This window comes from Carcharhinus amblyrhynchos, chromosome 19 (genome assembly GCF_965287045.1).
Source record: "Carcharhinus amblyrhynchos chromosome 19, sCarAmb.v2.hapA, whole genome shotgun sequence".
NCBI lineage: Eukaryota > Metazoa > Chordata > Chondrichthyes > Carcharhiniformes > Carcharhinidae > Carcharhinus > Carcharhinus amblyrhynchos.
The window spans coordinates 19563885-19685780 of NC_137342.1; the positions used below are offsets into that span (position 1 = coordinate 19563885).

At 40.8% G+C, this 121896-nt stretch overlaps 2 protein-coding genes across 2 annotated transcripts in view; both read left to right on the forward strand.

Moving 5' to 3' along the window:
• LOC145355595 (RAD51-associated protein 1-like) overlaps window positions 1-19186 on the forward strand; it is a 40108-nt gene extending 20922 nt beyond the window's left edge. The window contains exons 6-8 of the mRNA XM_080207845.1: window positions 13354-13503; window positions 14975-15100; window positions 18261-19186. Of these exons, the coding sequence (XP_080063971.1) occupies window positions 13354-13503; window positions 14975-15100; window positions 18261-18388 (404 nt within the window). The 3' untranslated portion in view covers window positions 18389-19186. The remainder of the gene's footprint in view (window positions 1-13353; window positions 13504-14974; window positions 15101-18260) is intronic.
• Window positions 19187-32608: 13422 nt separating this feature from the next.
• Window positions 32609-116946, forward strand: dyrk4 (dual-specificity tyrosine-(Y)-phosphorylation regulated kinase 4). Its single transcript, XM_080207853.1, is given in 15 exon segments — window positions 32609-32657; window positions 34564-34663; window positions 54180-54326; window positions 57291-57438; window positions 60130-60293; window positions 63636-63772; window positions 85616-85756; window positions 94939-95077; window positions 98347-98428; window positions 100323-100495; window positions 100582-100642; window positions 110194-110323; window positions 113737-113894; window positions 116712-116879; window positions 116882-116946. Coding segments are annotated over 15 exon segments (1830 nt in total). The 5' UTR covers window positions 32609-32640.
• The last annotated feature ends 4950 nt before the right edge of the window (window positions 116947-121896 follow it).

Genomic DNA, 121896 nt, shown 5'->3' on the forward strand with positions numbered 1-121896 from the left:
GGATGAGGGAGAAAGGAATAAGAGGATACACCAGTTAGGTTGGGATTAGATGAAGTAGAATTATTGAAATTCATGGAGTTTAAACACCAGCATAGACCAATTGGACTAAATACCCTGTATTCTATATGCTCAACGTAATTAGATACAGGTACTCCAAAGATGTTCCAACACCTGTGAAATAATCAACATAGTTCTTGTGGGCTTATCAAAGAAAAGTTATGTTCAACACATTTAACAGAGTTTTCTGGAGGGAATGCACAGCTAGAGCAGAGTAAAAACCTCACTTCCCTTTAATGGATGGAAAAATCAGAACCTTTACTCTGATTTATTGTAGGTTTTCAAAAGATATTCAGTAAAATGTGTCATGTGACTAGTTAGGAAAATTTTAATGAGAAACTTTAGCAAAAAATGGTGAAATTTGGTTGATGGTTACAGTCAATTGAAGAAGGGTTTGAAAATGTAATCTGATGATCAGTGCAGGGTCTGTTTTAATAATGTATAAATAAATGTAGAATATAGATTTGGGCATAGAAAAGCATCAGAATAAAATTTATCGATTTACTGTTAAGTGCTAAATCAGAAACCCCAAGGTACATTATGAAATCACAGCAGACCCCAACAATTATCAATTGTGGCATAAATATGAGGAAAGAGTGCTTCACCTCAGGGGTGATTCTACTGACAAATTTGGGATTTTTAAAAAATCAAAACTAGCTTTATTTATAACATAGTTTAAGTGTAACTCTTAACAACATGAAACAGTTTAACTCTTAACTGTTGAACATTCTTAGACATGAAAAGAACCAATTCTCCACTTATCACAAGTCAGTTCTAATTAACCAATATTTCTCTTTATAGATTTAAATCCCACTTTAAACTATAGTTAGCAAATCCAAATATACATGTTCTGACTTGCGTTAACAGTTTTAGAGTTTCCAGAGAGCTTTTATCGAGAGAGAGAGCTGCTTGTAGGCTGCTATCTTTAACCAGCCCTCTTCAGCAACTGCACTATTAAAATTTTAAATTTTATTCTCATACTTTTCTACGCCCAATTCTATATTTTATATGTAATTATACATTAAAATTACAACTTTTTTTCTGCCACAAGTCTAGCTCCTCCCATTAACCTAATATCACATGATTCAATCAACCTAGTCTGAAACCCCCGGAGAACTTAAATAAATATAGGTGCATTAACTCTACAAAGTAACACATTCCTAGATAAAATTAGTTATTATCCTGCTTTCTCAGCATCTCCTGCGTTCCTCCAGCCAAACAAACTTCCTTGCAAAAAAACACTGAATCTTAAAGCAGTCCCCTTAAACATAAAATATATTAATAGCACAGTATTGTTACATTACACAAGAGGAATTTGGTAAACATTTATGCAGCTTCTGAGTTATGAGGGAGGGTAGAGCCAGGTTATCAGGATGGGTACACAAATTGAAGATGCTTTTTAATGCATGAAACTATAAGATAAAACATGTTGGGAGGAAAACGAGGAACAGAAAGACAAGGATGTAAGTAAAAAGGGAATGTAGTTTTTAAAATGTACAATCCCTGCAGGTAGAAAAATGGGGGGTGGTGATATGATGGTAATGTTGTTGGACTAGTAATCTGGAAGCCCAGGTTTAATGCTCTGGGGACATGGATTCAAATCCCACCATAGCAGCTAGTGGAATCTGGAATATAAAACTATTCATAATATTGGTGACATGGCAGCTATCATTGATCATTGTAAAAATCCATCTGTTTCACAGATGATCCTTAACAAATTAAAACTGCTGTCCTTATCCAGTCTTACCTACCTGTCACTCCAGACCCACATCAATGTGATTGACTCTTAACTGCCTGCTGAAATGGGCTAGCAAGCCATTGAATTCAAAGGCAATTAGGATAAGCAACAAATGCTGACCCTGCTAGCAATACCCTCATCCCATGAAAGAATAAAAAAAAATATGACAAGAGTCAAGAGCATTGTGTAGTTTGTAAGTAGTGGCTTGGAATTTAAGTGCAAAGTGATACATTTGAATTACACAGTTTAGGCCAGTCTGCTGTTAAGAGCACTCTTATTCCAGAGGATGCTAAAGCCACAGAGAGAGTCCAATCACAAGGAGGGGCATGGTACATTGATATTTCTTCCACTGAATTAGAGGAGGCATTACTTAAATAATTATAGATTTTGATAGAATGAAAATACTCTTTGGTTGGGGGCTCAGTGATGAGAATAGAACACTTTTTTGGAGAATTGAGGATAAGAGAAATATATTTACTCAGTTGTCAGAGCATGTAATGTTTTGTGTAGGGGATAGTTGAGGTCGAGATTGTACCTTTCAAGTGAAGAGTTAATAAAAATTTGTAACAAATGTGTACAAGGCTATAAGAGAACAAAACAGTTGGATTTGTCTTGAACTGCTCAGGCAAAGAATTAGTAAAGACTCAATAGCCAGTTAGCTGCTTACATGTTTAACATCCGGTGCTTAGTTATAATAGGAATGTACAGGTATTTTCAAGAGGAAGTGATCATGATATTAATCCTATGTAATAACTTCACTTGAATAACTTCACTTTTGAAGTCTTCAACCTTAAATTAGCAAATCATTTATTTTAAAATGTAGCTGGTTGATCAATGCTGCACTTTTTGTTATTGCATAACATTCCCATCCATAAATCAAAATACTGTATTGCATTTTCAACATCATGTAACATTCAGGAGTGCCCATAGCTCACATTTGCAACAGTGACATAGCATTTCTTTATCTTTTAATAAACAATGTCCACATAAACCATGGCTATCAATCAATAATAATGTATACAGTTATTTGAGTTGAACAATAAATGGTATCTTTGATCTATTGCCTCATTGTACATTACACAAGAGGGAAAAGTCCAAAATAAAGTCATTATTTTGGATTAGTTTAGTCATCCAGTAATCCTTCGCTGAGCTTATTAAAAGTGGTGTTTGGATAAATCACCACTTTAGAAATATTTATGTCACTGACAGATTTGTAACGTGCAATATTTCCTTTTTCTTCCATGGAAATGTTGAACACCCACCATATCCTAGTTCATTCATTCAAAGGAAACTACTCTGCTGTTTTTTTTTCCTTGTACAGTATCAAGTTGCAACTATATTTAGGTGGAATACGCTTAAATCCATGCACTGACTAGGAGTACAATTGAATATTTTTGTTCAGTAAGGATTAATGGACCTATTCTTCATGTGGGACATGAATATTTATACCACATTTGTTGAATTTAATGTGAAGCAATTTCAGATTTGCATCAACATTACAAGTATTGTTTGTATCATGTCTACCTCTGATACCCAAAAGCAATAATTCATAGGCATGCTTCTTCAAGCACTCATTGGTTTAATTATAACTCCAGTCCAAAGGCAAAATACATTTAAGGATCTGAAGGTGATCCAACTCTTAATACTCCATTTAGAAGCTTCTTAATATTGTGCTGTAAAATGAAAAGTGCAGGTGCTCATGCTGTTTTTGAAGTGAAATGTACTAGAGGTACAAGCCCTTGCTGTACACCATCTTGCTGCAAGTTATATTGTAACATAAATAAGATCTGTTGATAGTACATTGCAGCTGACATATACTGTTTTCGGAAAATCAATATTTTAACCCATTAGTGTCATTCTCAATGGTGTAATTCCTTAAACAACGTGCAAAGAAATGGAAGGGAAAAATAAATTTGCACTGAAATCTTATTAAATTTAGTTCACATTTTTGTAGCATATTATCACACAAATTGCAATTCAGTCTCCACTCTGACATCTTTGATCTTGTTCATAGTACTCAAAATTGCATTGATTTACCATTTAATCCACTATATTCATAAGTGACGTACATAATCCCCAATGCATTGAAATAAGGGAATGATGAGAAAGTCAGTGTATGATACAGATTGAAGGGAGCCTCAGTTTACCTCGTAATTTGTCTGTATGTTTGTATTTCTTTCATTGTGCATTTTCTCTCGGCCTCCTTTCCGTAAAGCATTGAATCTTGGTTTGCTACAATTCCATAAAAGCCGGTGTTTTCTCTTCTTTGCCCGAGTAGATTCTTCTTCTTTAAGCCTGGACAGTATATAATCGACACAAAAACAGAAAATCTAGAAAATCTCTGAAGGTCTGACAGCATCTGTGGAGAGTGAACTGAGCTAGCATTTCAAGTCTGGACAGTACATATTGACACTTTGTTTTCATTGACCTCTGCTGCAACAAAAAGCAGGAACGCTTGCTGGTTTTCATTTCCCCATCACTAGGCTCAGGTGGACCGCTAAAATCTCTAGGGTAGGACCCAGCTGAAAGCAGAATGTTGTCTTGACTCAGTAGCAACACACTCCCCCTCGTGAACTGAAAGATTTAAGTTAATGTTTAATAATCCAGGCTGAGATTTAAGTGCAGTATTGATGGAGTGATGCAATGTCAGATGTTCAACTGCCTGTTCAGGTGGATGGAAATTATCCCGTTACATTATTTTGAAAAGTTGGGTGCTTTCTCACGGAGTGACCTGGTCGTCATTCCTCACCCAAATCACCAAAACATGTCAACTGGACGTGCATCTTGCTGCTGTTTGTGGAGTCTTGCTGCTGCCAAGTTTAGTTAGAACACAAGAGTCACTATATTTTGAAAGTATTTTAATTGGTTGTAAACCATTCTGAGACGTAATTGTATGAAAACCACAAGATAAGTGTGAGTTCTTTGTTCCTTAAACTCAGAAAAGCTGAGGAAAGAAAGGAAAACAATTATATAGCATTCTTCACAAATCGGTCTTTTTTTCAAACAAATCATGCAATTATTTAAAGTGCAGTTATGTAGATGACTGTGAGAGCTAATTTACACAAGATCTTGTCATCAGAAATCCGATATGTAGTTAAGCTGTATTTAATTGGGGAACTGTTGCTGCCTGGATCAGTGGGAGAGCTCTGCTCTTTTTGAAAGTGTTACATCAGATCTTGAATTACAGATGTGATCTTGGTTTAAAATGTCATCCAAAGGGTGGCTGCTTTAACAATGCAACACTCCCTAATACTGTAATAGAGATTCTATACTCAACTTCTAAAGTGCTGCTAAAGCCCAGAAATTTCTGATTCTGTGGGAATTCATGATCTGCATGGTTCTGTTACATGTTTCTTTTTGCAATTCTTCATAATGCATATGAAGGAATGCTGAAGCATTGTGATAATTTCAATTGCCCTCCTATTGACCTCTAAATAGTTACATTGGCCCTATTCTGTATATCATAGGCTCAAGTTCCATTGTGTTTCCAGAACAATTCACCCCAAGTTGACCAAGCCAGTGCCAATAATTGCAAAATTTCAAGCGCGATATGCATTCAGCGTAGCTCAAGTTTGTGCAATCTTTTACGCTAGTTTTAAAAATGCTGTATTGGGAATAGCCCTGCCTACAACTCTGTACATACCCTGATTGAAGTAACCACCATGCTGCCAATAGGCAACTTTTAGTATTAGAAAATAGTTAATTTATAAGAAATTGACTATGAGCACCATTTAAAACTACTAAATAGTTATGTGCTGCCTGTCTTTCTTCACAGCTCTGTTGAAGGATCATCTAGACTTGAAACGTTGGCTCTTTTCTTTCTCCTCAGATGCTGTCAGACCTGCTGAGACTTTCCAGCATTTTCCTGTTTTTGTTTAGATTCCAGCATCTGCAGTATTTTGTGTTTATATTAAATAGTTTTTTAAAGTAATTTTAATTATTAACAATTATTTTAAAGCGGTTGCTCAAAAGCAGGCAAGTTATTAAAATGCTTTTGTTTTGCAAAAGGTCCATTTTCAGTTGTAGTAATCAAACTGCGCCAGGTCGCCATTTGTATGTCAAAGAATGTTTTTCAATGCAAAATATATTTGATAATGCAATCTGATTGCAGTTTCATGGACCATCTTTAATTTGTGAATGAGCTTGAGCAGAGGCTTGACCATTAAATTTTTTTGGATAAGTGGTATAATTTGTACCCAAAACGGAAACTTGACCCCCACCTCCAGATTTTCTTAGGACTGAAAACAACTGAATGCAGCTGATCAAACATCTTCCGATCTCTGCATTATCTCATAAGGCTTATCAGTCTCAATCCAGTTTTTCTTTCCGATAACCAACTTGAGTTCTAGCCAGCTGTTTATAACTTAGCAAATGCTTCACAAAGAAAGAATTACTTTTGAAATTCAGCTGCATAGGCAAATACAGCAAGTATTTGCAGACAGCAAGTGCAATGACAGAGTAGTTCATCTATTTTAATAATGTTAGTTGAGGGAAGAATATTGGCCAGGACACCTGAACTCTCTTTTTCTTCAACTATTGTTATGGCACATTTCATATCCAGTTACAACAGGAGACCGTACCTCTGTTTAATGTTTCATCTGAAAGATACAGTACTCATCCTGCAAGGCACTGAAGTTTGAACCAAGATTATGTGCTCAATTCTGAAAATCAGTTATCTACACAAACCTCTAAAGCAAAGGTGACATAGCTTCCACTGAACCAAGATAACACTGATTACTAAATTTAGAAGTAGTTAAAGATCAATTGGCTAGACTTGATATTTCTACAAGCAGCTTCCTGTGTAAATTGCAGAAACATTTGTTTGGGGAATTTACTGGGATGGTGAAGGTGAATATATTATTACAGTTTCAAAAGCAGACCTTGAAAGCTGATCAATGATAAAATAAAAATTTCTTGGAAAAAAAAGTAACCTACGTCCTTGGAACTTTGTGTAGTTCAAGTTTTTAACAAAATCTATGGAAGTGACTGATCTGGTAACTTATTTGTAATGTTAGAAGATTATCTATTCACCCTGTGCTCTAAGTTTAGCTTCACCCCGACTGAGGGCTGAAAGTTTCCTATGGAAGCTGGTTGTAAAGGTACACCACAAAAGTAAACTTGGAGCATTTTAAGTCCAGGTTGTGGACACACAACATCAAACCACCCATAAATTGAAACTGAATTATTGTCTCCAAGTGAGTCCAAGCGAGTGTGGCGTTGGATACTGAGAAACCATAATTCAGATGCAAAGGTGTTTTTCAAAGTTTATTTTAGGAGAGAAGGAGTGAGCTTCTGTCTGCCCCTGCTTGTTATATACATGGTCTAAATGAGTTAATGAAGTAAGCCTAAACTGTCCCTTGCACGGACTCCCTTCATCTCAAGCAATTATTTTAAAAATTGAATTTAAATTAATATCAGTCTTGTGCATAAGTATATAACTTTTCTTGCGTTAGTGATTTTGACGAGTGGATGCTGGTAATAACAGTACTCATAACCAGCAGTTTTTGTTGTATTGACAATCATATATCTGATAAATCTGTTCATGCTCTTGTCTTAGGTTTTGTTTGACTGAAAGCTGTAAGTATTAAAGGCATTAAGTGGATGCAAGTTGATAATGCAACAAATGATAGTGAATGCTGCATTAGAAATTCTTTTATAAAAGGCACAGAGTTCAAGTGAGACTGCTTAGAAAAACACTAGGTAGAAGTGCTGTGGCAAGTTTTGGTGCTGATATTGTGTGTGAATATTTTGACTTAGTAGAAACATACCAAGTTGGAGCTGTAATAGTCCTTACATTAAATCATGAAACCCTTGCTTAAATACTGGCAACAATTTCAAACACAAAGTTCAAGAGAATGGACTGGCATTGTATGTGCTGCCAACTTCTTGTGTTCTGACCTGCATACCTTCAATAGATCAATTTTCCCCTCAAAACATGGAGGGTGACCTGCAGGATAGCTTTACAGAATACTAAATTGGCGAAAATCAATCTTCCACTTCTGGACTTAAGTTCTTAGATTATGCCACCATCCTTCAAAGAGACAAATTGACTAAATATGAAAGGCAGTAGACATTTTAATTTGCCATGTAAACATGGTAATAGAGTTTACCAGAAGCTGGATGGAGCCATATTTTAAAGAACAAATGTAAAAAAAAGTTGGCTCACAACCAGATCAAATGTGCAGATCAGCACGTCTTCATATGGAGAAATTTCATTTCCTGTAAAGGTGCTCGGGAAATCAAAAATAGTGGTGCCATATAGTAGCAAATTTTTAAAGAGTCTGTATTCACGACTGGTATAAAGAAATTTAAAGTACATAGATTTCTTCAATGTGTAATCATGGCTCCTGTACCAGCATGAGTATAAACAGAGAGAATATCTTTAACCAAAGAAATTCTGTCAGCAGCTTTATGAACCAAAACTAACAACAGGCTCACGTTGTTTAAGCAGCATATTGCTTGGCTTAAAAAATATTACTATCATAGAGATCTTTAGGATTAACAGAATGTTTTGAAGTTCAGAAATATCAAAGCAAAAAATTACTGCACTGACCAAATAGACAGCATAACTGGATGGATTAAGAAAAAATGGGGATAAAATGTATACCCAATTCTCCTTTCCATTAGTATGAATAGCAGGTAGCTGAACTGCTACCAACGTTTTTATGCCCTGCCTGAAGTTGAATTTTATTGCTGATGTAAATAGCAGCTAAAAACAGATGGAGCACTGGAGGAATACAGAGAAAGTAGGAAAGAACTCAAACGAGGAGTTAGAAGGGCAAAAAGGTGTCATGAAATGTCCTGGACAGACAGGATTAAGGAGAATCCTAAGACATTTTATTCATACATTAGGAACAAAAAAATTGTCAGGGAAAAAATCAGACCTCTCAGGACAAAGGAAGGGAATTATGCTTACAGCCCAAGGAAGTAGGTAAGATCCTAAATGAATACTTTGCATCAGTATTCACAAAGGAGAGGGACGTGTTGACTGGGAATGGCTCAGAGGGATGTGTTGACCCATTAGAGAAAATTTCAATTACGAGGGAGGAAGTGTTAGGCTTTCTAGGGAATGTTAAGACAGACAAATCCCCAGGGCTTGATGGCATCTATCCTAGACTGCTCAGGGAGACAAGAGATGAAATTGCTGGGCCTCTAACAAAAATCTTTGTCTCTTCACTGGACACAGGTGAGATCTCAGGATTGGAGGATAGCAAATGTGGTCCTGTTATTTAAGAAGGGTAGCAAGGATAACCTGGGTAATTATAGGCCGGTGAGCTTGATGTCCGTGGTAGGGAAATTGTTGGAGAGGATTCTTAGAAATAGGATGTATGAACATTTAGAATAGAATCTCGTTAGCGATAGACAGCATGGTTTTGTAAGACAGCATGGTCTTGCCTGACAAATTTGGTTGAGTTTTTTGAGGAGGTGACAAAAACGATTGACGAGGGAAGGGCCGTGGATGTCATCAATATGGATTTTAGTAAAATGTTTGACAAAGTCCCTCATGGCAGGTTGGTGCAAAAGGCTGAATCTCACGGGATAAAAGGAGAGCTAGCTAGATGGGTTGAGAACTGGCTAGGGCATAGAAGACAGAGGGTAGCAGTGGAAGGGTCTTTTTTCGGCTGGAGGTCTGTGACTAGTGGTGTTCCGCAGGGCTCAGCTTTGCACAATTGTGCTTCTTGCCTTGATACCAAACTTTCTAAGTTAGCTATTAGGGCCCTTCCTTGTGACATATGCCCATTATGTATTTTGAAGGTGTAACTGGTGTGAGCAGTAAGTTTGTGGATGACACAAAGATGGCTGGACTTGCGGATAACGATCGACGTTGTCAGAGAATACAGCAGGATATAGATAGGCTGGAAAATTGGGCAGAGAAATGGCAGATGGAATTTAATCCAGGTAAATGCGAAGTGATGCATTTTGGTAGAACCAATGTAGGGGGGAGCTATACAATAAATGGCAGAACCATCAGGAGTATAGACACACAGGACCCTGGGTGTGCAGGTCCACAGATCCTTAAAGGTGGCAACACAGGTGGAGAAGGTGGTGAAGAAGACATATGGCATGCTTGCCTTTATTGGACAGGGCATAGAGTATAAAAGTTGGCGTATGATGTTGCAGCTACATAGAACATTAGTTAGACCACATTTGGAATACTGCGTCCAGTTCTGGTCGCCACACTATAAGAAGGATGTGGAGGCTTTGGAGAGAGTACAGAAAAGTTTACCAGGATGTTGCCTGGTTTGGAAGGTCTTAGCTATGAGGAGAGATTGGCTAAACTGGGGTTGTTCTCCCTGGAAAGACGGAGGATGAGGGGCGACCTAATAGAGATGTATAAAATTATGAAGGGCGTAGACAGGGTGAACAGTGGGAAACTTTTTCCCAGGTCAGAGGTGACAAACATAAGGGGTCACAGGTTCAAGGTGAGGGGGGGACAAGGTTTAACACAGATGTCAGGGGGACATATTTTACACAGGGTGGTGGGGGCCTGGAATGTACTGCCAAGCGAGGTGGTAGAGGCGGACATGCTGGGATCGTTTAAGATTTATCTGGATAGCCACATGAACAGACTGGGAATGAAGGGATACAAACGAATAGTCTAGTTAGAGCGTGAGCGGCACAGGCTTGGAGGGCCGAAGGGCCTGTTTCCTGCACTGTATTGTTATTTGTTCTAGTGTGTGACACTAGTGTTCTTTAAGAATTTTTTTTTTAAATCATGTTCGCTGAAGCTATCACAGCTTCAGATTTTTTTCATTATGGCGCTGGCTGTCTACCAGAAATTCTTTTATTGCTGCTTCAATGGTTCAAATGGAATTTTGTTTATTTGTACTCTGGAATCTTTTATGACCCTCCATTGTGAAGGGGAAAATTGATTGACAAGTCAAAATCAGGTGGTTCCTCCTCAAAAAAAAACTAAGGATTTATTTTCAGTTTTAGTTTAAAAGGAGGTGGACATCAAGCTGAAAAGCAGTGTTTCTTTCTCTCTCCCTGGTTTTGGAAATTCTGCTGTTAGCTGGAAGCAAGGTTCCTGGCCTTCCTAGAGTAGAAAATCTGCCGTTGGTGGCTGGCTTCATTAGAGACTCTCTCCCTGATGTTTTGGAAAGCTGTTCTGACTCCAAGGTTGTCTGTGCCTCAAGAGAGCTGCAGCGTCCAACCAAAAGACTAAGTTCCAATATCTTGTGAGCATTAGTCTTTGTTGTGTTAAGCCTGTGGAAAAGATTTTGTTTATGGGATTGGTTTGATTGGGACATTTCCTATATTCATTAAGGGTTATACAATATCATTGTTCTTTTATTTGTAATTGGTAATATTATTGCTAATTTTCTTTCTATACACGTGAATAAACTTTGTTTGATAAAAGCTCCTTAGTTGGTCATTTGAATCATACCTGAAGTGAAATATCTCTTGCTCACCCTAGTCAAATTCACAGTGCAAAACTTATGATCCAGGCGGACTTCATAAAACACTTTGGAGTTTCTGACCTGAATTACAAGAAGTGTATTAAGTTGGAGGATAGAATATAAATAGCTAAGAACCATGTTATTGTTTTTCTGGACGAATTTTAGCGTTACTGGCATCTACTGAAATATTTATTCATTTTTGTTTTACAATTTATGTTTTCTCTGGAGACATATCAAATTGGTTGAAATAACATTTTATTTTCAATGCCAACAAAAATTTTGAAGTATAACTTTTTTGTATATCTACTACATTGGGGCAATTAATATGTTACTTCTGAATTTATATTTTTCTGTAGGACCCGCGTGAAATTCTGTTATGAATTTTTTGGCCTCAAAATGTATATTCTAGGTATTTTAAAAAGCTGTTTCAGTACTTTATGCTGCACCTATGTTTTTCAATTGCCTCCTCACTATTGCCTGGTAGAGGACCACCCAAACAGATGGTTTTGAGTGACACATCAGATGCTGTCATGAATGCAAAGAGGGTCAAAGGCAAACTGGATTTTTGATCGTGGGTGGGCTGCATGGCTAAAATGTTCTTGCACTCCCTGAAAGGATGTTGGAAGCAGATTCAATGATAACTCTCAAAAGAAAATTGGATTCACATTTGGAAGTGAAAAAAATCTGCAATGCTATGGAGGAAAGAGCAGAGAAGTTGAACCAATAGGTTAGTTCTTTCAGAGAGAGGGGACAGGCCTAGTAAGACAAGTGTCTCCTTCTATGCTGCATCATTTAATGAACTGGTTTTCAACCACTGAAGAGTGTTCATTTTTGGATTCTCAAAATGGTTTCTTAATTCAGAAGAGCCTCAGAAATCTGTGCATATGCCAGTGCAAGCATTTCAACTGGAGACAACTGCTCCAGTATTTTTTTCATGCTTTTTCTCCATATCCTTTTATTTCATGTATATGCCCAATTTGTCTATCAAATTGTTGCAGTCTCTAATTCAATAGGCACTGTGGTAAAGCATTCAATTTTTAATAGTAATCAAAAGTAATTTTTTTTTTTGTTACAATGATGTCATGTCCGTCATTCCTCACAAATGACTCCACTCTTGTCTTTCTCCTATCCTTCCATATTTTTAGAAAGATCTATTAGATCCCCCTTGAACCTTTGTTTTAAACTAATAATCTATTTCAAAAAGGTTTGTGGGTAACATAACAGCTACAAATTTTATAGCATAGGGTTTGTGGTCTGAAAATACTCAAACAAGAAATAGATACAAGAATAAGTTGAATTTTAGAGCACTTCAAGACAGTTTGGCATGGTGTATTTTTCCTGCTATGTTTTATTTAGATTATTGTACCCTTAACACTCCAGTTGTGTTGTGGCACCCTATGAGAAAATTCTTAAACCATAGTATTTGACATTGACAAAATTCATTCAAACCTCACTTTCAGTGCTCTTGTTCCGAAGTAACCTCTTCAGGTTACTGTTGGGACATCTGCTCCCCATGTACATAAATGGTTTGGACATGAGTTTAGGAGGATAATGATATTTGTTGAAAATATCAAATTGGGGCCATGACAAACCAAGGAAGAATGCAGGAAAACATTGAGTGAATAAAGTGTGAGCAGAAATGTGGCAAATACATTTCAACTTTGGTGGGTGTAATTTGTGAGGAAAAGATCATGTGAGTTTTACCATTCAGGATATATATTCAGCAGTGTGTGGGAACAGAGGGAGAATTAAGTGTGGAATTGTACATATCTTTAAAGTTTAAGATTTAATGCTAGGCAAACGGAATTAGAAACATTTTTGCACAATGGGATATTAGATGATGAAGTCGCCTCAGCTTGAATAGTGATGTGCCAATTATAAGAGGAATTCAGGTAACCATTTGAAGAAGTAAGTAAAGCACATGGTGAAAATGCTGGGAACTGGGGTTAGAACAGAGTGCCAATAAGGAGCTGGAATATGCACAATATACCAAATGTCCTCTTTCTAGGCTGATATTTTTTATTTTTATAGTCTGTTTTTTTTAAAAAGAAAGGTTGAGAATAAAACTGGAAAAATCAAGTATTGGCAGTTTGCTCTGCTGTTGAGGTTAATGTTTTATTTATATCTGGGCTTCATCTTACATTGTTCCTGTTGCAGCTGAAGAATCAGAAAGCAGTGAAAGTATTACAGATGAAGATGAGGAATTTTCTTTTAAAAATATGTCAAACAAAAACAAGAAAAAGGATAAAATCAAAACACAAATGAAGAAGGAGAATAAATCCCCCAAACCCAACAACAGTGCCACAGGTAGGTTCCACTGACTGTTGCAAATAAATAATGTTTAACAAAACTCGTGCTATAAATTATAGAGCAAGGTCATTGTGGATGCCATAGTGCAGTTAACTGTGACATGACATGATTATGGAATATTTGTACATCAGCAATAATTAACAGACTTCTATAATGAAGTGCAACATTCCGTTTGAGGATATCTGGAGAATTCCACTTATTTATAGCACTCTTGCACATAGCAGAAATGTATTTTGCAAGCAGCTTAAAACAATTAATAGGCTGTGTTATTTATTACTTTTTCCCATTTAAACAATTAAGAATTTGTGCACTTCTAACTGAAACAATTTAATTACATTTCAGGGTTATGTAAAATTCAGTTTTTTTTAAATCACCAAATGCTGGCTCACCACCATGTTCTCGGGCATTTAGGGATGGGCAAGAAATGCTAGCCTTGCCAGCAACGCCCATATTCCGTCAAATGCCTAAATACCTCATTATAAAATCAATTGTTTAGAAGTTAATAACTCCTAAAAACATCATCCTACCAATTGATACTGTAGAAGTACAGCTGGGAAACCCTAAATTTACCCTAATTCCAGAGCATGCTGGATACGATGAACAAGTACTATATATGGACAGAAGAGCCAGTATTCTATTAGTCCATTGCATCAACACTGTATTTGTAATGAGAAGTAGCATAGATACTAGAAGCAGGAGTAGGTCATTTGGTCCTTCAAGCCTGTTTTGCCATTCATTTTGACCATGCTGATCATCAAATTCAATATCCTGATTCTCCCCATCTCTTTTTCTCACCCTCCCTCCCCCTTCCCCATACCCCTGGATCCCTTTAGCTCCAGGAGCTACGCCTAATTTCTTCTTAAAATCAGACAAAATCAACTACATTCTGTGGTAGTGAATTCCACACATTCACCACCCTCTAGGTGAAGAAAAATAAATAATACCCATCCTCAAAATAAATAATACCCAACTTCAGTTCAAAACCCCAATGAGAAGCAAAATGCTTCACAAATAAGAGGAAATATCATTAAACAGCAAGTCAATCTTTGTTGCTACTGGACCCTCTAGTGGTTTATTTAAGAGGAGCATCAGAAAAGACTTGGAAATAAATCCTTGTGTAATGTCTTGGGAAACATATAATAGTAAAGAAGAGAAACCTGAGCTGCGATTTTTAATATTTGTGCTCCGAATTCCACATCCCTGTCTTCCCCCGTTGAAGCTCCAATGTGTTTCCACAAAGTGGTTCAGTTTTGCTGCTCTTTTACACAGAGTTGCCAACTTTTATCATCATTGTGGGCATGTTCTGAATGGACCAGGCACTACTACACAGTGCAGGACAGTGATAACTATTCAGCATTGCTTTTGGGCACTTCTGATTGCAAAGTTGCAGAGGAAAGCAACAAAGGACAACAGTGAAATTATGCAAACGTAATTTATATAATACTTTAATTTTCTTTGTCCCCTATAGTTGTAGTTCCTATAAAAAGCAAGCCATTGTTATTGGAGACGATGCCAGCTTCCCCACCAGCTTCTAAATCATTACAAGTATCGAGTCCATCCACAGAAATGAAAAGGCCAAGGTGGACTCCACCAGGTATATATGTGTTCTGTAATAAATACAAATTTAGTTTCTGATTACATCTCAAAATATATGTAGACTGAAAATCAATATTGAATCTATTTCATTATAATTTTGAATCAAACATTTAACAAATGTGGTTGCCTTAAGTGAAGAATTTTAAGATGAGAAAATGCTCTCCCAATTGGGCAAAAGTGCTGAATAGTTGAAATTAAAATGATTGCATAAATTAATCTCTAATGTGATGATTAAAAAATGAAAGTAACTTCATTTCTATCAGAATCATATGTTTACAAGGTAGAAGGAGGCTATTTAGTCTGACATTTCCATGCAGGCTCTGCAAGGTCAATGAAGCTAGTGCCAGTCCTCACCCTTTCCCTGTAGCCCTGCAGATTTTCTCTTTTCAGATGTTTGACTAATTCCCTGTTGAAAGTCACAATGTAATCTGCCTCCACCACATTTTTAGGGAGTACATTCCAAATTTGAACTGCATACTGCTTAAAATTGTTTTTTCTCATGTTGCCATTGTTTGTGTTTAACCAATCAGCTTGAAGTAATGTCCAAGTATTCTGGTTCTCAACCCTTTGCTAATGGGAACAGTTTCTCCCCATCTATTCTGTCCAGATGCATCATGATTTTGAACATGTCTATCAAATCTCCTTCAAACCTTTTCTTCTCTAAGGGAAACAATCCCAAATATCTCTAATCTTTCCTTAAGTTTTTCATCCATGGAATCATTCTTGTAGATCTTTGCTGCATCTTCTCAGCACGGTGGCACAGTGGTTAGCAATGCTGCCTCTCAGGACCAGGGACCCGGGTAACTGTGCGGAGTCTGCACTTTCTCCCTGTGTCTGCATGGGTTTCCTCTGGGTACTGTGGTTTCCTCCCAGAATCTGAAAGACATGCTGGTTAGGTGTTTTGGCCATGCTAAATTCTCCCTCAGTGAACCCGAACAGACCCCAGAGTGTGGCAACTAGGGGATTTTCACAATAATTTCATTGCAGTGTTAATACCTTGGTGAGACCACATTTGGAATATTGTGTGCAGTTCTGGTCACCTCACTATAAGAAGGATGTGGAAGCATTGGAGATCTACCAGGATGCTGCCTGGTTTGGAGGGTAGGTCTTATGAGGAAAGGTTGAGGGAGCTAGAGTTTTTTTCTTTGGAGCGGAGGAGGATGAGAGGCGACTTAATAGAGGTTTATAAGATGATGAGGGGGATAGGTAGAGTGGACGTTCAGAGACTATTTTTTCGGGTGGATGTAGCTGTTACTAGGGGGCATAACTAGAAGGTTTGTGGTGGGAGATATAGGAGGGATGTCCGAGAAGGGTTCTTTACTCAGAATGGTTGGATGTGGAATGGACTGCCTGCTGCAATAGTGGAGTCGGACACTTTAGGATCTTTCATGTGGTTATTGGAGAGGCACATGGAGCACACCAGGATGATAGGGAGTGGGATAACTTGATCTTGGTTTCAGAGAAAGCTCGGCACAACATCGAGGGCTGAAGGGCCTGTACTGTTCTATGTTTAATTAATAAATAAACATAAACATCCTTTTGAAAACACATTGCCTAGAATTGGACCTGTGTTTTATAAATGTTCATGATAACTTTCTTGCTTTGTACTCCATGCCTCTACTTAAAAAGTTGAAGATCCTGTAAGTGTTTTTAATAATGTTTTTAACCTCTCTGCCACCTTTAACAGTTTGTGCACTTAGAACCCCAGGATTCTGTTCCAGCACCCTCATAGAATTGCACCTTTTGAAACTGAAGGTGATGTCCAGTGAGATAGCGAAATAAACATATCCTGTCATCCAAGCAAAACTAGAATCAATGGGTATCAGGGGAAACACTCTGCTGGTTGGAGTCTTTGCTTGTACGTAGGAATTTGGTTGTGCTTGTGGAGGGTCAATCATCTGAGCTCCAGGTCATCTCTGCAGGACAGCCTCAGGTAGTGTCCTAGGCCCAACACCCTTCAGCTGCTTCATCAATGACCTTCCCTCCATCATAAGGTCAGAAGTGTGGATGTTTGCCAATGATTGCAGAATGATCAGCACTATTCATGACTCCTTAGATACTGAGCAGTTGATTGGCACCACATCTACAGACATTCTTTCCCTCCAACACAGATGCTCAGGTATCTGAGCCATTTTCTGAGCCAAGGTATCGCCATTTTCTCCAGGCAAATAGGATTAAATATGTTCCCTGGGTACAAGTAGGAGGGAATTGGACCAGAATAACATAGGTAATTCGATCATTGTTTTCAATTAATACATTGTGCATACTTTTGAATTGATATTATTTATAGTTGCATAACAAAACGTGACAGTGACACAGATCTTTAAATCTGATTGTAGCACAGGAGTTTTTCCACAACATATTCTGAGGAGCAAGGATATATATAATGGAAATTTTACAACACCTTTACAGGGCGTGTTACCTATTCAGGTTCTAATAGTGGGTATAGAAATTTAAAATGAGAAAGATTAACATATCTAGGTATATTTTTATATTGATGGGTGCATGAGAAAATAAATAACAAATACAGCGCTTGTCTAATTGAGAAAGATATACTAAGCAACTCTTCTTGAAAGAAGAGAATTCATTCTCTGTGGTATATTACTTTAGAGTGGAATTTTTCAGTCCCACTCTCTATGGGAATTGTAGCTAGCGGGACAGGACCATGCAAAGGTCCATTAACCACAGGCAGGATTTTCCAACCTTGGGGGCAGCGTGGCCAGAAAATCCTACCCTAAGAGTTAATTTGAACATATGCTGTAATCTTTTTCTGTAATCTTTCTAACTACAGGAGCTAACTAATCTTTCTAACTACAGGAGCTAACTGATCTTTACCTATCTCTCTGAAGGTTGTAATGGACTGATTTGAACAGTTTAAACTTATCTAAGTGTCACTTGAATTGTTGCTGCTTACCATTATAAGAATTCACAAGAATGCTCTCATTTCATCACACTATGTAAAAATCTACTGGACTGAACAAATGTGGAAATCACTGAAACTGGGTCACAAACTATATTCAGTAGTATTTTGTTACATTCCTGTTTAAAATTTGAAAGCATAAGAATTGAATTACTTTTTATCAGATTAAAATGATTTGGTTTCAACCATTCTCATTTTTAAAATGTAAAAATACATAAGTTTTGATCTTCTGTTACAGCCTCTAAAGAAAATAGCAATAACTCACAGGAACGAACTTCTGTAAGAAGTCCATGCCAAGGTCTTCGACTGGGCCTGTCTCGATTAGCCAGAGTGAAACCTTTACACCCCAGTACTGACAATGATTGAATATGGTTAAGTTGTTTTTAAGAAAGATGAAACTTAATCACTGTTGCTGTATTATTGACATCTACTTTCTAGTGCATTTCATAAGAGTGATTTGTCAGATCATGCTATGCATCTGTTTTGGGAGGTATATTTCTTTTTGAACTTGTTTACAGCTTTGTTCGAAGCAATCATTGGAGGAAATGTTGTACATCGTGTCAACATGTTACTCCCAAACAGGCAGGAAGAAATCTTTCCATGTGTCTTTCAGGCAGTATTTAACATAGACAGTTTGAGAGTGTTTATAAGTTCACCGCCTAAATTGAGGTTGTTTTCAGGCAAGGTTTGATGCATGAGTGCTGCAGAACACAGGACGCTGTGCTTTAACTTGTATAATCTGGGTTAAAATCCATTTTGGGTGAATGGGGTAAAGGCTTTTGCTTTGTGATTGAGGGCTATGCATTAAATCATAAACACTATCACTATATAGGGACAATAAATCTGTGATAGTTTGGTACTTTGCCATAGTCTGAAAGATACACAGTCATGAATTGCATTGCTTGTCAATATGATGTATGTGATTGTACCTTTTGTTTTTAAGGAATTTTAATGTTTAGAGACTGAAATACTATTGATACTTAATTGTTCTATAATGTAAAATTGTTCTTCTTAAGCAAGATTGATTTAATAACATTGGAAATCTGTTCATGCAAGTAAATTGTGCTCAGGCAAGTCCTATTTAACCATCTCGCCCGGACTTGATATGCACTTAAGACAGTTTCAAGTTTGGAACTAAAATGACTATTTTTGTAAATTTTAAAATAAAACACTCATTTGTAACAAATAAGGATGTAGAATGTTTATTTTATAATGATGCAAAATCGTCTGAATTTACATTAACATTTATTGCATATGAGACATGTCTAAAAGCGGTTTGCAACTAAAGGGTTACTTTTAAAGTGTAGTCACTGTTACTTTGGCAAACAAAACAGCCAATTTGCAAATGGCAAGGGCTCACAAGGGCAAATAAGATGAATGACCAGGTAATTTGTTTTAATTAAATAAATACAATTAACTTTTTTGATCATTATTCAAATTATCCATTTGGCCTGTCGAGTCTGCACCGACTCTGAAAGAGCAACTTACCCAGACCCTATCCATGTGACCTCACATATTTACCCTGCTAATCAATCTAACTTGCACATCTTTGGACTGTGGGAGGAATCCGGAGCACCCAGAGGAAATCCACATAGATATGGAGAGAATGTGCAAACTACACATGGACAGTCACTCAAGGCTAGAATTGAACCCGGACCTCTGGCACTGTGAGGCAGCAGTACTGACCACTGTGCCACCCACGTATGACTATCAATCAACTTGAGGGATTTTAACTTCCTCTGCTCAGTGGAAAGTAGCTGAAACTTACGTTAAAATGGTTCCACTGCCATTTAGAAGTGATGATGTGATGCGGGCGTTGAAATGGGGTAAACACAGAAGTCTGACAACACCAGGTTTAAGTCCAACCGATTTATTTGATAGTAAACTCACAAGCTTTCAAGATTAACCTCTTCGTCAGGTGAATGGAGAGTTCTGGCCTCAGACAGAGCATATAAAGCACAGACAGTTTAGAGATTACTGATTAGAATGCGAATCTTTACACCGAACCTGCTATTCAAGTCCTAAAGTGGCCAACAGTGTGAGTGGAAGAAGCACTGATCACAGGTTAAAGAGATGTGTATTGTCTCCAGACAGTATAGTAAGTGAGGTTTTGCAAACCCAGGCAAGTGCCAGTTTCCAGATGCAATTTTAAAACTCATCCGCTTTATCCTGGACCACAATGTCTTCACCTTCAACAACCAGTTTTTCATCCAGACATACGGAACAGCCATGGGGACCAAATTCGCATCTCGATATGCCAACATCTTCATGCACAGGTTCGAACAAGACTTCTTCATCGCACAGGATCTTCAACCGATGCTATACACTAGATACATCAATGACATTTTCTTCCTTTGGCCTCATGGTGAACAATCACTGAAACAACTTTATGATGATATCAACAAGTTCCACCCCACCATCAGACTCACCATGGACTATTCTCCAGAATCGGTTGCATTCTTGGACACATGCATCTCCATCAAGGATGGTCACCTCAGCACATCACTGTACCGCAAGCCCACAGACAACCTCACAATGCTCCACTTCTCCAGCTTCCACCCTAAACATGTTAAAGAAGCTATCCCCTATGGACAAGCCCTCCGTGTACACAGGATTTGCTCAGATGAGGAGGATCGTGACAGACACCTCCAGACGCTGAAAGATGCCCTCATAAGAACAGGATATGGTGCTCGACTCATCGATCGACAGTTCCAATGCGCCACAGTGAAAAACCGCATCGACCTCCTCAGAAGACAAACACGGGACACCGGTGGACAGAGTACCCTTCATCGTCCAGTACTTCCCCGGAGCAGAGAAGCTACGACATCTTCTCCGGAGTCTTCAACATATCATTGATGAAGACGAACATCTTGCCAGGGCCATCCCCACACCCCCACTTCTTGCCTTCAAACAACCACGCAACCTCAAACAGACCATTGTTCGCAGCAAACTACCCAGCCTTCAGGAGAACAGTGACCACAATACCACACAACGTGGCCACAGCAACCTCTGCAAGACATGCCGGATCATTGACATGGATGACATTATCACGTGAGAATACCATCCACCAGGTACATCGTACATACTCTTGCATCTCGGCCAACGTTGTCTACCTGATACGTTGCAAGAAAGGATGTCCCAAAGCATGGTACATTGGGGAGACCATGCAGACACTACGACAACGGATGAATGAACATCACTCGACAATCACCAGGCAAGACTGTTCCCTTCCTGTTGGCGAACACTTCAGTGGTCACGGGCGTTCGGCCTCTGACCTTCGGGTAAGCATTCTCTAAGGCGACACGTGACAGGGCAGACTCGCTGAGCAGAGACTGATAGCCAAGTTCCACACACATGAGGATGGCCTCTACAGGGATCTTGGGTTCATGTCGCACTATCTGTAACCCCTGTGACTTGCCTGGGTTTGCAAAATCTCACTTACTGTACTGTCTGGAGACAATACACATCTCTTTAACCTGTGATCAGTGCTCCTTCCACTCACATTGTTGGCCACTTTAGGACTTGAATAGCAGGTTAGGTGTAAAGATTTGCATTCTAATCCGTAATCTGTAAACTGTCTGTGCTTTATATACTCTGTCTGAGGCCAGAACTCTCCATTCACCTGACGTAGAGGTTAACCTTGAAAGCTTGTGAGTTTACGATCAAATAAATCGGTTGGACTTAAACCTGGTGTTGTCAGACTTCTTACTGTATTTATAAGTGACCCTTTGCCTGGACAGTTGAAGTGTCCACCTGACTCAGCAATGTGGCCCAAAAGATCAAAACTTGATTTTGTGGAGCCAAGTGAGCTCTGGGCCCCTTGAACATAAGAAATAGGAGTAGGCCATCTAGCCCCTCGAGCCTGCCCCGCCATTCAATAAGATCATAGCTGATCTGTCGTGTCTCAGTTCCACATCCCCGCCCTCTCCCCATAACCCTTAATCCCCTTGCCTATCAAAAACCTATCAACCCGCGTCTTAAAAATATTTAGCGAGGCAGCCTCCACCACTTCAATGGGCAGAGAATTCCAGAGATTCACCACCCTTTGAGTGAAGAAGTTCCTCCTCAACTCCGTTCTAAACTGCCCCCCACCCCCCCTTTATCCTGAGGCTGTGCCCTCTAGTCCTACTGTCCTTTCTGAGTGGGAAGAGCCTCTCCACCTCTATCCTATACATCCCATTCATCAACTTATATGTCTCAATGAGATCTCCCCTCATTCTTCTAAACTCTAACACAAGCCTAGTTTATTCAGCTTCTCCTCATAGTTCAACCCCCTCAACTCCGGTATCAGCCTAGTAAACCTCCTCTGCACTCCCTCCAAGACCAAAATATCCTTGCGTAAGTGCGGCGACCAAAACTGCACACGGTACTCCAGCTGCGGCCTCACCAGTGCCCTATACAGCTGCAGCAAGACCTCCCTACTTTTATATTCAATCCCCCTCGCTATGAAGGCCAGCATCCCATTAGCCTTCCTGACCACCTGCTGCACCTGCAGGCTGGGTTTTTGCGACATGCACAAGGACCCTGAGGTCCCTCTGCACCGTCGCGTGCTGCAGTTTTTCGCCACGTAAGTAATAGTCCTTCCTACCATTATTCCTTCCAAAGTGAACAACCTCACATTTGCCAACATTAAATTCCATTTGCCAGTTCCTGGCCCATTCGCCCAGCCTATCTAGATCCTTCTGCAGACTCTCCACACCCTCCGCACAATTTGCCGTTCCACCAATCTTGGTGTTATCAGCAAATTTCGACACCATACACTCGGTTCCCTCCTCCAGATCATCTATATAAATGGTAAATAGCTGAGGCCCCAGCACCGACCCCTGGGGCACTCCACTAGTCACCAACCGCCAATCCGAATAGCACCCATTGACCCCCACTCTCTGCGTCCTATTTGACAGCCAATCCTCTATCCACCCTAACACCCTACCCCCAACTCCATGCCCCCTGACCTTCTGTAATAACCTCTTGTGAGGCACCTTATCAAACGCCTTTTGAAAATCAAGAACCATTGAAGATAAAATGTGCTATTGACCCTGCTCACCCCCCGACATCATCTCTTCTGTGTACATCAAACCCTTCCTGACAACTTACCCTTAGGGGATCACCATCTCAGAATAAAGGATCAGCCATTTAAGGTTGAGATGAGGAGCAATTCTGTCACTCAAAAGGTTGTGAACTGTTTAAATTCTCTGCCTCGGAGAGCTGTGGATTATCAGTTGTTAATGACATTCAAGGCTGAGGTTGATGGAGTGATCCAATATAGTGAGGAAAGTTTAGGTAGAAAATCAGCCATGAACAGGTTTAATGGCAGGCAGGCCTGTAAGGCCAAATAGCCTAAGCTTGCTCTTATATCTAAGTTGAGGCAGGTGGCTTACTGAATGGCTTCAACTTCACCTCTTATCATTGTAAAAATATTTACCTCCATGACACAAGATAAAAAGTTGGAGTATTTTGCCAAGTTGAGAGGCTTGACCCAATCAAGGTCTGAGATTATGAAGGATTATGTTCATGTAAATAGTGGTAATGTTACCACTGATCAGAAAGACATTAACTAGAGGGCATAAGTTTAATGTAATCCCAAAGGTTGAAATAAAATGTCCTTGCAAGGTAGGTGATTTTATTAAGGCTATGATGAAATTCTGATGCAAAAACAGTAGGGAAAAGAAATTCCCCCAAATTTATCCTAGGACATTTTCTTTCACAATGTAGAGTAATAAATAAATGTGTACTGTTTGTTATGTTAAGCACTTGTATCGTTGGCTCTACAGACAGTGGCATGATTAATAAAGTGTTTATGTGCAGGAAGACTCAGCTGTCTATGAAAAGATGCAATAGAAGCTCACTGGTAACCTCCTCATCAGTTGTAAACACTGACGTCAATAGGCAAAGCTACTTCAAACAGCATCAAGATGTTGCATAACTGATGAGAATATCACGAGTTTTGAGTGTCAAAAACACACTGCTAATACAAGTTCCAAATATGGTCAGCATTTGAAATCGTGCGCATTCCAGGTAAATTTACTCATGTCTACAATGCTTAATAATCCACAATGTGAAGAATAAATTTATTTCCTCAGAAAGCTGATAGCACTGGAATGTACTGATTCCCAGACTGAAAAGCAGATGTGCTGAGTTTCAGATGAGACATTAAACCAAAGCATCATCTGTCTGCTTGAGTGGATCTTACTTTGAAGTAGTGCAAGGGAGTTAATCCAGGTGTCTGGGTCAATATTTCTCCCTCATTAAGCATCACAAAGACCAATTACCTGGTCATTATCCCATTGGCGTTTGTGGCAGTTGGTAGTGCAAAACTTGGTTGCTGTGTTTCCTAAATTACACGTGATTGTGCTTCAAAAGTATTTAATTGACTATATGTGCTTTAAGAGGTTGGTGGGTGTGAAAAGTGCAATATAAATGCAAATCCTTTCTCTCACTTTTACAGGTATGTGTCGTGTAAGGATGTTCAGCATAGCAATATTTAATATGGCACTGCAGAACGGTACCACCCACAGTGTGATGTAAAGGAACACATGACAGTGGACCATGTTCCACTTCCTTTTGGCTCAGATCAAGTGTCAGATTAAGCCCAAGACGGGGTGCAAAGCTTTATCTCGCCAGTTTGGATCTTGTTTGTCCCTCTTATGAATTGGATTTAGTTGAATTTTGAATATGGTTTTTGAAGCAAGCAAGGAATGGATTTGGTGAAGGCTATATTTTGGAGATCTACGTGGTTGTGTGTTAACAATTGACAGTTTAACCACCCAAGCCTCCAGACTCTTAGTGAGACACCAAACAACTTGACAACACTATCTTCTAGGTTAACGCACCTATTTGCATAGGGAGGCGATGATGTAGTATCCTCAGACCCAGGGTAATACACTGTGAGACAAGGTACAAATCCTGCCACGGTAGATGGTAAAATTTGAATTTCATAAAAACCTGGAATTAAAAATCTAATGATGATCATTAAACCATAGTCAATTGTCATAAAAATCTATCTGGTTCACTCACATCCGTTAGAGAAAGAAATTTGTCATCTTCATCTGGTCTGGCCTGTATGTGACTCCAGATTCGCAGCAATGCGGTTGACTCTTAAATGTCATGTGAAATGGCCCAGCAAACCACACAGATCAAAGGCAATTAGAGATGAGCAATGAATTCTGACCCAGCAGGTGCTGCCCTCATTCCATGAATGAAAGATAAAATAAATTAAAGAATGTTTGCTCAGACTAAGATTACATGCAAGTGGAGAGCTTGTTTTCTTCTTCAGTTTAGGAGTAATTCCCAACCTCCACCTGCTAGGCCCTGAAACAGATGGGTAGGAGAATGGTTGTTTGAACAGTGGGAGGGCAGTTGTCAGTTATACTATGACTATAAAATCTGCCTTCCTATGTTTCTTTGGTTCCTGATGCTTTGTGAATACTTTCAGGCATTGGCATTGTATCCAACTGTACTGTCATGATGATTCAGTAGAATGAGGCCACTACTACATTTGTGGCACTGTGCTGGGTATGTGTAGAAACATGCAATGAGTCCTGAATCATGCTCCAGAACAATATGTACCAGGTTGACTTTCATGGTTGTATATGACCATACAGGGACTTGGCTGCCTGGTCATCATGCTGGCCTTGTTCACCTGCCTCCTTTGCTCCTTTGGGGCATTAATGAAGGAGCCCTTTGAAAATTACTAAATTGTGCAGTGTGCAACAAATTAATGACTTGATACATCTTTGTTCTATTCCCCTGATCTAGCACCAGCAATGTGTTCAATGATGTAAATGTTCTCAATCACATTGGTAGCAATATCAGTGCTCGGGAAGGGAATCCAGGGAAATGTGCCAAAACAATAGGCTATTGCTTCTCTGGTGCTGAAAATTAGTGCTCCTGATGCTGAGCATTCATGTCCTTGATGATGTGCTCTCATTCCATCATAAGGCAAGAGGATTGGCAGTTGGATGAGAGGATAAAAAATATACTGGCCGTGCTATCAGCCTCAACAGGACTTTATTTGGAATAGAACCTCATTCACCTGAAGCATGTTACCACTTCAGAGGATTTGTGGCCAAGGTGTGAGGAGATACCCAAGCTCAGAACTTCCTCACCTGCAGACAAACGGTTGGCATATGCTGAGGGTCAGCAGACCTGGAGGTCCAGACCTGAGTCCTGTAGCATTTACAAACCATTTTTCAGTCCACTTCAAAAAAGAGCCAGAGTGTAAGGGGCAGTGTCACCCTTTCACCTGATGTGGGACAGCCCCCACTGCAATTTGTGGCTTTTCCCTCCGGTGAGCCTCCAAGGTGTACTGCTGGTTGTGGATGCCTACACCCGCCTCCCCATTTGCTTTTAACGATGAAGTGACCTCAGCCTGACCCTGACCTGTCAGCACCAGTGATTGGAAGCAGGGACGTCCCACATCAAAGACCCGTTGATTTTCACTTTGGTTTCCATGTTAATTTCTGGAGTCAAAAGAATGACAAATAACAAAAATAATAAAATAAGCTGTCAGGACCATTTTGCAACCCTAGCAATTAATTTTGCTTTTTAATATTCCAAATGAAATCCACGTTTTAAATTTTGGGTGAAGTATGTTCGTGAGACTAATTGTCAAAGATAATGAAAATTTTGTGGGATATTCACTTCCACTGAAGAGCCAACAGCAAGATCTCTTATCCTACTTTGATTGGATCACCTGTCAAATGTACGCCATTAAATTACAAAACTTTGACCAGCAATTCTGAGAGAGGTATCATACAAACTCTGACCATAAGGTGGCAGCGCAGAGCTGCTCAGTTACAATATTAGGTTCATCACTAATTACTGTAAAGAATGATTCCACAATCCCATTTGGAACTGCAATTGGAGGGAACATGTGTCAGAGAATTGGGGCTGCAATATCGAAGGATTATTTTTGACCCACAGTCTATTTGAGCACGTTAGCTCTCACTGGCAAGATGAATCACCTCAAACAATTGAATTTTACCCCATACAAATTTTGGTTTAATTATTAATGGCACAGAAGAAAAGTAAAGCTGCAAGAGTTACATTAAATTCAAGGCAATGGTTAGGCCATAGCTAGAGAAGATTGTAGACTAAAAGTTGGATTCCCCAGTAGAGAATGAACAGGAGCAAAGCATCACCAGCGTGATGCCAAGTACAAGAACTATAGTTCAGGGCAGCCTTGAAACACTAGGACTATTTCCACTGGAACAAAGAAGGTTAAGAACATACATTTTCAAATAACAAAGGGCTTTTTATTGGATTAATAGGAACAAATTATTTCACTCCCCCCCCTCCCCATCACACCACATTCACTTCTCTCCTTTCTTCGTACTTCTCCTCTTCTCCCCCTCCTCTTCCGTTCTATTTTCCTTGTTCCTTCATTTTCCACTCCTCTTTCCCCCCTCATCCTTCTCCTCTCTTTCTTTAATGCTGATTCAGTGTGCTACAGGAAGTCGATTAATACACATAAAGAAAGAACTTCCAATTATTTAGCACAGTAGCATAATTGAGAGTAAATGCATCCATATCCAGAAATATTTATTTTAAAGTGCAGGTTAAAATTACATTTGTTAATATGCTCAAGTGATACCTTTATGTTGACATACAAAAGCTATACTTTTTTCCTGAGTTTGTGCATCTCCCAAAGCCTTTGGAATCCTTAGCTCTTCGATTTTTAGGACACATATGTCCCTTGGGGACATCTTCCTTTACAATCCCAGAACTTATACAACAAAGTAGGCAGGGCAAGCTGTTGCTCTTACTTGCCTGTGAGGAAGGGGACAACAGTGACTCAGTTGACGCACTCTACCTAATTCCCCTCCACTACCACCCTGGAGAATCATCTAGTCCCAGCCAAAGTATTTTGGTAAAATGTGGGATTACACCAGGGTGACCAACTGTCCTGTATTTCAAGTGATTGTCACTTATGTTGATTGCTTGTCCTGCGTCCCTTAAGAGACATCTTTTGCCCTCTATTTCTACAATAGCCTGTGGGAGTCTGCATCTTTTTCTTTGTGTGAGCTCACACACTGCAGCTGTTGGCCACCAGTGGGAGTTTTAACACCCCCTAACTCTCATAGTCACATGGTCACCAGACCCCATCTCCCACCTCCCACGCAAGTCTTCCTCCCCCCCCCCACAATAAAGTTCCTTTATTTTGTTTTGTAAGAGTTGGTCACTCCGGATTGCACTCGTATATCAACATTCTGTGGTTTCATGTAGTCTCCCAAAATGCAATGAATGTATACCAGCTAAATTGAAAACTGCATTTGTGTTTGCGGTCTCATTTACTTTATTAACAAAGCTGTTTATTATTTATTTGTTATCTATTCTCACAACTGTTGCATTCGCTCACTCAGGTCTTCATTATCCTCTTGTGGTTCTGCTAAAAACCTTTCTATTTCCCCTATTAATTTCAGTCTTTTTCTTTCTACTGGCTCCTTTATTCTTCTACTACAACCCTGTCAATCCTCCGGCTTCAACACTTTGCCCTTTATTTGGTTTCACTGACAGACAACTCTTCCTTTTCTGGTCATTTTACAAGGAGAAGTTGTAATCCATATTGGAACCAGTGACACTGGTAGGAAAAGGCTTGAAGTCCTGCAGGCAGGGTATCAGGAGCTAGGTGAAAAATGAAGGTACTGAGCCTCAAAGATGATAATCACTGGATTACCCTCAGTACCATATGCTGGTACAGAAACAGGAAGAGCATGCATGACTGATGAAATACTGCTAAAAAAAGAGACATCTTTGTCGAAGATGCAAGAATACCAATTCACAAAGTCCATTTCACAACCAAACAATGCAGCATAAATTGTTGTTCCTTTTGAGACTTGGTATTCTTGCATCTGACCTCATGAATGCAAGACGAAGAGCTCCAACAGGATGTCTCTTTTTTGAGCAATGCTCAAGTTCTGTCCTACCAAGTGATTATTTGACTGAAGAAATGGTGAAGAAGGAAGGGATTTAGACGTTTGGAACATTGGGACCAGCATGAACAGACGCAGGATGAATGTCCTCAGGGACATGAGTTAGTGCACTGGCGGAAATGTTAAGTCAGTTTGCTAGGGAGACGGGAACCAGGATGTAGCAGCAGAAAGAAGAGACATTGTGCATAGAAAACTGTGAGGGACCAATCACAATAGAATAATGTAGAAAGAGAAGCAGTTAGATAGAGGGAAAAAGCAAAAGACTCATGTACTGATGGAATTTGTGTGTTAATGTAGGAAGTAAAACTAAAAAGGTTGATGAGCTGCAGGCATGAGTTAACACATGGGTTATATTATAGTATCTACAATGGAGGCCAGATTAAATATTACTGAATGCAATGTATTGAGGAATGATAGAGAAGGAAATAAGACTGAAGTGGGGGACAATATTGATCCAGGATATTACAGCTCTGTAGAGAGATATACATTAGAGGTTCAAACTGTCATTGCATCACGAATATTACAAAGTTCATTTTAGAATATTGTGGATTTATTAGAATATTTTATTTAAGGAAGAAATTGACCCATTGTGTCGCTGGGAGTTTACTAAACATACCCAAATAGTGAAGAAAGAAGAGCAAATCCAAGGACAAATCTAACTGAAATATAAAATTAATGGAGCTGTAACAGTAAAGCACTTCAATTACCCAACTGTCGGCTGGGGATAAAACAGTGAGAAGGGTGTGGTAGGTGAAGAATTCTTAAAATGTGCACAAAGGAAAAACTGCCTTTAACATCTTTCCAGCCTAATGAGGAAGAAACCAGGGCTGAATCTAACTCAGGCAAAGGAAGTACAGACAGCATTCTAGAAGCCTGTAATATTGTAGAGAATAGAGCCAACATTTCGGGTCAGTTTGACCCTTTGTCACAGCTCTGACGAAGGGTCATCCTGACTAGAAATGTTGGCCAACTCTGATGAAAAGTCATCCAGACACAAAACGTTAGCTCTATTCTCTTTCCACAGATGCTGTCAGACCTGCTTGAGATTTTCCAGCAATTTCTGTTTTTGTTTCAGATTCCAACATCCACAATATTTTGCTTCCCCCTGCAATAGCAGTTGCCTATTCTTTTGTGCCATTTTTTCCCTCTGAATGAGACTGGGGCTGTGGAGATGAGCGGGTGGAGGTGAGCAGGTGAATTTGTCAGGCTCAACAGGTGGAGATGGTGAGTGGGTGGAGTGGAATTGTCAAGATGGACAGGTATGGGTGAACATGAACAGGTGGTGGGGGTTGGCAGGTGGAGGTGAGCAGATGGTGGGGGTAGGCAGTTGTGACTGAGCAGGTACTGGGAGTGGACAGGTGTGGCTGAGCTGGTGGGGGTGGGCAGACGGTGGGGGTGGACAGGTGTGGCTGAGCTGGTGGGGGTGGGCAGACGGTGGGGGTGGACAGGTGTGGCTGAGCTGGTGGGGGTGGGCAGACGGTGGGGGTGGACAGGTGTGGCTGAGCTGGTGGGGGTGGGCAGACGGTGGGGGTGGACAGGTGTGGCTGAGTTGGTGGGGGTGGGCAGACGGTGGGGGTGGACAGGTGGTGGGAGTGAACAGGTGGTGGGGTGGGCAGGTGGAGGTAAGCAAGTGTTGGGAATGGATAGGTGGGGGTGAGCTGGTGGTAGTGATGCACAGGTGATGGTGAGCAGGTGGTGGGGTGGATAGGTGGTGGAGGTGAACAGGTGTGGCTGGACAGGTTGTTGGAATAGACAGGTGATTGAGGTGACCAAGTGATTGGGGTGAGCAGGTGTAGCTGGACGGGTGGTTGGGGATGAGCAGATAGTGGAGTTGGATACGTGGGGGTGAGCAGGTGTGGCTGGACATGGGTTGCGGATGAGCAGGTGGTGGAGGTGATAGATGTGGATGAGCAGGTGGTGGAGGTGATAGATGTGGATGAGCAGGTGGTGGAGGTGATAGATGGGGATGAGAAGGTGGTGGAGGTGATAGATGGGGACGAGCAGGTGGTGGAGGTGATAGATGGGGACGAGCAGGTGGTGGAGGTGATAGATGTGGACGAGCAGGTGGTGGAGGTGATAGATGTGGATGAGCAGGTGGTGGAGGTGATAGATGGGGACGAGCAGGTGGTGGAGGTGATAGATGTGGATGAGCAGGTGGTGGAGGTGATAGATGGGGATGAGCAGGTGGTGGAGGTGATAGATGTGGATGAGCAGGTGGTGGAGGTGATAGATGTGGATGAGCAGGTGGTGGAGGTGATAGATGGGGACGAGCAGGTGGTGGAGGTGATAGATGGGGGTGAGCAGGTGGTGGAGGTGATAGATGTGGATGAGCAGGTGGTGGAGGTGATAGATGGGGATGAGCAGGTGGTGGAGGTGATAGATGGGGATGTGGTGGAGGTGATAGATGGGGATGAGCAGGTGGTGGAGGTGATAGATGTGGATGAGCAGGTGGTGGAGGTGATAGATGTGGATGAGCAGGTGGTGGAGGTGATAGATGTGGATGAGCAGGTGGTGGAGGTGATAGATGTGGATGAGCAGGTGGTGGAGGTGATAGATGGGGATGAGCAGGTGGTTGGGGTGAGCAGGTGTGGCTAGACAGGTGGTTGGGGATGAGTAGGTGGTGGAGTTGGATAGGTGGGGTGAGCAGGTATGGTTGAGGTGGACAGGTGTGGCTCAACATATGGTTGAGGTGGACAGGTGTGACTGGGCAGATATGGTTGTGGACAGGTGTGACTGGGCAGATATGGTTGTGGATAGGTGTGACTGGGCAGATATGGTTGAGGTGGACAGGCGTGGCTGGACAGGTATGGTTGAGGTGGACAGGTGTGGCTGGACAGTATGGTTGAGGTGGACAGGTATGGCTGGACAGGTATGGTTCGGGTGGACAGGTGTGTCTGGACAGGTATGGTTCAGGTGGACAGGTATGGTTAATGTGGACAGGTGTGGCTGGACAGGTATGGTTAATGTGGACAGGTGTGGCTGGACAGGTATGGTTAATGTGGACAGGTGTGGCTGGACAGGTATGGTTGAGGTGGACAGGTGTGGCTGGACAGGTATGGTTCAGGTGGACAGGTGTGGCTGGACAGGTATGGTTCAGGTGGACAGGTATGGTTAATGTGGACAGGTGTGACTGGACAGGTATGGTTAATGTGGACAGGTATGGTTATTGTGGACAGGTGTGGGTGGACAGGTATGGTTAATGTGGACAGGTGTGGGTGGACAGGTATGGTTCGGGTGGACAGGTGTGGGTGGACAGGTATGGTTCGGGTGGACAGGTGTGGGTGGACAGGTATGGTTAATGTGGACAGGTATGGTTCGGGTGGACAGGTATGGTTATTGTGGACAGGTATGGTTCGGGTGGACAGGTATGGTTACTGTGGACAGGTATGGTTCGGGTGGACAGGTATGGTTATTGTGGACAGGTATGGTGTGGGTGGACAGGTATGGTTCGGGTGGACAGGTGGGAATAAACCTGCTCCCAGTGTCACAGGGGTCAAGTTACATTTTCTAAGCCCGCCAATTGGTCAGCGCGGTTCTCGCGCTTTGATCTGATTGGACAAAGACGGCGCGTGACTGGCTGATGTCACAATTGCTACTCGGTTGCCGTGGTTATGCTCCAGCGTTACTATGGGGGAGGATGTTGCCGGTTTGGAGCGTGCGTAGCTTCCAGCTGTAAACACACCAGACATGTCAAATGGCAGCAAGTAAGGACTTGTTCTGAATAATATGATGACATTATCATTGCATTGTTTATACTACAATGTTAGCTTTAGAATATTGTGCAAGAGGCACAGGCAGCTGAGGAGCAATATACAGCCCACGTTGAATTTGGCAACTTCCACAGTGCTTTTTTAGGGGGTGAGGGGAGTACTTTAGGAAATATCCAGTTGTCACATAAATCAGGCTGGAGCTACCCTAATAGAGGAAGCTCAGCTGGGAGATGCTCTCTGTTGTTGTCACATTCTGACTACAGCCCCGCTGCAGTCTTTTGCTGCACCCAGTGAGCATTTACTCAAACCACTACGAAGAGCCCTTGTTACTGAGTTTACACTCCAGATTCAAACTGTAGGGTAAACAACCTCTCGCTCCAGAATTTTATAAGAAAGAGAATTCTTGTTTTTTTTTAATCGCAAAGCAAGAATTTAGTGAGTTTTTTTTCCATGAATGTCGTGTTAATAACTTCGGCATGAAATCACGTCAGATTCAAACATGTTCTAATCGAATTTGCCAATACAATTTGATTGTCCACAATATTGCGCTTACGGTAGTAAATGTGGAATATTAACCAAAATAACTATATTCCGACACATTAAAGACTTGAGTATTTCTTGCTTCCATTTTAAAACTTTAAAGATTTTTCATTGTGTCTCTAGTCTACGTTACGCAGCTTTAAAAAAAACATTTTCACAGAATCCTCACTGTGCAGAAGGAAGGCCATTCGGCCCATCAAGTCTGTACTGACCACAATCCCACCCCCACCCCGTCGCCCCAGGTATTTACACTGCTAGTGCACCCTGACACTAAGTGGCAATTTAGCATGGCCAACCAACCTGACCTGACCTGCACATCGTTGGAATGTGGGAGGAAACCGGAGCACCCGGAGGAAACCCACATAGACATGGGGAAGGTGTGCGAACTCCACACAGACAATGACCTAAGCTGGAAGTTGAACCCAGATCCCAAGCAATATGACGCAGCAGTGCTAACCACTGAGCCACCATGCTGCCCATAGTTTTGCATTTTTGTTTCCCTGAAAGAATTTTCAATGACAAAGTACAAAATGTGCAAAAAATGGCTGCTTGTGTTGTGAGTGCTGGCATAGCTGGCTTTTTTTTTATTGACAGTGACTGGAAATGGGTGCCACAAAGGAACAATGAATAAATTCTTCAAAATTATTTAGTTGCCAATTGAATGCTCTGTGTAAAACATGGCACTTAATGATTATTTTCTATGGTCCCTCTGTCTTAAGATAATTAATTGCTTTAATTATTTACTTCAACTCCTTAAGCTTAAAGATTAAATCATAACCTTAGGGCTGGTGGGAACACCACCACCTGGATGTTCCCCTCCAAGCCATTCATCATCCTGACCTTTTGGCTAAGATGAAGTGACAGATCAAGCCCAAGATAGGGTGCAATTCCTTATCTTGTTAGCTTGGATCTTGTTTGTCTCCCTTGTGGGGACTATGAATCGGATTCAATTGGGTTTTGCATTTTTTTTTATGGATTTGGGTTAGCCAAGTCCATTCTGAGCATTGGCTTTGTAACTTTAAGGATGGTGTAAAAAAAATTCTTTAAAAATATATGGCCTTGTTCCACTGTTGCTGAGTCAAAATACAGGAACTCCCTCCTTCCGCACTGTGGGTATACCTACATCACATGCGCTGTTGGGGTTCAAGAAGGCAATTCATCATTACCATCTCGAGGGCAATTAGGGTTGGGCCTAGCCAGCGAAACCCACAAGCCTTGAATGAATAATAAAGGCATAATTTGCAGATGTGAAGAAGTGAATGTAATTGGTGTCAGTTTATGCCAAATGTTTTAAAAAGTAAACTGTAAATAAATGAACAGAACCATCAAGCATTTTAACTTGCATTCTATTAATTTATAGGAAGTCACTGTTGCGGAAGCTAGAGAAACTGAAAAAAGAAAGAAACATCCTTCCAGTCCTCCTAAAAGCAGGAAACCCCCAGAAATCATTGATTGGTCAGGTAAGGGAAAGCACATTTGATAGTCTGCAACTATGGATGTTAAACATGGAAGACTGGGTTGTGGATGCTTTAGAGATGAATTTAATAGTAAGTATTGGACTGCCTGTGGTGTTGCAGACTCTAATGGAGAATATGGAGCAAAATTGTTTTTGGGACTCAGTACAAAACAGGCAATAACTTGTTTGTTGTCTCTTTTACATTCAAATTGGCAAAGGGAATCTGCTAAATGGTGGGTGGGACCATGGCATAGTGGTTAGCACAGTTGCCTCACATCACCAGGGACCCGGGTTCCATACCCAGCTTGGGTCACTGTCTGTGCGGAGTCTGCACGTTCTCCGTGTGTTTGCAAGGGCTTGCTCCGGGTGCTCCAGTCTCCTCCCACAGTCCGAAAGACGTGCTGGTTAGGTGCATTGGCCATGCTAAATTCTCCCTCAGTGTACTCAAACAGGTGCCGGTGTGTAATGACTAGGGGATTTCACAATAACTTCATTACAGTGTTAACATAAGCCTACTTATGACAGGAATAAATAAACTTTGAACTATAAAACTTTAACTTTGAATGGGTTGCCATGCTACTAGAGAAGATCAATTACATCCTCATGGCCCCTTTGCCAGCACATTGTGTTTAAGTTGACTTATAAATTGAATCACAATATCAACAGTGATTAAATGAAAACGTAGAGTTTTAACACAACCATTAATTCTAAATTGATGAATAACCCATACAAAATGACTGCTCTGGGAGGGAACGGGAGCCACAAGAGATCAAAGTAACTTTCTATTACCCTCTTTCCACTTCATCTTCTTCAAAGTCTCTTCTGTTTCTCTGTTTCTAATTTGTTTTCCTTCTCATGCTGCCTTTCTTTGCTTTTTGTTTGGTGGGAAGTGGTGCGTTATTTGCATTGTGTATGTAGTATGGCAGAGAACAGAGTCAGCAGCTAGTAAATGCTGCATTTTTGGAAGGGGTTGCAGGGAAAATGCATGGTTCAGCAGCTCCTTCCCCATCTGCCACCTAACTTCTGCCACACCCTGTTTTCTACCATTCTATAAACCACTACCCTCTTCACTACTATGCTCCCATTCACACCATTACTCCTACTTCTTCCCCCTTGAGCTATTCAGTGCCTGTATCATCCCTGCCAACTTGTTCCACTATCAGTGACTTAATCCTTAACATTCAACCCACTCACTGGCTCCTTCAATGATAGATAATAAGAAATGTGAAATGATCCTACCCTGCTCCTACCTCTAACCCTTCCTACTTGTTTCCTTCAGACAGCTCTGGTTGCTTTCAAAATTAACTGCTGTCATTCACATCCTTCCAAAATTCCACCCTCATTTTTCAGTTCTTTCTAACTATGCTCCATCTTCAACCAACTTTTATTCTTGAGTTCATCACCTGCAAAATCCATGCCTTTGAGAACTGTCTTGCAGCAGGTTACTGTTGAAATTAATTCAGTCAATTGCAATCTTTATTTTAGTCAACGTTGTCTCATGTGTTGGGGCTTGATTAATAATTTTAGTATTTCTGGCACTATCAATGTGGTAACTGCACCTATGCTCTGCTGTCCTTATTTCAGAACTAGCTGGGAATGAAAGATTGACATTAGGGCGCACGATCGCACAGAGATTAGCACTGCTGCTTCACAGCTCCAGAGACCTGGGTTTGATTCCCAGCTTGGGTCACTGTCTGTGTGGAGCTTGCACATTCTCCTCGTGTCTGCGTGGATTTCCCCTGGGTGCTCCAGTTTCCTCCCACAGTCCAAAGACGTGTGGGTTAGGTTGATTGGCCATGCTAAAGTTGCCCCTTAGTGTCCTGAGATGCATAGGTTAGAGGGATTAGTGAGTTAATATGTAGGGATATGGGGGTAGGGCCTGGGTGGGATTGTGGTCGGTGCATACTCGATGGGCCGAAGGATCTCTTTCTGCACTGTAGGGTTCTATGATTCCATGACATTTGCTATCACATGAAGAATATAGTCCTCACAGGAGGACCTTGGATGACCCAATTTAAAAAAAAATCCATTTCATTTCCTGTCAAAAATCAAATCCAAAGGTGTGCACACATCATGCCTGTAACATAAATACGGCACACTGTACTCCTTAACATAATGCATGCATATCTTGACACCCAAACCTTGGTAAGAAGAATGGGAATTTTCTGGGGTGGGGGAGCAAGGATGTTAAGGAAAAAAGTCAGGTTTTACTGATTCTTGGTTAGCAGTGCTGCCTCATAGCGCCAGGGACCTGAATTTGATTCCCGGCTTGGGTCACTGTCTGTGTGGAATTTGCACATTCTCCCTGTGTCTGTGTGGGTTTCCTCCAGGGGCTCCAGTTTCCTCCCACAGTCCGAAAGGTGTGTTGGTTAGGTGCATTAGCCAAGCTAAGTTCTCCCTTTGCGTACCCAAAAAGGCACTGGAGTGTGGCGACTATGGCATTTTCACAGTAACTTCATTGCAGTGTTAATGGAAGCCTACTTGTGACACTAAAAAAACTTAGAAAAGCCTGGGAATTATAAGCGGATTTTGATTAAAAACTGATTTTAATGATCCCTAATTCCAGAATGTTATAAGATAGTACATAATGTACTATTAAATAATATAGACCTGTTGTATCTTGTTATTATATGATACAGGGCATTGTGTATATTGTATCATTACATTAGAGAAGACACTATTATTGTATAATTGAGATCATTTTGTCATTCAAGATATTATAATTATATAATACAGGGGTGTTATTATGTAAAAGAAATTGTATTATTATGTACTGCAGTCATCATACTACACCAGAAAATAAAATTCTGACCCCTCTATTGGTAAGAGGAGAGCAGATAGGGCACTGACTGGTAACCTCTATTCCTAACCATGTTGGAGAATGTGGGGGTCACCAATTCAATTCTGATGGCTAACATCTATTCTGCTAAGAGTGCATGTTCAGGCACCCACCAGAGAAATGGGAAAGGGTTGCAGGGGAGATGGATCAACAAAGGGCCATCTGGGAAGGGCCACTGATGGTAATAAAGTTGATTGATCCTGTTATTAATAGGGTGTTACTCGAATTAAATGGGTGGATCTAGACATGACAGGATCTTTTCCTGGAATTTCTCTGGGTTTCACAACCAGCTGCAGGCAGACTTTTATGATTGCTTGAGCTGGCATCCTTTTTACTGAAGGTAATAGGTAGATTGAAATTCCAGGTAAGTCCCACTCTCATATCACAGCCATGTTGAAGGAGGTTGAAATTTTACATATGCCAGTCCTGTTGGAACATGGCAGGAAATGCAATTCTGAGGTCAGTTAAAAGGTAGAAAATGTTTGGTTCTGGTTTTTTGTGAAAAAGAATAACTAAATGACTACTGCATGGACCTACGTTGAATTTCCATCACTGAAATAGGCCATTTGCTCCATGTAGATTCTTATATCACATGTGCCCTCACCTACTCTAATTATCTCTTCCCATTGTGAGGAAAACAGTTAATTTTAAGGATTTATATTTGTACTGGAAAACATCAGAAATAAGGCATAGTTTTAAATGGGCTTAATTTAATGTTTCTGTGTCAGAAAAGGTAAAGGTATAGTTAGTTCATGCTGAACAAAGGTGTTTGTATGCATGGGGGTTTGCTAAATTCAAATTGTGCTTAGAGTAATGGTGTGAAAAGTAAATATACTAGCCGGAGTATGTGACAGTTGCTTAGCAACTGTAGGCCCTTTTAAGGAAGAAAGGCTTTTAAGTTTTAATTTTCAGCTGAATTTGTTTGCAGTTGAAGCTAGGACTAGGGAGTAAACATCTCTCAAGTCTGCCAGGAAGAGAGAAGCTGGACGGTATAAAGGAACTGCAAAAAGGTAAACTTCCGAAAGAACCATATACAGTCCAGACAACATGGGAATTGGGACAGACAGAATGTCTTAAGAAGACTGAAGTTGAGAGCAGAGACCAATATAATGTTCTGGAGAATTCAAGCTTAAAGCAGACAAAGGGCCCTATTTTACCATTTTGATTCTGAGTGTTGGGTGGACTTTAAAGTGGTAGTGTTTCAGATCTGACTTTTAGACCCATTCTCAGACACCCCCATAAGACATAGGAACAGAATTCGGCCTCTCGGCCCATTAAGTCTGCTCAGCTATTCAATCATGGCTGATATTTTTCTCACCCCCATTCTCCTGCCTTTTCCCCATAATCTCTGACCCCCCCCTATTAATCAATAACACCATATGCACTCTGCCTGAAAAAATATCAGCAATTCCAAGTAGCACCACAGAAGCCTGTGTGCGGGGCTTAACGCCCAAAATCCTGCAGCTCCAATCAGTGACTCCAACTGAGCATGTGCAGAAAAAGAAATGATAGAACATGGTTCTCCTGCCACATAGGTGTGGCAGGAGAATAAATCCAAATAAATCCTCCCTCTAGCCCCCACTGACATTGCCCCATTCCCATAACATCCCCCTTATCTCCCCACCCTCTTCGCCACTCAGACCAATCTCAGGCCCCTTCCCCCCCCTTCCCCCCCCCTTCCCCCCCACTGATTTCAGGCAAGGTGGCAGTGGATACCCCCTCCCTCCTCACTGATCTTGGACAGAGTGGCAGCAGACCCCCCTTCCCTCTCACTGACCTCAGGCAGAGTGACAGCGGACCCCTCCACTGATCTCAAGCAGAGAGCCGTTGGACATTCAGCGCTTCTCAATAACTGGAGCACCCAAATCGGACTTTTATGGAACATACTTGTTTCACGCCAATCCTGGATGGGCGAATGTGGTGGTAATGGGGGAAGTGCCAGTAAGGTTGGGCATGCAGCCCATTACATCAATTTAAATGCATGTCACTGCATTTAAATGGCTGTCACGCCCGTTTCAAGTGTGGTCCCGATCACGTCGATTTTTGGGCCTTGGTAAAGGTGGGGGTGGCCAGCATGGACTGCGCTACTTGTCTCACGGCCATCTTTAACAAGATTTTGCACCTGAAAACAGCCGCAACTTGATGGTAAAATCAGGTCCAAAGTGTTGTGAGTGAAAGAGACAGCTGCAGTAACCAGCATTCAAGCGGAAAGTAGACTTCAGAGGTAAATCAAAAGTTTGATGCTATTTCAATAGAGTCTGAGTATCAGTAGTTAAAACAGTTGTGAACACTGTGTGCAACAGTCAAGGCAAAGAAATCCTGAGGGGGGAGTTGTAGAACCTGGACGCTGGATTCTTTGTTAAAAATTGGGCAGAAGCTTTTGTTTGAAAGAGTAATTTGGAAAACTTGGACTGGATTTCAGAATGTAAATAGCTGATATAAAGCATTGTTGTAAAAGAAGATTTAAAAGTGTTTTTTCGGGAGTGGAATTTGGAAACTCATGTGACAATCATCCAGGGGGATTTTGAGATGAAATGCACAGTCATTCATTTGGGTTCAGAGTGGAGAGTGTATTTGACCAGAACTGACTTGTTACTGAGACCATTTTAGCTTAAAACATATTTTGTAATCTGCATTAACCTTAACACTTGTGTGCATTTATGAAGCTAACGGGGGAGGAAAGGAATATTGTATCGTAATCTAACTTTTCAGGTATTTTTTTTCTGTTGTTAAAAACCTGTGACTCTGGTTTCTCCACGTTTTCTTAAAAAAAGTAAAAGTTATGGTCTTTTGAGTCAGGGTCCATTTCTGGGATCTTCCTATCCACTTACTACACCAACACCATAATGTTCCCTCTGTCCCATTCCACCATTCTTTTCTTCCTCATATACGTATCAAGGATGCCCTTGCATGTATCCATGTCAACCTCTCCATGTGGCAGCAAGTTCCACATTGTCATCACTCTCTGTGCAACATTCCTTGCGTGTTCCTTTATATTTTTCGAACTGTGACACAAAAATTGAATTGAATAGATGGGAAGTGCACACATGTGTAATTTTTATAACTTCATAAATGTGCTAGCAAATCTTCTATGGCATTAGAAAAGTCAGTCCATTCACTATTTTGTCATGATAAGGACACTGTACCTTATAAACTACAGTAGAATTGTTCATTAGTTGGTGTAAATTAATTTAAATCATTAACAGTTAGTGCAAACATCATCAGTATTGTAAAATACTGATAAATACGTAATTTTCACACTTGTGTTATTATTTTGATAGGCACAGGAGGTAATTAGCAATGGGAGTTGAACATTTTGTATAACTGAAATTTAAAGGGATCCAGACAATGAAAGTTACAGAATAGGAAATATGTGTATCACCTATGGAATGACGCTAATGGCATCGCAACCCATTAATATTCTTTGCCAAGGTTTAAAGGAGAGTAGGTCAAGAATCAATAGGTAGGAATTAAGAGAAAGGAGAACACACATGCCGAAATGAGTCAGCAGGCAGGGGATGAAGCAGCCCAGCATTGGCCTCTGTTTGATATCTGCTGAATATATGGTTCTGAACGAGCTGAATGTGAAGAGGGTGGCACTGCACTGTCCCATCCTCATTTGGAATGAAATGGCCACAACTAACTATTGCTGCTGTTGGCTGGGTCAGCCTTAATCTGGATAATAAATGTACTTACAGATGGCACAGTTCTGCATCTGCCTCTCTGCTGCACTGGACCATGTGAAGACAGTTTACTAGTCACTACTAATTAGATACAATAATAGTAGTTTGTCATATATAAGGCACATGTGATAAATCAGTCTTTGTTGATTGAAGGCCATTCTGCCATCCTTCATTTTGTGCAATATCATTGAAAGCATGACAAACATTGAGGTGCTTGTGAAGAACCAACCAGTAAAATGGTTGGTCAGGGCTTCACCTGTAGCTGTATCATTGGGTCAGCCATAACAGCCTGACTTTAGTTAAAACCTCCAGATACACTAATCTGTTGACAAATCAAGATACTGCAGTACCAAGAGGATGGAGATGTGAGGGTGCTGGTAGATGAGCAAGGAATATTTCTGTTGCAACCTGATCACCCTTCTTCATCCAAAATGCCAATGTATTACTACGAGTTTTGTAGAGCATAAGGACTCCTAGCATCTAAATTCAGGATAACTTCTTCTTTTGCAAACCACAATCAGTTTGAAGAAATTAGAGGCTGTCAATCAGGCTTAAATTCTGTCAACGTTGTGTCAGGATCAGTGGGGTACTTGAAATTCATTCAAACACTTCGTCCCAATTTGGGAGAATCATGACCAACAATTTTAAAATTGAGGGTTTGCTGAATCCAGTATATGTCAGCATGTACACAGAGGGTGGGAGACCAGCTAGGGGAACATTGAAGGTTTCAGCAACACATGAGCTGAGACATGGGTGGAGATAGTTGTTAAAAGTACTATATAAATTCAAGTTATTCTTGGCAAGGGCTGAGGAGTTTAGGGAAGGAATTCTGGAACATTAATAGATGAAAGTATGTGTGCCAGTGGTGAGAAGGATGAAGGAAGGAATGCACCAGAAGCCAGAATCTGAGGAATGGAACCTCTGTCAACTTAAGCCCCAGGCTTACAATAAGGGAGGAGTTTTAAAATTGGCACATCATGTTGCAGCTTTCTAGGCCACATTGGATTATAATGTTTCAATTCTGGTCACCAGAATTCCATAATTCTGGTCACCATAATACCAGAAGGATGTGGAGGCTTTGGCAATAGTACAGGAAAGATCTATCAGGATGTTGCCTGGTATGGAGGGCATTTGCTTTAAGGAGAGTTGGAGAAACTTGGCTTGTTCTCAATGGAATGACAGAGGTTGTGGGGCACCCTGATCGAAGTCTATAAGGTTATGAGGGGCATGGACAAAATGGATAATCGGATAGTCTGAAGCTTTCTCCCAGGATGGAAGAGTCAATTACTAGGTGGTATAAGTTTAAAGTATGAGGGGTAAGGTTTAAAGGTGATGTACAAGGCAAGTTTTTTACACAGAGGGTGGTGGGAGCCTGGAACTCACTGCCGGGGGAACCAATACGATAATGACTTTTAAGGAGCATCTTGACAAATACATGAATAGAAAGGGAATAGAGGGATATGGTCCCCGGAAGGGTAGGGGATTTTAGTTATGTCGCGCAACATTGTCATTGCAGGCTTGGAGGGCTGAAGGGCCTGTTCCTGTGCTGTAATTTTCTTTGTTCTTTGTTCTTTGTTTAAGGTGAGAGGGGAAAGATACAAAAGGGTCCAGAGGGGCAATCCTTTTCACTCAGGGTGGTGAATGTCTGGAATGAGCTGTCAGAGGCAGAAGTAGAGGCAGGCACAATTTTGTCTTCTAAGTTAGATTTAGTTAGATCTTCTAAGTCTAAATTTAAACAGTTACGTGGGTAAGATGGGTATAGAGGGTTATGGGCTAAATGTGGGCAATTGGTACTAGCTTAGTGGTAAAAACTGGGCAGCATGGACAAGTTGGGCCGAAAGGCCTGTTTGCATGCTGTAATCCTCTATGACTGTACGAGGAGACCTCTCCAAGGAAACATTTCCCATGAAAAAATAATATTCACCATACTCAATGCGTTAGTATATACAAATCTTCATGCAAACAATGATAGTTATTGAAGTTTCTGGATAAAGGAAATAAAGAAAAGGGGTTATATTTACTTAGTGCTGTTGTCCATTATAAGGTAGAGAATTTATTTGGTAAAATTCATCCCATGCATCCAGAATACACTCTTGCAATTTCTGGTTATCAGTCTGAGTATGTTAGAGATGTCCAACCAATCTCTTCCCTTTCTCCTTCCATAAACACAGACTAGATCAAATTTCTACTATATATCTAAAATTTATAATATTCCACTTTGGGCTGTTCTTAATAATTAATCTAGAATAATTTACTAGTTAACCTTTAACATTGTATGACCATAAACCAGAGTGAAGCTTGTCAGAGTTCCCAAAAATGGGATTTGAACCAGATGTTGTAACCAAGCTAAATGAGAGTATTGCATCCAGTTCTGGCCACTGCACTTGAGAGACCTTGAGAGAATGCGGATGAGATTTACCAGAATGTTCTCAGAGGTGAGGGGTTTAGTTTAGTTGGAGAAACTGGAATTGCACTCCTTGGAGCACAGTGGACTGAGGGAAAGTTAGTGATAGCGTACAAGATTATGACATTTTTAGATAAAATAGACTAAGAAAAGTTGTTCCTATTTGTTGATGGTCCAAGGACAGCGGGCAAGTGGGGCGGGGGGGCGGTGGGAACAGTGGTTTAAGGCAAAATATTCAGGAAGATGTGAGGAAGAACATTTTGACACAATGTATGGCAACGATCTCGAATTCACTGCTTTATGAGAAGGGTGGACCAATGATTTTGAAAGAAATTTGATGGGCACTTAAAGGAAAGTAAACTTGTAGAGTTACAGGGATAGGGTTGACTCCTCATATGCCATTATGATTATAGTTATTATGGGCTCTACATTTAACAAAGTTCTCTTTAAATAAATTATTAATATTTTAACTCTATTTGGCTATATCTTCTGTTACAGCAAACAATGTTTCATCAAACATTTTAATTTGATTGGAGTGAGCTATCATCAGTTTTAAGTTATTAATTTTTCTTACTTCAGTTAAAAGCATTAGAAATTTAAGAAGTGGCTCATATGCCACAATGCATAAATTCTATAAAACTGGAGGGCTGTAATGGCTTACCTTTTTCAACTGTAGCTGTGAACACTACAGTTCAAGATTGTTGTTTGACTCACATTTGTTCAATTGGTATAATTTTAACTTTCAGAGGTGGTGTAAAATTTCAGAGGTGGTGTTACTGGATTTACTTGCCATGCCGAATTTTCCTTTCCCTTTAACTTCAATGTAAAGAAAGATTGGGGGAATGTGTAACATTGATAACCAACCTCATGTCACCTGTTTAACATGACCACAGAAAAATACAGTCTAACGTGTGCATTTATCACTTGGTCCTTCAGTGGATCAACTTTGTGGTGCCAGCTGTTTGACTTTCTGCCTGGATGCTCTATTTCTCCTCAAAAATGCCAAGGCAAGTCATCATGCTGCCAACCTATTCCTTCATCTGGTCATCCTGGCTCAGCTAACTTGCAAGTACATTCTCCTTAATATAGCTATGCTACAATCTAAGTCTGATTATGTGTTCAGAGGCATTAGATTGCTGTGGTGAAATATACTACAAGCTTATTTCTGCGATTTAATATAGAAGTCCTCTCAGTTAATTGTCAGGTCTTTTGATTATTTGGGCAGTTCAGCTTGTCCTGTCTGTTTTCTTTGACTGCCTTGGCCATAAACTGATTTGCCGAGCTGCCTTGCTTTAAGGCATAGTTTTCCGATGACTGACAGTCCAACTGTTGATTGACTTAGGGAAAATACCTTAACTTTTATTAAAAACCGAGCCTTTCTTAGCTTTTATTGGAAACCCAAGTCTTTCAGTTCAAACCTCAAATGTTCAATTATGAAGGGTTGACTAGTTCATATGGATCCATTCCAATTTACCAATTAATTTACATAAACATATGCCAGAAATTATGATTGGTCAAAACATCCTGGCAAAGTTTCATTTTTTTTTTAATATCCATAGTAATTTAAATACAGCCATTCTCCAAAATAAATAATTCTGGATAGCTTATAAAATATATCTATACATCAACATCTCAGGTGATTGATGGACCATTTTATGATAGTGTCTGTTCCTCCTTTCCTCTGATGTTTTCATTGTTTTAACCTTTTATTATGGTCGATAGAAATTGGAAAAAAAATTGGACAAAACATTTTCTAAAGGTTTTGAGGTCAAGTTGTTATTGTTGTTTGACGTTAAGTTGTTGTTCTCCTTTAAATAATTGGTTGGTTTTCCTGACTGCTCATTCAAGACTGGTTGTCTCCATAAGTTCTTAACAGTTTCTAACAGGAAGTTCTCCAGCTGTTTTCCAGTTTTTGTTGCTAACTTACTTTCAGCCAATTAAGAAATTGTGATTGTGCAGGAATAACAGATAAAGTGTAATGCACAATGAGGAAGAAACTAATGGGCTTTGAGCCTGGCTGGTGGGATGGATGGTCACATGCCAAAAAGTGTGTGTTGATGTATTTTGATAGGAGGAATGAGAAACAATGTGGGATGTTGCTGCACACAAATCTTTGAAGGTGGCAGGCTAGCTTAACAAAATAGGAAGTACGAAGATGTGCAAGTTATGTGGATTGGCCATGCTAAATTGCCCCTTAGTGTCCTAAGATGTGTAGGTTGGGGGTGGGTAAATACTTGGGGTTATGTGTAAGATGCTCTGTCAGAGAGTTGGTGCAGACTCAATGGCCAAATGGCCACCTTCTGCAATGTAAGGATTCTAAAGCAAATGTGATACTGGGCTTTATAAATAGAAGTATTGGCTACAAAAGGTAGGAAGATATGCTAAGCCTATATAAGATTCTATTTCTGCCCCAGCTAAAGCATCGTGCCCAATTCTGGACACCCTGCTTTGAGAAGAATACACAGGCATTGGAAAGAGTGCAGGAGAGATTTTTTAGAATCGTTCCAGGGATGAGAGATTAAAGTTAAGTGGATTGACTGGATAAACTGAGACTGTTGTTCTCAGAGCAGAAAAGATTTAAAAGTTTAGTGTTTAACATCATGAAGGCTTTGGATGGAGTAAATGAAAAGAAACTTTTTTCAATGGCAGTGACAGAGGTGAAGACACAGATTTACGATGATTGCCAGTAGAACCAGAGTCAATACAAAGAAAAGATTTTATACATAGTGGGTGGTTAGGATTTGAATTCACTGTCCAACAGGGTGGTGGATAATTGAAAAAATTGATTGAAAATTGTTCAGAGGTGTGGGAAAAGAGTGCAGGAATTGTCTAAATGGATTGCTCTTTGAAAGAAATGTCACTGACGCTGTGTGTTGAATGCCTCCTTCAGCAGTGGATTTTACAGCCTCCCCCCCACCACCCCATTCCATCAGGTGAGTGGGGGGTTATATATGTTGGGTGCCCAGCCCATTGCCTTCCTGTCCACCCTCAATTTAATCTCCCCTAACACATGGGTTGGGTAAGACACCAAAAGGCCACCTCCATAGGCCTATTGAGGCCCTTAAGTGTTGAGTGATTAGTCACTTAAGGGTCTATATCTGCCTCCTATGACATAAAATGCTGGCTGGCAGATGATGGCCTGTTGTAGACAGGTTGCTTTTTCACCAAACTTACTGAAAGAGTGGGAAGGAAGCAGGGTGCCTCCTTTGGGCAATGTCCTATGCGCATCTGAGGCCCTATCTGGTATGATTTGCCACCTTTTGTGCCTTTCAGCCAGGCCTTAAAAGCCCTCCCCCACCCCCCCCAAACGCCGTTGCCACCTTCCTGTAAACTTCTTGAGTCCTCCCTGTGATAACGCCCACAAGATCCAAGGGGAATCACTGATTAATTTTCCTATGGAAATTTTCCCTACGGAACATTGAGTACATTCAACTGGTAACAGGCAGTAGACTGCCCAGCTGGAAGTCATCACTTGAGCCTTTCATAAGACAGGACCAGGACCAGGACCTGGCCTGCTGAATTGCTAGTCCCAGGCAGGGACTAGTGTGTGTACACTACGTTCATGGTTTTACTTTGCATTCTGTAATAAACTATGTTCCTTTCCATTAGTCATTACACTCCCTATCCAAAATTTCAGACTTGCATCCCTCCAGTGGTCATGTCCTACTTTTCATCCTGGGAAGTCCTTGCAGTCACATCAGCTCCCACTACTCAGTTTGGCACATGCTGGGACTGTGGGAGCTGCTATCCAATCAGATTCCTCTGAATGAGGCCCTCCACCACCACGTCACCCACCCTACAGTAAAATTTATCCCCATCTGACAACAAGAATTTAATGTGGGAATGGGCAGGTGTACACTAAACACAAAATCTTTAACATGGTCTGTCAAATCTCCTGTGCCAGTAAAAGTTTTGATGTCCCGTGATCATCTAAATGGTCTCCTCATGAATAATTCCATTGTGCCACTTTACTAGATAAATTTAAAAATATAGTTTATAAGATTATAATGTAAAATTTGTCCCTTAGCTTTATAAACTGTGCAGAGATTATACTGTGTAATTATTTAGTATAATCACTTCAAAAACCATACATATTTATGCAAAATTGAGCTCTTCAGGCCAAGATTTGGCGAAAAACTTGAGAAGACTTGAAATCCACGTCTTTTGGAGGTACAATTGTTATAACATGAGAAATATTTACTAATTGCTGGTGAGCTTTGCCACGTTTTTCAGTAGTCTAAACATCAGTAGCCATAGGATAGATTTCTTCTTGAATACAACAAGGGGTGGATGTTCAGTGGCGCAGTAGTTAGCACTGCTGCCTCACAGCCCCAAGGTCCTGGGTTCGATACTCAGCTTGGGTCACTGTCTGTGCACAGTCTGCTCATTTCCCTTATGTCGGTGTGGGTTTCCTCCGTGTGCTGCGCATGCATAGTCCAAAACTCGTGCTGGTTAGATATATTGGCCATGCTAAATTTTCCCTCACTGTACCCGAACAGGCACTGGAGTGTGCTGATCAGGGGATTCATTGTAACTTTGTTGTAGTGTAAGCCTACTTGTGACAATAATAAATAAAACTTTTTTAAAGGGGCAAAACCACACCCAATCAGCATAGTCTGCTTTAAATCTCAAATATTTATCTCATACTTTAACTTACATTAATTTGAAGTGCCATCCTCTCTGATGTATTCTCTTGTAGCAGAGGAAAATGTGAGGAAACTATAATTCAAAGGAGTTAGCAGATACAACTATAATATCAGGAAATTAAAATTTCTAGTGGTATCAAGTTATTTCTCATAGTGTTGGCTCACTAAGAGGGTGGTGTGGCAGAAACACAGTTTCTGACCTGGCAACACTGTTGATAATGTCCGTAGTTGCTTTGCTGGCCTCCCGACTCTGAATGGATTCATAATTAACAGTATTTCTCATCTCAGGCGTCTTTATTAGATGTAGTATGGCATCCAGCATGGTGCCTGAGGATGTTGTGTAGTTAACCTAATTAGTAGGATGACTATAATATCAGCAAATTAAAATTACTGGTAGCAACTTGTGTTTACATTATCTTGCACACAAAAAATAGAAAAAATAAATTGTTCTACTATGTTTCAGAAGATAGGATTGACTTATACATGAGATACCTAAAAAATGAAGGAATTTTTGGCTAAAAGTCAGGGGCTGACTTTTATACAAGATCCATTATTACACAAGTATGTACAGTATGAGATTTATGTTAAGAATTCAATGCTGCTTTAGCCAGCATAAAGATTGGATGCTTTCAGGCAAGTTGTGAGAGTGAGTGATGGAGCAGAATGGATAAGTAGGTCAGGGTAAAAGGTGGACGAGTGTTGTCTGGGTGTCCAGGTTAGAGTAGACCATTTTGCTTCTGTGACTCCAACTGAGTTATATAATTCCACAGACACACCCCGCCACACAAACAACTATTTTTTATAGCCCCTCTCACTTGGTTAATGAAAAAACAGTTGGGCAAATTTGGGCACTGCAGGATCCTATAAAATAGAGAATCATACGAATCACCATATTTGATGTGCATCTCAGCTCCTGTATGAATTTTCGTGGCCACCTGCACTTTGTGTGAATGGTGCCACTGGGAGTCAGATCCAGGACCTCAAGTGTCTGGCACTGCAGACAGTTTAATCAACCACCTGTGCTGTGCTAATCTCTGTAAATAGCTGCCATGGACACGAAACGGTCAGCTACGTAAGAAGGGAAAGGTGAAGTTGAAACTGCTCTGATAATGTTTGATTAGTTCTCGGCTCATTTACTCCACGCAATGAACCGGAAACTGCATTAATCTTTTGCTCTACTTACCAGAGTTACCATGGCTGCAGGAGAGTGTACAATACATAGCTTACCAGGAAAAGAACATGCTACCAGATGGCAGCAAAGGACCTGGGCAAGGCAAGTGGGATGGCGGGATTTCCCACATCATTTTAGTGTGTAAAAAAGCAAAAGATGTAGACAATTCAGATCTCTCATTCTTAGTAATAAATGGACACCACCGACATTGGTAATGATCAGGTGTCACTTTTTTGTTGATCCTGCTCTCGGTATGGAATTTTTGAAAAGGTTTTATTCTTTCAAGATTTTCAAAACTTCTAGTGAACCCCGAAGGGACTGTGCAGGCCTTTTGAATTGGGAATCCCTGGTTTAGGGGTCATGGGGTCAGGTAGTTACAGGACCAGGAGCGGCAAAATCAGGGATCATTTGTGGAAGATGTGGAGGCAGAAGAGTAGGCTCAAGTCTCGACCACTACTAAGGAAGATGTAGGTGGCAGGGCATTCCAAAGTAACATAGTGACTGGAGATGGATCAACTGCATAAACCAATTGCTAGATTTGAAGTCCACTAATATTACTGAGGAAAAGAAGCAGACTAATGTAGAATAAACTGGCCCACTGCCCACGGCATTAAATTGGAACCAGGTGTCTAGATGTAAGCTGAGCGGATGACAAGGAATCCTGGCTGTCCCAAGTATTGGACTCAAAACCACTTTTGAAGCATAGCACCTGTTGAAGTGTAGGGAAATTGGCTCAGCAAGATCCAAAAAAGCAACAATTAGATAATAGTCTGTTTTCATTGATGTTGGGTGAGGGATAAATATTGCTGAATAATATTCTTTTGAATATTATTGTAGAATCTTTTGCATTCATTTGAAAGAACAAACAAGACTCACTTTGAGGAAGTGTTAAAACAGGATTATGTGCCCCACTCTCAGGAATGGGACTTGAGCTGACAATCTTTTGCCCTCGTCATGGTTTCTTGTTCTAAACTTTAGAGTTTTTTATTATTGAGTAATAAAATATAATTTATAAAGTTACTAAAAAGAATCAGTGACAGATAAACTGAAGCACTTGAATTTTTGTATTTTATTTCTAATTGGGAATACATTTCTCACTACTGTGGTTTGCACTACTGTGATAGCATGGCACTTTTAAGGGGTAATCTTTCTTGGCTCACGTGGTTTGTCTGGGGCCTATGCATAGGAACACATGAACCTCAGACAATGGGGAGAAAGTGCACAAGTCCCAGGGAGCGAGGGACCTTCAGTGTGAGCCCGGGATTCAAGAAGTGCAGACTTGTGTTGTAGTTACAATGCCTGTATGTAGTTTTACTTTGTGTCTGTCAAATATATCACCTTCATGTCTCAATTAACCTCTTTGTTGATACCTTGAACTATTACATTAGCGGTGAAAATAAATTGTACTATGTGTTGCAAGCTACAAAATTTGAGGGGGAAGGGCATGCCATCAAAAATCTCCAGAGAAGGAAAGAGAAGAGGTCTCTGCAGCAACATTGAGTGAAAAATAGTACCACTAATGAGAAAACTCGATCCTTTGACCAAGGGGTTGAAGACAGGGGCCAATACATTGAGAGGCTCAAAACATTTAGAACTGAGGTGAAGAAAAACTTCTTCACCGGAAGTGGTGAATTTCTGGAGTTCACTACCACAGAAAGTAGTTGAATCAAAAACATGTGATTTCAAGAAGAAATTAGATATGGCTCTTGGGGCTAAACCTGGTGTTGTCAGACTTCTTACTTTATTTTTTTGGTGCAGAGGTCATGTGTAGACATCAGTGATGGAGGCAAAAACAAAAGTATGGGCATGTACTATTGTCATGAAAATATTACCATGGACAGGCCTCAGAAGTGACTTTCTCAAAGTAGCTTGGTGACTGTCTGTCTGCTCCCACTGCAGCTGGCCATAATTTCGTCAGCATGATTCTGGTGTAAATACCTGGCAAGGGGAAGGCATATTTAAATGATCTTTGTGGAGGCCAGAATACCAGCCTCACTACAGATGCCCACAGTTGGAAAATCTGGGAAGCTAGTTCTGGCATTGTCTGAGCTTATAAAAGTTTGGAACCTTTGTCTAACGTACCAAGGTGATGTGGGGAAGTGATAGTGTAGTGGTATTGTCACTGGGCTAGTGACCGAGCAACCCAAGGTAATGCACTGGAGGCCCACGTTTAAGTCCCAATGTGGCATGTTAAATTTGAATTCAATAAAATATCTTGAATTGAAAATCTAATGATGACCACGAAACGATATTTGTCTGATCTGGTTCACTAATGTCCGTTACGGAAGGAAATCTGCCATCCTTACCTGGTCCCTCTTAAGTGGCAGGCCACTCAGTTAAGAACATAGGAACATAAGAAATAGGAGCAGGAGTAGGCCATCCAGCCCTTCAAGCCTGCCCCGCCATTCAATAAGATCATGGCTGATCTGAAGTGGATCAGTTCCACTTTCCTGCCTGCTCCCCATAACCCTTAGTTCTCTTGTCTATCAGAAATCTATCTATCTATCTACCCGTGACTTAAATATATTCAATGAGGTAGCCTCCACTACTTCAATGGGCAGAGAATTCCAGACATTAACCACCCTTTGAGTAAAGAAGTTCCTCCTCAACTCTGTTCTAAACTGCAACCCCCCCCCCCCCAACTTATTTTGAGACTGTACCCTCTAGTTCTGTTTTCCTTTCTAAGCGGAAAGAATCTCTCTACCTCTACCCTATCTAGCCCCTTCATTATCTTGTAAGTCTCTATAAGATCCCCCCTCAGCCTTCTAAACTCCAACAAGTACAGGCCCAGTCCATTTAATCTTTCCTCATAAACTAACCACCTCATCTCCAGTTCAGCCTGGTGAACTATCTCTGTACTTCCTCCAAGGCCAATATATCCTTTCGCAAATTAGGGGACCAAAATTGCACACAGTACTCCAGTTGTGGCCTCACCAGTGCCTTGTTGCAGCAAGACCTCCCTGCTATTATATTCTATCCCCCTCACGATAAAGGCCAACATTCCATTTGCCTTCTTGATCACCTGCTGCACCTGCAGACTGAGTTTTTGCGATTCATGCACAAGGACCCCCAGGTCCCTCTTCACAGTAGCATGCTGCAAATTTTCACCATTTAAATAATAGTTCAAGGGCAATTAAAGATGGGGCATAAATTCTGGCCCATGAATGAATTTAAAAGTCTTTGGGGTCCTTTGTTAACTGTAAGAGTACACCTTGGTAGCTTGTCCCATGATACACTTATCAAAATATTCCTCAAAATTGGAATATTTATACCTGGAAATGTCCATATCACTTCTTAGTATCAAAAACAGAAAATGCTGAAAAATCTCAGCAGGTCTGACAGCATTTGTGGGGCGAGAATAGAGCTAACATTTTGAGTCAGAGCTTTTTGTATGTTTGTTTCATTGAAGCCTGTTGTATTGGATGACAGAGGCAACTTATTTCCATAACTACCTAGATACTAGATTGTGCTATGGCCAAGTGAGAAGTGGTAGGATGGCTCTCCTCTCTTTCCATTCATTTGACTGCAACAGGTTTTTTATAAGAATTTGCTTGGTAGTTCAGTGAGTGTTCAACTCTTTAAATGCTGGACTGTAAAAGAGACACTGACAGGTTATCTTGTAAGCTTTTAAAAAGAAAAGAGTTTTTATTATATTGAGCACCCAACCTAAATAAAAGTAATAAAATGCTCCAACTCTCGTTCAAACGTGCACTCAGGAATCTACAATCACACACATAAGTAAATTACAAAGTGGGATGGTAGATTGAATTGGTTAAGGGTTCAAAAAATTCACATGTATACAGATCCTGAAGATTGATGGCCTAAATAGTTTCAGACTGGGCTCGGTGGTCTTTCTGGATTCAAGTTGAGATGATTTAAAGATGATGCTACCTTTTCTTCTGGAGTCAGTAGCCCTGGGTTGCTGTGTAGGAGACTGCCCATGTAGTGTGCAGCTGGTCAAAAAACAGGTAAGGCACAAGCTGGCAGGATGGCTGAAGAGATAGTGAGTCCCCCCACTCCAAGTCCTTCTGGTCTCATGCTGCCTCACAGACTCCTTCAGACTGACCTGGAGAAAAGCAGTTTCTTCAAACACGAAAAGGGTTAGTTTGCTTGTCACATGGTCTCTTCTCACAATCTGACCAGTTACCTAAACATGGTCATAGCAAGCTGGTTCCAGGTCAATTGTTTCAAAATGATCTGATTATGGCTGGAAGCGTTCTCTTCTCAGCCAAGATCCATTGATCAAAGTGATTGTGTCTAATGGCTTGTCCACAGATGATGTCTGAATGTCTTCTGAATAGCTCAGGAGACAGATCATTTGCGCATGTACAGTTAAATGTCTCAGGTGGGCCATCTCTAGACAGCCTCACTCCATTCTAATACTGTTGGAATTTGTTGGGTTTAGTTTTGCCAATGTTTGACCATCTTAGAAACTGCTGTTTGAGTCATTTAAAATGCTGTTTTTCAGTCTGTTTACGTATCCAATGGTTTCAGTCCACTTTTTTGATATAAAACATTGGTTTTATAACAATTGCAATGTAGAGTAAATCAGATAGACCCTTTAGGTATTCTCTGCTTTTAGTCAATTGATGTGAGTAATTGTTTCATCCTGAAATCCCCCACATAGTTTCAAGTTCATAACAGTTGCCAGCTTGGAATTCTTCACATTGCTGGTTTGTACAATTGTTTGTAATATATTCCGTGACTCTGAGAAAAAGGTTGATTAAATGGGCTGACTGTATGATGACTCACAGGTTTCATATATCTTTTTTATTAGAGATTTAGCTCCATTGTTGAGGTCCTCCCCCAGTTGGAACCCCCTGCCAAGCACTCTTTAGTCAACAGTGTGAGACTACACCAACATGGCAATATCCTCCCTCAAATACCCAACAAAACCTTTTCAAATGGGCATACACTGTATCAGGTAACAAACAGCCTATTCAAATTATGAAGTGTTATGTGAAAGATTGTGATTTTTAAAACCAATAGCCTAATAATTAACTTTGATTTAAATATAATTAAAGAATAAAGTGTCAGTTTTTCCAGTAAATATTATTATTGAAATTACAAGGTGAGGATGTAATTGTTCAAGCTGCCATTTTATGGTTAAATATTGTGAAAATTACTCATTGGATTGATTATATGGTTCCATCGCATTACCAGTGGGATGTTATTCTTATGGTATGTGAACCTGATGTACTGTCAACTGGCCTTTAACTAATTGGCTTCATGATATAGTTGATGTCATTTACTGGTGTTTGTATATGCGTATAATCTACTTGGAATTTGCTGGGGTCAGAGGGAGGGATGTCTGATACCACCAGCTCTTAAAGAGCACTTGACCTTGCCCTTAAAGCTGTCCTGGTATAATCATGAAGAATTGGCTCCACCAATGGAATGAAGAACTGAACTGCGTCTTTTAAGATTGCAACTTTGGAGAAGGGCTCCAAAGTTAAGGCATTCTTATTTGCAGAATAAGATCATCCTCCTAATTAAGAGAATTGCACAACAACCAGGACAGAGATTCCAGGAAAAGTTAATGCATTCAATGTGTGCCCCAATTGTGAGATGGAGAGCGCAGATACATATTGATCTCTGAAGGATTGCCAAGGTAAGTGTTCTTGTATTTTGTGGCTTTTACAATTTTACCTTGGCGCTAAACCTGGTGTTGCATCACAGAAAAAAAATGTATAACATTCTAAAGTTTATTTATTAGTGTCACAATTAGGCTTACATTAACACTGCAATGAAGTTACTATGAAAATCCCCTAGTCGCCACACTCCGGCGCCTGTTCATACTAGGTATACTGAGGAAGAATTTAGCATGACTAATGCACCTAACCAGCACACCTTTCAGACTGTGGGAGGAAACCAGACACGCGGAGAACATGTAGACTTCGCACAAGCCGGAAATTGAACCCGGGTCCCTGGCGCGGTGAGGTAGCAGTGCTAACCACTGTGCCACCACGATGCGTTTCTGGCAGTTGTTTGTCTACCTCTCAAGCACACTGATATCTCTACGTTTTCGGAGGGCACTCCAGCACTGTTGCACTAATGCACTGTGCTTTTCCTTTGCAACATGCAAGCTATGAACCTCACTGCCATCTCAATTTAGCTGAATGCTATATGGTTATGACTTGGTGAGTTAAGCTTTTGAACACCTCACCTTGCTCATTCCATCATATGTCCCTCATCTATCCAGTGGCAAAAGGTCATACAGGTCAAAGGCAGCAGTGTGGACATAGATGACAGGAGCACATTTGAGAATACTGGCCGTTTATAACTTGAGAGCACTCCAGGTACCTTTGCATTAAGCCAAGATTGGGACTTTTAAAAGGTCCAAGCCCTCCACTCAAACTCATGAACAATATCATCCACTGCTTTTTCCCTTTTTAACCTCCCTATTCAATCATTCATTTATTCCCTCATGCATGTGTATAATGTAGCACAGAGTAAGCTCTTTTTCAAGGTGTGTAGCAGCCAACATTCTAAAATGTTTCCCATTAATTCTCTATGTCACCAGTTCCTAAACTGGAAAAGGCATTGAAAGGGGGGTGGTGAGGTTATGAAAGCGATATGAGAGTTTTATTCCTCAAATCCTGAGATTGTTTGGGGTAGTGAGTGATGATATTAATCTGCTATGCAATTAAGGCAATGTATAGGTCCACTATTGATTGAGGGCATTTAGCACAATGAAGGAAAAGACACTGATGGTGTTGAAAATGACGAAGAATTAGAAGGACTCCCACACTTACAGCTGAAGATCTTTTGACAGCAACTCATTGGAGAACATTTCAACTGAACATACTCCGAATGACTGTACTCCAACATCTCCCAAACATCTCATATTTTCCAGTAAACTGCATCCACCCAACAGTAACATGCAAGGTCCACCTGTAAGGAATATTCTCTGCTCACAAAGATTTCAAAAAGGTTATTATTTTTACTGGCTTACACTTTGGGTAGACACCAATTAATACTCTGGCATAAACTCCTAATGCCTGCCTCGTGGTTATTGAATTACTCCATGTGAGCCCTATAAACTAAAGAGAAGGAACGATACTGAAATGCCCCCAAAGTACCTGGTCTCAGCTTGGCAATCTGTAATGTTGTATATACTGTTTCTCTGCCTAAGATATCTGAGGCTGCCTCCTGTATTGGTGCCAGAATTTACAGTGCAACTGGACTCCATCGTGCTCTTGAAATCTTGTGCCAGTTCCTCCTGGAACAAGAATGAAAGTGGGTTAGTGTGTGCCCTGCTCAAAGGTCCTGAAGATGGCACAGTGTGCATCGTGAAAGGCAGCAGCAGCAAGAGGAAGATATGTTTGGGGGAATGAACGGCATCAGGTTTAAATAACATTCAAGTGTCCTACTGGATCATTACATTTTCTTCTTGCAGCAAAACTAGGTCTCTCCGTTATGACTCCTTTCCATTGCCTGCTTGCTGCATAAGTACTTCTACTGTTGTACCAGAGAATCAGATAAACCCTAAAAGGTAGCATGCTGTCTGTTCCTTCAGTAACTTTCTGTGCAATGATCCTGTTTGAAAAGTGCACCTCCTCTTTCAGGAGTTGCATGTTGCCTTTTCAGCAATGGCCACCCTGTCAGATTCCCAATTAACAAATTGCGGAGAAGCGATATGATTAGCAGTTTATCCACTAAATGAGGCCTGACATTTGACCTCCCATCTCTTGCAGAGCAGCTGTGCCCACTGCCTGCCAGATTTATGATAGAAATGAACGATTGCTGTCAAAATCAGTAATGCTTTAATTTACTATCTACATTGTAGAAACAGGGTAATGGATACACTTTAGTGTTCAACATTAACAAAATTGAAATCAATGAGAATATTAAGACCAAGTAATAAAATAACTTTTCTTATTGCCAGGATTTGCACTCTGGTAACAATAATTCCCAGCAGATATTTCAATGTAGTTCGAAGGAGAATCAGCCAGAAGAAAACTGCAAAGTCCCTGCAAAGAAATCTGACAAGGGGAGAATGTTTGAAGGTTTCAGGCTGCCAATGACACCTGAAGGTATAATATTTGCCAGCAGTATCACAATATCCGTTCTGTTTGTTGCAGGGGGAGTGGAGTGAGATGAAGAGAGTCTCTTGTGTTTATTAAGCGATTGCCCTGTTTTACTGCCGATTGTAACTATAATTTTGTGACAAGTTTCACAGAGGCAAATTGAATTAGAACAGCCATTAATCCAAGTTGTTGAAAAATCATTAATTCACTGTTAATTTGGGTCTGGGTTCACACCAATAATAAGCAGTGGCCTAGTGTATTCTGCCTGCTGCCCATCCATCATTATCTGCCTGAAATTAAAATTGTATATTGACAGTGCGGAAAGGTGCAGCCACAAAGTCAAATTGCACAAATAAATTTTATATGTTTCACGGTTGTGTCTTGCCATTGATTGTCCACCTGATCCAGCACAGAAATGTATTTTGTTCCAAACTGGACATAAAAGCTATTATTTATTGGTCAATGATGAGTGGGTCAGTTTAGTTTCTATTTTCACTGAAACATTGCAACATGAGTAAGCTACGTAGCCCCGCAAGCCTGTCCGCTGCCTTTCAATTAGATTTTTATCTCAAGTCCATTTGGTTATGAATGATCTATATCCTTTGAAATACTTATCAAATCTAAATCTGTCAATGTTATTCCTGAACATTTCAATTGACTGGTAGCCTCAGCCATTTGGGGGAGAGAATTGCAATTTTTCACTGCCTTTTGTGTAAAAAGGTGCTGCCTGGTTTGACTCCTAGCTTTAATTTTGAGATTGTGCCTCCTTATTCTGGATTCCCCACCAGAGGAAATATCTTTTCTCGATAAATCCTCTTATCTTCTGAACTACTTCAATTAGATCACCATTCAACCATCTAAACTCAGAGGAATGTAGCCCAAGTATATATATCCTTTCTTGTTCAATCATTTTAGTCCTGATATCATTCTGGTCAATATATTTTTCCTGAAATGTGGTACCAGAATTGAACACAATTTGCCACTTGGGAACTGACTAATGGTTTCTGAGCACAACTTCCTCCTCTCTGTATTCCAATCACCTTGAGAAGAAGACAAATATTCTTTGAATCATAGAATCACAGAATGATTTGATTTATCATTGAGATACAGTGAAAAGTATTGTTTCTTGCACGTTATACAGACAAAGCATACCGTTCATAAAGTACGTGGGGGCAAAAGAAAAGAAAGAGTGCAGAATATAGTGTTATATTCCAGGATGTGGCGAAAGATCAGCTTAATGTATATATGGTTGGTCCATTCAAAAATCTAGTGGCAGTGGGGAAAAAGCTGTTCTTGAGTCAGTAGGTACATGATCTCAGACTTTTCTATCTTTTTCCCAGCAGAAGAAGGTGGAAGAGAGTACGTCCAGGGTATGTGGGGCCCTTGATTATGCTGGCTGATTTTCCGAGGCAGTGGGAAGTGTTGACAGAGTCAATGGATGGGAGATTGGTTTGTGTTATGGACTGGGCCATGATCACAACCCTTTGTAATTCGTCTCTATTAGGTTTTTTTTTGTACCTGTATGCTAGCTTCTGGTGATTTCTGTACTTGGGCTTTCAAATCCCATTGTTTCTCCACAGGCTCTAGTTGCTTGCCATTTTAAAGTAGTTGCCTTTATTGATGCAAAGTTAATTCCACACTATATTAACTTCACCTGTCCCAGTTTTGCTCAGTTATTTAATCTGTCTATGTCCTTTTGTAATGTCCTACTCCCATCTACATAATTTCCTGTTCCATCTAAGTTAGGGTCACCTGCAAATATGGATATATAACTCTATTCTTTTATCCAAGACATTTTATATATGGCGAAAAACTGAGACTCAAGTGCCACTCACAGGGGAATACCAATCAGAATACATTCCTTTTATCCCTACTTCCTGCCACTCAAATAATTACCAACCTAAGTCTCAAAGTTACGCCCAACTACAAATTCTACAATTTTCCAGTCACACTGGCCTTTACACCATAAATTCCTACCCAAGATCAACGGGCCTTTAAATGCTTCATCAAATTTTCCATCCTACCCATGACAATTCCTACAGTGAGCAGGGCTGGAAAACTTACCGCGGACTACTCTGCTCATTTCTTTTGTGGACCCGCAGCAGAAACCTTCTGTAAGTCCATGTGGAAAACATCCATATATCTGTTCACCATGTAGATATGTACCACCTTCTTTCTGGTTCAAAATTACTACTACATTTCTGTATTAAGTTTTAGATATTCATATATAGTTAGAAGATAACTTTGTTATTTAAAGGAGAATTCTCCTGTAAATCTTAACTTCCAAAAAGAAATCCACACTTTATTAATATAGCATTTAATTTTGCATTCAGAAATTATGAGGCCATTCATTTTTCTGTACCAGGTTACAGTAAGATAGTGACTTGTCTGTTGACAATTTCTAAAGGTATTTACTGTGGTTTCATCGCACAATTAAATATTATTTGGCAATTTGCTAAGTATGAACGCATTTAGCGTGAAGCATTTTTTTGCATTGTACTTGAATTCATTCTACAATTGTCTAAAGTTATATTTTTTAACCTCATTATTTTTTACAATGATCATAAATAGGGCAAGGACAAAATCAGATAGTTTTGCTGTTAAACATTCTGAACAATGAGAAATGCTCATGTAAAACTCAGTGGAGGAAAGTTACTTGTAAAACTTACTGGAGACTTGTTTGCTCCATTTAAATAGAAGCATTGACACATTTTAAAAGTGGACTGACGAACTATGAACACAAAGAAATCCTAAGTTATGAAGAAGTCTGGTTTCTTGGATTGAACAGTCAAAAGATAGAAGGTGCTTCTGATAAACAGCGCAACAATAGCTTTGATGATGAACACGGCTGTTACATTAAGGTAATTATTATACATTTAGATACGGATTTGTGTAACTTCCAAAAACGTTCATTTTTTAAATATGTTGTAAAAAGACAGATGACTGACAGTGCAATGGATAAAAGCAAATTACTGCGGATGCTGGAATCTGAAACCAAAAGAGAAAACACAGGAAAATCTCAGCATATCTGGCAGCATCTGTAAGGAGAGAAAAGAGCTGAAGTTTCGAGTCCAGATGACCCTTTGTCAAAGCCTTTTCTCTCCTTACAAATGTTGCCAGACCTCCTGAGATTTTCCAGCGTTTTCTCTTTTGGACTGACAGTACAGGTTCTGTTTGGATGTAGCATCCTTCGCGTGCTGCAGAAATATACAGGGACACTCATTTGGACATATTGATTTGGATTTTATTTTATGATTTGTTGGTGGAACTACAAACTGCTAATCCTGGAAGATTTCCTAGGATCAATCTTTTTGTACAGTTTTTGGTAAACTCCCAAAGAAAGAGGAATTGGCTACATTCACATGTAGGGCAGAAACTGACATGATGCTAAAAAATGCACGTCGCAAACTGATGTAAAAAGGGACATGTTTCCGCATGGTGAAGGGGGCCATCAACTAATATTCATGTCTAGAAGCAGACTCAGTAAGAAGCCTCGCAACACCAGGTTAAAGTCCAACAGGTTTATCTGGTAGCACAAGTCACTAGCTTTCAGAGCGCAGCCCCTTCACCAGGTGAGTGGGAGTTCTGTTCACAAACAGGGCATATAGAGACACAAACTCAATTTACAAAATAATGGTTGGAATGCAAGTCTTTACAGGTAATCAATTCTTAAACATACAGACAATATGAGTGGAGAGAGTGTTAAGTGCAGGTTAAAGAGATATGTATTGTTTCCAGCCAGGACAGTTGGTGAGATTTTGCAAGCCTAGTCAAGTTGTGGGGGTTACAGATAGTGTGACATGAACCCAGGATCCCGGTTGAGGCCATCCTCGTGTGCAGAACTTGGCTATCAGTCTCTGCTCAGTGATTCTGTGTTGTTGTGTGTCGTGAAGGCTGCCTTGGAGAACGCTTACCTGAAGATCAGAAGCTGAATGCTTGTGACTACTGAAGTATTCCCCAACAGGGAACACTCTTGCCTGTTGATTGTCAAGCAGTGTTCATTCATCCGTTGTTGTAGTGTCTGCATGGTCTCCCCAATATATCATGCCTCGGGATATCCTTTCCTGCAGCGCATTAGGTCAACAACGTTGGCCAAGTTGCAAGTGTATATACTGTGTACCTGGTGGATGGTGTTCTCACATGAGATGATGGCATCCGTGTCGATGATCCTGTTGCAGGGTTGTGTGGTGTTGTGGTCACTGTTCTCCTGAAGGCTGGGTAGTTTGCTGTAGACAATGGCCATTTGAGGTTGTGCGGTTGTTTGAAGACAAGAAGTGGGGGTGTGGGGATGGCCTTGGTGAGATGTTCATCTTCATCAATGACACGTTGAAGGCTCTGGAGAAGATGTTGTAGCTTCTCCACTCCAGGGAAGTACTGGACGACGAAGGGTACTCTGTCCGCGATGTTCTGTATTTGTCAAGCAGACTTCCAGGAAGAAGAATTCCCAGCTTCTATACATGAATGTGGATGACTGCCGAGTGGGAATGAGGTTACAGTGGGTCAGGAATTTATGTGTGACTCGGATCTCCTGGTTTGTCTTCCTCTTTTGCTTTGTCTTCCCTGTGCTGAGTGACTCATCCAGTAGCATTTTCCACATCTGTACTATTTTGGAAATCTCCAATGATTCTATCTGGGATGGTGAACATGTGAGAATGAAAGTGATGATTTGGTGAGTGTCTGCAACTAGTGCCAGATTTAGCTGGGCTGATTTCCAGTCTTCAGCTGCTTGTGTTCTATATTTGCTTGCTAATTTTGAAGATGTAAAAGGTAATGCAAAGCTCATGAGAGCTCTTCTGTCACTGAATGATATCCTCATATAACTTTGCAGCTTCAGGCAAACACTTTTCTCCCTGCCTTGATCTGTTTCAAAGATCAGAGTTTAAATATATATTATTGTCCATCACAAACCAACTGTAGGCCAGGACTTTCAACTTCTCCATCTCTCAAAGTTTGGGGAGCAATTATTGGCTCCAGTATTTCTGTTGGCTTTTCCTCCTGGTCAGCTAGTGGCTGGATGATTGGGCCTAGCACCTCTTAAGTTTTTTTTACATTCATTTCAGGGATGTGAGCATTTCTGACCCACCAGCATTTGTTGCCTGTCATCTAATTATCTTTGAGAAGATGGTGAGCTGTCTTGAACCACTGCAGTTCATATGGTATTGGCATTTGGAAGGGAGTTCAAGGGTTTTCACCCAGCAGCAGTAGCCAGGATTTTCCAGTCCGACCCACCACAGACTGAAAATTCCCACTTTTGGCTAGTGCGTCAAAATTTCCCTTCCACTCGCAACGATTGCTGCAGTGAGAAGGACCGGAAAATCCCAGACAGTGAAGGCACTGCAACATATTTCCAACTCAGAATTGTGCCAGGCCATGAGGGAAACTTGCAGGTGGTGGTGTTCCCATGTGTTTGCAGTTCTTGTCCTTCTAGGTGGTAGAGGTCATGGGTTTGGAAGGTGCTGTCATAGGGGTCTTGGCAAGTTGCTGCAATGCACAGGTAGATGATACAAACTGCTGCCACTGTGTGCACTGATGGATGGAGGGAGTGAATGTTTAAGGTGTTGGATGGAATGTTGATCAAGCTGGGCTGTTTTCTCCTGGTTGATCATCTTGAGCAGTGTTAGAGTTGCATTCATCTAGGCAATTGAGAACTATTCCATTACATTCCAACTTGTGCTTTGGAGATAGTGCACAGGTCTGGGGAGTCCCTTTAAACTGATCCAGATATTGAAATCCTGCTTGGGGATTAGATTCAGCTGCCTGATAGGCTCTCCCCCTCCCACCAATCCCGTTTTCTGTCTTTTCCTGTGGATAGGTAACCAAATGTCTGTGGGATTTGTATCTGGTCACATTATGAGGTAACCCTGGGATTTATCTCCATGAAGGGATGGAAGTTCACCTTGGCACACTTCCAATACTACAATCTTGGAGCCCATGATTCTCTAAGAGCCAAAAGCAATGACTTCGCAAGGAGAGAAATGGCTAAAAGACACTAATTGCAGATGAAGCTCCAATTTTTTCATTCAGAATAACAATTGAATTGGTTGTTTAAATGTTATTTTCTTAAATGGAACAAAAATGCAGGTCTCAGGTTTCAGTGCTTTTTAATTTCTTTTGCATCTGCCTATTTGTTTGTCTTATTAACAATTCCGCAGCTTGGAGAGTGAAAGACATTAACTAAAACTCCTCTTGTTTTTTATGTTTAGGTGTTGCATGACCATATTGCATACCGATATGAAATCCTTGAAGTGATAGGTAAAGGATCCTTTGGACAGGTGGTAAAATGTATGGACTATAAAACAAATGAACTTGTGGCTATCAAGATAATAAAGAATAAAAAGAGGTCAGTTGCATGTCAATTTCTGCAGCTGATGCTGAGAATTGCCTTTCAACTTTTATTCTGTTAATCCTACTGATACATGTTTAAAACTGGGGCACACGCAGGTTTAGATTACAACACCTCCCCATAACTGATAGAGTGACACAGAAGTATTAAGTGCAAGCACAGACTTTTGAAAGAGACCAAAGCTTTAAATAAAAACATTAATGAGAATACCAGATGGCAGTTTTATCTTCAAATTTAATAATTTTAGTGTAAAATAAATCAACACGTCATTATTATCTTTGAAACCGTAGAAATTTCAGTAAAAGATTCCTGAATCACATCTATGGATTTTATATAAAGGCAAGGAAGCGTTAAACTTAGAAGTTTAAGTAATTTGTATATTTCATTCTTGATCAAGTATGTCTACAATTCTATAATTGTGTTATTAAAGAGGTTCCCTGCTTAAATAAGCATGTTAAAATTTAGGATTTCCCACCAATGTTGCAAACAAATCCTCGTGCATTTTTATTATTTACATCAATGATTTTGTTTACCTGACTGCTGTTGAGTTCTGAGGTCACTAGAATAATGAAAATAGAGTTGGACAATTTAACACTTATTACAAAATATAAAGATCAAACAAAGACAAATTACAAAATGAAAACTTTTCCTTGGTCACAAATTTAACAATCTTGTACATGTAGTGACTAGCATTGTTTTAACATTTATACTTCCTTTCCAGTCCAAGAAAATTTCTTTCACTTCTTTGTTCTCTGCATTCCTGTTGTCTCTCCATCATATGGTAACGTTTCTTTTTAATTCCCATTGTGTGGGTGCTGCGATGAGCGCACCCAAGGTGCACTTTGTCACATTTGATTGGAACCCATCTGTACTTCTGTGTCCGGGTCATTAGCATTGGCCCCAGTATTCCCCAGATGAATTCCTGTGTCGAGAATGGAGATGGAAGTCCAGCTGCTGCTATAGGCATGAGAAGGCTTTTTTCACAGCAATGGCTGATAGCGGCAAAGCTTTCTATTGGCTGTCCATTGGAAGGCATCTAGGCCTGTTAAGTCTTCCTGCTGGCCTGTGTTTCTTTTCAATGTATTTATCTCATTTTGCCAGGAAGAGATCTAAACCACTGCCCTTTGCACTTTCCCTTGGTAAACTATTCCACAACTGATCTTCCCTCTAAATGAAGCCACGTTTCATTGTGCACTGTCTGAATCTAAGAGCATAAGAACATAAGAAATTGGAGCAGGAGTAGGCCATCTAGCCCCTCGAGCCTGCCCCACCATTCAATAAGATTATGGATGATCTGAAGTGGATCAGTTCCACTTTCCCACTTTCTCCCCATAACCCTTAATTCCCTTGTCTATAAGAAATCTATCTACTCGTGACTTAAATATATTCAACGAGGTAGCCTCCACCACTTCAACGGGCAGAGAATTCCAGAGATTCACCACCTTTTGAGTGAAGAAGTTCCTCCTCAACTCCATTCTAAACTGCCCCCCCTCCCTTATTTTGAGGCTGTGCCCTCTAGTTCTAGTTTCCTTTCTAAGTGGAAAGAATCTCTCTACCTCTACCCTATCTAGCCCCTTCATTATTTTGTAACTCTCTATGAGATCCCCCCTCAGCCTTCTAAACTCCAAAGAGTACAGGCCCAGTCTATTTAATCTCTCCTCATAAGCTAACCCCCTCATCTCCAGTATCAGCCTGGAGAACCTTCTCTGTACTCCCTCCAAGGCCAATATATCCTTACGCAAATGCGGGGACCAAAACTGCACACAGTACTCCAGTTGCGGCCTCATCAGTGCCTTGTACAGCTGCAGCAAGACCTCCCTGCTTTTATAATCTATCCCCCTCACTATAAAGGCCAACATCCCATTCACCTTCTTGACCACCTGCTGCACCTGCAGACTGAGTTTTTGCGATTCGTGCACAAAGACCCCCAGGTCCCTTTGCACAGTAGCATGCTACAGCTTTTCACCCTTTAAACAATATTCCCTCCTACTATTATTTCTACCAAAGTGGATAACCTCACATTTGCTAATGTTATACTCCATCTGCCAGGTCCTCACCCACTCACTCAGCCTATCCAGATCTCTCTGCAGACTTTCCACGTCCTCCACACAATTTGCTTTTCCACTCATCTTCATGTCATCAGCAAATTTTGTTACCCTACATTCAGCCCCCTCCTCCAGATCGTCTATGTATGTGGTGAACAGTTGAGGCCCCAGCACCAATCCCTGCGGCACTCCACTAGTCACCGGCTGCCTACCAGAAAAGCATCCATTGATTCCAACCCTCTGCTTCCTGTTGGATAACCAATCCTCAATCCACGCTAGCACTTTACCCCCAACTCCGTGCACCCTAACCTTCTGCAGCAACCTTTTGTGAGGCACCTTATCGAACGCCTTCTGGAAATCTAAAGCCACCACATCCACCGGTTCCCCTCTGTCTACTGCACTAGTCACATCTTCATAAAAATCCAGTAAATTCGTTAAACACGACTTCCTCTTCACCAATCTGTGCTGTGTCTGCTTGATCAAACCGTTCTTTTCTAGGTGTCCTGCTATTTCTTCTTTGATGGATTCTAGCATTTTTCCAACTACGGACGTTAAGCTAACCGACCTGTAGTTGTCTGCCTTTTGTCTGCTACCTTTTTAAAACAGCGACGTAACATTAGCTGTTTTCCAATCCGCTGGCACTTCCCCAGAGTCTAGCAAATTTTGATAAATAATTACTAAGGCATCTGCTATTACTTCTGCCATTTCTTTCAGAACCCTGGGATGCATTCCATCCGGTCCCAGGGACTCGTCCACCTTCAGTCCTGTTAGTCTACCAAGCACTACCTCTCTAGTAACAGTAATTGTATTAAGGACCTCATCCCCTACCAACCCTCTATCTTTAATATTCGGTAAGCTATTTGTGACCTCCTCCGTGAAGACCGACATAAAAAACTTGTTTAAAGTCTCAGCCATTTCCTCGCTACCCACTGTTAAATCCCCCCTCTCATCCTCCAAGGGTCCAACATTCACTCTAGCCAATTTCTTCTTCTTTATGTATTTGTAAAAACTTTTGCTATCATTTTTTATATTTAGAGCTAGTTTAGCTTCATACTCTATCTTTCCTTTCTTGATCGCATTTTTAGTCATTCTTTGTTTAAATCTTTCCCAATCTTCTAATTCCTCACTATTTTTTGCCACTCTGTACGCATCAATCTTTAATTTAATACTCTCCTTTATTTCCTTCGATATCCATGGCTGGTTATCCCTTTTCTTACAGTCCTTCTTTACCATCGGAATATGTTTCTGCTGAGTAACGAAAAAGATCTCCTTAAAAATCCTCCACTGTTCCTTAGCTGTCCTACCAACCAATCTGCACCCCCAATCTACATTAGCCAATTCTGCCCTCATCTTATCATACTCCCCTCTGTTCAAGCAGAGGACACTGGTTTGGGACCCTACTTTCTCATCCTCCATCTGCATCAGAAATTCAACCATATTGTTATCACTTGTCCCAAGAGGATCCCTCACAAGAAGATTTTGCTTAGATTCTTCAATCTCGCTGAAACTGGTGAAAAAGCTCCTGTCAATTGCAGAGAATCTCTGGAAATAAGAGTCCAAATGGCAAAAAAATGAACAAAATCAGCCCTCTCACAATTATGTTTTTTTAATGCTTCCTTAATTATTCCTTATTATGCTTTATTAAGCAATTATGCTTCTTTCATCCATAAACTCTGCAGTCTCTTTTGGAGGATCCCCAGAAAATGAAGGAGTTTTGGTCTCCTAATCTGAGGAAGGACATTCTTGCTATTGCGGGAGTCCAGTGAGAGTCCACCAGACTTATTCCCAGAATGATAGGACTGACATACGGAGAGAGATTGGGTCAACCGGGCTTGTACTTACTGAATATAGAAGAATGAGAGGGGATCTCAAAGAATCAAATAAAATCCTGACGAGGCTGGATAGGTTAGATACGGGAATATTTCAGATGTTGGGGAAGGACAGAACTAGGGATCACAGTCTAAGAATAGAGGGTAAGCCATTCAGGACTGAGATAAGAAAGAACCTCTTCACTCAGAGTTGTGAACCTGTGGAATTCCCTACCACAGAAAGCTGTTAGAGCCAGTTCGTTAGATATGTTCAAAGGGGAGCTGAACGTGGCCTTTGCAACCAAAGGGACCAAGGGGCATGGAGAGAAAACGGGAGTGGGATACTGAAAATGCATAATCAGCCATGATCATATTGAATAGTAGTGCAGGCTCAAAAGGCCTAATGGCCTACTCCTACATCTATTTTCTATGTTTCTATCTGGCTTGCTCTGGGCATGTAACCTCTGATGTGGAGATGCAAGCGTTGGACTGGGGTAAACACAGCAAGAAGTCTGACAACACCAGGTTTAAGTCCAACCGATTTATTTGATAGTAAACTCTCAAGCTTTTGAGGTTAACCTCTTCGTCAGGTGAATGGAGTGTTCACTCTCGATGGAGAGAACTCTCCATTCACCTGATGAAGAGTTTAACCTCGAAAGCTTATGAGTTTACTATCAAATAAATCGGTTGGACTTAAACTTGGTGTTGTCAGACCTCTTACCATGTAACCTCTGCCATGAGGTATTCTCTCTGTAAGCAAACATTTCATATCAATTCAATAAAGACTTACAATGGGAAAGCACTGCAATCACTGGAAATTAAACACTGCTCATTCAGCAGTGGACCAAGTGTGCACTAGTCACACACAGTATTAGAATCTTGGGTTATACATTGATGCCACACAATTGAACTGCTATATTTTGTGTCCCTCATGCACTGAACAGGCCAACACTCGGCCTTTCCCCAGGTGCAAGGATTCCAGGGGCGCCAAGTCCTGCCATTTAAGAGCTGCCAGCCATTTAGAGGCTGTAGTCAGCAGCGTCAGCAAGGAGGCAGTAGCCTCTGCTCATACTACACCTTCCTGAAGTCTCAGATCGAGGAGGCATAGGTGAGTAATTGTTGGGGAGGGCTGTTTTCAACTCCTTTTCTGCTACACAACTAAATGGCAAATGGAATTTAACGCAGACAAGTGTGAGGTATTGCACTTTGGAAGGACAAACCAAAGTAGAACATACAGGATAAATGGTAGGACTCTGAAAAGTGCAGTTGAACAGAGGGATCTGGAAATACAGGTACAGAATTCCGTAAAAGTGACGTCACAGGTGAATAGGGTCGTAAAGAGTGCTTTTGGTGCATTGGCCTTTATAAATCGGAGTATCGAGTATAAAAGTTGGAGTGTTATGATAAGGTTGTATAAGGCATTGGTGAGGCTGAATTTAGAGTATTGTGTACAGTTTTGGTCACCTAGTTACAGGAAGGATGTAAATAAGGTTGAAAAATGTCACAAGGTCACAAGGATGTTGCCAGGACTTGAGAAGCTGAGTTACAGAGAGAGATTGAATGGGTTAGGACTTTATTCCCTGGAGCATAGAGGAATGAGGGGAGATTTGATAGAGGTGCATAAGATTTTGATGGGTATAGATAGAGTGAATGCAAGCAGGCTTTTTCCACTGAGGCTAGGGGAGAAAAAAAACCAGAGAGCATGGGTTAAGGATGAAAGGAGAAAAGTTTAAAGGGAATATTAGGTGGGGCTTCTTCACGCAGAGAGTGGTGGGAGTTTGGAATGAGCTGCCGGATAAAAGTGGTAAATGCGGGGTCACTTTTAACATTTAAGAAAAGCTCAGACGGGTTCATGGATGAGAGGGGTGTGGAGGGATATGGTCCAAGTGCACGTTAGTGGGACTAGGCAAAAAATGGTTCAGCGTCGACAAGAAGGGCCAAAAGGCCTGTTTCTGAACTGTAATTTTCTATGGTTCTACCACCTTCCCCTGAGAAGCCCGCAGGCAAACATGCCATAGTTTTCTTATCATGTTCAGGGCAAGCCCCCAGCCTGCCACTGGGTTAATGCTAACAGTGATGGGATGAGGTCCTTAAGTGGGCACTAGGGGCCTCAATTGGCGGTGGGCGGGAAGGCCGTCCATGGACCTTCTGCACCACTGGCTTAACCTGGGTGGAAGCAGATAACAAGGCACCTTGATTATAGGAAACAGGAGTTATACAGTGCAAATCCTGGGCCCACTGTCTATGTCGGGATCTTTTTGCTAAATTGGGTTGCGATTCAGTATAGCATGTGATATGCACGCTATGTTCAGTTTTCTAGGGCATCCAGCAAGTTGTTAAGGGACTACCAAAAATGTGATACCCTCAATCATATTTATAAGTAGCTCTTCAACTACCTTTGACAAAAATGCACACCAAAAGGCTTATTAACACAAGCCATTATTATAAATGTTGCAATGTGGAGCCCGGAGGAGCTCCACATTAAAACTACAGTCACTGTTGGCCTCTGTTCTCTGTCATCCTGATTACGTTCCCTACCCACCCAACCCAATCCTGACCTATCAGCAACTGCTGTCCAATCACGGAATCACATCTAACAGTAGATGTTTTGCTTTAGGTTTTGCAAGCATAGGGTGGTTGAGTACAGTGTGCACTTGCCTATTAGAAACTGCTGGACGAACATGTTGTTTGATTCAATCAATCAGTTGTTCGGACGTTATTGCTCCAATACTGAACCCTGCAAGATTCCCATTCATTGCATCTTCTTGCCCAAAGTACTTAATCTTCACATGCATCCTACCCCCTATCACTCTGCAATTCAATTGATCTTAGGACACTGCCACTGTTAATAGCATGCCTGTCAATTTGCTGAACTAATTCTAGATGAGATTGTGAGCTGGACATCCTGAAAAGTCTATGGAGGGAATGAAGCTGTTCTGGATTTGCTGTGTCCTGATGTTGACACCACCCCAAATCCCCAAAATGGAAATATTTGAATATTTGGATAGACACTCATGCTTGCAGCAGTGCAACAAAGATGCCTGCTGTGCTTAAGATTCTATAAGTTCCACTGGTGCTGGTGACAAACTGGTCGATAGTTAGCTGGGTCTTCCAGATCCTTTTTTAAATAAAGCCACTCCACTTGCCATTCTTCAGCCTCGACACTTTTTTTTAAATCCCTAAGAATATCTGCCAGTAATTCTGTATAAACTTCCTTGTGTTTGTTAAAAATTCAGGTCTTCACTTGCCCAAATGCTTTATGTAAACCTAATTCAGTGTCTTTTTCCTCGGATGGTGATAGCTAACACAAGGGGACATAGCTTTAAATTGAGGGGTATAAATATAGGACAGATGTCAGAGGTTGGCTCTTTGCTCAGAGGGTAGTAAGAGCGTGGAATGCCCTGCCTGCAGCAGTAGTGGAATCGCCAACTTTAAGGGCATTCAAATGGTCATTGGATAGACATATGGATAATATTGAAATATTTTAGGTTAGAGGGTCATTAGATTGGTTCCACTGGTCGGCGCAACATCGAGGGCCGAAGGGCCTGTACTGTGCTGTAATGTTCTATGTTCTAACTAGCACTAAACACTAACTTATATTACTTTGCACAATCTGATGTTTGTTAAGCATTCATGTTGCTTTTAACCACATAGCATTCCTTTGCCATGTAAATATTGAACTGAAAAACCTTTTCACTACATCACATTAATCTTGTATCTGTTTCTGTAGCCAATGACATTATACATTTATGTTTGATCCCTTTCCTGTGATGTACTTTCTTGATTTCCTTAAAATTCCAATTTTGTATGGTTGCTCTGGAAGATTGTATCAAATCTTCCAGCACAATTGTTGAATCCTGCTATTCCGTCTTTGACTTTCCTCAAGATATCAAGATGTAAACCATCAGGCAAATCACCTGGTGATTTGTACACTTTATACTTGAATAACTTTCTTAGCATCTCACTTTGAATAATAGCTTTCACTACCTGTTACCCCTGATTTTTAAGGATTTCTAGAACCCCATTAACCACTTCATTTGTACTACAGTGATGAAATGATAGATGCATTAAATGAGTACGTTGCTTCTGTTTTAACTCATTTTATGTATCTCTCATTTCCTCATTCATCACTACATTTGCCTCTTTCACCTTTGACAACCATACTCATGTCTTGTCTATGCTAATATTGCTACTGTGTTTATGATAAGCCTTTATATTGTATTCTTTACATTTCTCCATCTCATATGTGTATGTATCTATCTATAATGATCCAGACTGTGGTGTTCAGGGCATGATTTCAAAATTTTCAGATGATACAAAGACTGGAAACATCGTGATGAGGATAGTCTTGAATTTCAAAAGGACATAGACATGGTGGTGGATTGGGCAGACAAGTGGCAGATGAAGTTCAATGCAGGGAAGTTTGAGGTGGTTAATTTTGGCAGGAAGAATATGGAGAGATAGTATAAAATAAAGGGAGAAACTCTAAAGGAGGTGCAGGAATAGAAGGACCTCAGTGTATATATGCAGAAGCTATTGAAGATGACAGGGCATGTTGAAAGAGCTGTTAATAAAGAATGTAATACTTTTGACTTTATTAAGCATTGAATTCAAGAGTAAGGAGGTAATGTTGAACTTGTATAAGATACTAGTTAGGACGCATCTGGAGTTCTGCACTCAGTTCTGGGTGCCACAGTTGAGGAAGGATTGTAGAATAATAGAACCTCTACAGTGCAAAAGGCTGCACCAACAACAGTTCCATCCTAAGGGGTAATGTAGCATGGCCAATCCACATACCCTGCACATCTTTGGACTGTGGGAGGGAACTGGAGAACCCAGAGTAAAGACACGCCAACACATTGAGAACATGCAAGCTCCTCACTGACAGTCACCCAAGGCTGGAATTGAACCCGGGTTCTTGGCACTGTGAGGCAGCAGTGCTAACCACTGTGCAGATCCACTTTGTAGATGTGAAGGCATCAGAATGAGTACAGAGGAGATTGTCGAGAATGATTCCATAGTTAAATAACTGTAGCAATGAGGATGGATTGGAGAGATTAGACCTGTTTTCCTTGGAAAAAAGAAGGCTAAGAGGAGACTTGATAGAGGTATTTAAGATCCTGAGGGGTTCGAACAGGGAAAATGGTGAGAAACTGTTCCCACTCAAGAGAGCATCAAGAACCATGGGGCACAAATTCAAAATAATTAGCAAAAGTAGTAAGAGTGATGTGAGGGCAAATGTTTTCATCCAGAGAGTGATTGGAGTGTGGAATAAACTTTCTGAGAGGATGGCAGAGGCAGGTTTAATCAAAGTATTCGAAAGGAAATTGGATTGCTATCTGAAAAGAAAGAATGGGAAAGGTTATGATTATAATGGAAGCAAGTGGGACTTGGTAGAATGTTCTTTCAGAGACCCGGTGCAGATTGATGGGTCAAATGTCCTCCTTCTGCATGCTAAAGATTTTGCGATATTTCCTCTGTTTTTAATCTCAATGTAATTTCCCTATATTTGTCATAGCTTTCATTTCTATTAACTGTCTTATGATTGCCAAATGCTCCTTTAATTTCTGATTTGTTTGATCTTCTAATTCACCTATGATAGCCTCAGCTTTCAAAGCACTTTTATCGCTACAGGAATGTAATTGCATTGTCCCCTTTTCATCTGCTGCTTAAATATTCACATTCTTCATTGATAATGTTGCTTGCTGATTTTTATTCCTCCGTTAATTTATGCAAAGTTCAATTTTAATCTTATAATTTGCATCATTCTGGCTAATGTTTATGCCCTCATTTTTAAATTTCCATTTAATTGTTTTTATTAAACTTAATTAACTGCTGTGCGATCCACTGTGAAGATGCGAAGGCATCAGAGTACAGAGGAGATTCTCAAGAATGATTCCAGGGATAATCAACTGTAAGTCATGAGGATGGATTGGCGAGGTTAAACCTGTTTTCCTTGGGAAAAAGAAGGCTGAGAGGATTCTTGATAGAGGTATTCAAGATCCTGAGGGATATGAATGGGGAAAATAGTGAGAAACTGATCCCACGCGAGAAAATCAAGAACCACAGGGCACAGATTCAAAATAATTAGCAAAAGTTATTGTAAATACAGTTAAAAGTAAATACAGTTTCCTAAAAAGTTCTCCAACGTTTTGGTTGCCACTTTACTCTGCGTTATTGCCCAAAATCAGGCCGCCTTCTTGATGTTTAAAAAAGCCCTGAGCAAACGTCCTCCTTTCTTGCCACTAATACCTTCCTTATCCTGGTCTATTTTTATGTTGTTAAATTAGTTATACCTATGTTGAGAACAAGTGCATAAGATATACGGCACAACAATAAGCCATTCAGCTCAAACCAGTATTTATGCTCCTCTCGAGCCTCCTCCCATCTTCTCTCTTCTAAATCAACCATTGTAACAATCTATTTCCTCCTCCCTCTTGCTCTTTTCCAGCTTCCCCTTAAATGTATCAAGACTTCACTTCAACTATTCCCTATGGTGGCGAGTTTCACATTCTCACCACTCTTTGGATAAAGGAGCTTCTTCCGAATTCTGTATTAGATTTCTTGGTGACTATATGGTGCCACAGTGGTTAGCACTGCTGTCTCACAGTGCCAGGGACCCAGATTCGATTCCCGGGCTTGGGTCACAGTCTGTGTGGGGTTTGCATGTTCTCCCCATGTCTGCATGGGTTTCCTCTGGGTGCTCTGGTTTCCTCCCACAATCCAAAGATGTGCAGGTTAGGTGCATTGGCCGTGCAAAATTCTCCCTCAGTGTACCCGAACAGGTACCAGACTGTGGTGACTAAGGGATCTTCATAGTAACTTCATTACAGTGCGAATGGAATCCTACTTGTGACTAATAAATAAACTTTATTGATGGCTTCTGCTTATGCTATTCCCACAAGAGGAAATATTTTCTCTGTATTCATTCTATCAAAACCTTTTAATACTTTAGAAACTTCTATTTAGGCTACCCTTCAGCCTTTTGTCTCAAGAGAGAAGAGAGCTAGTCAGTCTATTCTTTTCCTGGCATTTTTACCACACATTTCTAATATCATCCTTATAAATCTTCTTGTCTCCCTCTCCAATGCCTCTATATCCTTATAATGTGGCAACCAGAATTACAGACAGTATGTGGACTAACCAGGATCCAATACAAGTTTAGCATAGTTGCTAGTCTAGTTGAGGAATGATTGCTATGAAATTGGTATGTCCAAACAATAACAGGTATATTATCTATAAACTATGTACAGTTATTCATGACAAGGAGTTACATACCTGAATCCATGAACATTCTCTATCTTGATAGTCATGTGTTCTCTTACATCATTATGTTGGGGGCCGCTATCTAATACAGTTGCACACATTAACCCTTACAAATCCTAATATTAACCCCCTCAAGTCTTTGTCCTTTTTTTTGCATTCATATTTACAAACTAGCCCAGCTCCCCCCAAACCTGTGACATGACAGATTCAACCTATCATGAGGCTTCACAATTTTCCCTGGTCGTGTTCTTGTCAGATTTGGAAGATCGGTAGTCTCTGTTTGAATTCTTTTCTTGACTTGATCTTGCTCTCAGAGTTGTAGCATCTCTTTCTTTTTTAACTTCTGATGCAAGTTCTAGTTCTTCCAAATTTATGACTGATCGTTCCTGTTTCTAAATAGAAATAAGAGCCGCGATTCTCCCATCGTGACTCGTTACATTTCTGGCGGGTCACGGTGAGAGATGCATGTTGACAGCCTTGTTCCAGGATTTGCATATGCACCAGGAATGCATTTGCATCTCCCACAGCCGGTGAACAGTCACCGGTCAGGCAATGCTAGAAATTGGCAGGAAGACAGGTAAGTAATTCGTATCTTTTTCAAGTGTATTTTAAATATGTTTTCAGTACGATTATTGGGAACTTTCAGGGCCCGATTGAATCTCCCACCCCACCAGGAGTACTTCATTCCAGCGGGGTTTAGACTAGCTCCCCACATTTGGGAAACTAGCAGGACACCCTGCCGGAATGATGGGGACAATCGGGGTCCCCCAGGGGATCGGGCATGGCGGGGGGGGGCCTGGCACTGCCCAAGAGGCAAAGTGCCCAAGCCTTGAGGGCACCTTGGCAGTGGCCATCAGACAGTGCCAACGGAGTGGGGCCTATTGTGGGTGGGCCTAGGGGCAATCAGTGGGGGTGGGGGGGACCTACTGTCACTCTGCAGACAGGATCAGTCTGGGATGGGGGGAGATCAATGATTGAGGTGGGCTGGGGGGGTAGTCTGTCTCCCTTTGGGGGTCAGCGGGGAAAGATTTGCAGGGTGCGGGAATTGCCACTTGGGGGGGTAGGCTGTGCATTGTGGTACTCCAGGGCAGGGGTGGGGGTCAGGGCTGGCCTGGGAATTGTTGTGGGAGCGATCTGGCTGGCCAGCACATGGGGATACTGACAGATCAGAGCCACTGCCCATGCACAGAGTTCCAGAACTGTCAGACTCCGGCACAAATAGGCTCCACTGCCCTGAGTTTTTAACGATATTCACAACTGGGACCTCTGCAGTGCACAGAGTGCGGAGATTCCAGTGAGAAGCTGAACTGACAAAACAGTTGGAATCTAGGACAGTTTTCCTGCCAATTCAGTGCTTTTGGGAGAATTGCAGCCAAGATTCCTCAGGTTTCTCCATATAGTACTTCTGAAGTATGTAGTAAATAAAATCTTGTTTGAATGTTATCTATCTGGACCGTTACTCCCTTTTTCCCTTGGCCCTTCTTCTGGATCTGGACTTGATCCATTTCTTCCCCTCTTGCTGTTATACTTTTCTCAATTTTTCCTTCTCTTTTCATTTCAATTTTGCAGGTTCGTTCATCTCTTTGCATTTCACATGCTCCCTATATCCTTGCCTCTGGAGTTCATACTTGTCCCTTTGGTTATTTTTTTCCTGTCCTTCCTTACTTTTTGAGTGATGACTCCTTGCAGTCTCTCATTCTTGAACTCTCAGATAGTCCTGGACTTCTAGCCCTGGAAGTTATTCTTTAGGTAGGATTGGAAGCCATGAGCAACCCACCTGATCAGCGTCTTGGTTTCCCTCAATCCAGTGGACCTGGCTCATTAATAACTCCATGTTCTTCCCAGATAGAAAAGGTGGATATTGTTTGGCTTGGTTCCATGCCTAGTCTTTGTCTTTATTTTGCAGCTACCATCCTTGATTGCCATTTCTAGTGGATGGACAGGTGCAGATGTACTTTCTAGAAGTTCACTACTGATGGATGAATGTGGTATTTGAACAGAATATTCTGTTACCAGATTCTCATCTTCTACTTTTAAACTGATACTGCTGTGTTGAGTGATTATTCTCATTCTTGTGTTTTTTCTGGTCTAATGTTTTTACTGCATTTGTTGTGAGTGAGCTGACTTCCCCCATCCTCCTTGATGCCCTCCTGCAAAGTGGCTGATCTATCAATCTCTGTGAAAAGTGTCAAAAAGTCAGGATTGAAGTCGTAATCCAGATCTTCATTGTGGTTGGATAACTCCAGAGATTGATTTCTGAAGTCACCCTTGCATTCTTGTTGAATGATTTCTTCCACTTTCCTGTTTTGATTGAGATCTATACAAGTTCTTCCACTTAGAAGAGAATATCCCTTATTCTGAAGGACGTACAATGTTTCAACTAACTGTTTTGGAGTGTTGCCTGCATTTTTTCTGTGACTTTTAGTTCCTTCCCTTCTGGACGGTACAATTGGGTTTCCATTGGCTGCTGGCAATGTGTTGCTTCATTGCTTGATAAAACCATTATGCTCATTCCAGTTTCTAGTTTAAAGTTGGTGATATTTCCATTGATATCTATATCAGCATTCCAAATGGCATGACTAGGGTCATTGATCTCTGCAGGAAATATTTTTGTTCCTTTTCTGGTGAAAATTCTTCTTATGCGTGATGATCTTTTCTTTGAAACCTGTGAAGCTAAAAGTTTTACATCAGCATTTCTTCCTGAAATGGCTAATTTTTCTGCAGAGAAAGCAATGTTCGCAGAGCACAGTTTATACATGAATGTCTTTTTGTATTGGCAAGGTGTTATGGCATGTTGTACTTTCCCTCCAAATTGTGTCTTTTTTCCTGGGCTTAAGGAACTGTATGCTCATTGGAAGTTTCCTAAGCCATGGTGTTTCTTCACTTCTCAGCATTGCCCTGTTCTGTTTACAGAACTCTGTTTGTCACATAGTGTAAAGTAAGGTCTTCGTTAGGTTGCAATCTGATAGGAATTCATTGGTAACACCAACTTAATGTAATTCTGTTTTTAAGATTCCATATTTGTAATCCTTCAACCAGCCTGTAAAGATCATCAATAAAAGCACCTATCTACTGTTTCACCTGCTTTCTGGACCCTTTTTCCTTTCTAGAACATTTTTGCTTCTCAGGTTGATTTAGTTATTATAGGCTTTTAAGATTTCCTCAAGTTTATCAGACAGCTCATTGATGCCCTGTCTTTCAATAGTATCATTTGCTATTGTTCCTATGGAGTAAAATAATATGTTGGCCTGTTCAGCTTCAGACTTGCTGTCCAATCCCAAAGCAATTCAGAATCTCAAGAATCTTTTTCTCCAAAAGTGCCCAGTTTTGAATTTGATTTGGTCCTTCCGTAGTCCATCCTTCTGTTAAAAATGGTTTTGCTGTAAGTTATTTTAACGATCACTCCACACTCTGCCCCGGTGCATTGAAAATCTGCAGCTTTTTTTTGTGTTACCTCACTGTCGCCAGGTGTGACCTTGATTTGCAGGGTCTCAGTCAATTTTCTGAATCTTCTTGCCTCCACTTCCCCTCTGCGGGAGATTTGGAGTTCTTCAACCGTGTCTCACATAGTTCTGCAGTTTTGGTGCAACTTTTACATGTCTGTCATTTAATCTTCTTTAAGGTTGAATTTTCAGTATTTTGAGTTCATCACTGCTGCCATCAACCATGTTGTATGTTGGTTAGCTTAGGTGAGGAATGATTGCTGTGATATTGGTATGTCCAAACAATAGCTGGTTTTATATACTAAACAAATCTATGTGACGTGGTTAGGTGTTACACAGCTGAAGCTCTAAATATTCTCCTTCTCGTCTTTTAGTCATGTGTTCTTTTACATTATCACCATGGGAGGTGCTATGTACACAGTCTGACACATTATCCCTTACAAACGCAAATACAGCCATTGTATTACTATAGGGTGCTATTGGAACTTGATGGATTGAGTTATAAGGAAAGGCTGGATAGACTGGGACTTTTTTCTCTGGAGCATAGGAGGCTGAGGGTGACCTTATAGAGGTCTGTAAAATAATTATGGGCATAGACAAGGTAGGTTGTTAATATCTTTTCCCAAAGATAGGGAAGTCTAGAACTAGAGGGCGTAGGTTTAAGGTGAGAGGGGAGAGATACAAAAGGGTCCAGAGATGCAGCTTTTTCACACACAGGGTGATGAGTGTCTGGAACAAGCTGCCAGAAGTAGTAGTAGAGGCGGGTACACTTTTATCTTTTAAAAAGCATTTAGATAGTTACATGGATACAATGGTTTTAGAGGGATATGGGCCAAATGCAGGCAATAGGGATTAGCTTAGGGGTTTTAAAACAGAAAAGGGCGGCATGGACAAGTTGGGCCGAAGGGCCTGTTTCCATGCTGTAAACCTCTGTGACTCTATGACTTTATAACAGGTCTATAGCAGACGTCATTTCCTTGGCCCTGCACTCAACCCTGGAACAGCAAATAACAAGGGTATCTATGTCAGACTCCTATTTATTGACTACAGCTCAGTCTTCAACACTATTATTCCCATGAAACTCATTGCCAAACTCTGTGGCCTGGACCTCAGCACCTCCCTCTGCGACTGGATGCTAAACTTCCTAGGTCACAGACCACAATGAGTAAGGATAGGCAACAACACCTCCTCTGTGATCATCCTCAACACTGGTACCCCACAAGGCTGCGTTCTCAGCCCCCAACTATACTCCTTATACACCTATGACATGTGGCCAAATTCCCCTCCAACTCAATTTACATGTTTGCTGACAATACCACCATAGTGGCTCAGATTGCAAACAATGATGAGACAAAGTACAGAAATGAGATAGAGAATCTGGTGAACTGTGTGGCAACAATAATCGCTCCCTCAATGCCAACAAAATGGAGGAGATTGTCATCGACTTCAGGAGGCATAAAGGAGAACATGCCCCTGTCTACATCAACGGGGATAAAGTAGAAAGAGTCAAGAGCTTCATGTTTTCAGGTGTCCAGATCACCAACAACCTGTCCTGTCCCCCCCATGCTCACACTGTAGTGTAAAACCCCTCTACTTTTTCAGAAGACAAAGGAAATTTGGCATGTCAGCTATGACTCACACCAACTTTTACAGATGCAACATAGAAAGCGTTCTTTCTGGCTGTATCACAGCTTGATATGGCTCCTGCTCTGCTTAAGACCGCAAGGAACTACGAAAGGTTGTGAATGTAGCCCAATCCATCACACAAACCAGCCTCCCATCCATTGACTCTGTCTGCACTTCCTGCTGCCTCAGCAAAGCAGCCAGCATAATTAAGGACCCCTCGCAACCCGGACATTGTCTCTTCCACCTTCTTCCTTCAGGAGAAAGATACAAAAGTCTGAGATCACATACCAACTGACTCAAGAACAGCTTCCCTGCTGCTGTCAGACTTTTAATGGACTTACCTTGCATTAAGTTGATCTTTCTCTGCACCCTGGCTTTGACTGTAACACTACACTCTGCATTCTTTCATTTCCTTCTCTATGAATGGTATGTTCTGTCTGCAGGGCATACAAGAAACAATACTTTTCACTATATGTTAATACACGTGACAATAATAAATCAAATCAAACAACAAAAACTCCCCCGCTTCTCGGTCCTATAGAAATAAACGTTTGCCTTTCTTAATTCTTGCTAACTGTGGTGAAACTTTTAGTGATTGGTTTATTTGTACTCTCTGGCATGCCTTTATTCCTCTACCCTATCTAGATTTGCACATTCAGAAACCTTCCATTAATGTGTTGAATTTAACTTGCTAATTATTTGCCCATTCTGCAAGTTTATTGGTGTCCTGTAACTTGTTGCAGTCCTCCTCAGTATTGACTAATGCCACCCAATCTTCAATCTCAGTTTGGTGTCATTCCAGAAGTTTAGAAATTGTGTTTTTGATTCCTGAACAGCAGTGGCTCCATCACTGATCATTGTGAAACTACGCTTTCCAACCTCTCCCATACTGAATAACTACCCTTTATCCCCACTCTGTTTTCTGTCTTAAAGCCAACGAACAATCCCTGACCTACATATTCTCTAACCTTATTTACTAGTTCATTGTGGGGAGTCTCATCAAAGGCCTTTTGAAACTCCAGATAATTTACATCTACTACATTACCATGTTGTACACTCTCTGTCACCTCCTCCAAAAATGCAAAAGTTTTTAGTCGAGCAAGATTTTCCCTTTTTAAATCCACGCTGAATATCCATTTGTAAGATCCTAATTTCTAGATGTTTTATCTAATACAGCCACAGGTATGATCCTTCATTTCATTTTTAATCTTTGGCATTCTGTAACATAGTTCCACTGGTATTGAATCAGTTCAAGTTTATACACTGAGAAAATTATAGAGACACACTGGCTGCAATCTAAACCCAAACCCTTTCTTTATTTCTGCACCCCCTCCTCCTGTATATCCAAAAATGGTGGGAAAATAATTAAAATACTCACTAGGTCAGGCAGCATCTCTGGAAAGAGGAAGGAAGATTAATGTACCAGGTCAATGACCGTCCTTTGGGATAGTACTTGGTGTTAGCACACTGTTGGTATTGCTCCTGTGCTAGGATTAGATTGCTGGTCATACTGTACTACGAACATTCTGCAGCTGTTGTTGGATTAGGATGAGAAAGCCGGTGTGATCTGGGTAGATGTGTTGCTGTCCAGTGTCGTCAGGTTGCTGTTATTGCTGGGTTCTGACTGTTGATATTGCTGTGCTGGGGATAAAACAACACACCTTCTTGGCTGGTATCAGGTTTCTAGTGTTACCGCAGGTCATTATCAAGCTGGTTTTACTGCGGTGAATTCGGGTATGTTGCTAGTCCACTCTCAAGCTCTTGATGTTGCCAGTCTAAGATATGACTGTTGGTGTTCCTGGACTTAGATCAGATGGATTGTATTGTAGGATGGAGTCCATTAATGCAAGGCTGTTATCAGCACACTGGTAGTGCTGGCCTTGGATTAGTCTAGTGCATATATTTATTCAGAGGATTGTGACATCATCACAATATATCCAGGCAACCCAAAACAATGATTGATGGCAATGAGTGTGAGATGACTTTGTACAGGTCACTTTCATTTGACCACTGGATCTCAGAATTTAATTTTGGGCTCTCATTTCATCTCCTCCTTGCTATCTGTTTATGACCAGAGCTCTGGGTTCTCTTGCTGTTGACTGTTGCTCTGACTTGATCCTAGCAATATTCTTTTTCAACTGTCTTGCTGCTATCCCAGCCTTGAATCCTATTTGAATTAGCCATTAGAACGTAAGGTACCTTATGTTCCCTCTGTCCTTCTGCCAATGGTCCTCCATGTCACACAATGTTACCTCAGTTGCTCTACCCTCTTGCTCAACAGCCTTATAATCTAATGTGCCACTGGAGGCTCCTTTCACAAACCCCAGCGTTTCAGCATTGGGCAGAGGTAATTATTATAAGCCTGAGGAAGGGGTTGGCCCAGGTAAACTAGGCACAAATTTTTGAAGGCAGGACAGTTGAGGAACAATGGCGAAAGTTCAGGGAGATATTGAATAGCTTTCAATTAAAATATATTCCTGTGAGGAAGAGGAAATGTAAAATGATGAAAAATGTTCTGTGGCTAGACAAGAAAGTCAGAGAGGACATAAAGGCAAAAATGAGGACATATCAAACGGCAAAAGCTAGCGGCAAGCTGGAGGATTGGGAGAACTTTAAGATTCAGCATAGGGCTACTAAAATTAGAATCAAAAGAGCTAAGGTGAACTATGAAAGGAAACTAGCAGAAAACATAAACACACAAAGCAAAAACTTCTACAAGCGCATAAGGAGAAAGAGAATAGCTAAAAGGAATGTTAGTTCCTTAAAGGATGACACTGGTGAGGTATTAATGGGGAACACTGAGATGGCGGAGGCACTAAACCAATATTTTGTCTCTGTCTTCACAATGGAGAATGGTGAAGATTTTCCAAAAACTGTAGTTAATGCAGAACAGCTTGGTGCCATAACCATCACTAGGGAGAAGGTATTGAGTAAACTAATGGGATTAAAGGCAGATAAATCTCCGGAACCTGATGGCTTACACCTGAGAGTATTAAAGGAGATGGCAGCAGAATTAGTGGATGTATTGGTTGTGATATTTTCAAAATTCCTTGAATTCTCATGGATTGGGAACACAGTAATGTGATGCCCTTATTTGAAAAGGGAGAGAGGCAAAAAGTAGGAAACTATAGGTTGGTTAGCTAGACCTGTGTGTGGGAAAGTTGCTGGTATCAATCATTCAGGAGGTGATAACTGAACATTTGGAAAGACAAAGCTCAATCCACCATTATCAGCATGGTTTTATGAAGGGCAAGTCATGCTTGAATACTTTGAGGACATAACCAGCAAGGTGGATAGTGGGGAACCTATGGATGTGATATATCTAGACTTCTGGCAGGCATTTGACAAGATGCCACATAAAGACTAATCCAGAAAGTGAGGTCACAGGGGATTTGGGGTAGAGTACTGAATTGGATTGGCTTCTCTGGTTGATGAAATGTAACTAGCAGTCTGCCGTAGGGGGGTCAATCCCTCGGACCTCAACTATTTCTAATCTATATAAATTATCTGCAAGCAGGGACAGAGTGTAACATAACAGAATTTGTGGATGATACTAAAATAGGTGGGAAAGCAGGCAGTGAAGCGAATGTAAAAATTCTACAGATGGATATAGGTAGTCTAAAAAAAGGGCCAAAATTTGGCAGCTGAAGTTTAATATGAGTACATGTGAGGTTATCCATTTTGGCAGAAAATATGGAAAGGCAAGTTATTACCAAAATGGAAAGCAGATTCAAAATGCACCCAGGCAGAGGGATCTGAGTGTCTATGTTCATGAATTGCAGAAAGTCGAAATGCAGGTAAAGCATGTAATAAAAAAGGCAAATGGGATGTTTGCATTTATTGCAAAAAGACTGTGGTATAAAAGCAGAGAAGTATTGTTGCAATTGTGTAGTATTGAAGTGGAAATTTTCCTGCTTCTTGACTGTGGTAGAAAGACACAACAAAGTTCATTCCAACAAAATAACTTGTCTTTATTTACAAAACACTGCATGCAGTATTGGCAAAAACTTGAGTTCAGAGAGCTGTTGTTACGACTTGCTAATTCTTTCTCAAGTCCGCCCTTACATAAAGAATCAATTCAGTATTTATACATAATCATTATCAGTTTACATGACCCGAGCTTATTCAGGAAGTTGATCAAATAGTGGCATCATAAGTAATGCCATAAATCATGGTACAAGCTGTAGACCTCCTAGAACGCTTTGTCTCATCAGTCATACCTTTATCTTGTCCTTTGATAGAACAGAAGAAGGTTGGTGACTCCTTCATCCCTGACATCTTGTCTCACTCATGTAGTTCTAGGTCATGTGGAGTCAGCCTTATCAGGTCTTACAGAGGTCGAGCAATTTGGGATAGCTCGATCAGGTTTCGTTAATTTGTACCAGATACTTGACCAATTTTCCCATCGTGCCACTACTTCATTCGTACAACTTCACAGTAGGGGGTTGTTGAGACCACATCTGTCCAGTTTGTCCAGTTCTGATCTCCTTATTTGAGGAAGAATGTAATGCCATTGGATGCAGTTCAGAGGATGTTTACCAGATTGATTCTGGGGATGAAGAAGTTGATGTTTGAGGAGAAATTAAACAGTTTGGTCTTGTACTCGCTGGAGTTTAGAAAGATGAGAGGGGATCAGATCAAGGTTTATAAAATTTTAAAAGGGATTGATAAAGGAAATATAGAACAAATGTTTCCTCTTATGGGACAATCTAAAACAAAAAGTCACAGAAATGGGTTGAGAGGCAGTGGATTTAAAACTGAGATGAGGAGGAACTACTTCTTGCAGAGGGTGGTAAATTTGTGAAACTCGCTGCCCCATAGCGCGGTGGAGTCTGAATAATTGAATGGTTTCAAGAGGGATATAGACATATTTATAATAAAAAAAAGGAAAGAGAAAAGATGGAATGGAGACCAGGGAGAGATTAACCATGATTTGATTGAATGTTGGAGCAGGCTCGCAGGGTTGAATTTGCCTATCTGTCCTAATTCCTATGTTTTCTGCATCATTATTATCCCTTCTCCCCTCCTTTTTCTCATACTGCTTCTCCCCCTCCCTTCCCTCCTCTTCCCCTTTTTCCTCTCCTCCATACATGCCTACACACCTCTGCATGTTCTGCTACTGTTCTCTTTTGCCTCCATACTTCTCTACTTTTCCCCTCGTCCCATCTCTAACTTTAGATTTGGTTTGGTTTCTCCTAGCTGCTAATCTTCCTTTACCCTCTTCCCCTCCTAACTCTTTGCTAGACCTGTAACTATTTGCTACACCTTTCCTTGATTTCTTCTGACCCACAATGATGTAGTCTTGCATAAGTCCACCCTTTAAGCCTGCTTACACCTAAAGACTGCAATTTTTCTTGCTGGAAGATGGATGGTACCTCCTGGAACTGTTCTCCAGTAAAGAGCAAGTACCTTCAAGCCAAACAGGGAGGTGGAACAAAGCAAAAATTAAACTGTGCAAAAAGGAAGTTTAACATTGCAGCAAATTAAAAACTTGCCAACTAAATTAATATTCATTAATCCTGTCATTGCAAATTAAATGATAGCATTTTACATGGACATCTAACTGCCTAAATCTCAAAGAAGCTAATTAATAATTGTTCATTAAAATACAAAACTACAAACTGTTGTATACATATTTTTGTTTCAAAATAGGTTTCAGCATCAAGCTGTTGTGGAACTAAAGATTTTAGATATCCTGCATAAGAAGGACAAAGATGGCAGTAACAATATTATTCATATGAAAGAATATTTTTACTTCAGAAACCATCTATTTATTTCCTTTGAACTTTTAGGGTAAGTTATTTTGCCACAGCTTTCAGTCTCCATTACAGCCAATGGTCTAGTTAAACAAATACAAAAGTTAACATCAAATGAAACAGGCTGATACAAACAACTTATTCCATTTCTATTGTTGCAATGATGGAATGACCTAGTTGGCCAGGTATCTATATCACTCCTATTATCTCAACCAAGGCTTTAGTTACAAACTGAATTATTACTCTGTGAATCTATGGTGGACCTCAACTCTTTGAGAGCGAAACTCAGCAAGATCATGACAAGACAGTGAGAAGTGAGAAAACAAATATTTGCACAAAGGATGGTTAATCTGTAGAATTTTTTTGCCATAAACCATATTCAAAGAAAGTCCAAGTGGACGATTCTCCCAGTCTTGGGGACTCAAGCGGAGGCCATGTAACGGGCTTCTGGCTAGGCACCAAGGCTTCAGCGAGCCTCCGGCCACCGGATTTCAGGTGTCATCAGCTCCTTGACAGAAATTGGTGCAGAGGTGAATAAATTATCTAGATGAGGATTTGCTGTCATTAGTGGGCCTTGGATAGAAGTCTCCAGGCCTGCTCACCTCCCCCTCCCACCACACCCCCTACCTCCCTCAGCCCCACCCCCATCCCTGAATTGACACTTAGAATTTTTTTGGGAGAATCCCACCCCATGATTCTTTTAAAAGGGAATAAGACAGTTGCTTTAAAAAGAGACACATGAGCAGAACCTTTACTGAATTACACTGATGGGATAACTTGCATTGTCTGGCACTTCCCTGTGCACTCCCAGTCCTCAGCCTCCAATAGCTGGACAGTCAAAAGTTAACATGTCTCTTTGCAGCCCTCTCCAATATATTAGACGTTGGGAGAATTTTCTACGCACCCTTGTTGTGTGTTTCACAGAGGCAGCCCGTCATTGGCCAGAAGTTCCTACCACTGTCAATGGGGTTTCCCATTCTATGCAATCCACCACCACACCCCAGGCCCCGCCACAACCACCAAACCACCAGAAAACCTGCAACGAGGGCTCACTGTTGGTGGAACCAAAATGTTCCACCAGCGACAATGGCTGAAAATTCTGGCCATTGTCTCTGAAATGTCATATTTGACTTGTCTCCAAATGCTATTTCAACCTAAAAGAGGCCAAATGCTATTTCAGGTAAAATAATCCATATCCCAAAAAATCTTTTCTATATGAAAAGATTCTTTTACCCTCTCCATTTATGTTTCCAGTACAAATTGCAAAGCTCTTTTATATATACCATTTCACATTTATCTCTGTTAAACTAGAATTAGGGGAGAAATTGTTCCTTTTTGCACTGTTTTCAGTATAAAGTAAGCCCAATCCTGATAGTGATGACAGCCCTCTCCACTAGAATTGTTAAGTAAAGATGATGTCAAGAGCAAGAATGGATCACAGTCATTACTAATTTACTACTTTGTATTCCCTAATGCTTAAAGGCTTGTTAGAAACTTTGGAATTCCTAGTCAGTGTCATGTCCCTGAAACACAATGTGGGCTGAATTCTTCAGCCCTTCCAACCAGTGGGATCTTCCAGTCTCGCAGATCATAGAATCCTATAATGCAGAAGGAGGACATTCAGCCCATCGGGTCTGCGCCAACCACAATCCCACCCAGGCCCTACCCATAACCCCAGGCATTTACCCTAGCTAGTCCCCCTGACACTAAGGGCCAATTTAGCATGGCCATTTCACCTAACCCTCACATCTTTGGACTAATGTGCAAACTCCGCACAGACAGTGACCCAACCTGGGAATTGAATCTGGGTTTTTGGTGCTATGAGGCAGCAGGGCTAACCAATCAACCACTGTGCCACCCAATAACTTATATACTGGAGCAGGCTGACCCCTCCATGTCAGGTTTCCCAGTGATAGAGGGTGTGAGCCACACAAAACACCATAGACATTGGCAGGGCTGGCAGCTCCCACCCGTGGCCAGTGAAAGACCATCTCCATTCGGAAAATCCAACTACATTCTGTTGTCCAAAAGGACTCTCAATGGCAATTTAACATCCTAATGAGAACTCATAGGAATAAAATTAAACACGGTCATCTTGGAAAAGGGAGTTAGGGGAAGTTTAGTTAAACTTAATAACTAATCTAATAGGGCATTAAAAAAAACATATATTGATCCTCAAATGTTGCATACTTCTGTGTAATTTTCATGGTAAGCGCATAGCTAAGCTTTAACATCAATAATTGGCATTTAAGTATATTTTCGGTAGAATTCATGAATATTTTGAAGGAATCTTCGGGGAAACATTAAACGTGGAGGAATTGCTTGTCAGCATTTTCTCTCCATGCTCTGTTGTTTTTTTTACCAACATCCAAACCATGTTTTCAAATAGATTCCTTGAACAAAGTGAATTTTGCCTCCAAAATGGCCCCTTTCAGATGGCGGGTTGGAGGTTTTAGCAGACATTTTAAATTAATTTCACTTTGCGTTCTACTGTTTGGTTTATATTGGTCATCAAATACATAATACTTAGTCCATGAACAGGACATAATTCATCAGGACAGGAAAGCAGTGTAGTGTTTGGCAATGAAAACCCAGTCTCTATAATTATAAATACAGGGTAAACAGTGTAGAGACTCCCACTGGACCTGAAACTGAGACAACCTAATGATCAAATGTCTGTCACAGACCAAAGCAAATGTAACATAAATTTTGCACCCAAAATGTTTAACATTCTGCAATTGTCATAGTACAGATAAGGCAAATATGGTCCATCTGCTTAGCTACAAATCTACTGTTATGCAAAACAATTTCTTGAAGTTCAATTGTACAAAAACTATTATAAATCAAATGTATGAATAACAATATTTCCATGAAACAAGACTGAAATCGTACATCACTAAGCAATAATTTAGTTATTTATTTTAATAATATTGTGAATTAATCCATAATAGACGTCAGTTGGTGATATTTTTGCCACTGAGCCAGAAGGTGTATGGATTCAAAGCCGCACTCAAAATAATGACCAAATAATTTAGACAACACTGAGGGAAGGCTCTGCTTTTGGCCGTGTCATCCTTTTAAATAAGATATTTAAACTGACTTACCAGTGCGATGTGAAATATGCAATGGAGCTATTTGAAAAAAACGAGCAGTGAGTTCTCCTCAGATTCAATTTTTATTGTTGCCACCTGCAGGCAGTGGTGATTTGATGGGACCAGTCAGCCATCAGTTGTAGAGCCTGCCAGATCTTCATTCCCTTGAACTCAAAGTGGTTGTTTTTGGGGAGGTGGAGATGGCGTGGGATGGTGGGATTCAGGGATGCTATGGGCAATTCATTCCACCAGGTTGAAAGCCAGGCAGCGAACAGTGAAAGTGAAAATTTACCCCAGCATCCCGGCTAGTATAGTTTATCTGCAGTGCTTAAAGAGGTTTCTCAGAGATGCAATGAGGCGCTATTCAAATATAGTAGTCCTGTTGCATTGCCGCTTGTTACAGAGGGAAGTGGGAGCATCTGCACAAAAATTCACTCCCAGAGTTTTTCAATAGGTTTCTAGAGCACTTTATCATTATTCCGATATCTTAAGATAAGTTACACTGGTTCTGGGCCATTTGACAAAAGCCTGCTGACAAGAAGAAAAGTTTAACGGTAAATGTGAGAACGTGCACTCTGTTGCATTTGCAAACTAATATGATGAAAGAAGACAGTCCCCGGAGAACGGTGCAAGCCAAAGCATTAGATTATGGGAACTCTGAATGACACAGAAAGGAAAAGAATGATATAGCAGCTGTCTCAAGCCTGGTAGCACGTGCACAGTTTGCAGTAGGATCTCCATAATTTATCTTATCGTTCAGCAGTTACACCATTGAAATTAAATAGCACTGCCTTATGATTGGCTACATGATTTATGTCACCGATTTATGAAATGTTTGACCCCTAAAGGTTATTTGAAAATGTTCCCACAGAAAATGGCATTCAACACAAACTCAGAAACTCACGTACAAACATATTTTTGCTGGGTAAGAAACTGAGTGTTTGATTTGCTCAAAAGCAGTTTTTGTATTCATTACCTGAATTTCAAATAAGTTTCATTTGGAAGACCATGTACTGTTAATTGCATCCTAATTTTAATAAATAACTAAAATATAATGATCCCAAGCTTATTTTATTTCTAACATTCTTTTTAAAATGATGAAATAAAACAAAAAGTAAAATAGTTCCAGCAGATGCTGGAATCTGAAACAAAGACAGAAAATGCTGGAGAATCTCAGCAGGTCTGACAGCATCTGTGGAGAGAGAATAGAGCCACTGTTTCGAGTTTGGATGAGCCTTTGTCAGGACTAAGAGCAAAGAAAATCAGGAGAGATTTTTACTGTGAGGGTGCAGGAAGGCTGTAATTGGACAAAGAGAATGTAAATGAAGATGAAGAAGGCTAAGAAAGGTGTTAAAAGTGTCCACTAAATGATCAGAGTGTATAAACGGCAGAACAGAGGTATAGTTGGTTAAGGTAGTTGCCCTGAAGGAACGGAGCAGATAGAGATCAGGAGTGGAGAATTGGAAAAATGGAAAGAAGGATGGGATGAAAAGAAGAAACAAGTAAAAAAAAAAGTAATAAAAATACAAAGGTTAAATTATGAAAGAAAACTAGCAAAAAATATAAAAGAGGACAGCAGAAACTTCTATACATATATAAAAGGGAAGAGAGTAGCTAAAGTGAATATTGGTCTCTGGGAGGATGAGATCAGGGAGTTAATAATATGGAACACAGAAATGGTGGAGACACAAAATCAATATTTTGCCTCTGTTTTCATAGTGGAGGACTGTAGTACCATCCCAACAGTAACAGGCAATACAAAGGTTATAGAAAGGGAGGTATTTAGAACAATCATTATCAATAGTGAGATGGTACTCAACAAACTATTGTGATTCAAGATAGACAAGTCCCCAGGACTTGATGGCCTACATCCTAGGGTTTTAAAGGAAGTGGCAGCAGAGATAATGCATCCATTAGTTATAAGATTCCATAATTCCCTGGATGTGGAAAATGTTTTGGTGAATTGGAAAAATGATAATATAACGCCCTTATTCAAAATGGAGGGAGGCAGATAATTGACCTGTTAGTTTAATATCTGCTGTTGGGAAATTGTTAGAATTCATTATTTAGAAAGCCAAAACACAATCCATCAGAGTCAACGTGGTTTTATGAAGGGTAAATTGTGTTTGACTAATTTGCTAGAAGGTGTAACAAGCCAAGTGGATAATGGGGATTGTGTAAATGTAGTGTATGTGGACTGCACGAAGATCTTTGATAAGATGCCACACAAAAGTTGAGAAGGTGCTGTACAGGAGGTTAATACACAAAATAAGATTACATGGGGTTAAGGATAATATACTAGTTTGGATGGAAAACTGGCTAACTGACAGAAGACAGAGAGTCAGGATAAATGAGGATTTTTCTGATTGGCAACATGTAACTAATGGGATGCCACAAGGTTCAGTCCTCGGGTCCCAAATATTTACAATTTATCTTCATGACTCAGATACAGGATAGCCAAATTTGCAGATAACACTAAAATAGGTATGACAATAAGTTTCAATGAGGAAATAAGAAATTTACAAATAGATATAGATATGTTAGGTGAGTGGTCCATAATGTGGCAGATGGAGTTTAACGTGGATAAGTATGAGGTTATACATTTTAGTTGGATAAACTTATTATCTAAATGGAGAGAGACATAAGGGTGCTTTGGTGCGGAGGAATCTGGGTGTCCTCGTGGCATGAGATGCAGAAAAGTGGTCTGCAAGTAATGAGGAAAGCAAATGGAATTTTGGCATTTATACCTAAAGGGATGGAGTATAAAAGTAAGTAAGTGTTGCTGCAACTATAGAAGGCATTGGTGAGACTGTACCTGGAGTGCAGTGTAGTTTTTGCCTCCTTATTTGAGAAAGGATGCAGTGGCATTCGAGGTAATGCAGAGGAGATTCACAAGATTAAATCCAGAGATGAAGGGTGGGATTTTATGGCCTTGTTCGCCCTAAAGTTGCAAAATCCCACCCAAGGTCAACAGACATTTCCATGTTCCACCCTCACCCACTCCGTTTCCCCTGGAGGGTGGGACAGTAAAATTCCAGCTGAAGGGTTTGCCTAATGAAGAGAGATTGAGCAGTTTAGGCTGATATACTCTAGAGTTTAGAAGAATGAGAGGAGATCTAATTGAGGGATATAAGATAATAAAAGATATTAACAAAGTAGGCATAGAGCAGATGTTTCCCCTTGTGGGGCAGTCATGGAATCCCTACAGTGTAGAAGGAGGCCATTCAGCGTATTGAGTCTGCACCGACTCTTCGACAATGCAAGTGACCCAGACCCTATCCCCATAAGCCCATATATTAAGCCTACATACTTACCCCACTAATCCCCTTAACCTGCACATTTTGGGACTGTAAGGGGCAATTTAGCATGGCCAATTCACCTAACTTGCATATCTTTGGACTGTGGGAGGAAACTGGAAAACCCAGAGGAAACCCACATAAACATGGGGAGAACGTGCAAACTATACACAGGCATCCAAAGTTGGAGCAAATCCAAGTCCCTAGTGCTGTGAGGCAGCAGTGCTAACCACTGTGCCCGTGTGCTGCTCTAGAACAGGAGGTCATGGTTTTAGAATAAGGGGTAGCGGGTTTAAAACAGAGATGAGGAGAAACTATGACTTTCAAAGGGTGGTGAATTTGTGGAATTCACTACCTCAGACTGTGGTGGCTGAGGGACATTGAGCAAATTTAAGGAGGAGATAGACCAATTTTTAATTAATAATGGGTTGAAGGGTTATGGAGAATGGGGAGGGAAGTGGACTTGAGGCTAAAACAAGATCAGCCATGATTGTACTTAATGGCAAAGCAAGCATGAGGGACGGAATTGCCCACTCCTACTCTTAGTTCTTATGTTCTCATAAGAGTAGGGAAGTGTTGCTATAGCTATACAGTTCTTATTTAGACTTCATCTGGAGTATAGTGTATAGTTTTGTTCTCCTTATTTGATAAAGGATATAATTACATCAGAAGCTGTCCAGAAAAGGTTCTGTTGATTGATTGCTGGGATGAAAAGGTTATCTTTTAAGCAGAGGTTGAGTAGGTTGAGCATATACCCGTTGGAGATTAGAAGAATGAGAGGCAAACTTGTTGAAAAATAAAGATCCCGAGGGACTTGATAGGGTGAATGCTCCCTCTTGTGAGGGAGTGTAGAACTTGTGGACACGGTTTAAAATTTAGGGGTGTCCATTTAAGACTAAGAAGCGGAGGATTCCTCACAGGATCATTAGTCTATGGAATTCTCTTCCCCAGAGAGCCATGGAGGCTTGAATATATTGAAGGCTGAGTTAAATTTTTGATTGACATAGATTGACATCAAGGGTTATGGAGGCAGCAGACAAGACAGTATAGTTGAAGCCGCAATCAGATCAGCTGTCAGTTTATCGAATATAAAGCAGGCTCTAGGGGCCTAGCCCTGCTCTTAATTTTTGTATATCCAACAAATAGTGTTAATTGATTCTGTTTACTGGAGGTCTGCTCAGGGTGCTGACATCACAACTTTTTATTACATACATTCCAACAGAAGAATACACTTTAGATTATCAATAAAATGAAGAGGTTACCAGAGTACTCACTGTGAACGTGTTATGTTTAAAGGGCTTGGCAATAAACTTGAAACTGAATGCAATAACTTTTGATTTAATTTGATTTATTATTGTCACATGCATTAACATACAGTGAAAAGTATTGTTTCTTGCTCGCTATACAGACAAAGCATACCATTCATAGCGAAGGAAACAAGAGAATGCAAAATGTAGTGTTACAGTCATAGCTAGGGTGTAGAGAAAGATCAACTTAATGCGAGGTAAGTCCATTCAAAAGTCTGACAGCAGCAGGGAAGAAGCTGTTCTTGAGTCAGTTGGTACGTGACCTCAGACTTTTGTATCTTTTTCCCAACGGAAGAAGGTGGAAGAGGGAACGTCTGGGGTGCATGGGGTCCTTTATTATGCTGGCTGCTTTGCTGAGGCAGCGGGAAGTGTAGACAGAGTCAATGATGGGAGGCTGGTTTGTGTGATGGATTGGGCTTTTGTAGTTCCTTGCAATCTTGGGCAGAGCACGAGTCATACCAAGCTGTGATACAGCCAGAAAGAATGTTTTCTATGATGCATCTGTAAAAGTTGTTGAGAGTCACAGCTGACAAATTTTCTTAGTCTTCTGAGAAAGTAGAAGCGTTGGTGGGCATGAGGGGATAAGGCAGGTTGTTGGTGATCTGGACACCTAAAAACCTGAAGCTCTTGACCCTTTCTACTTTGTCCCCATTGATGTAAACAGGGGAATGTTCTCCTTTATGCTTCTTGAAGTCGATGACAATCTCCTTCATTTTGTTGACATTGAGGGAGAGATTATTGTTGTCGCGCCAGTTCACCAGATTCTCTATCACGTTCCTATACTCTTGTCTTGTCATTATTTGAGATCCGACTCACTACAGTGATGTCATTAGCAAGCTTGAAAACTGAATTGGAGGAGAATTTGGCCACCCAGTTTTAGATGTATAAGGAGTATAGTAGTGGGCTGAGAGCACAGCAGTGTTGAGGATGATCGTGGAGGAGGTGTTGTTGCCTGTGAACTGTCTTGATAACTGTCTTGATAATCTTTCTAGTGCACTTGTTCCAGGTAAGATGTATGTTTAAGGTTTAATTTTAAGCATGTGTGTTAAGAGTGCTAAGTGTTACCCATCAGTCACATATATTGAGAAATTGCAGGTCAGCTGTGACATGTGTGTTCTGCCAGTGGGTGAGATGTCCTGCAAATCTTACACATTTTTAAAAATAGCCCTGGTGTTGCAGCCAAAGATGGATGTGGAAGAGCTGAATAGATTATAATCAAGTTTTTTTGCTTAATAACGTGTGGTTAAAAATTGGTGAACTATTGAGTATTTTGTTCTGATAAAATGTTAGGATAAGTTTTACGAGTTCGCCATAGGCACTAACCTGCCAGGACACATCAGATTATTGCACGCAGGCTGCCAGTGATATTCCCAATTAAAAAGCATGGGCAGCATGAGCACAATTTCCCAATATATCCTTCAGCCAGCCACACCTCCAAAAATGCATATTCATAAAATCAAATACAATTACTCCTTAAACTCACAGAGGATGGTAGATGATAATTGGAGTCTACTCTTTTCACAGAATGAATTTGTATGAACTTATCCAGAAGAACAACTTCCGGGGTTTTACCATATCTCTTATTTGCCGATTTGCATACACTTTACTGAAGAGCTTACAAATGCTCTTTAGGGAAAAAATAATTCACTGTGACCTGAAACCTGTAAGTAACGTAAATATGTTACAGCTTCATATACAATTAATGTCACCGTTATACTGCACTGGATAATACAGTATCAACAGCATTTGTGTTGTGAAAATAGGCAGTTCATTGCTATATTACCTAATCATGGTTTTGCACTTTGGTATTCAAATACACCTCTGAAATGTGACATATTATTGAGGCATTCAAAATAATAATTTCCCTACAAAAATCCATCATAATATTAAACAAAAGGAGTTAGAGAGCAAAACCTTTGCAAGTCTCCCTTGGAGGCACTGGGAGTGTTAGGCATCACCAAAAGCATCATACAGCACATTTGCGGCTAATTCAGAACATGTGGGACGGGATTCTCTGGCCGTATTCACCCCAGAACCAAAGAATCCCACCCAAGGTCAATGGACCTTTGTAGGAATCCATTTCCCTCCCCTCCCCCCGTCTACCTGTCTACCGTTTCCATGGCAGGCAGGATGGGAGAATCCCCATCGTGGAATTTGCGGTCAAGCAGCAGACTGAGTGGTAAGTTGGCTACAAAACAGAAAACAGTAGGGGTTATAGATACTTAAATTGCCAAATGGTGTGAAGCGGTGTCCTATATGGTGATGGCTGGAGAAAGGGCAAAAATTATTTACCACAGTGATATTTGAACAAGAGGTTTCATCTATCAGGAAGGAAAGCCTGAGCAGTGAACTGATAGAGGTCTTCAAGATTATGAAAGGGTTTGTTTGGGTAGAATTAGAGAAAAGGTTTTCACATTCGAGTGAGACTAGAATTAGGTTATGTAATATAGTCACTACTAAATCTAAGAGGCAATTCAGGATAGATTTATTTACCAGAGAGTGGTTAGACCATTAGAACATGGAACTAACTACCACTAGGAGTAGTTGAAGTGAATAGCATAAGATCATTTGACAGGAAGCTGGACAAACACACGCAAAAGAAAGAAATAGAAGGATACGTTAATGGGGTTCTATAAAGAGGGTGCAAGGAGACTTGTGTGGAACATAAACACCAACATACACCTGTTGGACCAAATGCCCTGTTCTGCAAATATTTTATACCCTTGTAATACACAGACAACATTAATGAGTGCGCTGACAGCATTAGAGAGCCCCCTGTCAGTATATAGCACTTTGTTTCCAGACGTAATATCAGAGACACAAACCATCTTTGTATTCATTCAATTTGTCATTAACTTAAATTTCTGGGTCACTCTTTTTTTAGTTATAAAATGGAATTCTGCAATAAAAATTCTGCAGAAACATTCTGAATTATAAAAAATAGAGCAGGCATTTGTTTCATATTGTTTAGCAATAGCTTTGTGGACAATGATTTTACCAAAGAATCTTGATTTGTTAGTGCACATATCCTGTGCAAAACCTCTGTGCTGGACTACCATCTAGTGGCAATAAAATAAGATTTTTGACAGCTGATATTATGGGATAAGTTTTCCAGTGGTACGCAGAAGCGTTACATAAACATCTGACAACCTACTCCATCAGATTTCCCAGAGTTGGTGCTAATTACAGAATAAGTCAAGTTCCAAGTCAGAACTGGATTTCATGCTGGTGGTTTACTTAATCTGGGTGGAATTCCTAAAGCTTCTGAAACATTTAAAGGGATTACAATAGCCACCCTAAAGGAGAGGTTTGTTTCTGGCAGCCAAAATTTTACCAGAGCCCGGAAATATTCCCAAAGGAATAACCATTCTGCACTTCACAGTGCAGCTATTGAACTGGCTACTTCAGGAAATGATCTATTCAACACTCCAGGTTATTCTCTGTGGAAGACAGTGATGAAAGGTGTGTGAAAGGAGGGGGCAGACTGGGTAAATGTGGTATCAGGCATTCAGAGAAATCAGGGAAAGCTTTCTAGTCTCAGAAATTCTGCCAAGTTATTGATAGCAAGCATTTCCTAAGTGAATGGCCAAAGTATGCATGTCACAAAGTGTCACTTGTGAGCAAAGTGGACAGATTTGATGCTTGCCCATAACTTCTCCCTGTGAATCTAGGTCCACAACTCCAATTTACAGTTGCCTTCCCCTCTGGATTCTTACTTTATATATCAAACATTCCACTCCTTTCAGCAGGGGTGGTAGAAACCACAATTTCAGTTTCCCACCATCCAGTCTTCAGGATTATTAAAACCCTACCTTCCCATCCATTCAGTCTTCAATGTGCAGACAGTACCAGACACATTGGAAGTCTGAAACATTTGACATAAAATGCATAGATTACTATACTTAAAACTAGCTTTATGATTGCATGGCAATTACATCAGGACATATACAGATTAGGACATACAAAGAGAGATAGTGGTGTAGTGGTCATATCACTGGACTAGTAACCAGAGGCCCAGACTAATGCCATGAGGGAACAGGTTCAAATCCCACCATGGCAGCTGGTGGAATTTGCAACCAATTAATAGCGCTGAAATTAGAACATAGAACAGTACAGCACAGTACAGGCCCTTCGATCCTCAATGTTGTGCCGAGCTATGTCTCAACCCAAGATCAAGCTATCCCACTCCCTATAATGCTGGTCTGCTCCATGTACCTATCCAATAACCGCTTGAAAGTTCCTAAGGTGTCCGATTCCACTATCACAATAGCAGTGTATTCCACACCCCAACCACTCTGAGTGAAGAATCTACCTTGGACATCCCTACTATATCTCCTACCATGAACCTTATAGTTATGCCCCCTAGTAACAGCTACATCCACCGAGGAAATAGTCTGCACATCCACTCTATCTATCCCCCTCATCATCTTACAAACTTCTACTGTCGCCTCTCATCCTCCCAGCTCCCTCAACCTTTCCTCATAAGACCTACCCTCCAAACCAGGCAGCATCCTGGTAAATCTTCTCTGCACTCTCTCCAATGCTTCCACATCCTTCGTATAGTGAGGTGACCAGAACTGAACACAATATTCCAAATGTGGTCTCACCAACATCCGATATAGTTGCAGCATAACCCCCACGGCTCTTAAACTCAAACCCCCTGTTAATTAAAAGCTAGTCTCAGTAATGGTGACCATGAAACTATTATCGAGGGAATGAAATCTGCTTTTCTTACCTGATCTGGCCTACACTTGACTCCAGATCCACAGAAACCTGGTTGATTCTTAAATGGACTTAAGCCACTCAGTTCAAGGGCAATTAGGGATGGGCAACAAATACCAGTGATGCCTACACCCTGTCTTTAGAATGTATATAGCTGTATTCTTTACATATTATTATGTAATATAACCATTTGTTTATTCCTCGTGTTAGGAGAACATATTACTTTGCCCCAAAGGTCAAGGGTTAATCAAAGTAATTGATTTTGGATCAAGCTGCTTTGTAAATCAAAAAGGTTTGTATGGATAAAATATTTTTCATTTTATGCATAATTTGTTTTACTTTCAAAAATAAACAATGTTTATCCCCTTGGTGTGCATGGACCAGCCACCTTTTGGGAGTCATCTGGAAGCTCATTTGGTTTTCATAGAATCATAGAATCCCTACAGTGCAGAAGGAGACCATTCAGGCCATCGAGTCTGCACTGACTACAATCCCACCCAGGCCCTATTTCCATAAACCCAGACTTTTTCATGCAACCAGAGCTCAGTATTTGAGAGATGGGGCTCAGTTCCAAAACTGACAGTAACGCTATGGCAAAGAAGGTCAATAAAGCATTTATTTTTCAAAGATTTGCTTTTGTTTGCAAGTTTCAAGAGATGGAATGGGTGGAATAGCATACATTAGACAGAAATAAAAGAGAGTTTATAAAATAAAGAGAAATAATACAGGGGAAAAATTAAACATGCACAGAACAAAATACTTTTCTCTGTGTTTAGAACTCCTCACTCAAATTCAAATTAAGCATTGCTCCTGCTATTTGAATTGTGTTATTACTGCATTCTGAGGTGTCAGTTTCAACATTACACAATGCGAGAAGAAAATGGCCATTGGGGAGAGGACACCCAATCCCTCTGTATTCCAAATGAGCATTGATAGAGGGAAAAATCAAGGTGATGGGTGGGAATACTCTTTCCAGTTTCATTATTGTAAATACGCTTGGTTTCCAGCTGCTACAGGTGTAGGCCCTCTTAAAATAACTCACGGAGCTCTATGTTTGTGTAGTACACTGCAGGCATAATTAATTGAATTTTCCCAACCCCATTGGAGATGGGAGGTGTGGACGCAACCAGGAAAATAAAGGAGTCCTAAGCCAATAGGGCCATCAAGGTGGAGGGAAAATTATGTAGGATTAGTGATAACAACCCTTGATCACCGCACCCCCATTCACTGGGGCACGGATCCCTTGGCTCTGATGATTACCCAGCCTGTCAGTGAGCGACTGCTTCCAGCGAGCTGACAACCTTCACACTCAGTGGGGAGCTACCATGTTGGCAGGAAAATATACCAACAACTTTCTAAAATGGCCCCTAAATGGGGTCTTAATTCCTCACTTAGCTGAAAATAGGGGGGAAACCACATCAGGGTGGTTCCTTTTGCATTAGTGCACATTGCTGGGATGGGTTGGGAATAGATTCAGTTGCCCATTGCACAGAGGAAAGCAGCTAAGTGGGGAATTAAGACCCCATTTAGGGACCATTTTAGAATGTTGTTGGTATATTTTCCTGCCAACATGGTAGCTCCCCACTGAGTGTGAAGGTTGTCAGCTCGTTAGAAGCAGCCAATCACTGACAGGCTGGGTAATCATCAGAGCCAAGGGATCCGTGCCCCAGTGAATGGGGGTGCGGTGATCAAGGGCTGCTATCACTAGTCCTACATAATTTTCCCTCCACCTTGATGGCCCTATTGGCTTAGGACTCCTTTATTTGTTGACTTTTCTGCCGGTAAATGAGGATGCCTCCATTATTGAGGTGACCTTGTACTTGTCTGTCTGCTTTGGCAGAACCCATCATTTCTAGAGGGACAGCTGGGTTATAGATGATCTATCCGGGCATCCAGCCTCAGTAACTCACCCAATGTCTGTAATAGGACAGTGAGAGCAGAGTCCAACTCCTATATGGTTGTGCGGGTGGGTGTGCTGACAACGTGACTGGGCTTGGGACGTTCTTTTAGTTCTTAGAAACCTCTGAGTTAATTGTCTTGAATAATGCCATGGGAGACCAGTTAATATTGTAGATTAAAACAGAAATTAATAGACATTTGTGGTACCTGTAAAGAGATAGAATTGGTTGTACCTAAAGAGTGTGGTGTACTTTCTGATGTTTAAATCTATTATGTTTGTATAACAGTTTACACATACATCCAGAGCAGATTCTACCGTTCACCTGAAGTAATTCTTGGTCACCAGTATGGATTAGCAATTGACATGTGGAGCTTTGGCTGCATCTTAGCTGAGTTATACACTGGCTACCCACTCTTCCCCGGGGAAAATGAAGTAGAACAGTTGGCTTGTATCATGGAGGTATGAATAAATTAGGAGCCTATTTATTGAATTACACATTTCTTTTTGGATTATCTCTTACTGGATTTGTTTCTTTTTTTCTTAAGGTACTTGGGATTCCACCAGCAGAAATCATTCAAACTTCACAAAGGAAATGTTTGTTTTTTGGTAAGAGCTGGAATTGAATTAAGGAAGAGTTTCCATTCAAGTTCAATAATGGTGCGGAATCATTCAAAATATTTTCAAACTACTTGGACAATAATTAGTTTTTAAGCAACTTATTAACATTTATTTGAAAGGAGGGAAAGTGCAGCTGAGGATTATCGTCTCAGATCAGTCGCAATCTCATTGAATGGCAGAGCAGACTTGAATTGCTGAATGACCTGCTTCTGCTCACAAATCTTATGAGTTTGTGTGGGCATAACATGTAACCCACAGATAAGAAAGAAGTAAATACTGAGAACAATCTTTAAACATATAAAAACAGATGAAGGTAATGTAAGTACTTCAGGGAATAGAAATAGGTTACAAAATATCATTAACATCAGATAGTAACAATATATCTGTTTTAAAAAAATTCAAGCAGGACTAATGAAGGAAGAGTATATCAAATTGCCAATGTACAGAGACAGTATTAGAAGCGAGGAAACAGAGCTGCTATGGATAAGACTAATATGGCCACAGACAAGAATCAACTGTTAAAATTGTAGGCTCTTACGTATTTATAAAAGATAGGGAAGGAACACTGGGGCAACTGTGTTAACCAGAAATATCAGAGTACTGGCAATAGCAAGAAAGGTTGCAACTAACAAGAAAAAAAATCGTTATCTATTGGAGTGAAATAAAGGTTAGGAAGGAATTGGTGACATTAGTAAGGAGGAAGGAGTTGGTGATGTTATTAAATGAAGATAAAATACATATCACCAATAGTGATAATTGAAGAAGATACAAATGTAGACAAATCTGTTAAATGAAATTACTAAACAATATAGTTACGACCATAAGGCTTTTCGACTCCAGTTTGAGGCACTTACTAACCTTCCATTCAGGATAACCATTTCAACGTGACAGAAGTCAATTCTAAAGGGGGTGCTTACAATGCATTAAGTTAAGCCAGCTATTTCAAGCAGACTCAATTGTTCAAAAACCTTTCACAGCTTGTTAAAATGAAGTTAAACTTAATTATTTAATCCTCTATACTTGGCATTTTAAAAGCTCTGCAAAGAAAATATTTTGTTGTTCTGGTTCTGAATACACATCTTTTTTATTTGTATCTTAAAACTATTTACCCATGGCCTTTCAAATGCCTTTGACCAGATAGTGTAATCTAGATATTTAACCACTTGACATGAAGCTCATACAATATTTAACAACTAAGGCAACCACTACAAATTATGAGGACTGCAGTTATGAATGCAGTAATGCATTTTGCTCTTTATGTGTGATGGACGGTACAACAATGCAATGAAATAATACCCCAAACTTCTTTATGACTTTCACCCATAGTTGTAAACAAAGTAAATAGCAAATTGAAACTTTGGAAGTAGCTTAAATGATCTTTTTGCACTCAGCAAATACTGGGGAGAATTGGAAAGTGGAGGTGTTTAGCTCCAAAGAGTTTTTGAAGCTCCTTAATAGCTTGACTTTGCTGAAATCAGCAGAACTTTTAAATTAGTGAGTACTGAACCAGACGTAAGATCCCTTTTGCTGAAAGACAACACAATGACAGTGCAGCACGCTCTATGCTACACTGAAATGTCAGCCACAGTTATAGAACATAGAACACTACAGCACAAACAGGCCCTTCGGCCCACAAGTTGCACCGATCATATCCATACCTACCAGGCCATAGAACTATCTGTAACTCCCAATCCCATTAAATCCCATGTATTCATCCAGAAGTCTTTTAAAAGACCCCAGCGAGTTTGCCTTCACCACCACCGACGGCAGCCAATTCCACTCAGTCACCACCCTCTGAGTGAAAAACTTACCCCTAACACCTCCTCTGTACCTGCTCCCCAGCACCTTAAACCTGTGTCCTCTCGTAGCGACCATTTCAGCCCTGGGAAATAGCCTCCGAGAATCCACCCTATTTATACCTCGATGCACTAGAGTTTTCAAAGTGGGACTCAAAGCCACGACGCAGAGCTTTACCAATAAACCACAGCTGATTGGTTTGAAATAGCATTGATGTCCAGCTTATTAGGTTTTAAGTGGCACTGTGGTAATTGATACCTGTGGCAATGTATTTTGACTGGCACTATTTGTCCAACATACATGGCTGCGCATGACAAGAGTGGATAGTGTAAAGTGGCTGGGAAAAGGAATGAAGGGTACAAGATTCTTTTCATTTTACTATCAGGAGCAGAGTTACTGTCAGTATTTGTTATTTATTATCAGAATTTACTATCCTGATAATTGAAAGGATAGAATAGGGGCAGGATCTGCATATGGCAAGAAACTGGACACAAGTGCTGTGCAGTCAGGGATGGAGGAAAGCATAATGCAGTGCCAGCTCACCATAGGACACAGTGAAGTGTCTACTCCCTTTTCTAGCAGCTTGTTCCTGTCTGCATGGCCTTTGCTCATTTTCCCAGTCATGTTCAATGTTAAGTGGAAGTCTTTAAGTCACAAAAAAAGTACTTCTGCATCAGCTAGATTACCTTTTTATATTAGAATGGAAAAAGGCAAAAAAAAATGTGCAGAATTGCAGCAACAGTCAAAGAAATAACCAGCAACTAATCTGTAATCTATATTTAAATAGTGCTTTTGTGGGATTATTTATGCCATCTAGATATTTAACCACTTGACATGTTAAAAGAGGACATTGGCTGAAGTGTGAGCTCCATAATTGACATCAAATCAGCAATATACAATGATTGACATCAGATCTGCATACTTCCAGCTGTTAGGAGATAGACACACAAAAACACACTGACAAATATGCAATCTGGCACACTTCTCTTTGGAAGTATGCATAGACATTGCATTGCTGTTTTGATAAATTAAGAGGCTCCATAGTGACAAAAAAACTTCCAAAGGTGTTCCTGTGGCTCATTCATAAAAACTTAAAGTTGACTCTGAGGATGTATTTGTACGTACAAATTTGGCACAGTGTGGGTAAACATGCTGTAAAATGAAGGCTGATATTGCAAACATAATTTAATTAAACTGCTTCCACATTTAATACTTTTAAACTGATGACCAGCAACTGCCTGAGACAATTTTTGGCTCTGCATCATCTCTCCTGTTGTTAAATCAACAAAATCACTATATTCTGGACAGCAAAACGGTGGAAATTAGTTTTGGCCATTAATTGTGCGCTTGGTTTTTTGTTTCTATTGTCATGGTTTCCATTCCATTTAGAGGTAGCCACATGATACAGGTATAATGTCTCACTGTGTTACTGAAGGACATGCTTCAGAAGGGATACTTCCCATGATTTTCAGACTAGTAAAGTTGGCTGCGGGAGATATGTGCATCCCCGCTGTCCAGTGTTGCTAAAAGCTTCAGGAAAAGGCCCATTTTGCAACTGTTGCAGAACATCCAATCACAGAGTGCTTAGTTGTGGAAGGAAAATCATTACATTCAAAAATGTTATAAATTTTGAAGAATAATTAATTGGCACAGTTGCCACACCTGGACTGCAACAAGCAGAACAGTGAGTTTGCACCATCCTACCCACTCAATCTGTGGAAGGCAACCTTGTTTGGAACATAGGAACAGGAATACGCCATTTAACTCCTGGAGGCTATTCTGCCCCTCAATGAGACCATACCTGATCTGTGACTTGACTCTGTACACCTACCTTTGTTCCATATCCTTCTATTCATCTGCTTAACACAAATATGTAAAACTCAAATTTAAAATGAGTAATTGTTCCAGTATTAATCTTGCTGGCAGAAGAGATATGATCTTCTCCCATCCTTCCCATGTAAAAAAACTTCACTCCTTCTCAATTTTTTAGACCATGTCTCCAAATCTTAAACTCACCAACCAGTAAAAATAGGTTCTGTCTACCTACCCCTATCATTTCTCCTTTATATCTCGAAGACTTCTATCACATCACACTTTAACCTTCTAAATTCCAGAAAACCCTAGTTACACTAAAAGTTGCAAGCTCCTGCCATAACCTGAGAAGTGGGCCTAGGTCAGGGATAGAAATAATCAGTGGGCTGAAGTCCTGTCCTATCATACATGTAAAGTGTGTGTTTAGCTGTCAGGAAGACTTTATTTTCACAGAGAATCGTCACCCTCTGGAACAAATTGGCAAGACTGCTGGCTAGTAAGAAATCATCCTTTAGAAGGAGCCTTGACAAGGAGATGACATTTCCATTTATTGAAGGGTAAGTTGCTAGTTATTCCTGATTGTGTTAAGTCATGAGTTGTTATGGCATCCCAGAGTCTTGCCATATTGTTTAGATTAGGGAGATGGAGCGGAGTTATTGCTGAACTGGCCGCAAAGATTTTCTCTCTCAAGTAATCATGTAGTTGTGGGGGTTGAACACTCTGTAGGGTTGTGCTGTGTCCACTTGACAGGCCTGATAATTTTTCTTATCGGCTATCGTTTTCATACATTTATATATCTCTTTCTCTTTTACCCTTTTTAGATTATGTGGCTGTTCAAGGGGAAACTGAAAGGTTTCATGCTGAAAGGTTACCATTCGTGACTTCTTAAATACTAAAGCAGTCCATGTTCAAATGCAACAAGACCTGGACAATATCCAGGTTTTGGCTGACAAATTGTAAGTAGCATTCATGCTACACAAGTGCCAGGCAATGACCATCTTCAAGAAAAGAGAATCTAACCACATCCCCTTGACATTCAATGGCTTTGCCATCACTAAATGCCCACAGTGTTCTCCATTGACCAGAAAATGAACTGGACTAGCCAGATAAATACTGTGGCTACAAGAGCAGGTCAGATGTTAGGTATCTCATGGCAAGTAACTTATACCTTGACTCCCCAAAATCTGTCCACCATCTCCAGGCACAAATCGGGAATGTGATGTACTCACACTTGCCTGTGTGAGAACAACTCCAACAACATTCAAGAAGCTTGACACCATCCAGAATAAATCAGCCGGTTTGAATGGCACACCAACTCCCCCCACCATCAATGCACAGTGGCAGCAGTGTGTACCATCTACAAGATGTGCTGCAGGAACTCACCAAAGTTCCTTAGGCAGCAGCTTCTCAAATCACAACCACTACCATTTAGAAGGACAAAGGGAGCAGACACTCATGGGAACATCACCTCCTGCAATTTCCCATCCAAGCCACTCATCATCCTTACTCGGAAATATATTGCTGTTCCTTCACTGTTTCTGGGTCAAAATCCTGGAACTCTGTCCCCTATAGCACTGCAGGTGTACCTACACCTTAGGGACTGCAGTTCAAGAAGGTAGCTCACCACCTCAAGGAAAATTAGGGATGGGCAATGGATGCTCACCTAGCCAATGATGCGTACATCCCATAAATGAATTTAAAATAAAGAATCTAAACAATTGTCTCTCAGGGTTTGTGTAAAATTATTAAAACTTATGTGGATATAGTCAGGCAAATTTCCCAATGATCAACCAAAACCAGCTCCCAATACTAATAACCTGAAAAGTGCTCCATATGATAATCCCATAGTGACACCTTCACTTATGATAGTATCATGTTAGCCTTCTCACCTGCGTCCTTAGGCACCTGCACTTGACCAAAAGCAAGTTGCCTTGCAGCAGCATGAGATACATTCTGCAACATGTACCTCTGGGGTTTGAGATGAGAGCCACCAGAGACCACAAAAAATTCTTGAAGGGAAGCCACAGCCACTGTCTTAAACCTTTCCGTCACCAGAGAAGACTGAGGAGAAGCAGCAGGTTAAGCATGAAAGGATGCACAACCGAAGGCACCTACGAGGCACGATGATCATTTTCGTTAAATAAAAGGCTGCAGTGTAATGACAGATGCAGTGCTTCTTGGAAGGTGGAGGACTGATTTGATTTATTATTGTCACATGTATTTGCATACAGTGAAAAGTATTGTTTCTTGCATGCTATACAGCAAAGCATGCTATACATATTGAAGAGGATGAAAGTTTAAAGCTTATTAATATCACAAGTAGGCTTACATTAACATTGCAATGAAATTACTGTGAAATTCTTTAGTCACCACACTCCAGTCCCTGTTCAGTACACTGAGGGAGAACTTAGCATGGCCAACGCACCTAACCAGCGTGTCTTTTGGACTGTAGAAGGAAACCAGAGCACCCAGGGGAAACCCATGCAGACACGAGGAGAATGTGCAGACTCTGCACAGACAGTGACCCAAGCCAGGAATCGAACCCAGGTCCTTGGCGCTGTGAGGCAGCAGTGCTAACCACTGTGCTACCATGCTATCTAGTAGAGATTGGTAGAGATAAAACCTACTGTTGGCAGCAAAATTGTTTGTAAATCAATTTGTTGCTTTTTTTTAGGTTAAAGGAAACAGGGAGACAGGATGATTGAAAATAGCTAAGTGGGGATACCATGGATGGAAAATTAAAATACTTGGTCAGGACAATTCAACCTTGAGATATTGGTTTTATTTAGGTGAATAAATGGTTCAGTTGTGATAAGAATGGGAGACATACTGTTGCAAAAATCAGATACGTACCTCAGAGCTCTGGGATTGCGGTTACCTTTGGATGTCTGCGATGCATGGGCCAGGAAAGGGTCGCATATGTGCAGTTGGTGTTTTTCATGTCTTCAGGCCAGAAACCAGCCCTGACCATGTGTGCCAAAAAAGAAGAAGAAAGGGGAACCATGCAAAAATGGAAGAAGGGTGACCTGAAGAGGAGTATAATTTGAGAGAAGATGTCCCAGGGAGCAGGACATCGGAAAGGAGACAGGGAGGCATCCCAAACAAAGAAGATGTAGACTCGATGGGCCGAATAGTCTCCTTCTGCACTGTAGTGATTCTAAGAAGACTGAAATGGGGCCAGAATACAGTCTCAGGTAAGGGACAAGGGCAGAGATCAGAAATAGGTCCTGTTAAGTAAACAAAAGCAGAAAATATTGGATAAGCTCAGCAGTGTCTGTGGATCTGTGGAGAGAGAAATGAGCCAACGTTTTGAGTCTGGATGACCTTGCGTTTAGGTTCTGAATTAAAGAATGAGACCTGTGGGGAGCAGACTTGAAGCAAAGTGGGTTCAAGGGAAGCCCTAAGATCAGAGTGGGCAGCTGAAGTTTGCTGACTCCATGCTGCAAGTTGTAAGTGCAAAGCTACACACTGATGCAATAATATTCTGCTTGGCATGGCTGAAGATGTGAAATTGTGCTTGGAAGGGGATGAGGTGAAGCTTGAGTGTACATTGAGCATCATGATGTGGAGATGCCAATGTTGGACTGGGATAAACACAGTAAGAAGTCTCACAACACTAGGTTAAAGTCCAACAAGTTCATCTGATAGTAAACCCACAAGCTTTCGGAATGCTATTATTGCTGAGGAGCTATTGTGGCCACTCACCTGATGAAGGAACAGCATTCCGAAATCTTGTGGGTTTACTATCAAATAAATTTGTTGGACTTTAACCTGGTGCTGTGAGACTTCTTACTGTATGTTGAGGAAAGGGATCTCAGGAGGCAAGATTGAAACCCTGTAGTGGACCCCTGTCGAAACCTACTTGGGAGAGAATTTGAAGGTGAGTTCTTCAAACATGGAGATTGGAAACACCTGTACAAAAGATAGCCTTTCAGTAAGACTGGTTGACTCACAGTGTAAAAGTTTCTGGATGGGGTTTCTTGAACAATCCATTGAATCTGCTTTGGGTACATCTGTCATTGATTCTGGAGTGTGGTGTGTCTGAGTACAGTTAGCCAGTCGATTCATGTGCTCTGCATACTTATCCTGAATGAGAGCATAAGATAGTTATGGTGAATGATATTTATTTTTCCTAATTTGTCTGTGTCTGTAGACAGGTGGGGTGAATGAATTGTGATACTTCAACCATTTTCTTATACTTGTATTGCAATCTTTCCAACCTTTTTGACTTGTGTGATATGATTCATTTTTCTTGTTTAATAAATGTTTTATTCTTTGTGTTCAGTTCGTCACAGACTCCTACAGAATCTAAAATGATACATAGTATGCCATATGTAGCCTCACCAGTGCCATATACAATTGGAACAAAACTTTCCTACTTTTATATCCCATTCTCCTTGCAACATGTAACTTTGGAGTGCATTTGTCATGTATGTGTGGATGAAGATAAGGACAAAACTATTAATGCTGTGGTCAGATGTTGCATTAGAAAGCATTCCATTTAAGTGTCTATTCAGGAGGCAAATGATTACATTCTGTATCCTCCTTTCCTTCCTCAGAAAACCTAAATACTGGGCCATTTAGCTCTAGGTTCTTTGAAATAACATTCCCAAAGGAAAAACATTGGTAACTGGGATAGCTGGTTCCAAGTCAACAGTACAAAACATTAAAGCAATTCTGAAGTGCAGAGGGCCCAAATGGTGAAAAGAAAACAATGAAAAATATTTCTGAAATTAAGCATTTTCCCAGGAGTCCTGAAGGAAAGATAAGGGTGGCCATTCTTTCCCATTGACGCAACTTCTGTAAAATTATTGTTGTTGTTTCCACTGGTGGGTACGTGCCGTTCGTCGAAATAAAGAGCAGAATGTCTAGGCTGATGACGCAGTCCAAACTATGTACATAAAGGCCTCTCATCCATCTGGTTTTCCTCTAACAAGAGTAAATTTCTAGTCATCCCTCCCCAGCAATGACAGTGCAAAAGAGTCAAGTTTAAAAGTGTAGATAAAATGGAGGATTTTTTCTTCTGTTACAGTGAATCCCAGACACATTGTAATGAGTTTATGATACTCTGCACAGTTTTGGAAAGTAGCCATTAATCAACTTTTTGCTGTGCTGTAAAATTTCTTCAGCTCCCTTTTCAAGAATTTTTCACAGCAGTATTTATTTTGTGTCTTTTTTAATATGCTCCACTAATACTGTGCACTACTGCATTTGTTCTAATTAATTTGACAAGTGGGGTTAAAATACATAACTCAGGATCCAATTTGATAGTTAGGACATAGAACATTACAGCGCAGTACAGGCCCTTCGGCCCTCGATGTTGCGCCGACCAGTGGAACCAATCTAATGACCCTCTAACCTAAACTATTCCAATGTTATCCATATGCCTATCCACTGACCATTTGAACGCCCTTAAAGTTGGCGAGTCCACAACTGCTGCAGGCAGGGTGTTCCACGACCTTACTACCCTCTGAGTAAAGAACCTACCTCTGACATCCGTCCTATAATTACCACCCCTTAACTTAAAGCTATGTCCCCTTGTGTTAGTCATCACCATCCAAGGTAAAAGGCTCTCACTGTTCACCCTATCCAATCCTTTGATCATCTTGTATGCCTCAATCAGGTCACCTCGTAACCTTCTTCTCTCCAATGAAAATAACCTTAAGTCCCTCAACCTTTCCTCATAAGATCTTCCCACCATACTAGGGAACATCCTGGTAAACCTCCTGTGCACCCTTTCCAATGCCTCCACATCTTTGGTTGGTTTGCTATTTCTATGTATTAATACAGGGCGAGTTGGAATATAATATAAATCTGTGAAGACTTTAGGGTTGATTATGGCTAGTCTTGAACAGTGTCCTCTTAATCTATGATTCCTTTTAAAATTTCAAACATCTTATTTTAGTTTTACAAGTATTTTTCTGTTGAAGATTCTAAAGGATTCCCTAAAAACGTAACGAACAGTAAAGGAAGAAAGAGGCGTCCAAATTCCAAGGAGCTTGCCAGTGTACTGAAAACGAATGACAACCTTTTCCTAGACTTCCTGAAAGGATGTCTCATGTGAGTTTCGCATTTTATTGTACATCTAGCAATGATATTGTGTTAAAGATATATATCATTTGTTCAATGAAAGTGTGAGTAAATTTTACAAATATGTGCTCACGTTATAGAACTTCATCCATCATGAAACTTGCAGCACTTTTTGGTCCATTATGAATAAATGATTTTACACTGTGAACATTAACAACCTGATGTAAATGCAACATCTGCAATACAGTCACCACAGTCCAGTAATTTGGGTTCTATTTAAAATAGATCCTCATTTTAAGATTTCAGCTCATTTATGAATTTGACATGATGTCTTTTACACTCAACTACTTATTTATTCCTGCTCGGAGGGTCATTGTTAGGAGAAGCTGTTAAGATGGCATCACGATACATTAAAACACTATCCACGTCTTTAATGAGTGCTGGTGGGCAACTTCATTGTCAATCCATCCTTTAATAATCCTTCAGGTGATTCCTAGCATGTGCTTCATGAATTTTATCAAAACAATGGACAGAACTCCCCCATCTGGGGACCTAAGTCCTTTGGTGGGGGTGAGAACATGGAATGTTTTCTGCTGTGGAGGCCAGAAGGAAAAACATCAAATTTTCAGCAACACCCCCCCGCTCCTAAATTACATAACCTGGTGTTTTGTGCTGTATTCTCTGATGGAGCAAGCCTGATGATACATAATGTGGATGTCAAGTTGAAAAGGTGCCTTGCATCATTGACCCACTATTGAAGAAAAAAGGTGCACCCCTAAAGTGAAGGTGGATCTCTGGGAGCATTCTGAGGCCAGAAGGTCGACCTTCGTCAGAACATCGAATCTGGAAGGTACACCAGTAGATGCTCCCCATCCCATTGCTGTGACGTGCTAGGGTCATGGTTTGCCATTGGCCTCCATTCTGAACTCCAAAGGCAGCCCCATGTTGTTTCACATGGATTTCGCATCGGTGTGTTTTCTGCTGATACCATAGAGAATGAGGCACGGGCAGTACACCTTCATCTGCATCCCGTTAGTAGGGTGCAAATGAATTTCATGCTGGCCCCCATTGGGTTTCCTGATCTCACAAGGTAGGGACAAGTGGAAGATCCTGCTGTAAATTACACTGGCATGAAACCAATTTCTGAGACCCCAGCAAATTCTTCACCCCCAAACCTTCCACTCGCCCTTGAATTTGGCTGGATGAGGCTTGAGAGAATGCTGCCAAATGCATTGTGCTAGATGTAAACTATCCCAATTTTGCAACTTAAGACCCTTCCTTAGACACCATGGAGACACTGTAATACCTAAGGCATGTGGGGAAAATTACTTCCCTGTATTTCTATGGAGGTGGGATATAAATACAACATTTTTCTTTATTTAATCTTTGTTTCTGCCTTGACTCTTTGGGGGTGTTTCTCCCATCCTGCTGCTCTAATTTTTTAGCACAATGGGCTCTACTTTGTTAGCACCTGATGTGTGGAATCCGTGTTGGGCATCCTGGCCCGCCAGCGTCTCCCAGCTCCTGATTTCCAGCAGTGTCACATCTGCACCAGACATTGGTGGGGAGGTTCATAAATTATGGTAATACTAATTACCATATATTTAAAATGTGATTAGTGAGCCCAAGACTGAAGTCTCTGAGCTGACTAGCATTCCCCCCTCAACTACACACACACACACACACACACACACACACACACACACACACACACACACACACACACACACACACCCCAACCCCCACCCCCTGCCAGATTGATGCACTCCGGTGTGGATTGCTATAACTGCCACTTTTGGGAACTAGCAATGCAACCCAGCTGAAGTGAAGGGGGGTATAATTGAGGCCCCCAGAGGATCAGGCAGTAGGGGGATGGTACCTGCAGATGCTCCCCAATGCAGCCTGTGACCCCTGGTGCTGCCCAAGGGGCAAAGTGCCAGTGCCGCAGGGGGGATTGGGGTGGGGGTGTGGTTGGGACTGCCGGTGGCGGCGGGGGGGGTTGGGAGATCGGGGCTCAGAAAGAGGTGAGAGGGCTGGTGTTGCAGGGATCGTGGGGCTGGCCGGCAATCACTGCGCACATGCTGATCTCGGCACTGACAGATCGGCGCACATGCAATGGCCCACTCAGCATTATGCTGCCGGCCTCTCTGAATTCTCCCCTGAATTCTATAGTGAATCACACAAGTGCACTCTGCCGTGCACACAGTGTGGGAGATTCATTTTGAAACTCACTGAAAAAGCAGTGTGATTTATCCAGTTTTCACATGAATTTGACGCAGAATTTTTTGGAAGAATCCTGATCATTAATCCTGCAATCAAGTCCCCATTGAACTGTGGTTATGAGCATTACTTTGATATTGGCCCAGTAATACACATTGATGACAAGACAGATGTATTTTGTATCCCTGTAGGCAAAGGGTAGGTAATTTATATCATGTTGTGAAGTAGCACATGACAATTGGCAAGGTTTCGTCGTCACCGTTAGATTCTTAATTTCAAGTTCTTTTATTAAATTGAAGTTTCAACATCTGCCATGGTGGGATTCAAACCCAGATCCCAATAGCATTACCCTGAGTCTCTGGATTACCAGTCCAATGACAATATCTCTATGCGATTGCTTACCCTTGTTCAGTTTCTCATGGAAATCCACCAGCAGCTGAAAGACCAGCACTCTTTTAATGTAGCTGAGTTCCATTAATGGAACTGTAGTCAATGACTATCTGATTTCTGTTCCTCCTCTAATTCTTCTCACTTGTACATGGTGACATACCAAGTACTCCCTCCTCAAATCCACTGGTTACAATCCCTGCAATGTTTGCACTTGCCTTGCACACCATGGTGAAGAGGATGAGAGGGATGGGTTTGGGTGCTGCTTTGTTCTGGCTCATCAGACTGCTGTTCAGCTTGCAGGCATAGGAATGAGGCACATGTTAGTATACTAGACTGAAGAGATAATTACAATCATACTTTCTTTCATTGATGATGATGATAATGTTGGTGTTGTGTTGCTGATTCTGTGGTTGCTGTACATGGATAATGCTGAAGATGCTGATGCTGCTTATAGATATTTGCTGATGATGCTGGTAGTGCTGACTATACTGATAGCGCAATCAGTGCTATTAGCATCATCAGTCACTTAAGGTACATTTGATGCAACTGGTAGCGTATCATCATTGAGGGTACTAATGATGCTGGGATTAGTGATGGTTGTGATAGATAATTAATGATGATATGCTAATCATGTTGCTGCAAAAGGCACAAATAGTATGATTATTGCTGATCTTGCTAACAGCATTGTTTTAGCTGAATGTGCCTAATGATGGCGTGCATACCTGCAACAGCGCTCCTTGTAATGGTTGTGTGATTGAGATTGATGATGTTAATGGTACACTATTGGTATGGTAACTGAGACTTACATTTTGTAATTTTTAACATATTTTAAGGTGGAATCCTGAACAGCGCCTGACTCCAGATGAAGCGATGAAACATAGATGGATTCAGGAATCCAGAACCAAAAGATCTTGCCTTAAACTGAAAGCAACGCTTGCAACTGAAAGTAACAAAAAATATGCTTGTAAAAAAGGATACATCCAAAAGACAGGTAATAAGAATATAATAGATGTCACATCATACTGTGGGCGGCACGGTAGCACAATACTCAGCACAGCTGCTTCACAGCTCCAGGGACCTGGGTTCAATTCCTGGCTTGGGTCAGTGTCTGTGTGGAGTTTGCACATTCTCTTTGTGTCTGTGTGGGTTTCCTCCGGGTGCTCCGGTTTCTTCCCACAGTCCAAAGATGTGCACATTAGGTTGATTGGCCATGCTAAAATTGCCCCTTAATCTCCTGAGATGTGTAGATTAAAGGGATTTGTAGGTAAATATGTAGGGATATGGGGATAGGGCCTGGATGGGATTGTGGTCGGTGCAGACTTGATGGGCCAAATGGCCTCTTTCAGCACTTTAGGGTTTCTATGATTCTATGATGTCAGGGATAGGAAATGTCTTTTCTTTAATTTTCACCCCAAGGTTGGAATTTGACTGGCATAAGTGCATATCAAGAATTCAGACACCAAGGTCAGCAGCAACACCAAGACAGGATTTTCCATTCATTAATTTTAATAGACATTCTGTGGGGTCCATTCATGTGCACCTGAACTCCTATCTGCACCCCTTCGTCAAAGCCCTACATTGGGATTTCTAGTTCATAAAATGAATCCTCTAATTGTACTTTTCCTTCACAACCTTGTTTGATAGATTATTCAAAACATTATCAATCTTTGAAAAAAGACGTTTTTAACCTTCCATCTGTATCCTTTGAACCTACTTTCTTTCACATATTGCACCCTTGCTTCCTTTCTGGACTGTGTTGGGATAATTCCCCATGGAGGCTATAGAAACATGTGCAACACATGGGCCTTGCACAAGAATAACATCACATCCAGCATCAGTACTGTGTGCCAGATTTTGTCTTTTACATTCCCTGGGTGTTATGTGGGTACAGATTGATTTCATTTGCCAGACTTTCTACCTCCCAGCCTGCCTACAATGAGCTGGGGAAACTCAGGCCAAGGATTAATCAATCTCACAGCTTCTCAATGGGTGATAGGTAAATTAATAAGGTGTAAGTCATGACATTAGCAGCTATTAAGTGATATTTACAATTCACAAATTTTGGTAATCCAATATATAAAACAAGTAATATAAACACATTTAATATGAAGGAATCCCATCTATGTATATTAGAGAACTTGTGGGGTTAGGAGAAGCCATTCTTTATAGAAAATTAAAGGATGATCTGGAGGTGTTTAAACTGATTAATGAAGTTAACAGGGCAGACAGAGATAAAGGGGCCAATCTTACCAGGTCATCACACCAGTCAATCAGCATGATGAACTGGTAAGATTGCAAGAGAGGTGTAAAACTAGGCTTGTACCTGGTTTCTTGCCTCTTGTAATGATACCAGCACTCAGGTGCAAAGCTGATTTAAATATTCAGTCTCTGGTTTAAATATTATTAATGAGTCTGGGACATAATATCTGAGCTCACTTGCCTTAATGACTTTGCCGCTGGATATCCTCACTGGCGAGGATCACATATGTCCCCCATCAACAGGGACCAGACATGATGGCCTCGCCAGTGAGACCAGAAGCCATTGAGGTCTTCTGGGTGGTTGGGGGCATGGCTGGCAGCGCCCCTTGAGCAGTGTCAGCCTGGGTCCCTGTCAGTACCAGCCTGGCATTGCCCACTGGGCACCTGGGCAGTGCCCACTGTGCACCCTGATACTGTCCTCCAGGCACTAGGCAGTGTCAAGGGGTGGAGCCTAAGGGGAGGGGGAAGGGCCTGAAGGAGAAGCAGTGCGTGGGGAGCTGAGCAGTTACAATTAGGAATCACTGGGGTGGCAATTGACCCAGGAGGAGAGGGTGAACAGGGGCGCCGAGCAGCTGGGGGGAACTGGTGGGGGGCACAGTGTACATAGTGCATTGGGAGATCAGGTGCATGTGCAATGGCACCTTCAAGCAGTCAGCATCTGGATTCTCTACATGAATAGACTCCATCCACTCCTCCTACTGGGAAGAATCACATTTTTTCTAAGTGAAGTAAGATTTGAATTTTTCTCTCGCCAATATTTTTAGTAAGATGACCCCAAATTATTTCCTCTTGTTGGGGAATCCCCAACAAGAGGTCATGATCACAAAACTAGAGCATCACACAAATGGTAGTGGAAGCTGGAACTTCCCAACAAAAAACTCTTGAGGCTAATTGAAAATTTCAGAATTGAAATCGATTTTTTGGCATTACTAATTTTGATATTAAGAGTTACAGAACTAAGGTAGATCAATGAAGTTAAGGATCGTATCAGCCATAATATAATTGAATTGGGAATAGGTTGGCGGAGCTGAATGGCTTATTCAGGTTCCTAAGTCAATCCAGCTCCACCAAAATTGAAATAAGTTTCTCCCTATAAAAGGGCAGCGGTGGGGGTGGGATGGTGAGGGGTCTCCTTTGACAGTGCCAGAAGATCCCACCAACAGAAAAAGCCAGAAAATCCCACCCATGGTGAGTAAATTCATTAATCCTATGCTGGTGGGATTTGTGGAGATGTAACATTAGTGTAATGCATGAAGTTATCAACTCTCTACTGAGATTTACGACTCCAAAAGTTTGAATTGAGAAAGTTTAAAAATATTGGGTAGATTTAATTTTGAATGTTTGGCAGAGTGGGTTGCTTACACATTATAAAAACCATCTAAATTCCATTGCATTAATTTCAATAGAGTGATGGGTGGGTCAGATGAAAATCTCCTCCATCATGTGGATTCTTGATGAACCGTACCTTCAAATCACATTAAAGCTCAAACTATTACATTCAACACATTCTATGTCAATATTTCACATTGCTCTTTGTATTTTACAACAGAAAACATCTGTCATGAAGCAAATGAAAGGTACAAGGTTCATGCAGAAGAAGAGACAGCAAACTCAGTACGTCCAAGACCTCTAGGGGCTTCTGCAGAAGAAGATGTAACAGAAAAAACAAACAACGACTCTGAAGTCCTTACTGAAAAAGAACTGAAAGACAAATCATTGAAAATATACAACACGCTGTCCAATCTGAATCACCTAAAGAACTAATGTGTCAGGAGCACAACTAGTTCCTGTCACCTGGTGTGTAGATCATACCTGTATTCCTGTTATATTTCACTCAAGGTAGCTCTTCCAGTAAAGCTGCTTCTTTATCAGAGAAGACTACAATATTGGAAAGTTATTTTATGTTTACAGTGATTTCTAATAAAGATTGATGTTCCATTTGAGGTATCATATGGAAAGTGTAAGTGACTTTCTAGATGTTGGATATCAGATTGATGGGATGGTGAAGGGACAGATTTAAGCAAAAAAATCCTGTTTTCTAAACATGAACTCTTCAAACGCAAATGTACACCTTTCTGAACAATACAAAATAGCAATATGTTTTCAAAGGCAATGATGCAAGCGGTAAAATAATCCAATTATTACTTCTTCGGTCTCTGTTTTCTTTGTTTGCAACTAATTAAAATATACTATAAACGTAACCACAAAAAAATCATCAAATTGATACAGACAATACATTCTATGTAAGGCTTTGGAGTTGGAACAAAACCTCAAATTACAGAGGCTGAGAAGTGTGATCCTGACAATTATGCTGGGATCACATTTACTAGAGATCCCCGCTTCTAGCCCCTCTGCAATATGCACTGTCAATGGAAGTTTAGCTAATCAGCAAATGGGCAGCACATTAGGGATTCCATCTCAGGCACCATTTATGTCCTGGAATGCTGCAAAATTCAGAAAGCTGCATGTAGACCTCTCTTGCTCTCCTTTGATGTGCTTCCAAAATGATCCTGACATACACCAAACAGGAAGGCAATGTGTGAGTTTTCTTTAGGCATCAGAAGATTTATTGAACGTCTACAAGACCATAATGGTGAGAACTTCTAATTTAGCCCTGCTTTGTCATTGACTTTGCAATTTGGTTTGGGTGAGAGCTCTGCCCCATACATACTGGTTCACAGTGGCAGGAGTGTGTACTGTGCACAAGATGCATTGCAGCAATTCACCAAGCTTCCATGCAAATCCACAGCCACTACCACCTAGAAGGACAGGGGCTTCAAATCAGGGGAACGCTACCAATTGCAAGTTCCCCACTGAGCCATGCACCAGCCTGACTTGAAACGATATTGTTGTTCCTTTGCTGTCACTGGATCAAAATCCTAGAGTTGCTTAACAGAACTGTGGGTATGTTATGACCATGTGAAGAAGGGTAAAAATGACTCCCCTGTTCTACACTCCAGGTGTACCGTTTTTGTGAATTAGAGAATGTGCTTTGCCAAAATGTTAGTAGTCTCAATATGTATGCTTTCAGATGATAAAGAATTAATCAGATTTTCTGAGTTCAAGCAAAGAACAAGGTAAGTTTATTGAAACTACTTCCCACATTTAAAAAATATATAGGTAAATCACAACCACCATTCATACAGCATATACATTCCCTGGGCTCACACACATCAATACAAATGGGAAATTAAAGGATAAGCATGAAGATATTTTACAGTTGATGAAGAAGAAAAGACAAAAAGTGGGATTTTCCAGCTGTTCTCATCCCAAAACTGGAAAATCCTGTCCAAGGTCAACAGACTTTTGCATGATCCACTGCCACACCCAGCCCCCACCCTGCACCCGCTCCCCCCTGCAATCCCCCACAACTCCCCACCTGCTACAATCCCCAAGACAGGTAGGATGTGAAATTTCCCCCCAAAGTTGTATACTGTTAGCTGTTGGCAAAGCACATCCTCTCTCAATTCACAAAAATGATAGACCTGGAGAGTAGAACAGGAGAGTAATTTTTACCCTTCATGAGGTCATAACACACCCCCAATTCTGTTAAGTAATTCCAGGATTTTGATCCAGTCCTTTGGTTGGTCAAATGAAGGTAATTCCATGTTGCAGTATTTTGTTCAGTTATCACTCTAGATGCAACTGCATGGACAGATTTACATACTTTATGACCAAAAGATCTCTGATTATAATAGATTTCTCTTCTGAGGATGATTACTTTGCAAATCTAGGCACAATACTTTAGAGAGGGAGAGACTGCTTCTCTTTCAGTACAGCATCCTGATCTCTGATCTCTCTGTCAAATGGCCTCAAAGTCTTTCCTGCTGGATATTCCACTGGAATTTGATTAAGCCACACCTGCTGCCATCATTGATTTTAGAATAGGTAATTGCATTTTGATGTCTTATCTCAGAACCTTTTGAAAACTGGTGAAAAAGCCAACAGATCCCTTTATATTTCTCAATTTTCAATATTTAATCCATTCAATTTAAATGATGTTCTAGTCATTGATTGTTATTTACCATGTAGCAATTAAAACACTTCAGAAACCTTTCTTCTCATTTGGTTCTTACAGGTTTCCCCATTAGTCCACCAATGGAAACTAGCTTTCACCTGCTACCAACAGTAAAGTGCCCAAATTTCATTCGATCCATGGCTTCCCTTGTTTTGGCACTACCTGCATTTACCATTTTGCTACTTCTGCACCGCAAAATGCAGGTCCATTCACCAACTCCAATAACCAATATTCCGCTCTCCCCTACCTAAGACACAATTCCTCAGTTTTCACTCCCACACCTGAGCCCCAACAGAGCAGCCCATTCTTCAATCCCCCTCTCTCTTCCACCTAGACTCCAGTGAAAATAATTGATTTTTATCATGAAATGTTAACGTAGATTGAAATACCGAGTTGAAATCTGCATCAGTTGATACTGATGAGCTGAATCAATATCATTGATAGTATTTATGCATGTTTTTTATCAAAAGACTGATTTTACCCAGCCAAAATGGTAAACTGGGCATGCTAGTGATTACATTGATTGATATTGTCATGGATTTGCTTAGCCACAGCAGTAGGCAGCATTCCAAGGGGATCGTGGAATGTGATTTTTCCCAGTAACAAGATTAGCAGACAGACTCAGGCATCATCAGTAGGTATCAACAGCTACTGTCAGGAAACAGCTTATTTAGATGACTCAGAGATCAGTGGGTTATACAGACTCTAGTTCTGAGAGACACAGAATGTGAGAGATCCAGACAGCCCAAAATACACAAAGAGGAAAATCGCAGAGGGACTAGGGTATAATTGCCAGCACCTGCAGCGGCAAGCAGGCTACTTTAACGTTTTACAGCCATGAAGGCTTTGTAACTTCTAAGAGCTGGAGAGGTCAGTTTTGCATCTCAGAGTCTGAGAGGCCATTTTAACATTTAAGAAGTTTCGAGAGCCAAGATAGTGCAGGAATCTTCAATAAGGCAGTTTAAAAATCTGTTTAAAAGATGTTTCCCAGATGCAATCATCCACCTTGTATTGCATGGTAACAATAAGCTGGATTTGATTTATAGATTTATTTATTTTTGAAGTTGTTTCAGAATGGGAAAATCTCGAGCTTAGGGATCATTTTTGTGCATATACTTTTTGGAACAAGGGCTAATACCTATATAAACTACGTGCATTTAATAGTTCATAGATTTAATTGTCTTAGAGTGTTATAGTCCTAGTCGTGTCCATTTGTCTTTAGTTTAATAAATAGTCTTTAGTTACTGTTGCACAATAATAACTATGCTGGTTATTCTTACTGCAGATTTCACGTGACTCCTCACACCATTGCAAAACCAAACTATAGACCACCATGAACCGGTGTTTCAAGTTGAGATGCTCTCAGAGATAAAATCCACATGGCTCATGACAGTACAACAAACCTGCATGAGCCCTTCCAGTGGGTTATAATCTGAAATTGCTCCTCTACAAAGGCAAGAGGATGACTATTGAAAGGCAGCAACACCCTTCTTTAAATATGCAAAGAGGCCCTGACCACAAACTTAACTGGAAGCCTGTGTTCAGAAGCCAGTGAGGCTACCCAGAAGTAAAAAACAATAAAATGGGGAAATAAGAGTACTAATCCGAACTGTTGTTTTCCTTCTGGGTAGTAATGCAAGAAGAGCATTATAGGAAGGACGTGAATGCATTGCAGGGGGTGCGGAGGAGATTTACTAGGATGCTGTCTGGGATGGAACATTTAAGTTATGAAGAGGCCCATGTAGTTATTCTTACTTTAGTCTTACATGGGCTAAGAGGAGTAGCCATGTTCTTGCAGTCCCCCAGAAAGAAACCTTGGGCCTCCCCTTTTCTGAGTTTCCCTCCCACTCCATCAGTTGGGTGATCCTCCTGACATCCACTGAAATATAGGGATCGTTCATAGGGTGCCCGATGATGGTCTCTTGCTGCACAAAACACCTGCTTTTGATGATATCTATGCGACTAAGATAAAATCTGGGCATCGCATTGTGGAGGACTATCTGTTTTGCCAACAGTCTCAGCACTTGCATGCCACACTCTTTGTCAGGAGTTAAAATTAGGCCTCATGTTTGATTATTTCACAATTATACCTTGATACGGTATGCTGAGAGTGCACTGACCTCTGCTGTCTGGCAATAGCTCTATCACGATGATTTTGTTCAATTCATTTCATTGTAAACTTGAAATGAGGGATTTTGATAGATTTGTGTCTCTAAATGTTCTTCACAGAACCACAGAATACTACAGTGCTAAAGAGACCCTTCGGCCCATTGAGTCTGCTCCAACACATGAAATGCCCTGACCTGCGCATTTAATCCCACTTGCTGGCACTTGGTCCTTGAATGTTATGGCATGCCAAGTATCATCCAGGTACTTTTTAAAGGATATGAGGCATCCAATCTCCCAGGCAGTGCATTCCAGACTGTCACCACCCTCTGAGTAAAAACATTTTTCCTCAAATCCCTCCTAAATCTCCCAGCCCTCACTTTTAACTTGTGTGCCCTCGTAACTGACCCCTCAAATAAGAGGAATAGCTGCTCCCTATCCACAAGTTCCATGCCCCTCATAATCTTGAACACCTCAATCAGGTGGCCCCTCAGTCTTCTCTGTTTCAACAAAAACAACACAAGCCCATCCAACTTCTCTTCCTAACTTAACTGTTCCATTCCAGGCAGCATCCCGGTAAATCTCCTCTGCACCCCCCTTCAGTGCATTC